General features: G+C 47.2%; 3 long non-coding RNA genes across 4 annotated transcripts in view; 2 read left to right on the top strand and 1 right to left on the bottom strand.

Moving 5' to 3' along the window:
- Window positions 1-23495: 23495 nt before the first annotated feature.
- On the top strand, window positions 23496-59071 carry LOC309623860. 2 transcript variants are annotated; one of them, XR_014241694.1, is made up of 3 exons: window positions 23496-34900; window positions 35521-35610; window positions 52838-59071. It is a non-coding gene; the product is annotated as an uncharacterized lncRNA (long non-coding RNA). The 2 variants fall into 2 exon arrangements; XR_014241695.1 differs by having other exon boundaries at window positions 23496-35610; window positions 52838-53100; window positions 57605-59071.
- LOC309623859 lies at window positions 37410-96002 on the bottom strand. Its single transcript, XR_014241693.1, has 2 exons — window positions 66682-96002; window positions 37410-37732 (listed from the first exon to the last, which is right to left on the bottom strand). It is a non-coding gene; the product is annotated as an uncharacterized lncRNA (long non-coding RNA).
- A 42784-nt stretch (window positions 96003-138786) lies between these two features.
- Window positions 138787-144179, top strand: part of LOC309623862 — a 9200-nt gene continuing 3807 nt past the window's right edge. The window contains exons 1-3 of the long non-coding RNA XR_014241697.1: window positions 138787-138909; window positions 139706-139772; window positions 140237-144179. The exon at window positions 140237-144179 is cut by the window's right edge and continues 3807 nt beyond it. This is a non-coding gene — a long non-coding RNA (uncharacterized lncRNA). The remainder of the gene's footprint in view (window positions 138910-139705; window positions 139773-140236) is intronic.

Below are 144179 nucleotides of genomic sequence, written 5' to 3'. Positions count from 1 at the left end.
GTTAATGTCCATATCCATTGCCTGGTGATCTTGCTAAAAGGCTGATTCTGTCTAGGGTGGGGCCTGAGATTCTGCAGGTGCTGTGAATTCTGTTGGTCCCCAGACCACACTTGGAGCATCAGGGTTCTAGATCTGCACTGCCAAACAAGGCAGCCGCTAGCTATTGAGTGGCTGTCAGGCATCTGAAACGTGGCTGGACTTAACTGAGATGGGCTGTCTGGAATTCAAAGACTTAGCACAAAACAAAGGACGTACGATTTCTCGTGAATATTTTTTTACATTTGCTTACATGTTAAAGGGATAGTATTTTGGATAGATTGGGTGAAATAAAATGAATTACTAAAATTCATTTGCCCTGTTACTTTTTCCTTTTTTTTCCTAATGTGAGCTAAGAGTGAATTTTATTTTTTTAAATAAACTAAACCTATTTATTTATTTATTTATTTTTGGCTGCGTTGGGTCTTTGCTGCGCATAGGCTTTCTCTAGCTGCGTCTAGAAACGGGGACTACTCTTCGTTGCGGTGCACTGGCTTCTCATTGCAATGGCTTCTCTTGTTGCGGAGCACAGGCTCTAGGCACGTGGGCTTCAGTAGCTGTAGCACGCGGGCTCAGTAGTTGTGGCTCGCAGGCTCTAGAGTGCAGGCTCAGTAGTTGTGGCGCACGGGCTTAGTTGCTCCGCGGCATGTGGGGTCTTCTCAGACCAGGGATCGAACCCGTGTCGCCTGCACTGGCAGGCGGATTCTTAACCACTGCGCCACCAGGGAAGTCCCAAGAGTAAATTTTAAATTCCATACGTGGCCAGCACCTGTAGCTCATGTTATATTTCTATCAGATAGTGCTTTTCTAGATCATGCTCCATGCACACATACTGGGGACCATGGAAGCCTTGCCCAAATGGCTAAAAGTCCAATTCCGGGACCTGCATAGACTCCTTCCCCCATCCATCCTCCCAAAGGCTGAGCAAGCTGCCTATGTGCAAACCTGAAAGCCCAGTGGAGGTCAAAGGGCAGCTGTTGGAGGGGAGAGGGTGTAGATGATGGGGCTTGGACATGAGGCTGGGGTACTGTCAGGTGTTTGCCTGCACGAGGCCCATCTCAAAACAGGACAGAGACCAGGGTGGCGCAGGGGCCAGGCCTGGGGCTGGGGACCAGCTCTCCTAACGTCATCAGACTGAGGCACAGAATTGAGGCGTCTGAGATTTCTCAATTCCATCTTAGCTTCCAGATTGTTAGGCAGATGTATTTTTCAAGGTCTGTGGATAGGACATATTTTATTTAACAGTTTGTTAGCTTGATTTATAACTTTCAATATTTAGACCTATGATATGTGGGCCTCTGTCTGTGTTCTTGCCCTGGGCAAGTAAGGTAATTACCACAGAGCTTCGTAAGGGCTGATGCGGGATGTCTATGGTGCAGTGGGAGCCCAGAAGAGGGCCATGCTCTGCCTGCTTCACAGGGACCTTGACGAATGTTGAACTTCAGAGGAAACAAATCATAGCTGAAGGACCACTAGGAAGTACAGTGGGAAGAAGTTGAACCCATTTATTTTTCCATGGCAGAAAGGCAGGAGGAATGTCCTGGGCATCTAGCAGCTGAGCTGGGGAACCCGGTGAGCCACACAGCCAACCAGCTTTGCTCGTCTCCACTGCCTTACATTTGCAGCCACAGGGCATCTGGCTGCAACACCATCCATCTGCTTCCTTAGGGGAAACAGAAGATTGATTAAGTACTGTGAGGGCCCAGGCTGCGAACTTAGTTCTTTGAAGCCTCCTGACAGCAACATCGCATGCAAGATGCAGGACCACTGGGATTTGAATTCTGGGTTCCCCTCTCTGAGTCTCAGTTTCCTCATCAGTATAAAATGGGCTTGATAATACAGGCAGACCTCAGAGATTTTGGGGGGTTTGTTCCCAGACCACCTCAATAAAGCGAATATTGCAATAAAGAAAGTCACGTGAATTTTTTTTTGTTTCCCAGAGCGTATAAAAGTTAAGTTTACACTATACTGTACTCTGTTAAATGTGCAATAGCATTATGCCTAAAATAACAATGTACATACGTTAATTAAAAAGTACTTTATTGCTAAAAAATGCTATCATCTGAGGCTTCAGCCAGTTATAGTAGTAACATTGCTGATTATAGATCACCCTAACAAATATAATAATAATAAAAACTTTGAAGTATTGTAAGATTTACCAAAATGTAACACGGTGACACAAAGTGAGGGCATGCTGTTGGAAAAATGGCGTTGATAGACTTGCTCAACTCAGGGTTGCCACAAACCTTCAACTTGTAAAAAAACACAGTATCTGCAAAGCGCAATAAAGCGAGGTATGCCTGCAATAGTACCATAAGTGGGTCCTTAAGAAGATGAATTGAGATACTACTTAGAAAGGACCTAAAACAGTGCCTGGCTCTGCCTAAGCACTATACAAACACTGGTTGTCACTAAGTCCATCTTACAGATGGGACAGCAAGGTGTAGAGCAGTGAGGGAATCTTGTTGAAGGACACCTAGTTCTGTGGCAGAGCTGAGGTCCAGACCCAGCTTTTCCTGCGCTTCAAAGCCCATGCTCTTTCCTGCCGTCACGTTGCCTCTCCCACGTGAGTGTTTCTCAACCACGAAGATAAATGCATCTCCTCTTTCATGTGGGGTGCATTCGCTGAGCTGGAGAGAGAAGGCTAAAAATACCACTGGGTGTAAATCTGATCCAGCGAGAAGGGGTGAGTTTGCTTGGGTTGTACATGGAAGGAAAGACCCAGCGGACAGAGCATGAGACCTTACAGTGGCTCTACCGCTCCCTTCAACCTCCTCTCCTGCGGCCTCCTTCCGGCTTGCTCCCTGGGCTCCAGCCCCACAAAGCACGTCCCTGATCCTGGAACAAGCCAAGCTGGTGTCCTCCCCGGGACCTCATGCACATGCCCAGACCCAGATCTTCCCAGGGCTGGCTGCTGGCTCAGATGTCACAATCAAAGTGGCCCTTTCCGACCACCTTCCCTAAAGCGGCCTCGGTCACCTCCTCACACCGACCCCTCACTCTGTAGCCCAGAGCCCCTTCATAGGCTGTGTAGCACTTAGCACAATCTGAAATCCCCTTGTCCATCTGCCCCTCTAGAATGGGAGCCCAGAGACTGCAGGCACTGCGCTCATCTCGCCCACTGCTGTGTCTCTAGAGCCTGCAATATGCCTGATGCCTATTCATGTTCAAAAATATAAACAAATGTGCGCCTGTAGGAATGAATGAAACCTCAATTCTGGTCTTGATTGTGCCACTCACTTGCTGTGTGATCTCAGGAAAGTCCCAATACCTCTCTAAGTCTCAATTTTAAAATGAGAGGGTTGTACTAGATTAGGAAGTTCAAAGGTTACTTTGTGGGTAATACTGGGATCCAATAGGAAGTGGATCAAATGTGTCCATTCTGGAGCCCGGGGAGTGGCCAAGGGGCTGTGACAGATGTGCAGGCCAGAGAGAAATGAGTCACCCAGGCTTATCAGAAGATAGCAGGTAAAGATCACAAACTGTCTCAGGTGACAAACTGTCACCAGGGACCCAAGCCGACTACAGACTATAGAGTTATATATGCTGTGGTTGAAACTTCTCTGTCTCTCTGTCTCTCTTCCTCTCTCTCTCTCTCTCTCTCTCTCACACACACACACACACACACAAAACCCCTTCCCCCATCAGTCTGCTTCATTATCATCTGGGTTTACAAGATTATGTGATAACGGCAGATTTTTTTAATTTTAATATTTTGATAAATTATTTTCCCACTAACAATTTGTATATATCTAATTGACCCCTTTCTATGTGCATCTTACAATAACGCATACAATATTATATATGTACAATAATACTATACAATACAATAATACCATAAAGTAGAAATTTATAAATAGAGACCAAATCAAGATTACAGAAAGATAGATTTTAACAGATTCGGACCAGGAAGGAAGTTAGAACATAAACAAGCAAACAGAGGATTCTAGGCTTGAGTTTTGAAATCAATTTTTCCTCTTGGTAGAAAAATGAATAAAAAGAGCTACAATTTATTGAGTCCTTTTTATGTGCCCAGCACTACACTAAGCAGGTGACATACATGAGCCCAGCCCTCCCCCAGACCTGAGAGGATGGATTATCATCCCATCGACTGATGGGTTTAGCGGGTCCTCATACCTTGCCAGAGATCAGACAGCTCTTAAGACTAGTTCTTTTGACCCCAGGTTTCTGCCCCAGAGCACGAGACTCTTCCTCTCTGGGGAGTCTGTGACATGTGCTGAGGATGTGGGTATTGGTCATCAAGCCAATTTTATTTCATATCAAACCCCAGAGGAAGACTCTTACAGGAGATTTCATCCCAAGATGAATGCACAACAATGTCCACATCAGTTTCAGAGGGAGAAACTGATCAATCCACAAAGATCCCACCATGATCCACCAGATTGCTACAATGTGGTGATGTATCATGTACAAAAAATAAAATGTTCATTATAAGGTGGCAAATATGCTGCCCTCACAATTGCTGGCAGGAGACAGAGGGGGACAAGCTCCGAGCAGCCAAGCTGTTCAATTTTCCTTGATTTTGCCCATATTGCACCATAACGCCATCCTTATTAGAAGACAACTACTAAAAAGGACAAATCCTGTTGTTTGGAGAAAACTTCCCCAGAGCACTCTTCGTCCACACTCTCACTTAAGTGTAAGCCTGGGTTCTGGAGTGTGAAAGAATCGAGTTCAAGTTCTGGCTGTGCCCTCACTAGATTCCTTTGGCCAGTCATCTACCTCCTCTAATAATAACAGCTCTGACCCCATAGGATTATTGTGCAGGTAAAGAGTAAGATGCTGGCAGTTTTGTCCCATGTCTGGCACACAGCAAGTGCCTAATAGATGGGAGTTATAATTATTCAGTAGCTTGGATTACAGCCCATCCCTGGACCGGTCACGCTGGCCAGAGGGATGTTGTACTCTCCTTGGCCTGGCTTGGGTCACAGAGTGACGCTCTGAGAGATGATATTGATTGCAGCGTGGGCATGGACTCGGGGTTGCAGGAAGGAAAGTGTGGGAAGCAGAGATTAGGAGCTTATTGCAGGGATCAAGGCAAGAGATGGTCGTGGTTTGAAAGAGGGTGGTGACTGTGGTGCCAGAGTTGAGGTCCAGGCATTGTGTTCTTGGCAAGCTGTGGGTGGTGAGTAATGCGTTCTCCCAGCTGTACTAGTAGCTCTGCTTCTTCTTATCCGTGTGCATAGGGACAGAGGAAGCCAGAGGGACCAAGGTGAGGCAATGCATACCATGGGTGCACCTGCAAGGCTGAATAACAGGCTATCCTTCCTATATCAGGTCAGGCCACCAGATAATGCCTTCCTTTGATCTTGGATTTCTATAAAAAGGAACCCCATGGAGGAAGGGCTTACTGCAAAGCCAGAAGCAAGCTCAAGAGCACACCGGCAGTCATGTAACCACGGGTGACAGGCGGTCCTTAGGCATGGGGAGTTGGGAACTGCCTTCTTCACGCCTCTACTGCTCATCCTTGATTGCAAGCGAGTCCCTGGGTTTCAAAACAGGAAGTAGCCCAACTTGGGCTGCTGTTCTTCCTGGCAGCTTCCCTTCTCAGCAGCCCCTCCTTCAGACAGAGGTGAGACAGCTGTTCCACAAAGAGTGAGGCCACACCCTTCGTGGAGCTCTGGGGCTGGAGACATGAATGGCCCTGGACGGGGGACCCTGGGAAGCATGGTAGAGCTTCGGCATGGCCCACTACCGCTCTACAAGGCACACTTGGGATTAATCAAGCAAGAACCGCATGAGAGGGAAAGGGACATGATAGGCATTGAGAGCTAGCCATGTGCCAGGGGTTGGGTTAGGATGTTTTATCTTGGAGATGGCTTTCAGTGACCCTGAGAGGTGGGCATTGTATCTCTCATGGGATAAGCTCAGAGTTAGCAAGTGATGCAGCCAGGACTCACATGTCAGTCGGACTCCAAAAGTCTGTACTTTCTTAGTCAATCACCTGGTCGTCTTCACGTCCACAGTGAACCCATGACTCCACTGAGTTGGAGAAGAATTCAGGGCAGTCAGAGACTGCCATCACCTACTGCCAGGAGATAAGAACAGCCTTGTAGTTGTGTATACACATACACAGATATGCATGCACTTTGCACATTGTAGAAGGTAATGAAAACGTTAGGGTTTATCATTATGAGCAGCTCTACTATTTATCATACTGATTCCCCTCTTATATTAGAACAGTCTAATTTCCTTGAAGTCAGGAAGCACCTCTATCTGTTTCATCTTGTTCACCCAAAGGATGGTACCCCATCAATATCTCACACGTGGCAGGTGCTGGCTGTGTTATGCTTAAAAGGAAATGAATTGAATTATATGTTTTATCTGTGCTTTGCAGTTCTTTGGAATTTAAAAGGGAGCCAGTAGTCCAAAAATTTTACTACTTTGTCAATGGTAAAGAGCTTTTCAAAAGGAAACATTTTCTTTAAACTCCAAAGGGGTTGGTAAACATGGGTTTGAAGGAGTATAAGGGCACGATATTCCAGCTCGTTTCTCAGAAGGGGTCTCATGTCTCACACGTACGCAATTGTACTGTGTCCAAGACTCTTATTATGCTTTTAAGTTTGGCTTTGATGAGAGCCTGACCAACACCCAAAGGCCTCTCCAGCCTAAACTAAGGCTTGTCTTGCCAGAAACCAAAGTTCCCAGCCATTAATCAATGTCTGGTCCCTATCAGGCTGAGAATAGACCACTTGCCTGTAAAGATGTTCAAGGAAACTGTCAGTGGCTTCCAGGAATAGGTGGTGTGAGTGGGAAAAACATAAGTTATCAGGGGGGTGGGGTTGAGTGGATAGACAATGAGGGACCACTGTCAACGGTTTTATCCAAGTAGAGTATGATTTTGAGAAAAATTAAAATAAAATAAAAGGAATAAACTAAGGTCAGTGTCACTTCCTAGTTCATTCTGGGTTGGACTTCAAACACTGATTATTTGTGTTCAGTCTTTTCTAGGAGGCAAGATGTGATTGCAACTGAAGTACATTGATTAACCCAAAATAACTTTCCCTCAATTTGCTGGATGCTCGAGAATACTCTGGAGACCTCGCTTTTGTTTTGAGTTAGCCATTTGGGAGCTTGGCGCTGATCCTTGTGCAACCATTCAAACTGAGTGAACCAGAAAAATGTCAGCAACTACACAAGGACATATAGCATAGTTTAATTAGTTTAGAGAGAGGGTGGGTCCCCCCCTTCTCCCTAAACATCACTCAAGCTAGAGAGAGGGTGGGTCCCCCCCTTCTCCCTAAACATCACTCAAGCAAATTGTTTTTTTTATGGTACTTGTTAAAATAATTTCATGGTTGCAGTTTTGTTCTCATGCTAACTGAGCAGGACCGCGTGGGTTATTAAAAAGGGTAGTCAGCCTGGCAACGTTGGGTGCATTCTCTCTGCTTTTAAAAAACAGAGGGGTTTAATCACCTGGCTTGTGCAATGGCACATGAAAGAACCCAATCTTGAATGTCAGCGCAAGGCTGAAGCGCCTGTTAATAATAGTCGCTAGCTAGGAAATTCTTCTGCTGACTTTTATCAGGAATTTTCCATAGTAAGCGAGGCTGCCCACGGCAAGCTGGCCTGTGGGATTTTCATTCCATCACGTACATTTTTCTGTTCATCGTGGTAAGGAGAACATTACTTACTGGAACATGTGACCGGAGTTATGCTCTCTGGGAATGGAAACCTTGCTCTTCTTCCTCCTCGGGACAATTCCTCAAAGAGATTGGAGAACTGTTCTCTTTAAAGGAAGACAAGCCACCCTGGTTTCAAAATATTGGTCTGCTGCATTCATTCCAAGCCCCCAAGTCACTCTGTGTCACTCTATCGCATCATACACATCTTGCAGTCATCAGGGCAATCAGGGCAACCCTCCCACCTTATGTGGGAACCAGGTTCAGAAATGATGGCACAGAAATATCACTCCCCTGCTGAAGAAACTTCCATGGCTCCCCAGGGACTACGGGATAAAATTCGGACTTTTAAAGCCTGATGTTCAAGGTCGTTCATAATCTAGCCACAAACCATTGCTGGCTTCTTTTCCCTTTCCCCATGCTGCCCCAGCTAGACCCCAGCCACTGTGAGTGACTCTTTTTGGCTCCCTTAACAAAGGCTCTTCCCAACCACACATCCATTAGGGTAGCTACTATAAAAAAATAAAATAAGTAAAAACAGAAAATAACAAGTGTTGGCTAGGATGTGGAGATATTGGAACCCTTGTGCACTGTCGGTGAAAATGTAAAATGGCACAGCTGCTGTGGAAAACAGTATAACAGTTCCTCCAAAGATTAAAAATAGAATTATCATATGATGCAGCAATTCCATTTCTGTGTATATACCCAAAAGAATTGCAACCAAGATTTCAAAGAGATATTTGTACATCCACGTTCACAGCAGCATTATTTACGGTAGCTAAAACCAGGAAGCATCCCAAGTGTCCAGAAATGGATGAATGGATAAGCAAAATGTGATATATACATGTAATGGAATATTATTCAGCCTTAAAAAGGAAGGAGATTCCACAATACGTTACAACACAGATGAACCTTGAAGACATCATGCTAAGTGAAATAAGCCGGTCACAAAAAAATAAATACTGTACTTCGATGAGGTACTTGGAAAAGTCAAAACCCTAGGGACAGAAAGAAGAATGTGGTTACCAGGGGCTGAGGGGAGAGGGGAACGGAGAGTTATTGTTTAATGATATAGAATTTCAGCTTTAAAAAATGAAAAGAGGGCTTCCCTGGTGGCGCAGTGGTTGGGAGTCTGCCTGCCAATGCAGGGGACACGGGTTCGAGCCCTGGTCTGGGAGGATCCCACATGCCGCGGAGCAACTAGGCCCGTGAGCCACAACTACTGAGCCTGCGCGTCTGGAGCCTGTGCTCCGCAACAAGAGAGGCCGCGATGGTGAGAGGCCCGCGCACCGCGATGAAGAGGGGCCCCCGCTCGCCACAACTAGAGAAAGCCCTCGCACAGAAACGAAGACCCAACACAGCCAAAAATAAATAAATAATTAATTAATTTTTTTAAAAAAATGAAAAGAAGTATGGGGAATGGATGGTGGTGACGGCTGCACAACACTATGAATGTATTTAATACCACTGAACTGTACACTGAAAACTGGTTAAGATGGTAAATTTTATTTTATGTGAATTTTACCACAACTTAAAAAAAGAAAAAGAATGTCCTTCTCCATGTCTATCGGACAAAATCCTTTTCATCTTTCATCTGTTGAGGCAAACTCAAATAGCATCTCTTGCAGGGCCTTAAAGGCTGTGCAATGCGGACAGTGAGACTGCCTCAACAGCACTTTTTAGACCTACCTCCGACTGAAGCATTTATAGAAGGGTGTGTGTGGGTTTCTGTGTGTGTGTGGGTTTGTGTGTGTGCGTAATATAAAACTGTCTTTTAAGCCATTTACCCTTCAGAGAAGCTGGTGACTCCCTAGAGCTTTGCCATTCCAAGAGAAGTTTGCAGCCTCACGTGAGAGTTTATTAGAAATGCATAACCTCAGGCCCCATCCCAGATCTGCTGAATCAGAGTCTGCACTTTTACCAAAGCTTCAGGTCAATCATTTATGCATTAAAGTTTGAGAAGCCTTGGTCGCCTGGGCCCAGCTTCATGAGGGTCATCTTTCATTCCTCCATAGTACATGGTTACACAACAGAATCAGTATGGAACTCTTTAAATGTCACATACACCTAGGCCTCACCTGATTCAGTAGGTCTGGGGGTAAGTAAGCCCTGAGCAAGTATAGATTTTTAAATTTCACTGGTGATTAAGATGCACAGGTAGGGTAGAGAACCATTGGCTTAGCCCAGTGGTCCTTAAACATGAGTGTTGTATCAGAATTACCTGAAAGGCTCCTTAATTCAGGTTGCTGGGTCCCACCCCAGAATTTCTGATGGAGTAGATTGGGGTGGGGCTCAGAATTTGCACTTCTAACAAGTTTCCCAGTGATACTGCTGCTATGGGGATCACACTAAGAGCCACAGGCCTAACACATAGGGAGTAATTGCTGGATGTATAAATAGAAAGGACGATTAGAAAAAAATTTAGATTCCAGAAATGTCCAGTGTTCTAGTTATCAGTGGTTGTATAACTAGCCATCCCCAAACGCAGGGGCTTAAAGCAACAGTAATGTGTTATTTTTCAAAATCCTGTGGGTTGACTGGGCTCAGCTGGGTGGTTCTTTTGCTCCACATGGTGTAACTGAGGACACTCATGACCTGCCTTCCACTGGAATCTTGGCTGAGCTACACTGCTCAAGGCAGCCTCTCACCCTCAGGGCCTCTCTCCAATGCCTTGGCTTCTTACCCTTCACTAGTCTGGCTGAAGCTCCTTTAGAGCATGCAGCTGGCTTCCAAGAGGGAGAAGGCAGAAGCTGTCAGTCTTCTTTTTAAAAATAAGAAACCCAGAACATTACTTTTGCCATATTCTGTTGGTTATTATAAACCAAGCCTCAAGGCCAGCTTATACTCAAGGGGAGGAAAACTAGGTCTCCATCTCTTAATGGGAGGAGCAGCAAAGAAGTTGTAGCCATCACGAACCCCCTGTATCTAGTTTTTTACAGAGGACAAATTAAAAGACTGAAAGAGAAGTACGTAAAATCCCATTAATCTGTCAGTTGGTCAGACCAGCAATGTCTATCCCAGGCATCTCTTGCTCTCCACGCTGGATCTCCATGGCTGGGAATTCAGTGGTGGGTGTCAGCTTTGCTCAGCATTTCTGCTCAGTCAAGCTCTCCTTGTGATCTCATTTTTTTTTGGACCCAGGCTATTTTCCTGTTTCATCTATTATGCCAAAGATGGAAGGGGCTTGGGAGAATCGGTCTGTGGGTATAAAACCACACTTCACCGAGGGTTCTATAGGACTCAGATACTGAGGTAGTGAAAGCTCCTAATTAGTGCAATGAAACAATGATGAATCTCTTCACCTTTGATCATCAGATGGCAAAAAAATAAAAAAAGTTTGGGGAATGAATGAAAACTTGAATGACTCTGCCCACGATCCATTCAAGTGGGAGTTGTTATCAGTAATAATATTATTTTGGTCCTTCTTCCTTGAATAACCATCCTTTCTGGACAGTCTACAGAGCCCTGTCTCAGGGGCATTATCACATCATCATTCATCAGGTGGTACAATTAGCCTCATGCTTCCCATGAGGAAGCTGAGTTTCTAAGAATGGAAGTTGCCCAAGATCATGATAACTAAATAGCTGCTGGAGTTCAAAGCCAGGACTCCTAGCCACGAACCCTCTCCATGACTCTGTTTCAGGAAATTCCTTCCAGGAAAGAACTTAATTGAACATCCTGTTGTCAATGTAACATACCAGGAGGGAATATCGTACAATTTCGATCTCTGTTACTTAAAGTGTATACTCAATCAGCAACATCACCATCCTGTGAGGGCTTCTTGGAAATGCTAAATCTTAGGTCTCAACCCAGAAGCTACACTTTAACAAGGTCTTTAAGTGATTTTGTGTCCCCCCCAAAGTTTGAGAAGCACAGATTTGGCACGGTTTTGGAGTTAGAAAGGCTGGGGTGAAATCCTGCCTTGGTTACTTACTAGTTGCGTGACTTGGGCAAGTAATTCTCTAAGCCGCAGTCTCTTTATTTGTAAAATAGTAATTTAAAAAAGCACCTGCCCTCCCAGCATTATTGTGAAAATTCTATAAGTTAATGCACAGAAAGTGCTTTGCAGACTTGCTGGTTCATAGTAAGCACTCAGTAAGTGTGAGCTACTATTATTGTTAAAAATAATCACCTTCCCCGTCAGCCAGCTGACGGCTCATGACTCCTTGCTGTGAAAAGCAAAATTCTCCACCCATATTCAGAAACTGCAAAAGAAAGAAGAGACAGAGACTTTGCCCTTGAGATGCTCTCGGTGCAATGAGAAAGGGAGGGCAGCTGCATCGAAAAACAGACAAGCAAACTTCTCCCACGGAAACATCCCCACGGAGCCCACACTCTGGCAGCCTAGATGGGCTGTTTGATGAAGTGCCACAGGGAAGAGGCATGGTTCTGGAGCTTGTTAACTAACTGATGAGTCAGGGGCGACAGCCACTGAAGCGTGAAGGTGGAAATACACAAACAAGGCTCAGCATAGCCAGGGCTGCCAGGGCACACGTCCCCTCCCCCATCCCCCCACCGATGAGAGCGGAGGGGGGTGGCAGGCTGGAGGCGAGTCTGGAAAGGACGGGGGTAGTGTGAGGTCAGGGCTGGTCCTACCTGGGGCAACACGGGACACGGGGCCCTGAGGGGCTGACTCAGCCAGGACCTATAGGGGAATGCTGGGCTCCAAGTCCTGGGGACAAGTACATTGATTCCAAACCCAGAGTGGATAACGGCAGGATAGATGTCAGCAGTCAGGAGTCTCCAGATACATGTTCTATAAGCACTAGGAGCCAGAGAGGGTGAAAGTGAGGGTCAGGGTCCTGAGGGCTGCCTTGAATCATGATCATCATAACAGTAATAACTGACATCATCATAATAATATAATAATAACATACATCAAGGGCTTAGTGCATGTCAGCAGTTTCTCTGTGTTACTTCATCCTCACACGTATATGAAATCAATACTTTCTTAAACAAATGAGAGGACCAAGAAGAAGAGATGGTAAACTATTTGCCCATAGTCACACAGCCAGGAAGTGGCAGAGCCAGGCCACTAGGCTCTCAGAACTGGCTCTCTTAACTGTTAAACTAGACTGAATATCAGCTGGTCTTTGATGCTATTTTCGGGGGTGGGTGTGGGGTTGATGTGTGAGTTGGGTCTACCTGGCTTAAGGAGCCTAGGGGGAGAAAAATTAGGATAACTTATGACACTGTCTTTTGAGGGGGTGGCCACCCTAAAGATGAGGTCACTCCTAATTTTACTTTATCTTAAGTTTCAGTCCACATGGGGCAGATATGGTAAGTGCCCACCTGGGTGACACACAGAGCCAGGCTCTGGGAGACACAGCTGGGTCTGGCACTGTCCTGGCCCTGAGGAGCTCAGGGTCTCATAGCTGCCTGTTGCAGTAACATGTGTAAGAGAGGTGCAAACTACAGAGAAGCTGTGTAGGATGCTACATGTGTAGAAGGGGAGGATGTTGTGGTTGTAAACTTTCTTCTCAGCCAATGAAACCTAGATGGTGGAAGGGTTGGCACTATTCTTCCTGCTTCTAATTTCCTCCATGTCCTGGGTCTTTGTGAGTCTTTCCCCCAAGCCCAATTCGGTTTTTGTTTTTTGTTTTCTTATAGATTTTAAGCTATCTAGTTTTATTTATTTTTTAAAATTAATTTTTTTAATTTATTTATTTTTGGCTGCGTTGGGTCTTTGTTGCTGCGCGCGGGTTTTCTCTAGTTGCGGCGAGCGGGGGCTACTCTTTGTTGCAGTGCGCAGGCTTCTCATTGCGGTGGCTTCTCTTGTTGCGGAGCACGGGCTCTAGGTGCGTGGGCTTCAGTAGTTGTGGCACGTGGGCTCAGTAGTTGTGGCTCGCGGGCTCTAGAGCGCAGGCTCAGTAGTTGTGGCGCACGGGCTTAGTTGCTCCGCAGCATGTGGGGTCTTCCCAGACCAGGGCTCAAATCTGTGTCCCTTGCATTGGCAGGTGGATTCTTAACCACTGTGCCACCAGGGAAGTCCACAATTCGGTTTTAAGTTGCTTTACCTCCTCACCTTCTCTGATTTCTCCACACACCGCCTGAAGTCTCCTTATTTATGAAGTTTACAGATGTGGTCCCCAAATAGGAAGATGCTTTGGCAAAATCCCAAATTATACAGCATGTGATTAGAAATTGAAACTGTGTGCCTCAGATTGGACTTGAACCTATGCAGCTGGGACTCGAACCCAGCCAAAACCTACAGTCTTCCAAGTGAGATCACACACCTGGTTTCAGGACTTAACAAAGCTCAGGTTCTTGATGTCTCATCACAGAAAGAATTCAGTGAGAGACAAAGTGATAGGTAAGAAGTGGATTTATTTAGAGAGAAACACACTGCACAGACAGAGTGTGGGCCATCTCAGAAAGTGAGAAAGGCACCAGGGTATGGGGTTGTCAATTTTTATAGAGGTGGGTAATTTCATAGTGGGAGGAGTATTCTCCCACTCTAGCTAATGAGTGAGAGGAGTATTCTAGCTATTTCAGGAAGGGGCAGGGATTTCCAGGAATTGGGTCACTACCCACTTTTTGATCCTTATGGTCAGTCTTGGAACTGTCATGGTGCCTGTGGGTGTGTCATTTAGCTTGCTGTTGTTTTACAGTGAATATATACTGAGGCTCAAGGTCTAGTGGAAGTCGACTTGTCCACCATCTTAGACCCATTTGGTTCTAATCAGTTTATGTCATGTCCTCCGGCGATGTCATTCTTTCAAAAGTTGTGCCCTGCCTCCTTCCCTCCTGTTTCAAAATGACCCCAGTGGGCCAAAACAAGCCATGAGCAAGCCTCTCCTGTAGAGATTGGCTAGGACCATTCAGCTGAAGAGGCAAAATGCCCTACACATCAGTGGAAAGAGACTTGGTCTTGGCTTGGAAGATCTCTGTGTAAATCCCAGCTCTGACAGCAATTAGCAGTGGGATCCTGGGTAGTGACTTGCCCTCTTAAAACCTGCGTTTCCCTTTCCTATGCAAAATCCTTGACTTGCCGCTATTGCCCTGCATGATCTAGGCCCTGCTAAGCTCTCCAATCTCACTTCTCACAACTCCCCATTAGTATACTTTTGGCTACAAATAACAAATGAGCAGTCACTTAAATCACAAGGATGTATATTGTTTACTTGGCAAGAAGTCTGGGGGGACATGCTTCCAGAGTTGCTTCAGCAGCAGCTCAAGGTCCAGATATTGGTTCCAAGTCTCCCCAATTCTCTTGGCCTTCCCCTTATTATCACAAGGTGGCTGCCACAGCTCCAGGCATTACACTCACAAATAACAGTGAGGAGATCTCTCTCTCTCTTTTTTTATTAAAGATTTATTTATTATTTATTTATTTTAAATTTATTTTTGGCTGTGTCAGGTCTTAGTTGTGGCTCGCGGAATCTTCATTGAGGCACACGGGCTCTTCATTGTGGTGGGCAGGCTTCTCTCTAGTTGTGGCGTGGGGGTTTCTCTTCTCTAGTTGTGGCACGCAGGCTCCAGGGCGCATGGGCTCTGTAGTTGTGGCGTGTGGGGTCCAGAGCACGTGGGCTCTGTAATTTGCGGCATGCAGGCTTTCTAGTTGAGGCATGTGAGCTCAGTAGTTGTGACGCGCGGGCTCAGTTACCCTGCAGCATGCGGGATTCTATTTCCCTATCCAGGGATTGAACCCACGTCCCCTGCATTGTAAGGCAGATTCTTTACCACTGGACCGCCAGGGAGGAGCTCTCTTCATTGGCTTCTTTGCTTTAATCTGAAATTTCCAAGGAAATGTCTCCTGACATCTTTTTTGGATGATACTGTGTCATATGGCCTTCTCTAGCTGCAAGGGAGGCTGGTAAATCATATATCTTGCTCTCTCTCTGTAGTGTAAAGCTGGTAAGAGAGAAGTAGATTGCAAATATATGTTGATTAGCCAAAATATATTATCTGCTATATCCCTAACCAAAATCTCGTCCCTCTAATGCACCAATTCACTCAGTGTTCCCCCAGAAGAGCATATAATTTCAGCTTCTATGTCATTGCATATGATGGTTCCCTCTGCCTGGAATGACTTTCCTCACCTTCTTCATCTGGTAAACCCTCACTTACCTTCCAAGATTCAGTTGTGCAACAACTTCCTTTAACATCACTTCCACTCTAAAATCTGGGTCCAACAGACCTCGCCTCTGTGAACATAAAGCTTTTCTGATTGATTTCTACATCCTAGAGTCTAGCATATTACCTAACAGAAAACAGGTACCCGTTAAATGTTTATTGACTAAATAAATGAGGATAATAATTACCACCTCATAGTTATTATGAAGTTAAAAATGAGATAATTTATGAAAAAAAGTTTTCATATTTTATTTCATAAAAATAATGCATATTATTTTTATGCATAATAATTGATGTAATAAGTAACATCAGCTAGCATTCACAGAGTACTTACTATATGCCTGCCACTATCCTAAAGATCTTACACACCTAACTCATCTAATCCTAATAAAAACCCTATGAAGTAGGTTGATTAGTTAGCATAAGCTAGATCTTGCTGAAGTAACAAATAATACTTACATCTCAGTGGTTTAAACACCAAAAATTTATTTCTCACCCATACTAAACGTCCATTGTAAGTTGAGGGGATCTCTATTCATTTCAAGAATCTGGGAACCTAACCGACCATCCTGTAATTACAACATCCAGGGCACATGGCCTCCTTGGTCTAAGTGGCAGATAAAGAGAGCAGGGAAAACCAACCCCAGCTCTAAATGCTTCTGTCTAGAAGTGATACACATCACTTCCACCTACATTTCATTGCTAAGGGCAAGTCCCCTGGTCACGCCTAAGTGCAAGACAGCGTGTGTAACTGAAGGAGTTGGTGAGAGCTGGTAGCGTCTACCACATAGACACTACCTTTAATTAACAGTTTCTCCAAACTGAAGCAGAGCAAGGAGGTAATTAACAGTTTCTCCAAACTGAAGCAGAGAAAGGAGGTAATTTGTCCAAGATCAAGCAGCTGGTAAATGGTTGATCCAGGATTCAAACTTGGCTTTTGTGAATTAGGGCAGAGGTTAGCAAACTTCTATCAAGGGTCAGATAGTGAATATTTTAGGCTTTGCAGGCCACACAATCTCTGTTACAGGGACTCATCTGTGCCGTGGCAGTGCAAAAACAACCACAAACAATATGTAAATGAACGGGCATAGAGGTACTCCGATGAAACTTCATTTGCAAAAATACAGGGTGGGCCTGATTTGGCCGGTGGCTGGCCATGGTTTGCTGACCCTTAAGTGAGAATTCTGGCTCATGACCTCAAGGTTACCCTGAGCTCTGAAGATTGTGAAATGATGAACAAATGTGAGTTATCATAACCATTTGCTACCAAGTATCTGCTGCATTCCTCCCTAGCCGGCCAGAGTCCAATGACTTCACACACTTTAATGGGTCACTGAGCTTTCATCCAGCCAAGGTTAAAGGTAACCAGCTTCTCTTTGGGGGCTGGCTAATTATTACTGTACAAGTTTAAAGGGAATGACAGACACAGGTAATTTTCTTACTGAAAATGAGGACAGGAGCATACCAAGGACCAAGCAAGCCAGTATTAAACCCCCATTAGCTGCGTGGGGTCATTCCTAATGGCACATTCACCGATGGAACAATTGTTCTGCTGGCCTGTGCTAACCAGCAATTGAAATCAATGGGAGGCTCTGGGCACAGAAGCAGGTTTTTTTCTGGGCCACCTAACACAGACCTTGTTTTTCCAGCTGACACTCTGCCTGTGTCAGCTAATTCCCGCTTTGGAAAATGCATTCCAGGGCTCATAAAGACTTTAAAGTCACACTATTTTCTCACCATGTTATTAAAACCCAAATGGCTTTGCTTCTTCCTAATATGACCAGATTTCCTGGCTAGCTTAGAAAAAAGGCCCGATTGTCACAGAATCTGGGTTTCCAATTGGAAAGACAAAGCCCGAGGTTTATTTGTGGATTAACTGTTTCTAAATGATTCAGGCACTCTGGTGGGAAAAGAAGAACATGGAGGCGGCAATTTTATGAAAATGCACGTGTGTTTGAAAATCTGTAAGGCAGGATTCAACTTCACCGCTCACTTACTGCCTGTGGGAACCTGGGGAGGTCACTTCACCTCACTGAGCCTCAGTTTCTACGTTTGTAAATTGGCAATAATGAGACCAGTTTCTCAGTGTTGTCCTGAGGGTGGCAACAGGGTGTCAGTGCCCAGGAGGCCCTCCCAGAATGGCAGCTCCCATGGAAGCAGAAAGGTCCTGGGTCTGGCCAAGCCAGCAATAGCTGAGAACTGGCTCTGGAAAACTGGCAGAATCCACCCCAAACTGGGCTTCCCGGTGCTAATTGGAAATTAATCAGGAGAAACAATCACCAGCCAGAACAATTAGGAGAATGAGCTAATGGAACCTGCCCACCCCAAGCCCTGCTCATTCTGGGATGGCAACCAGTCCTCCCCCAGGCCAGTCGGCAGCTGCCTTGAGGAAGGCAGGCTGCATTGGGGCAGAGGGCGAGCGTGCCTTATGTTAGTGGGGCTGTCTTCATCTCCACCATCAGTTCTCACGGATGCTGCACTTAGCTCACCGGAGAGGGCAGCCAGGGCCATCCCTCAGAGGCCTGGAGAGGCCTGTGTATGTCCCCAACAGGGCAGGTCACCAAGGAGCAGGGAAGGGCCAGATGTTGCCCTGGGGCCCAGCTCTCCCATGGCCGAGCTACAGGCAGGGGTTCAGACTAGAAGCTTTAGAAGCACGGATGGGCTTTTGGGACTCAGCTCCACTTTATATACCCCTTTTGCAGATAAGAAAACTGAGGTCCAGAGAGAGTCAGTGATTTGCCTAAGGTCAGGCAGTAGGGTTGTAGTCACGCTAGGAACTGAACTCAAATCTCTTCCTACTGACCTATCTGCCTTGAAACCCCTTTAGAGATGGGACAGGTACCAGGGTTAGGTTGAAGAGGCTGGGGCTGTGTTTAAAGAGAAGGGAACAGTGTGAGGTCCAGAAAACAGATTTCAACAAAATCTTGTAATAATCTATAATGGAAAACAATCTGAAAAAGAATATGTATACACATACATATGTATATATACATATGTATGTATGTATATGTGTATATAACCGAATCACTTTGCTGTGCACTTAAAACTAACACAGCATTGTAAATTAACTATGCTTCAATTTTTTAAAAAAAGATTGCATAATGAATGAATAAATAATGAATAAACACTGACCAGATTCAAAAAAAGAAAACAGATTTCTAAAATTCTGAGATAGGTAAAAGGAAAAATATTTCCTCATGATGATACCCACATTGGAACAAGGGACCCTCTCAATCCCGTCACCCCCAGATTGTATTCAAGTCAAGCTAACCCCCAGTGAGAAGGGGTAGCTGATGAACTAGAAGACTGAACACAAACACTATTTTTGCCCGGTTTGCTTTGTGGAAAACTTTCTCATCCTGGCCCTGCCGTTTCCTGGCTATGTGTCCTTGGGCAAGTCACTTCCCCTCTCTGAGTTCCAAATTCCCCACCTGCAAAACTGGAGTGGTGCTAGAATTGACAATCTTTTGTAAGCTGCAAAGCATTGGACAAACATAAAGCTTTGGCCAAGAGGCTTTTATTTCTTTGTAAAGCAGATTGATGCAGAGATTTCCCAGCTGGTAGCTGATATCTCCATTCCTTTAAAAAGGGTAGAGAAAAATGCCAAGCAGCCATCCTGCAGAGCCTGGAAGCTCCTTCCTGTTTTAACAGCCTCCCTGTAAACTGTCCAGGGGGTGACCGGCTCTCCTCCACGGAAATCTGCAGTAAATTGCATTCCAGGCCGGCTCACCAATCATCAGCCATGCGATCCTGTTTATCCTGCCCCAGCCCGGAATTTGGCCTCTTACGAAACCCCAGCTCACAAAAAGGAGAACAGGTTGGACCAAAACTGCATAGCCAGTGAAGGAAGCTTTCCAGAAGGCTGGGGGATGTTTATTAAACAGACACGGACCTGGACCCACCCATCAGGTCTCAGCCCCAGAGTCCCAGCTGACCTTTCTGTTGACACTGATTTGAGAGTTTGAGGTGTGATCTGACCCCCAGAAAGGACAGCTCCCCAATTCAGATAATCTGAATTGCCCCAGATAATCAGTAAAGCCAGCTCCCCAATTCAGATAATCGCCTAGCCCCAGGTCTTTACTGCCAATGATGGCAGCACCGCCTTAAATTATTTGCTGGTCACCTTCGGTGGGGGCAGGGATTGTGTAATCCTTACAATCTCTCTAGAAAGGTTTTATAGAAGTGGAAGTTGGGCTTCTGATTCATTGAGTCATTTGCCCAAGGTCACTGAGCCAGGAGGGTGGTGCAGACAGGGCAGCTGCTGTTTGTGGGTGCTGGCATGCTTCCCTGCTTCGTGGGGTAACAGATCCAGCTGCTCGTCCACCTGAGCTGGGCACAAGACCCAGGCTAATCCAATCATAAGACCACATCCTCCTGGCAAAATGAGAGAGGAGCATGTGACCAAGCAGGACCAAACAGACACTGTTTTAAGCACTTTACATCTCTGAACAACTTTACGCCTGGTAACAATGCAATGATACTGATTCCCATTTCACAGATGAATAAACTGAGACCCAGAAAGTTAAATAAAACAGCTGACCTTAAGTGGAAGGGCTGAGAATCAAATAGAGCAGTCTGATGCCAAAGCCCATACTCTTAACCACTAGGCTGGCCTGAACCTGAATATATCTGGTGTGGACTTGGGCTGTGTGACCAACCATCAGCTGGCTTCTCTTTCACTTTCACTGCACTGCTTCTCAGGGCTTTTGTTTTTTGTGAGACCTCCCAATCCCTCCTCCACTCTGCTTCTAGGTATCGTTCTAAACAATCTAATCCGGTCCTTCTGCCTCTCACAGCTTCTGAATCATTCTCTGTCTCCTACAGACTCAAGTCCAAGTACTTAGCCTGCCATTGGGTCTGCTCTGCCTTCCCTGAGGGCTCGACTACACACACACACACACACACACACACACACACACACACACCCTTGCAGGTAGGCCAAACCGCCTACAGTTTCTGCAAAGTGTTAACTTTTCTTCCTAGGGCAGCACTTTCCATACATGTAATGGGAGCCACATATGCAATTTAAAATTTTCTAATAGCCACATTAAGAAAAGTAAAAAGAAAGCAGTAAAAATAATTTTAGCAGCATATTTAATATATTCAAAATATTAACATTTCAGCATGCAATCAATATAAAACAAATTATTAATGAGTTTCTCATTTTTGTTCTAAATGTTCACAATCTGGTATGTATTTTAGACTTATGGCACATCTCAGTTTGTACTAGACACATGTTTCTAGTGGCTACCGAATTGGACAGTGCAGCTGTAGAGAGAGGCTTCCCAAACGTTTTCAAGTCACAGCACATGTCGGAAACGATCATGCTTGTACGGTCGCCTGGAGTAAATAGTTGACCATGATTAAGGCCAGAGGCAATAGGCCAGGTATCCCAGTGTTCCCCCACCCTGCCAAACCCCCTTAAGGTCTGGACCATATGCGTATCAGGGAAAGGCATCTTGTCTGGGGGTTTCAGCCCCATTTTCCCTTGAACCTGAAGCTCGATGCCCTTGTCTTCAGGATCCTGCTGAGGATGAGGGATCAATTTCTGGGCATACACATCTCCAGCCGCGATATACGGGCTGTGAAGCTCTCTGCTGGAACTTCCAAGCTTTTGTTGCCTTTCTTCCTTCACTTCTTTGCACCACTTCACTGCCTTCTGCTAAGCACCACAGCCTGCCCTGTGGCTTCATAAGCAGCAAGTTAGGCCAGTGGTTCTCAAAGTGCAGTTCTCGGGCTGGCGGCGTCAGCATCACCTGACTCTTGGCAGAGATGAAAATTCTTGGATCCTACTAGCCCAGACCTACTGAATCAGAAGTTCTAGGGCTGGAACCCAGCCGTCTGTGTTTAAGAAGCCCTCTAAGTGACCCCGATGCTCTCTAGGCACAAAAGTAATAATAATAATATCAACAACAATCCTTTCCATTCACTGAGTGCTTTTTGTGGCCATTCACTTACTAAATGATTTACAGGCAATCCTATGGTGCCATAACCAGCCCCATGTTACAGAAGAGGAAACTGAGGCATAGAGATAAGTGACTTGGCCAGGCCACACAGCTATTTCACATCCATGGACTGGAAAATGACTTTTTTTTTTTTTGGTTTTTACAAAATATCAGCTGATGACAAGCAGTTAAGTTAGGTGAGTAGATTTTAGTGGAAATTTAGGGATCAAAGGAAGGAAGATTAGCTCAAAGCACACAGCCTTCCACCATCTTGCTGGCACTTAAGTCATCTCTTCCCTTCTGTTATGGCCGCCATGATTTATCCCCCCAAATCCATGTGTCGAAACCCTAACTTCCAATGGGATAGTATTAGGAGGAGGGGTTGGGAGGTGATTAGGTCATGAGGGTGGAGCCCCATGATGGGATTAGTGCCTTTATAGGAAGAGGAAGAGAGCTATTCCTTTCTCTCTGCTCTGTGCCATAGGAGGACACAGAAAGAAAATGGCAGACCACGAAGAGGATCTACATCAGAACCTAACCATGCCGGCACCCCGATCTGGACTTCTCAGCCTCCAGAACTGTGAGAAATAAATGTTTGCCATTTAAGCCACCTAGTCAATGGTATTCCATTATAGGAGTCAAGCTGTCTGAGACATCTTCCCATCTATCTCCGTTACTTTCTCCCTCCTTCCTAGAATTCCTAAAATTCAGAATTCTAAATTCTTTTCCCTTTGTTATCCAAAGTAGTTCAGCATCTCCTCCCAAATATGGGTGGCATGAAAAAGCAGTTGGTGTCAGGGTTGATGGGGCCTTGTAAGACATACATCTTCTGTGGTCTTTTTTTTTTTTTTTTAACTATTATTGGAGTACAGTTGATTTACAATGTTGTGTTAGTTTCAGGTGTACAGCAAAGTGATTCAGTTATACATATACACATATTCATTCTTATTCAGATTCTTTTCCAATGTAGGTTATTATAGAATATTGAGTAGAATTCCCTGTGCTATACAGTAGGTCCTTTTTTGTTATCTATTTTATATATAGTAGTGTATGTATGTTAATCCCTCTTCTGTATTCTTCTTGGTGTCCATTCTGCTGTGGACTGCCCACTTTAGTCTGGTCCCTGGATTGGTGCCTGCCAAGGGTAACTGTTCTCACTGGCCTTTGGGGCACTGGGTGGCCACTATCGCTGAAGTCCGTGGTCCAGCTATTTGCCTCTGGTTTTAAAGCCCATTTACACTAGCCCTTCTCTGTGTCTCCGTGTCCCTTGCTGGGGCCCCTGGGAACTTGCCAAAACCTCGCACACCTCATGCCGCCTCGGGTTCATTTATCCAGCTGCCCGCTTCTGTCCCTGCACTGTTGGGACATGCGCTGTTGTCCCTGACAGCTGGACATGACCTTGTGTAGTGTCCCCCTTCAGCTGTGCAGCCTGCCCACCATGCCCAGGAAAGCAAGTCACACGCACTCCTCCTCCCCCACCCCATCCCCTGTTCTCAGCATCCTCCCTCCCACCTGGATGTGTCTACCATGTCCTCCTTTGGGGGTCCTCTCTGACCTGGGAAAACCAGACACACATCCTTCTGGCCTCTTCATTTCAGCCTCCTCTTCTCCATGGAACAATCACACGGGAGCAGAAGGGGCGGGTCTCCCCTTCCTTGCCTCCTTCAGCTCAGGACTTCATGGCAATCTAATCTTCTCCTCTATCCTGGGGTGACCTTCACCCTGCTCCTTCCCTGAGGCCATGATAGATGGAGCAGGCAGACAACAGCAACACTTCCAACAACTTGCCAATCAATAGTGGAAGATCCGCAAATATTATCCTGCTTTCAACTGCTTTTCCAAACATTTCCCAGTGCTCAGCAGAACAAAGGGTTGCTATTCAACAGTCACCACCTTCCTGAGAAGGCAGTCAGGGTTAGAAATGACAATTTTTTCATACATTGTGATGATTACATACAGGAGTGATGATTACCATGTTAATGATTCATTTAGTCCGCCATGGAAGAGAGGGAAAATACAAACAATGCAATTAAGAAACGCACTTGGCGTTGGCTTATAAGCTACCGTCTCAATGAGGCATGGCAGAAACCCGCCTCTCAAACTCAGTCCCCGCAGTCACAATCTCCTGCACTCTCCTTCCCTTAGATCTACCCAAGATACTCGTTTTCATTCAATTTCCCCCACCAAACAACTCATCGCAGAAATGGAAACAAAAACAACATTGAAGTACCAACTTCACCTATTCTGACAAAGCACATGAAGTGATGATCATATTCAGCGCGTGAACCCATTGACGACAACTTGGCAGTGAGCTGCCGGAGCTATTACACAATGTTCATCCCCTTTGACCTAGAATTTATCCTACAGACATAATTCCTGAAAGGAGAAACTGTCACACCCATGTTCATTGTGGTGATATCTCTAATAGCTCCAAATTGGTAACCTCAGAACCAAATGACAGGGGAAAGGTGAGGGAAAATACAGTCCTTTGAAGCAGTGTAATATTATGCAGTCATTAAAACTGACGGGAAGATTAGGCAGCAACATCAAAAGTGCTTGTAATTTAATGTTCAGCATAAAAAGGCAGAATACCAAATTGTCTCCCTGCAAGTTCTCCCAGACCCCCCAACAGCCCACGTTAACCAGTTCCTGACCAGTCTGGTCTTTCCTCCCTATCTTCCTGTCTAGCCCAGTTCAGGCCTCATCCTTGCTAGCATGCATGCAATGGAATTTCTCATTTTCTGTCTACGTGTCCACCTCTGGCCCTAGATGATGCATTTTAGGAGGAAAGGCACTCTGTTTTCTCTCTCCTGCTGCTTGACCTTAAAAACTGCTTAATAAATGTTTATCGAATTAAAGAATCAATGACAGTAACTGACTACTGTTTACTGAGCACTTACTATGTGGCAGGCATCGTGGTCAGCATTTCCCATGCATTATGTCACGTTATTTTATTCTGAGATAATCTTTTGAAGTTGATACTATTATTATCCCCATCGTACAGATGAGAAATTGGAGTTCAGAGAAGTTGTCACACGTCCAAGGCCATGCATTTGATAAGGAAAGGAGACAGAACTTGAATCCAGCTCTGTCTGACTTCTGAGCCAGTGTTCTATTTATTTTAAGGTACGCAAGTGTGTGTCTGTGTGTGTGTGTATCTATATCATCATAGCATCCACAGAGAACATGGGAAGAAAATCTGGATGATTTACTTGGCTGGCGAGTAGTGAGATGAGGGATAATTTTTTTTTTCTGTTTTGTATACCATTTCTTTAAATGTTAGGGTGGCCTGAAAAGAGAGGAATACACTGAAGTTTCCAAGCCCTTGTAGGGTTGAGTCTGGGTAACCTGAATATCTTAAAGGGAGATACCACGTTGGTCATTTAAGTCCTTTTCCGCTGTCAGGGCCCAGGAGACATTCAGCTGCAAAGAGCCAGTCATGTGTAAGACCCAGGCCTGTGATGAGAGTCAGGAGAAGAAAGCTTCAGCTGCCCTGTGGCACGATGCTGAGCGAGTCTGGCTCGCCTGCCCACGGCACAGGGGCAAGTATTTGCTCACCACTCCTGCTACTCTGCTCTCGCCGCCTTTGGTGGGAGCTGCCCAGCTGATGTTTCGGGGCGCATCTCATCACTGGGGTGTGAGTGCTGGGCGGAGGCAGGGGCGCATGGAGGATGGAAGCACACTCCATGCCACCCTATCCGTGGAAGTCCCAAGGGCTAGAAGGCTGATGTTACCTCTAACTGAGATGAGACAATTCAAAGAAGATATTCATCACAGTGCTTTAAGCTTGCATCTCATTACTGTACCACTCTGCCTGTGTGTCATGAGTTAATATATTTAATAAATCCTGTAATTATCTTGTGAATAGCATAATTATATTGCTTTGGAATTTTTTTTCAGTGTTGAAAGCATACATTTGGCAAATGCAAATGTTTAAAATATATCTCAATTTTCCTAAATTTTGTTTCAGCAGATCTTCATTTTTTAAAAATTTGCTCAGAAATACTGAAAAAATTGAAGTGGCCCAGGGCTGTTTTATTTTCTGAGAAATCCAGGCCCCCGGTGTCTGAGTTCGTATGGTTTGGAGAAGCTTGTAGCTCTTAGTGCATTTTGGACCATTCAGGGTGCTTGCATACGGATCCTATTCTTCATGTTGAAAATAAAATAAGATGAAAAGAAACAAAATTTAGGTTTATAAAAGAGCAGTGGGGAACTTTTATTTTAAAATAGGGATCAAATCCATTCATTTTCATCTGCTTTTTCCTCAAACAGCACTAAAATGACAAAAGAATATAAAAGGTATAGTTTACCAAAAAATAGGAACTCAGATATATCGATTAATTTTACGAAAAGGGACAACATACGGGTGAATAGTAATCAGCTTTGCCAACCAGAGGAAGCTTTAACCTAAGCCTACAAGAGAGAAGTCAGAGGACCCAAAAACATCGCAGGAATTGGATAGCAGGTAGCTTGGAGATGGGGTGAGGAGTGGAGCTGAAAATAATAGGAATGGTTGCAGAAGTAGGAGACAGCAAATACCACCACCACCACCATCACCATCACCACCATCACCACAACCACCACCCGCAGCACCATCAGCACCACCACCATCACCACCATCAACATTACCACCATCACCACAACCACCATCGCTACCACCACCATTACCACCATCACCACAACCACCACCATCACCACCAACATCACCACCACCACCAGCACCACCATCAGCACCACCACCATTCCTTCCCTCAGCTGGTAAATGCAGACAACAAAAGCCTGGACGCTTATCTTTGGGGGAAAGATGAATTGGAGAGACCTTCCTACAGCTCAGGTCAGGTGCAAAAGACTATTTTACAGAGGTATTAGATGTAAGTCTCCATATTGAATACAGAGATCCCTCCTGGGTACCAGGGTAATAACCCCCAGGCAGGAGGTTCAAGGACTCCTCTCTAGGGAAGCTAACTAGCCTTAAGAGCAAAACCAATTCACCACTTTTTTGCACAAGAGTGAAGCTCACCAATCAACAAGCCTCACTGATGAGTTTTCAAACAGCTTTTCAGCTCTTAACCATGAACAGCAGCCAAAGCCTCTGGAGCAAAACAAACAGAAAAGAGGGGAACACAAAAGTGACAGAGATGATGCTGAGGGCAAAAGAAAACTGCCAAGGAACAAGAGGAAGAACAATAGCAACGATATCCTCAGAAAGGCAGGGCTGGCAACCCCATCCCTAAGACAAAAATAAGAGGCTGTATAAATGAAAGGTCAGAGGATAAGAAAGAGCCCTTTTGAAAACGGAGAACAAAATAGGGACTCTAAAGGCCTTTGCCCTCCCAGACGTTAGGGATGATAACACATCAGAAAACTAAGCCCCAGCTTTGGGCAGCAGGGCACCTTGTTCCCGTCAATCTCTGGCAAAGATGCATTTGAAAACTGGTGGATTTGGCTACCAAGTTAGGTCCTGGTATTTACTGTACATCTGTGCAACAATCCTTTAGGTATGAATTATTATCCTCATTTGATACATAGAACCTCAAAAAGATACAGTTTTAGATAGAAACATGAAATAGTCAGTTTTGCAGGTCATTGCAGTTTCTATGGTTCAACCTAATATTTGGTCTAAGGTCACACTACGACGTTTTTGGCCAAAGACAAAAACGTTAAAAGAGAAGACATCATCATCCGGGGGTCTCAAATTGCTGTTTATCTCACGTGGTATCCTTTAACGTAAAAGGAAAAAGAATGTATATTTTGGTAAAGGTTGCCGAAACCCTCTTTCCTAGCTTGTCTGTGGCTGGTTTGCAGCAAAACCATAGCGTTAATGGTGAGTGAGTCCGTGTATGTGTAGGGGGAGGGGCAGGGGTTAGGTGAAGAAATCAAATTATTGCATTGCCCAACGTCACAAAGAGACAGCGTTTGTGTGTTGGTGGGAGTGTGGGTTGGATACAGAAAGCTCTCTGCTGGATTTTTTCTTCAGGTTGACCCTGTATGGAGGTGCAGTTCTTGGTAGAAAAGCACAGCTCTTTCGGTGACAGGCACCAACCAAGGAACTTCCTTTTTTTCTTATGACTGCCCTTGTAAACTGTTAGCTTGACTCCTTTTTCCCGGCTATCTTGGATAAAATCTTTGAGAGGTGGAAATTCAGCCATCGTTTCTTTGGTCACTTATCCTACATAGTAACAAATCTTCCCCAGACACTTATGTTCCCAAGAATAGTCTCATTTCCATAATTAAAATTTCCAGTTTGGATAATTAAAGGAACTCCAAATTTTATTTAAAGTGAAGGTGTGTCTCCTCCCCCAAGTTGGGGTCTGCTTAGGGCCCCTCCCCAGGCCATCTTTGGCTCCTCCAGGTAAAATGGAAGGTGGGGCTGGGTAGAGCTCATTTTTCTATGGTTCCTGGTACCCATGGTCCCTGGCTTTGGTTTCCCCTGGCTCTGGCAGAGGGTTAAGCCTGACTCTTTCTCTCCTGGGTATCCCATGGGTCCTTGAAAACCTTACCATTGGGGGTGTCCCAACGGCAATTACTGTAAGGCACAGATCATCTCTGCTGGCTGGCTGTGTACCAGCTTCACCTCTTATAGACTCCTCATTGGGGTCATTGCATCTGGGTGGCCTTTTTGGACAAAGCCTCCAGCCAGCTCTCTCTTCTGCACGATCCACACACCCATGGGGAATGCTCATGCATTCTCTGCCCCACCAAATGTCTGGAGTGATGGCCGTTCCCAGCTCAGCACCCCTCCGCTCTTCTTTCCCCAGCCCAGCCTGGTCTTGACCACTGACCTCTTGGATGGGGAGCAAACACCAGCCCTATGTGTTCCCCCAAACTCCAGGGGAAAAGGCCAAGCTCTCCAAGTGGTCCTCTGAAGGTCTCAGATGAGAAGGAAGTACTCCCTCCCATCACTTGCCTTGAGGCGGGGCCGAGAGCATTCCGACTTCTCCCAAGAGGGTCTTTCCTTTCAACTTTTTCAGTCTCAACTCTTTGATACCCTCGAGTGGGTGTTGGGCTCAGGGTTACAAAGCTAGATTTTGTCCCCCACCTCTGTAGGTCCTGTGTAGGTGGAGGAGTTCATCATTTTGCGGTAGAATGGGTCCTCCTTTGGTAAATTGACATTCCATCAATGTGCTCCATGAGCAAATATGTGCTTGGTAGGTGTGGGAGTAGAAGAAAAGGCTTGTATATGGGTCTGTTTGTGCCTGTGAGAATATGCAGGGCCGGATGTCTGTACGTAGATACACACTGTGTGTTCGGCGCGTGGAAATGATCTCAGTAGGTGTACGCCTGGTGTGGGCATGCACGCATGTGTGTGTATGTGAAGCGTGTACTTGAGCTATATGTGCACATCCAGATCCCATCTATAAACACCAAACAGTGGGTTTTCCCCGTGGCCTCACATGTGCCAATATACGAGGCTCCCTCCACGACCCCTCTGGTAAGTTGTGGGAAGCCAAAGCGCCTGAGACCAGAGCGTGGGTCCTCACCAGCCTGGGAGGCGGACATACCCTTCTTACAGGCAGGCACACTGGGAGGGAACAGCAGTCACAGCTGCCCTTAAGTAGAGCAAGGCACTGGTCTCCCTCCCCTACTGAGGAGACCTAGAACAATGATTTGATTTGCCTTAGAGCAAAAAGCTCCTCTTCTGGTTTTGCCTCTCAGTTGAATGCAAGGGGGAGAGAGCAAGAGATTCCTGCAAAGATTATGGCATTTGTGAAGCAAGCTTATTTCCCCTCCTCTTTGCACGTGAGCCACACGAGCCGTCCATGTGAGTCTTAAGTCCCTGCCATGTGACTCTCATTCTCATGTTGGTGGTGTCACGGAGCAGCTAGAGCCATTGCACCAAGGTTAGTGTGTGTGTGTGTGTGTGTGTGTGTGTGTGTGTGTGTGTGTGTATGCGCGTGCGCACGCATTTTCGGGGCCTCGGAAGTGCCAATGAACGTCGCTGGAATATGTCTTTCTGGAGAGCCGGGGACCCATTTCCATGGCAACGTACAGAGAAAGCCAGGGACTCGGGGAAAAGTTGCCAGATGCCATGACCAGGGCAGGCTTGCCACAGTGTACAGGAAGGAAAATTCCCAGGTTGAGTGGAGAGGCTGGGAGAGAGGTTCGTGCTCTGCTTGTAAAGAATTTGCTGTGCGCTCTGCCGCATGTCACCGGCAAACTCAGCACCCCAGGGAGAAGTGTTTGCATTTCTCCTATCCTTTCCCCAGAGAATCCAGGAGTCCACCCTGGTACCCTGGGCACACAGCAACCCTTTTAGTAAAGGTGCCAGCTAGAGGGGCTGGCTGTAGACAGGGACTTGACTGCAGAAATGGGGAAAAAACCCGGTCAGTCTCATTGTCCTGGTTGGGCCAGGCCGTGGGATTACCCAGTAAACTCCTCTGGAGTGTTTAGATTTGAGGTGATTAAGACAGCGATGCTCTTTCTTCTAGGAAAGACACAACACAGTGAATCTCAACCACTCATAGACTCTTTTCTTTCTTTCTTTTTTTTTAATTTATTTTTGGCTGAGCTGGGTCTTCTTTGCTGTGTGCAGGCTTCCTCTAGTTGTGGCGAGCGGGGGCTACTCTTTGTTGCGGTGCGCGGGCTTCTCATTGTGGTGGCTTCTCTTATTGCAGAGCTCTGGCTCTAGGTGAGCAGGCTTCAGTAGTTGTGGCACGCGGGCTCTAGAGTGCAGGCTCAGTAGCTGTGGGCTTACTTGCTCCTCGGCATGTGGGGTCTTCCCGGACCAGGACTCGAACCCGTGTCCCCTGCATTAGCAGGCGGATTCTTAACCACTGCACCACCAGGGAAGTCCCCATTCATAGACTCTTACAGCTTGAGAACCCCTGCAGGTCACCACCTCTTTGCAGATAGGCACACTGAGTTCATGCATTCATTCACTGGGCACATATGTACTGAGGACCCACCGTGTGCTTGAGATGGGCTCTGGGAAGACAGTAGGTCATGAAGCAGGCAAGATCCCGGCCCTCACAAAGCTGACATTTCATGGGGGGAGGGTATTGATGATGATCAAGATTAATAAGTGTGATACGTAGCACGTCAGATGGTGATAGAAGCTATGGAGAAAAATATAGCAAGGTAAAGGGCATAGAGGGGGAGGGGCGGTCCTAGAGAGACATTCCCCTTCATAAGGGAGGCAGAAAGGCCTCGCTGATAAGATGACCTGTGAGGAGAGATCTGAAAAAGTGGAGGGAGCACACTATAGAGATATCAGCAGGAAGAGCATTCTGGGTTCCGGGAGGGCAAGTGCAAAAGCCCTGGGGCAGGAGCCTGCTAAGCCTGTTCAAAGAATTGCAGGAAGTGCAGAGAGGCTGGAGCAGAGGGCCAGTAGGAGGGTGGTAGGAGTCAAGGTCACAGGGGTAACAGGCCAGTGATGTGGGCTCTGAGGGCCTCTGTAAGGGCTTTGTTTTGCCCTGAGTAAAAAGAGAGGTCATTGGGGGTTTTGATCACAGAAGACACATGATATTACTTACATTTGTTTTTTCAAAAAAATTTTTATTGTGGTGAAATACACATAAAATTTACTATCTTGCCATTTTTAAGTGTACAGTTCGGTCGTATTAAATATATTCACAGTGTTGTGCAACCACAACCAGCATCCAGCCCCATAATTCGTTTCATTTTTTAAAAGTGAAACTCATTAAACAGCAACTCCCTATTTCCTCTCCCTACAGCTTGGCAACCACCACTCTACTTTCCGTCTCTACGATTTCGCCTCCTCTAAGTATTGCATATAAGTGGAATCATACAGTATTTGTCTTTCTGTGACTGGTTTATTTCACTTAGCATAATGTCTTCAAGGTTCATCCATGTTATAACATGGACTGGAATTTCCTTCTTTTTCACAACTGAATAATATTCTACTGTATGTGTACACCACATTTTTTTCATCCATTCATCCATCAGTGAACACGTGGGTTATTTCTACCTTTTGGCTATTGTGAATACTGCTGCTATGAATATGAATGTGCATGTATCTCTCCAAGATCTTGCTTTCAATTATTTAGGATATGTACCTGAAGCCCAGATTCTTAACCAGTCCCCTGTCAACACGGTGATGCCTGGGCGAGGGGCGGTCTTGCCTTAATGGAGCACGTCTAATAGGCACTGGACATGTAGCTCCAGGTGTTAAGGGATGCAGATGGCCGAGCCTACTGTGTGACCCAAAGGGGGAAAAGTAACAAAGAAGATCCAGACTCTGCCCCTGAGATGCTCACAGAGTATAAAAAAGGAGCCAACCCTATTAACCAAAGGGACTTAATTTATAATCTTCTGATGGGGATGTCTCATGGTCCTAATGTACCCAGAGCAGAGTGAATAAATGTCTTAGATCTACAGGAGCAAAATAATGATGACGAGAATGCTAATCTTTACTGAGTGTTTACCCTGTGCCAGATACCGTGCTAAGAGCTTAACACACATTATCTTACTGAATCTTTGCAACAACCTTGCAAAGTTAAGTACGGTTATCATGCTTTTACAGATGAGGAAACTGAGGCCAAGGGGGGTGAACTCATCTGCCCAAGGCATGCAGCTGGTGCCAGAGTCGGGGTCAAGCCAGCTCTGCCAGACTCTCAGACCCGTGCTCTTGTAAGCCACTGCCTGCCTGCTCTTGGCCCTGCCATCAGGTCACTCCCTGTGCCTTTCCCTCCTCTGGCAAGCTGGGTGAATCAGGTTTATGGAGGGGCCGCGTGGGCCACTCCCCGTCCCCAACAGTGAGGAGCCTTTGCCTCTGACAGAGGCACCAGCAGATTTCAACACTCTGATTTCCTCATCTTCCTTTCCCAACATGTGGCCCACTGGCCCCATGACGCAGCAACAGTCAGGGAGAGGGTGTCGGAGGGTGACACGTGTTAGGAGATGGACTTCACCTGTTGCCTGTACTGCCCTATCGCCTCCCCACTGTGCCCTCGGCATCCCCTGGCAATCTCTGTGCCACACAGAAACCTGAGTGGTCTTTTGAAAGTGTGAAATTGATTATGTCGTGCCAACGGCTACAGTCCTTTTGTAGTTTCCCATTGCTCTTAGAATAAAAGTTGCACTCCCTACCCCAGCCTACAAAGTCCCATGTGGTACTGCCCTGCCCCCCTCTCCCACATGATCTCAGCCCACCCGCTTACGATCGTTTGGCCCAGCCGGCTGGATCCTGTTGCCTCCTCCACTCTGATCAAATGTTCCTTCTCCAGAAAGGCCTTCCTCAACCATCTTAGGTAAATTAGACCTCCCATTCTACCATATAACTTTTTTAAAAAAATCAGTATTTTTTACTGTGATAAAATATGCATAACATAAAATTTACCATTTTAACCATTTTTAAGTGTACGCTTCAGAAGCATTAAGTACATTCACAGTGTTGTGCGACCATCACCACCATCCATCTCCAGAACCTTCATCATCTCGAAAAGGTACTCTGTACCCGTTAAACAATAATTCCTCATCCCCCTTCCTCTCCCAGTCCCTAGCAACCTCTATTCTAATTTCTCTTTCTATCAGTTTGCCTATTCTAAGTAACTCATGTAAGTGGAATCATATGGTGTTTGTCCTTTTGCGTCTGGCTTATTTCATTTAGCATCATGTCTTCAAGGTTCATGCATGTTGCAGTCAGAATTTCCTTCCTTTTTAAGGTTGAGTCATATTCCATTGTGTGTCTGTTCCACATTTTATTTATTCATTTGTCTGTGGATGGATACTTGGGGTATTTCCACCTCTGGCTACTGTGAATAATGCTGCTATGAACACTGGCATACCAGCATCTGTTTGTGTCCCTGCTTTCAGTTATTCTGGGTATCACAGAACCTTTTGAATCATCTCTATAACACACCACTACCTGAAATTATTTTGCTTATTCCTTTGTGTGATAACATGATTTCCATGTCCCCACGTGTCTCCTTGGATTCAGGAACATTGTCTGTTTGGTTCCTGGTTGTTATCACCGTGACCCACTGATGGTAGGTGCTCCATAACCATTTTTTTAAATGAATGAATGGATGGATGAGTAACACTGCGGATGGGCCAGCCTGTTGGGCACGAGACTGGTCACTTCTAAAATGAGGACATGTCTGAAAGACTAAAATGTTGACAGGCATTCACAGACATTATTTTTTAAGATTTTCTCTTTTACAAAAGCAAATTTAAATCAGAATTTACGCAAGTGACATATGCATCACAGTCTGTGGAAATGAAAAGTGCCTGCACCATGGACAAAGCGTCAGGAAGCTGGAGAAATCAGGGAAGTGTTCTGCCGATGGGTCAGTGTGTCTCTGTTGCTGGCGTCAGGTCAGGTGAAGGTCTGGGGGGCTCTGGCACAAGGCCCAGTCTCCCCCCAACTCCCTCCTCCAAGTGAGCACATCTCTTGGCAGGCCCCAAGCATGTGGGCTGCTGTGGGAGGAAGAGCGTTTCAGGAAAGGCAGCAGCCCCTTAAACCCCAATGAAACCACAGTGTCCAGGAAGCAACGTGAGGGGAGAGGCCAGGGTCCTAAATTCAGCCTGCTCTCCTCTCCCTGTTTGAGAGCAGAGCGGCGTCATTTGTCCCCTTCACTGTTCGTGTCATCTCCTTCTTCCAAGTCAGCCGTAGGTCCAGTCCCCCATAATACATCCCCTGTACCCTTCCTTATGTGTGTGTACATATGTGTGCGGGGGTGTGTGTGTATGAGTGCATGTATGTGTGCGATATGGTGCTTCATAATAAATATGTAGTTGGTCTTCATCCCAGTTTCTGACACAGAGCTCCTAAAACCCTTAGAATTTCCTAAGTGATAAGAACAATAAAGTTGTCTTTGGATATCTGTAACAAGCCCCTTTCAACCACACCTGAGTTTGTTAATGAGGTGACTTTTGGAAAGCCCCTGAGAAGGGAGGCTGGTTACCAGGGAACCAACCAGGATTAGAGGGTTGGAATTTTCTGGGTTTTTTTCTTTATTATTTTATTCGATAGACATTTATTGAGCATCTACTATTTACCAAGGATTCTAGAACAGTTATCCTCAAACTTTAACATATGTATGAATCACTCAGAGATTTTTCTAAAATGCAGATTTTAATGTGAGGGGAGAGGGACTTGGATTTTATTTTCTAACAGGCTCCCGTGTGATAGAGAGCGTTGGAATTTTCAGTCTCACACCCCCCCTCCCCAGGCCTCCATGAAACCCCAAAATGATGGGGTTTGGAGAACTTCCGGTTGGTGAACACGCGGACGTGCAGGTAGAGTGGGGCACTCCTGGAGGGCGAGGAAGCTCCTTTCCCCATGCCTTGCCCAATGCATCTCTTCCAGTTGGCTGTTCCTGAGTTACATCCTTTTCTAATAAACTGGTGATCTAGTAAGCACAATGTTTTCCTGACTTCTGTGAGCTGCCCTAGCAAATTAGTTGAACCTCAAGGAGGGGGTCATGGGTTCTGAGTCATAACTGACAGATCAGAAACACAGGTGACAACTTGGACTTGTGATTGGCATCTGAAAGGGAGACTGGACAGTCTTGTAGGACTGAGCCCTTAACCTGTGGGATCTGATGCTCTCACTGGGTAAATAGTGCCTGAACTGAGTTAAATTGTAGGATGCCCCGTCGGTGTCCACTGAGATTTGAGTTAATTGCTGGTGGTGTTGGAAAACGCACTATGGAATGTGTGTGTACGTGAATATGGGTGCGCACATTTGTGGATGTGAGTGTAAAGCATGCATATGTGTGTATACGTGTATGGGTGTGTTTAACTGCCTGACATTTGGACTCAGATTCAATTCCGACTGGACGGTACCACTTATAAGCTTGGGACATTGGATAAATCACAAACTCTCTGAGCCTCTGTTTCGTTGTCCATAAAAACAGATAAATAAAAACTCTCCTGCTCTGGGGATCTGTGAATTAAATGAGGTGATGTCTTCAAGCATTGCCCACGGGGCCGGGGCCCGGCTCACGGTAAGTGCCAATAAATGATGGTTATCGCTTTCATTCTTTTCACTTTATTACTCAAACTCCTGGCCAAGACTCTTCTTGTCAGTCACCAGTTAAACTCAATAAACTATATTCTGCTTCTGTTCAGCTGGGGGTAGAGTGCCAAGAGGGGACATCAGTCAAGGAAATGAGAGAAGGTTTGATTCACCGAGCACATGGCAGAGGGGCACGTTTTCTAGCCATCCTCTGTGTTTTATTTATTTATTTTTAAAATATGTATGTATGTATTTATTTATTTATATGGCTGCATCAGATCTTGGCATGTGGCAATCTAGTTCCCTGACCAGGAAGAGAACCCAGGCCCCCTGCGTTGGGAGGGCAGAGTCTTAGCCACTGGACCACCAGCGAAGTCCTTCTCTGTGTTTTATATCCATTTCCTCACTGAATCCTCACCTCAGCCCTGTGAAACTGGGTTATTTACAGATGCCCAATTTACAGATGAGACGCTTAAGGCTCAGAGAATAAAAGGTCACACATCCAGCCAGCGTGGAGCTGGCATTCAAACCCAGGTCTAGGGCCTTTAGGGCCAGTGTTCCCTGTGCTCCCTGACACTAAAGGATGGCTCGAGGGCCAGCCAATGAGGCTGCTGCTGAAACAGTCCCAGGCAGAGGACCTGGGGAAGAGAGGAAAAGAACGCATGGGATTCCGGAGCGGAGAGCGAATGTGAAGTGGGCAAATGTGTGGATTGAGACTGGAACGGTGAGCGAGGACCAGATGACACAAGGGGTTGAAAGCCACATGGAGGAGTTTGGGGTTGATCCTAAGGCCAAGGGTTTTAAACAAGGAGATGAGGTCAGATGTGAGCTTCAGGGAAATGACTTTTGCACATCGAATAACAATAAACCTAGAGTTACTCCAAGGAAGAATCCAGGAGCAATGGCAGTGACCTGGAAGGATGTTTCTGGGAAGTGTGTCTGAGGAAGCAACAACCCACTGGGGGCCGCCGGGTCCCCACGCTGACCACACCTGTCACAGCACCCCAGTCTCTAGGAAGTGGGCCAGGGGCTGCCTCTCTTCCTCATCCCTCGGAGCCAGTAGGTCTGTGCTCCAGGCAGGAGTTCCAGTGACCCACACAGATGTCAGTGGAGGAACTGGGTCCAGTGGCCACAGGGCCACTCCTGGAAAAGGGAGGTCGGCAGAAGCAGTGGACACCACAGCCATCAGGAACACACACCTGCAGAGTGTCGGAATTACCCACTGGGGTGTTGCTTTGTGTTTTGTGCTCTCATACTCACTCCTCCTTTCTCCAGCGCCAACAGGTAGCCCCGTGCTATAAATAGAAGATGCTCAATGACAGTCTGCCTCGTTGGCTTCTGTATCTCAAAAGCCTGAACTTGAGGTTATTATCCTGCAGGGAAGAGAGAGCCAAGGGCCTTTGAGTGCAATGAGACAGGGGAGATTCCCCAAGACAGGGAAGGGAGCGGACATCAGCAGTGTCAGTGGAGGTCGCTGGGGAGGGGGGGACATTTAACTTACGGAGGCCAGACCCTGGTATAGCAGTAGCAGGGATGCCTTCCAAAAGGGGAACACACAGGAAGGACAGCGAGGAGCTCGACAGCAGCCGCGGCTGGAAAGATGCCCCGAAGACCCATCTCAGATGGGAGTCTACCATATTGTGGGCTGCCCTAAAGAAGAGGGTTCCCCTCACCTCAGTAACAACTGAGACCAAATTTCCAGTCACCTTGGCAAGAATGTGGACTCAGGGTCAGATTTAACTGGATTTCAAGGAAATATAATAATGCAACATTTCTTGCACAGTCAAGTTTATGGATTCATACCCTGTAACATTTATTAACAGGACATAATCATAACACTGAGGTTTTCATCAGGAATTGTCTGGTTGCTAGGAACAGATTTTTACTTGGAAAAGGGAGCCAATCATCAAGATATAGAGCAGCCTGACAGACTTGGGCTGTAGGAAATGCGCTCGGCTTCAGGAGAGGCAGAGCCTTCTTTCCACGTGTTTCTGCGGCTCCATGCTTGGGGCGGCTTCTCTGATCACGTGATCCACTCTCCCTGGCAGAGCCATATTGTCTGCAGGTTTTCTCTTCCTGCTTCAAGCTCTGGTCCAGCTCTCCATCGTGCCCTGGGGAGACAGGAGCATGAAACGATAGAGACCCAGGTCACATCCTATCTATGGAATTTTGTTACTGCCTCTGCCAATGGAGTAACATTATAGACAAATGGCAGCAATGTAGACAAATTCTACATCCACATACCTCCTTCTCCCCTCCCCACTAAATATAGCCAATGTGTCTATATTATTAATAAAGGCCCATAATGAAGACTTAGAATGACAGATAGACCTAATGGCATATGATCACATGATCTTGGTGGAAGTCCTCCCCAGTATACAAAGCCCATGTTAGATTCATTTCTTACATACTTTATCCTTTGTGCCAGTTCCAAGAAATGCTTTATTTCAGAATAAATAGAACTTATTTGGAATTTTTTACTGGAATTTCAGTATACAATATATTGTATTTACATGAACAAAATGAAATGGTTTCTTCTACAAATACCTTAAAATTATTTTCAATATATGTATGAGGAAAAATATATTGAAATTTTTTCCCCTGGAAAATTGGAATGTATCTTAACCAGCTGCATGCCATAACATGACAAGTATGGTACTTCACTGGAACTCAGTTTCTCCATCTGTAAAATGGGGATACTAACACAGCCTACTTTGCAGGGTGATGTGAGAATGAAATAAAGGGCACAGGGGAGCAAGTGTGCAACAAATATTAGTTATTTTTCTTCAGAATATTGGAGGTATAGACTAAGCCTATCTGATTGATCCAGGACCTGGGTATCTTGGTTTAAACTCTCCAAAGGATCAGTCTGATTGCTATGGAGTATGGATGGAGTATGTCTCTTTAGTGTCAGGAATCTTTTAGAATCCGCTCCAATTAGCTTGGCCAGTGGGGAGAGGTCACGTGGCACAAACATGGCAGCCTAGGCCGACCATGTGGCTGGCTGGTGGGGAGGGTGATTGCCAAGAAACTGGACGGGTAGCTTTGCAGTGACACGTGTGTCTGGAATCAACAGTCAGAGGACTTAGAGTCCCAGAGCTGGAAAGGCAACTGAGATCATCTGGCCCAGTCGTTCCAATTTTATATGTTTAGAAACCGAGGCTCTAAGAAACACAGTGAGCTCCTTGAGGTCACACATGAATTGGAAGCAGAGGTTAATCCAAAAATACCGTTTTCTTCCTACCAATCCCTAACCAGTGGGCAGGAGCCCTAAAGGGCATGGAGGGGAGCCATAGCTGACCCGGCCACCAAACCACCTTCCAGGAGCCTGTGAGTTTGATGGCATCACATTGTCATACTGTCAACAGCCTGGACTCCCAGACTCCAGGAAGTAGTCAGCCTCCTGGCCCTTTGCGGCCTAACCCCGGCCACCTGTCTAACCAGATTCCACCCGTTCCATCCAGCCAAACAGGTGTTCCTTCCTCTGTACCTTTGCTCAGTGAGCAGTTCCCTTTATCTGGAATGCCCCCTTCTCCCCACCCATGTGAATTCCACAGACCCTGCCGCAGGCCACCGCCTCTGGGAGGTCTTCCCTAAGGCGTGCCCCTGTCACACCCCCAACTCCCAGTTTCTGTGTCTTCTCCTGTCTCTCAACTCAAAAGACCACTGCCTGCTCCATCCAGGGGGGACACATAGTTATAAACTGCTGGCTAGTTTCAATTCTCTTATATGTTCTCTCTTGAGCTTAGAAAGCTTATCTCACACATTTTGCATCAGCAAAGCACCCAGTGCTGTGCTGGGTGTTTTGAAGGCGCTCAGTAAACATCTGTGGAAGGGAATGAGTGAGTGAGTGACGCAGTAAACGACCAAGACGATGACTGGAGTGACCATCAGGTGGGCTCCCCTCCTGCCCTCACAGTCCTGTGAGTTGGGCCAGCAAAGCCTTCTTGGCCCCTGGATTTCCTGGGAAAGGTGGTGAGGGCCCTGGTGTACACCAGTGACCGCAGCCTGTCATGGAGGACTCACTGGATTGGGTCAGCCAGGAAGCCTCGCCAGCCACTGCCCATTAAGTCTCACCCTGTTATCACACCCATTTCACCAATGAGGAAACTGAGGCTCAGAGATGGAAGTGACTCCCTGGGAGTCACACAGGCAATCTGACTGGGGACTGACTGGGGACTCAGACTGGGGTGAGGCTGATCCCACGGCTCTGACCGTCTACCTCATGCACAGGCCATGTGTGGGCCCCAGGGATGCAAATGGGCAGGACACACCCTTGACCTCCAGGAGCTCCTCAGGGGCCTGGTGAGCTATGGCTGGAGACCAGCCCTGAGGACACTATTGAGGTCCCACATGCCCAACGGGACAGAGACTAAACAGGGGCTGTGGGAACTTAAAGGAAAGCCAAAAGAAAGCCAAAGAAAGCAAGTGACCCCTTTCTCTGCATAGCAAAATCTATAAGGTCCCCTAGACCTTCAAAACTTCCCTGTAAGACAGGTGGGATGAGGATAATGAAGCTTGATTTACAGGACAGCAAACAGTCAGAGAGGTAAGTGACTGACCCAAGGGCACGCGGAGACCAGTGGGGGAACCTTCTTTCCCAGCCTCCTCTCCGACTGACCACTTCTCTTTGCACTGTCCTGCAGGGAAATCCCATTCCAGAGGGTCAGCTCTTGGTTTTCAAACTCACCCTTCTTTATTTGGCTGTCCAGCCTTTGCTTGGGCCATTCCTCCTGCCTGAATGCTCTTCTCCACCTAAACTTTCCAAGACCCCGGCTTTGCAGGATCCAGCCCAGATCTCACTTCCTCTCAAAACCTCTCCAGGTCTCCTCCAATCTGAATAAACCCCTCCAAACACCCCAAAGAATCTCTCCCTATATCATGCTTTAATTTAATACTTCATTATTTTTTTAAATTATTTTTTAATTGAAGTACAGTTGATTTACAATGTTGCGTTAATTACTGCTGTACAGCAAAGTGATTCAATTATACATATATATATTATTTTTTTAATATTCTTTTCCATTATGGTTTATCATAGGATACTGAATATAGTTCTCTGTGCTATACAGTAGGACCTTGTTGTTTATCCATTCTATATATGAAAGGTTAACATCTGCTAACCCCAAGCTCCCACTCCATCCCTCCCCCAAACCCCTCCCTTGGCAACAAGCAGTTTGTTCTCTATGTCTCTATGTTTCTGGTTTCATAGATAGGTTAATTAATACTTCTTTAAATAAGAATACAAGTGCAGGGCACAATATCTGGCACATCTTTGAGGCTCAGACAGCGCTCTCTGGAGTGAAACGGCATTCTGTAAACTCTGGTGGAATGAAGGTCTGAATGACTGAATGAACCTTTCACTGCTGTGGAGAGGATTCATTTCAGTGAGATGGCCTACAAAATTCCCAGCATAGGGACTTCCCTGGTGGCGCAGCTGTTAAGAATCCGCCTGCCAAAGCAGGGGACACGGGTTCAAGCCCTGGTCCGGGAAGATCCCACATGCCGCGGAGCAACTAAGCCCATGCGCCACAACTACTGAGCCTGTGCTCTAGAGCCCGCAAGCCACAACTGTGAGCCCGCACGCCACAACTACCGAAGCTCACGTGCCTAGAACCCGTGCACCACAATGAAGAGTAGCCCCAGCTCGCTGCAACTAGAGAAAACCCACATGCGGCAATGAAGACCCAACGCAGCCAAAAAATAAATTAAAAAAAAAAAAAAGTTCCCAACATGGAGTGGGGCCCTGAGCAAATGCCTGTAACATGCTCACTGGCATGAATTGGTTTGAAGCAATGCTGTCTCCTAGGCCACACCCGGCCAGCATAACTAGACTTCCTGATCGGGGCAAATGCCAACACAAAGGCCCCAGCAGGCCCAGTGCCAGGGAGCTGCCCACTGATCTCGAGAAAGGAGCAAAGTTTGCAGCCCTACCCACCAACCCTCCGCCCTGCCAGCTCAGTGGCTGTCCATACCTCCCCAACTTCCTGGGCCCACAGTTTGGGGAAGAAAAGGAACAAAAATCAGGTTCAACCAGATGGCCAAGCTGTTCTTTTAACCAGCACTTGTGGAGCCCTGGGGCTGGGGTCAGGAGGTATGGCAGCAAAGCAGGCCAGCGTGGCTCATGGTTAAGAGCACAGGCCCTGGGTCTAGGTAAAATACTGACCTTGTGGGTACCAGCTGCTATGACCCTGGGCAAGCCCATCTCCCTCTCCGAGGCTCAGATGCCTCACTTAAAAAATGCAAACAATACATTGCCATATGTTCATCTGCAGACAAATACTGACTTGGGACAAGTTTTTTACTCTTGCACGACATAACGAGAAAAATAATGACGATGAATATACACATATGTATCCGAATCTATAGATCTCTCTCTATATTATGTAGATAGATACATAGACATAGATAGTGATGTGGTGATATTTATCACCATAATAGGTTTCCAATTGCCCTCCCTTAAGAAGGATTGGCCTTTCTTCTGAGATTATATCTTTCCTCTATTTTTATTATTTTGTGGTTGAAAGGGCTGAGGGCCTTTGTTCTTCATCCGCTCTGCCTGGAACCCTTAATCCACTCACCTGTCCACCCACAAGACTCACTCCCTCACCAGCTTCAGAACTTTATTCAAATGTCTCCTTCTCAAGGACACCTTCCCTGACCCCTGTTCAAAAGTACAGCCCATCGTGGTGTGCCCTATCCACTTCCCTGCCTTGTTTTTCCTCCATGTGGTACTTAACACCATCGGGCCTATTATTTATTTCCTGTTTTGGTCCATTGTCTGACTTTCTCCACGAGGACAGGGATTTTTGTCTATTTCATTCACAGCTATATCACACTAACCCTGAAATAGTGCCTGACACATAGTCGACCCTCAATAAGTATTTCTCAGATGAATAAACAATTGAATGGATATTTGTTTTTTTAATGTGTTTCCTTGGCAAAATTAAAAATGAGCAACTCACTCATTTTTCAGCTCCCAAAATCAGGCATTGGAAAGGAGAGAATTCTACTGCTCCGTGAAATCCTTAAATCACTGAGCAAATCTATATAAAAGTTGGTAAAACTCACTAAATGGTAATAATGATTCTGCTCTTCCTCCTGTGCCCCTCCCCCCATCTCCTCCCCTCCCCTCCCTTCGTCCTCCATCCTTATCTGTCCTCACCAGGACTGTCCCCAGCCCTGCAGAACTCACAGGAACCCTCTGGCCTCTCCATTTGCCTAATTCACTTATTTTCTTTAAAAATCCTGATTACAGGCCTGGCTTGGGAGAACCAACCAGGCTGTAAACAGGCATGTAATGAAGCCTGGCCCACCTGGGAGACCTGGGCACCTGTATTGGCAAGACTGTGTTTATGATCCCAGGTCACAGATGAAATAAATGGAAGCTTTTGTTAGTTTGCTTGCTTCTCAACTCTGCGCCTGCTGTGTAGGGAGCCCAGGTGCTCAATCCTGAGGATAACGGTGCCCTCGGAGGTGCCAGCCCCAGGCAGGAAGGTCTAGGGAAGCTGCTGAATGATACCCGCTGGCCCGAGGAAGGGCAGGGTCAGCGTTAGGACCCTGGGCCAGAGCCAGAAGGAAGCTCAGAGACTAGATAGATTGACTCTGTCATTGCGCAGCTGGGGACACTGAGGTGCAGCTGGGGACACTGAGGTCCAGCGCGTTACGGGACTGACTCAAGACCTCACTTGGAAATAAGAAAACCAAGAACCTGATGTTTTCTTCCTGACTCCTTGTCCAGCACCCTCTGACCAGGACAAGAGGGACTTCAGCCCTGGGCCCTGCAGTCCAGAGGACCCCACTCGGGCCCTCTTCCTTCCCCACAAGTGAGGAGTCTTGGGGAACGAGGGGCTGTGCCCAGCTGGAAGCCATGTATCTCCCCTCCAAGCGGGACTCTGGGTTCCCAGGACTCTGGGATTCCTGGTTAAATGTCCCAGCCCACTTCCCAGGTCTCTGCAGGCCTCTCCCCCATTCCATCTTCTCTTGGGTGGCCAGTGGGTGCTGCTTGCTGGGCGGGGGTTGGGGGCAATGTGTGGGCTACTTGCCCCCTTACGGCGCAAGAAAACACAGAGGATGGGAAAGCAGCTGCCATGTTCTGCTGTAAAACTGCAGAGTTAGGCCTAATTCCAGGTCATTAGGAAGCCCCGTCACATTAGGCGGTAAAGCATATTTTAGTCGTTCATTAACTTGGTGTATGACTTTTGAAATATGTAGACTATGGTTTGTGACCTGATCTAGGGTGAATCTCTGACTGGGGTGTATGCTGCTACCCGGTGCCCCCAGCATGGTCTGGTGGGGGAAAGGAGAGGAAAACAACATCAGGTTCTTGGTTTTCTTATTTCCAAGTGAGATCTTGAGTCAGTCCCAGAACTCTCTGGACCTCAGTCTTCCCAGCTGCACAGTGACAGAGTCAATGGTCTGGGGGGGGAGAGGAGACCCCCAGGCTTCTCGAAGGAGGGAGTTGGGAGAAGGGAGTGAGCGTGGCACCCTCCCCCTCACACAGGCGCTTTGAATCTAGGGCCCCTTTGCATCACCTTTTCAGCTGAGGAAGCTCAGGCTCACAGGCTTTGGCCAAGGTCACACAGCCAGGAACAGATGGCTAAGGGTCTTTCGCCTTTCCCAAACAAACAGCAATTTGACTTTGAAATGACAAAACAAGGGGACAGAAAGAGAAGGCCCTCCTGTAAGGCCCCTTCAGCACATGCAGGCTTTGCTGGCTGGGCATCTGCCTGGCTGCTTGACCTGGCCAGCTGGGGCGGGCAGGAGACATGTGCCTTCTCCCTCTGACTACTGCTACAGTCCAATCATCCTGTGACTTCTCAGGAAGGAGACTGATTTATGGGGGTGACAATGTAGGAAATAAAAACTGGCACCAGATGTGCCAATGGATATAAGAGGCTGGGATGGGGTTTCTTGGGAAGTCAGGCTTCCCTGTGTGTTTCCCCGGGAGCCCCAAATCTTCGCTAAGTCAATTTCCTATGGAAGGGAGACCTTTACTCTGCCAGAGCTTCTGTTCAATTGTTTCTGATGAAAAGACCTGAACCAGAGGTCTCTATCAGACCTGACCTCTCCCCCATTTAGAACTTCTGAACACTGGTCCCATCTGCTGCTCCAAGTTTCTCTCTTCGCATCTCCCCTCCCTGCGCCCTGGGCTCCACTAACAGCCTCCTAAGCAACTTTTGCTTTTGCACATGCTTCTTGCCCCGGGATGCCCTTTCCCTCCTTTCTCCAACCAGCTGGCAAGTTCTCCTTTGGAAGTCAGCTCAGTCCCTGTCCCCCTGGCCTGGCCCCTCCCAGTTGCCCCCAGGCTGTCCCCTCTATGCCTCCTGTGTATTGCCCAAGCCCCTGCTGCTTCCTTCTATAAAAGAACTCTGTACTGTGGGCTGATTGCTACCTGTCTGTCTCCTAGAGTAACTAACTCCTGAGCAACTTGGGGGCAGGGACTGGATTTAATTCTCCTCTCTGTCCTACTAAACAACTCAAGCCTGGAATGCTGGAGGTGCTCAGGAAAGGTCAACTGAGGGCAGGAGCCCCTGCTCTCAAAGGGTGTGCTCTCAGCGTGACCTTATCTGCTATTTACTGACCGAGGACTGATTGGGACAGTTATTATTATCCCTATTTTATCACTCTGGAGGCTGAGAAGCCCTTGACCATGCTTGTCTCTGGGCACTGGGGCATCTGCAAAGCAGTCCTGGTCTCTCCCCTGCTTGGCTGGGGGTGGGGGAGCCACACAGCACTGGCCACGTGCTGCGCAACCAAAGTGCAAGGTGGCGGTTGACCGTTTTCTCAACAATCCCCAGACTTTGCCCCAGGGCAAGGAGGAAGAGTGAAATGGGAGCGCTGGGGTGAGGAGGCCAGAGACCCTCCCTGTCCCAGGAACTGGCAGAGGCCCAGGCAGGGGGCATTTCCAGGCAGGGGGCATTTCCAGGCAGGAGGCATTTCCAGGCAGAGGGCATTTCCAGGCAGGGGGCATTTCCAGGCAGGAGCTGGGTCCAGCTGGGACACACCGACTCAGGGCTGGGGAGGAGGGGAAAGGTCAGTTGCAAAACCCCATGTGTGGCGGTCTCGCTGCTGAGTCATGTTCCTGATGCCAGTGGGGGACCAAAGTCGGGGGCCGCAGGCTCAAAACCGCCCGGTCAGCATTGAGCTTGTTGATTCTCTGGCCTTCCACGTCTAATCCTTGCTGGGGCCCTACTAATCTCCTTCTGTAGGGCACAGCTGTTGTTCTGGGTTTTTTTCCCAGCATATCCCCCTTTCTTTGGGTGACAACACCCCAGTGTTCCGTGGAGACCCGCTTCCCCCTCAGCCTGGGTGAAGTTGGATTCTCTCCTCCTCCCAAACACTAAGTCTGGTCACATGGCCCGGGCGTAGCCAATCAGAGCATTCTCTCTTGCCCTTGATTGGCTCTTGGATGGGAGCATAGTGGACCCATAACCAGTGAGACTCAGTTCCAAGATATTTACCAGAAATGCTGGGAAAGAGACGTTCTTTTTTGTCTACAGGGATTGCTAGATGCTTGTAGCAACTAGAGCCTCCGCACGCATGGTGGTCGCCTGAGAATGAGGTCACCCCAGAGACAAGCGTGCAAGCAGGACACCCAGCCTTGCAGCCATTTGTGAAACTCAAAATGTACCTCTCGCTTTTCAGCTACGTGAACTAATACGTTCCCCTTTGCTTATGCATGTTTTAAAGTTGGGTTTTTGTCATTTGCAAACAAAAGATTTCTAACACCACCTGGATAATATTTATTCTCTCTTCTCTCTGTTTTTACTCTCTGCGTCCTAGCTTAAGCCTTGTCGTTGGCCTTGGCATTCCTACCCTGGATTATTGTACCAGACCACCAACTAATAATGACAATAGGATAACAGTAGTAGTTGAATAACTGCTACTTACATGCACTTCCTACTTATTACAGTGACCCTGCCAATTGATATTCTCCTCTTTCTCCTCTTCTTGATGAAGAGACCGAGGGTCAGAGAGATAAAGGACAGTTAGCAAACAGCAGGGCTAAGATTCAGACTCAGATGGTCTGACTCCAAAGTGCATGCTCTTTGACCACAGCCTCATCCTGCTTCGTTTAACTCTAGATGGACCTTGTTTCTCCCACACAGATTTTTAGGGTAGGAACACTTTGGTCCTTTGGAAGCACAGAGCCATGAGTAGCCAGACTGTCAAATATCCTGGACTTCATGGACACTTTCTAGGGACACTGACTCTACTTTTGGTGTATCATTTTTCTTCTGCCTTCGTTTGCCTTTCCCCCAATTTCCATACTTATCTTTAATTTTGCTGCCATGCTCTGATTGGCCAGGCTTGGATGGCCTAACCAGCACTGGGCAAGCACTGAGGTCAGTTGTGCTATCTGATTGGGTTACCTTGGATCATATGCTCTGCCCTGAGACTTGATCAGTACCACCCAAACCAGATGGGTGGAAAGGGGAGAGATGATTCCTCAGGGACCAATCCAGGTGCTATTACCAGAAGGGGTAGCCGCTCCTTCTCACCCCCTGTCCAAGACCTCAGCCACCCACAGCAGCAATCATTTATTTGGTTTTGAGGCTGCCAAGCCCTAGACTGAACACTTGCAGGACAAAGAGGGGTTGGGCGCAGACTTGTCGCTGATCCAGATGGTGAGAAGTTCGCTGTCTGAGAGTAAGTGTACTATGGATGAACCTCCAAGATGTCCTGGGATGAGGTCATAGTCAAGAAAGCATAGAGCACCATGGGAACAATTCATTTTGCTTGGGGAGGGGAGAGGGGGCATCGGAGAAGCCATATTGAGGAGCTAACACATGAGCTGGGCCTCAAAGCGTGTGGTTGCTTTCATTAAGAAGGAGGGGTAGGGGAACAGCATTTCTGGCTGAGGGAACAGCATGTGCAGCAGTGCAGAGGCATGAGAAGTCTGGTGTATTCTGGGAAGAGAGTATAGTTGGGTGACAACGCAAGACAAGGAAGGGGAGGAGGGCAAGTGGGGCTTAGCCTGAGGAATAAAGGGAAACAAAAGCATAAAATCTATCACTATTAGATAGGGTGATCTCTCTTGGCCTTTTACGTAAGCTTTGCTTAGACAGCCCAAGAGGAAGTCGGTACTTCCCCAATCTACAGTTTCCCTCAGGAGAGGAAGGGTTAATTCAGAACAAGATGAAGAAACGCCTGGGGAGCTGAGTGTGGAAGGGAGAGACCAAGGCAGCCTGAAACTTGAGCAAGGGAAAGGGGGCTGGGGAGGATTGGGGCAGGCCAAGGAAGGGACAGGTCAGTTGCTGAACTCATAAAAACGTCCATGACGAGCCCTGCACTGGACCTTGGGGATACAGAGAGCAGTAAGACAGGGCTCATAGGCTGGCTGGAGAGACACACAAGGAGGTGGAAAAGATAATAAAGTGGGCTGAGTTCTGTGGCTTGGGCTGTGTAGCAAGTGTCTATGGGGAACACCTACCTCAGGCCAGAGACATGGAAAAGGCCTCCTAGAGGAGGTAACATTGGAACTGGGCTTTAAAGGATGAATAGGAGTTTGCTGCATAGAGACTGAGGAACTCTCATAATTCCCTTAGCCCCCCTTTTATTAAGACTGAACACACTGTAGCTACTTGGCCAACGTCCGTCCTTTCTGCTGGACTCCTCAGGGACGGAAACTCTATTTGTCTGGTTCATTGAGTTCTCGCCTAGACCTAAAAGAGTTCCTGGCATAGAGTAGGTGCTCAATAATGTGTGTGTGCAGCCTGGGCAAAGCCTCAGCAGTCAGTGCAGACAGAAGCAGCAGCAAAAAGTGTGGTTTGGGACAGGGCAGGTAGGACAGGCAGAGTCCAGGGCAGAAATGGACTTGATTGCCCATCTGAGCAGTTTGGATTTTATCCTCTAAACAGGGAGGGACATGATCAAATTTGTGTTCACCCATTTATTTGACAAAGACGTATGGAGCACCTATTATATGCCAAGTATTGTGTTGGACCCTAGGGATATCATGGGAGCAAGACCAGCTCCTTCCTCATGGAGCCAACGTTCTTATGGGAAAACAGTAAACTTGTAAACCATTAAGAAATAGTGTATCTTCAGCGAGTGATGAAATGCTAGGTAGAAAAACAAATATGGGTAAGAGGCTAGAAATTGATGAGAAGCGGCAGGTTCAGTGCCGGATGAGGAATGTGTCAGATAGGACTGTGTTCACGGCAAGGAGCAAAAAACCTGGCTCACAGTAGCCTAGTGTGTAGCAGTTTATTTGTATCTCGCAACAGGAAGTCCAAGAGGTAAGCAGTCCAGGGCTGGATGGGGACTCAGTGGTGATGTCGAGAAATCATGTTCCTCCATCTTCCCGTTCCATCTAATTAGCTTTATCTCTGATGCTTTAACTTTTTTTAAAAAAATGAAGAGAGTGAATTCATGCATTTCATATTTATTTCAAAGTACATCATTAAAAACACTTAAGTTGATGCTTTGCTGACATATAAATTTCTGCATCCAGAAAAATTCGGAAAAGTATAATGCTCACAAAAATGACTGGTATGAGTTTTGGGCGTTGGGAAATAAGGAAAAGGGCCAAAGCCACAGCTGGGTTGATGTGATCTATGATTGGATGGCACCCATGCGTGTGCAAGGTATTCAATTCCTATCCTGGGCGAATTCAGTGGAAGCAGGTATTCAAAGCCAGAAATGGCCATGAGAGTATAACCCTGGTGTCCCCCTATCTCCTACAAAGAAACATTTTAGGGAGAGCGTCAGGCTTCCTAAATTTTATAGAATGGGAGATAAGGGACAAGCTGACCGCAGCTGACACTTGGTTTACTAAAGGATCATTCTGGGGCAGTGGGGAAGATGGATTTGAGGAGGAAAGTCTGCAAGTCCTGGGACAGATGGGGAAGCCTGGATTAGGGCAGGTGACAGGAATGGAGATGGGGGAGCAGCTTTGAGAACTAAGGGGGAGAATGCTGACATAGTGACAGTTCATGTAGAGCTGAATGAAGGACCACACTGAGGTGAGGGGACCTAAATGCAGCTGCAAGAATCAGTGAGCCACTCCCATGTCCCCAACAATATCAGGCCCCCCTTTGGAGAGTTGCTTGTAAGAGGCAAATTCCAAGATGACTTTCTGAATGCTAAGAAATTCCTGAGGTCAGCCTGCCCTTCTTTTATTGGTGGAGCCAGCCAGTCATGGAATACAAATACTCACTGGGTACTGGGCATTCATTAGTGTCATGGCAGCCAATGACAAATCTCTTTTAAAACAAACAAACATGGCGGCAGATCTTTGAGGAGTTTGGGGAAATGCAGACCAGGCAACCCAGCCCTTGGGCCCTAGTCATTGGACACTTGAGTTGGTCACTGATTAGGGGAGATTTTGTTGACAGGTGGTAAAAATTGCTCTAAAAACTTGGGGCCTGGAACCTCCCTGGTGGCGCAGTGGTTAAGAATCTGCCTGCCAAGGCAGGGGACACGGGTTCGAGCCCTGGTCCGGGAAGATCCCACATGCCGCGGAGCAACTAAGCCTGTGGGCCAAGACTACTGAGCCTGTGCTCTAGAGCCCGCCAGGCACAACTACTGAGCCCACGTGCCGCAACTACTGAAGCCCACGCGTCTAGAACCCGTGCTCTGCAACAAAAGGAGCCACCGCAATGAGAAGCCCGTGCACCGCAACGAAGAGTAGCCCCCGCTTGCTGCAACTAGAGAAAGCCTGCGCACAACAACGAAGACTCAAGGCAGCCCAAAAAAAATAAATACATATTTTTTAAAAAATAAGTTCCTTAAAACACAAAAACAAAAACAAAAAGAAACTTGGGGCCAGGAATTTCCTGGTGGTCCAGTTGTTAGGGCTCTGCGTGCTCACTGCCGAGGGCCCAGGTTCGATCCCTGGTCAGGGAACTAAGATCCCACAAGCCGCGTGGTGCAGCCAAAAAATAAGAATAAAACAAAACAAAAAACCAACAAACAAAAATAAACTTGGGGCCATGTGGCGCCATGAATATCATCTCCTGAGCAAGGAAGGGAGGATGACTGGTCTCAGAAAAGTTCCTTCCCCATAGATTATGACACTTATTTGTCTTTAATGTAGCTAGCTGAACTGGTTTCAGGTAGTCAAATAGTCCACACTGCCTGGGCCTGGCACTCTTCTTAGTACTGGGGAACAAAACAGAAAAAATCCCTCCCCTCAGAATTCTGGTAGGAGGAGACACCCAAAGCCCTAAATAAACAAGTAGTCTCTATATGGTATACTAGTTGTTTCTTTTTGTTCTTCTATGTTAAGCAGTGCTCTTGGAGCTAAATCCATCCTTCACTGCATAATTCACTTGTAAGTCATGCTGTTTTTTTCTTCTTCAACCCTATAGTCAAAAGGAGATTTGGACCAGACATGTGCCAGTCAATCAGCCATAGGGAATGTTCTGGGTACCTAGTTTCCCAAAGTTTCTCATTCCAGTATTTGGGAGAATTAAAGATGGAAGCATTGAAGCCCCAGAGGTGAACTGTCCAAAGATCAGTCGATTGACAAACAAGACCCAGGTTTCCCAATTCACAGGCTGAGGTGGTACAGATTCTACATTACCTGATGGTAAGACTATTTGTTCTATTCTCCAGACCAGGCTGGTGGCCCAGGGGTTGATATGCACATGTCTCATGGTTAAGACATTATTAAGCTCTTGACAGGTGACAAAGAACTTTCACATTTGTCACCTCACTCTACACACCACATAGACTTGCTAAATTTAGCAAATGAAGTTACAGGACACCTTAGTTAAATCTGAACACAATATTTGAAACACACTTACACTAAAAAACAAAATCTTTGTCTATTTGAAATGCAGATTTAACTGGGTGTCTTAGTGCATTAGAGCTGCTATAACAAAATACCAATAGACTAGGTGGCTTAAAAACAAACATTTATTTCTCACAGTTCTGGAGGCTGAGAAGTCCAAGATCAAGACACTGGCAGATTTGGTGTCTGGTTAGAACCCTTTTCCTGGTTCACAGATGGCCGTCTTCTCCTGTGTCCTCACGTAGTAGAAAGAACAAGGGAGCTCCCTGGGGTCACTTTTATCAGGACTCATCGCATTCAGGAAGCCTCTGACCTCATGACCTCCCAAAGGCCCCACCTCTTAATACCATCACATTGGGCATTAGGATTTAGCACATGAATTTTGATGAGACACAAGGATTCAGTTTATAGCACTGGACATTCTGTATTTTTTCTGGCAACCCTAACCCTACACTCCTCAGAGGCAGGCAATATCAGTGTCCCCATCTGATCATTGAGGCTCAGAAAGAAAATTTTCTAAGGTCAATCAACCAAAGCGGTGGCACAGCCTGGCCCCCAGGTTGGCCCCTGGGTGCCATCTTCAAGGCATCAAGGATGCGCTGGGATGGAGTGTGGTGGTCTCAGGGCTAGAAGGGTTGAACAGTGTAAGGGAAGGCCTTAGCAGGACCAACCAGCATGAGTCGTGGACCCCACGGTCTTCATATTAAAGGGCAGAGAAGAGAGGGTTTCCATTCTTAGTTGTAACATGTTTTCGGTTTTAGTTTACTGCACCAGGGCCTCGGCAACCCAGCCAACAAGGCTGGAAATGCAGGAAGCCATCTGGAGCTGAGTGCTGAGTCATAGGGCCTGGAGAAAAACAAGAACATAGGCAGAGGAGGGGGCGGGGAGCAACCTCCCTGGAGATCGTGGTGGGCACCGGAAATAGAAACTGCTTTCTTTGAAGCATCTGTTAGAAGGTCCAATATCACCACGTGACTGCAACCCCCTTCCTATTAAGCGCCAACTGAATGCAGAGCTCTATTCTGTGAGAATGTCAATAAGTCAGGTGGTGTAGCAAAAGTTTCTAGTTTTTTTGGGGGGGAGGGTGGTAATGGGTTTTTGTTTCTGTTTTTGTTTTGTTTTTCAAATCCTGGCTCATCCTCTTCTCTTAATACCCGTCAGCCCTTGGATGGTTTTCTTAAACTTTCTGACCCTGTTTCATCTTCAGGAATAATAATCCTCATCTCATAAGGATAATGTGAGGGTTTCAATGAAATAACATTTTTTAAAAGTGTCTTGCCTAGGTTTAGCACACAGTAGATGGTCCGAAAAGGGTAGGTTTTGTTATCAGAGAGACCTAAAAATATCTTCCTGTCAGGTTGGTGTGGGGATTAAATCAGATAACGTATCTTGACTCTCAAGAGAGCACTGGACCCAGGTCTTAGCAAGAAGTCAGCTAATGACAGAGATTCCTTTCTCCTGGTTTTGCCCCTAGATCCTGAGATGGCTGGTTCTGGTCCCCCTGGGTGCTATTTAGTAAGGTAAATACACACACAGTGAATTCTTATATGATATATGTTCATTCCATCCACAAATGTTTCCTTTAACATTGTTCATGTCACTGGTTCAGCCTCTGTGGAGGTAGAGACAAACGAAATGAAGATAAACATTCTTATTTTTCCATTGTTTTTAGCAACTGTTCCGTGTCAAGCACTTTGCGAAGCACTTAGTATCGGATTCTCAGAGCAACTCTTTCAGGTCAGTACTATTATAATGCCATTTTATAGACGGGAAAACTGAGGCTCAGAAAGATTCAATACGTCATCCAAAGGCCCAGAGCTAGTAGGTAGCAGAGCTGAGGCTCAATCCCAGGCCTGACTCTTCCAAAGGTCCTGACTATTCTACAATGGACCAGATCCCAGAGGGAGAAAAACCCTCAGTTGGAGATTTCAACTTATTCAGGCACAAGGGTAACTAGACAGCACAGGGCAGTGAGATGATGAAATGCCAGAGGAGAGACTGGTCATCAGAGTAATAACAGTTCTGGGCTGGAAGGGGCTTCCTGAGGGACTTCATAGAAGTTGGGGGCCGGGAGTAGCACTAGACCTTGAGAAAGGAGATGGAGGAGGGTATAGAGAAAGCAGGTGAGCAAAAGCACACAGGACTTGGCCAGGTATGGGCAGGGTTCAGCGAGAGGCCAGCTGGCCGAGCCCAAGGCGTGTTTTGGAAGCAAAAGGAGGAATATCCAGTTGGGACAGAATCTGATTGGGGCAGGCTATCATCAGTTTCCAGAATGATAAACTCCTCAAGCCCAGCTGAAGTGATTCCTAGCCTTAGAGCATCACTGCTTAGAGGATGCCTACAAATCACGTGCTGGGCCTAGTCAGCAGTGCTCGAAGGTGTACCTGTTGCTGGAAAGGAAGGAGGTTTCTGCAGTCAGTAGACATCACCTGTCTTGCCCAGTGGCCTCAACCTTAGGTAAGGAGATAATGACATTCCCTTTGCCTTCAGAGGATTCCACTGAGAAGAACACATGCTAAGGGTCATCAAAGCAAACTCAGAGATGGTACAACTTTTCTTCAAGCCAGTCTGGCAATATGTATCAAGAGGATGAATGCAAGCCCCCTTTGATCCCATGATTTTACTGCTAGGAATTAATCCTAGGGAAATGGTCATAGAGGTGTGCAAAACAGTGTGTGTACAAGGATAGTTGCAATAGTATCACTTGCAAACACAAGAATCAGAAATGTACCCCCCCACACACACAAAAAAATAGAGAACAGATTTGTGGTTGCCAAGGGGAAGGGGGAGTGGGGGAGGGATGGATTGGGAGTTTGGGGTTAACAGATGCAAACTATTACATATAGAATGGATAAACAGCAAGGTCCTACTGTATAGCACAGGGAACTAAATTCAATGTCCTGTGATAAACCATGATGGAAAAGAATATGAAAAAGAATATAATATAGAATATGTATTATAACTGAATCACTTTGCTGTACAGCAAAAATTAACACAACCTTGTAAATCAACTATACTTCAACAAAATAAAGTAAAAAAAAAAAAAAATCGTCCCAACTAGTCAATAACACGGACTTGGTTAAAAACAATGATATATCCCTTCAATGGAATACTAATACTACACTGCCATTAAAAGTCATTGTGGTCACACCATATTAAGTGAAAATATCAAGTTGCAAAACATTAATATAATATTATCCCAGCTTGAAAGTACATTAATCTAATTCATTCACTTATTAAGTAGTTAATGTGCTGTGTCCCAGGCAATATTCTGGGCACTGTGGGTATGGAGGGGAGCAAGTTTAGTGTATTATTGGGGGGAAGTCAGACAACGAGCATATAGACTGTGTTCAGGAATAAACAAGGTAATTCCTGAGAGTAGTACAATGCCATGAAGAAGATATAAGATGGGCTAGTTTAGAGTGAGTTAACAAGGGAGGGATTATCTGAGGAGCTGACATTTTGATTGCCACCTGCATATTGAAAAACATCTAGTCATGAGGATCTGGGGAAGAGCCTTTCAGGCAGAGCGACAAAGGCCTTGAGGGACAATGCAGTTGGAGTCCTAGAAAAAAAAAATAAAGGAAGAGAAATAGTGTGTGAGTAGGGAGAGAAGAGGTAGGGGAGAGGCAGGTAGAGGCAGGATAAAGTAGAGTCTGAAAACCAAAGTGAGGTGTTTACAAGGGGTTTGGATTTTATTCTAACTGCAGTGGGATGCTACTGGATTTTAAGTCAGGCAATGATTATATTTACACTTATATTTATGGAACCAGAAGGAAACACATCAACGGGTTAATAGAGATCATCAAGGGATAGTGGGATAATGAACAATTTTTTATTTGCTTCTGTGTGTTTTTCTGTAACTCCCAAACTTTGGCAGTTAGAAGCAAACAGTAATTTCTCTTAAAAAAAAAACAAATTCACCAGTGTGAGCTAATGGCTGCCAATTATGTGGAGCTGCAGTAAGAAAAGACTTTTGCCCACGCCGTCTCATTGGCTTTTCTCAAAGACCCTGTGAGTTAAGTCAGACCATTTTAATGAGCTCCATTTTACAGGTGAGAAAATTGAGGTTGGAAGGTGCAGAGACTCTGGCAGAAAATGTTAGAACTGGGACCAGAATCAAGTTTCTACAGCCTTTGCCCAGGTTGGCTGATTTTGCCACATAGCCGAGCCTCTGGGCGGGTCTGCCTTAGATGCAACCAGACACCCAGAGGTCCCAGGAAGAAGTCACCGAATTACTCCTCCCTGCTTGGGGAAGAGCGGGAGGGACCTACTGCCCCCAACTGCAAATGGCTAGTGCAAGAGCACGTGTGTGCAAGAAGAGGGGTCTTGCCCACATGGTAGATGCTCAATAAACATTTGTTAATTAATGAAATAACTTGCTTTCAGGAAAATGCTGCTTACCCTAGGGAAGCGGTTTAGCTGACTTCACAATTCAGTAGCTGCATGATCTTAGGTTAATTTTTCTACCTTCCAAGCCCTGAGTCCTCCTCTGTAAAATGGAGATAAAGTCTGTACTCGTTCACCTCTGTGAAGTGTGATAGTTGGGGGCAGGCTCTGGAGCCCAGCTGCCTGGGCTTGAATTTACTTCTACCCTGTTCTAGCTATGCCCTTGTGGAGCTGCTTAGCCTCTTAACACCTCAGTTTTCTCATCTGTAAAGTGGGAGTAATAATACTTGTCTCATGTATACAGTGATGTGTATAAAATTAATGACTGATTAAAAATAATAATAATAAAATAATACTTGTCTCCTAGTGTTGGTGTTAGGACTAAATGAATGGATAGAGAACTTTGAAGAGGTCTCAGCACATAGTATTTGCTCCTTAAATGTCAGATAATGTTAGCATGAGCATTATAGGGAGCTTGCATTAAGGGAGAAGCTTTCAGAAGCACAGAAGAACTTAGCACAGGGTGCCAAGCAGTAGAAGCTGCTGCTACTGCCTTTCTACCACCATGCCTGCCATTATTACTGCTTCGGTGGTTTTTCATAGGAAACATATAAATTCACTGTCCATCTTTTTGTTTAGAAAGGAGACCCCTTACCCACCAGGAGGGTCCTTTGCCAGGTTAAACAAATAGATCTACTCTCTCCCATCTCAGGAGGTTTCTGTCTGTTCAAGGTCATGGGAAGAATTCCCTGGCATTTTCCAGTGTCTGTCTCTAATTCATTTAAGGAGCCACTTTTATACATTTCAGGCTTGACATTTGCTTAATGACAGGAATGGAGCCTCCTCTGGTGAGTGGGGTCATGGGACCTCTGACCTCCACCCCTGTTTTCAAGCTTCAGTTGTTTGAGGACCACCAATAATTGTGCAACAGCTGTATACCACTGGGTCTAGTCTTTCCCTCATTATTTTTCTTGAACTTGTCTCACATTTAAAACTCAAAATACATTTATTCAAAAGGGAGATGTACTCATTACCATAAATGGAAAGCCACAAATAGAAGCTACTCATAAAAAGAAATATCATGAAAATAAAGCAGTATTATTGAATTCTAGAGGAATAGGGTTGCCCATTGAAGACTCTGGGCTCTTGAAGCCTGTTTGATTTCCACTTAAAAGAGAGATCTGGAGAGGTGTGACAGACCTATTAGTACCACAGTAAGATTGTCTTCTTGGTGTAATAAGAAGGATTGAAAACAATTTAAAGAGGAAAAAGTCCCTAATCACATGATTCAGTGTTTTTATTTCTCTGTCTCTTCACCTTCTAGAACTTTCTCCTGTCTGCCAGGGGCTCCCTTCTATGCGATTCAGTTCTTTTTTTTTTTTTTTTTTCCAATTTATTTATTTATTTTTGGCTGCATTGGGTCTTTGTTGCTGCACGCGGGCTTTCTCTAGTTGTGGCGAGCAGGGGCTACTCTTCATTGCAGTGCGCGGGTTTCTCATTGCGGTGGCTTCTCCTTGCGGAGCACGGGCTCTAGGTGCGTGGGCTTCAGTAGTCGTGGCTCGCGGGCTCTAGAGTGCAGGCTCAGTAGTTGTGGTGCTCGGGTTTAGTTGCTCCGTGGCATGTGGGATCTTCCCGGACCAGGGTTCGTACCTGTGTCCCCTGCCTTGGCAGGCGGATTCTTAACCACTGCACCACCAGGGAAGCCCTGATTCAGTTCTTTATTGAGAAAAGCTAAGGAGAGACCAGCCCATCCTCTGCTTCTCACTTGTTAGGTCATTTTAGGAAGATTCTTAGCCCTCTCTGAAGGCTAGGGGACTGAATTAGAAAACTGTTCTTCTCTGGTGATTTCCAGGCCCCCAAAGTATGTCGGCTGCCCATCCATGTTTTTTACCTGCTGATGGAGCAGGAGTGAAATCCATCCAGAGGATGGCTTCCTGGAATAGTTCCGGTCTCTGGATCTCCATGAGAAGCCAAGATGTGTGATTCACCACACAGCCACAAATGAATTCACGTTTCCCGGGGGTGGACTTTCTGCATGTTGAACTGAGCGGTTGGATGGCTATGTTTCAACTGAAAAAGGAAGTAGCCAAGACCCCTCTCTGCCCAGCCTAGATCCTCGGAAGAAATGACAAAACGACCCCAGGTTTCATCCCCTTGTTCGGCAGCCCCTGCAAGTGCTTCCTTCCTCGGAGAGCGTGGGAGGAGCTGCTGAGGCATCGCTCCTAAATTATTCCCCTTTTCAGGTCTTCCACCTGCTTCTAAATCGGCTGGGATCTGCCACACCTGTGCTACATCCAGATTCTTTAGCCTGACATGCAAGCCCCTCCCGTCTTGTTCCAATCTGCATTTGCAGCCATGGCTGCTGGGACGTCCTTCCTTGAATCCCCTGCTTCTGGCAAGTTTGTTCCCTGGCACAGTAGGTGTGGAAATGTAATGGAATAAAAGAGTATGTCTTATGCTGGACTGCCTCTACTGTCCATTTCAACATGTAGTTCTTGAGTGTCAGGGACAAATGGTGCTCAAAGGCTTCCTATATGCCTGGCCCTGGTGGGGTGACCACTGTCTCGATTCGCTGAGCATTTTCCTGGTCCTGGCACTGGAAGACCAGAACCAGGAAACACCTGGGACAAAGGCAAAGCAGGATGGTTGGTCACCCTGCTGGGTTAGACTACACATGCTCTATCTCCGTGGGACCTCCAGCATAGTGGGAGAGGATGACAGTAAACAAATTATCCCGCAAAGACATAAGTAATTACAAGCCATGGTGAATGCAAAAAAGAAGCCAGCCCTGAGCTGAGCACTGTGGGTACAAAGAGGAAAAGGCATAGTTCTGGCCCTGGAGAATCTCCTGGTTGCAGCTAGGAGAGAGAGGGACACACAGCTTATTTAATATCAAGTACCAAGTGCAATGGATCAGAAATCTACCCTCTCTTTTCCCTGTTCACAATGCACTGTTTCTATTTTAATTGCGGTTTCAAGCATCAGAATCCCACTCCGGTAAATTAAATAGATATACATCTATCGAAAGGGTATTACAAGGAAAAGCTGAAAAACTGGGCCTTGGAAGAGAGAGAAACGATTGCTTCTTAGGGAGTTGAGAGAGTAAAAAATATGCCAGAACAAAAGAACATGCCTTGTTCCATTTCCATTAGAAAAATTGTCTTGAGCCATTCTCTGCCCTTGGGTTTCTCTGCCCAATAGTCTAATTCCAGGAAGAAAGAATTCAATAGCCAAGCCTGGGTCTCATGACAGCCCCTTGGCTAGGGTAAGGGGGGCACCGTGATTAGAAATCCACCAAAATAGTTTGCGATGGGGGATGGGGCCCGGGGTGTGGGGTGGCGGGGTGGCTGCTAATGGAAACGGAAGGGCCAGGGTGCTGGGAAGGTGAGGGCTTCAGTCACCTGCTACCTCCTCTTCGCGAGGCGGTCCAGACACTGCCTTCCCTAGGGCTTCCAGCTCTAGGAAGGCAGTGGTCACTGCCTTCCAAGGAGCTCTCTGCTGGACTTACGTCCGGAATATTCTGTTACCATGGACAGCCCCATGCTGACAGCTTCCTTCCCCAGGCACCTTGACCGTGACCACCTTGGAGCATGTGCTGTGTCCTTGGGTACAGCTGGTGCAATTCCTGTAACACTCTGTAAGTGTTGATGAGGACTTTCTGGAGAGTTCAAAGGAGCCCACTGCCCTCCAGCCAAACCAGTCTTCTTTCTGCTTCTTATATACTCAGTCTACTTTGCTACCCCTTCCACCCATTTGCCTGCTTTGCTGACCTCATGGCACAGCAGTTCTCCATCAGGGGCAGCTTTACCCTCCAGGGACATTTGGTGACATCTGGAGACAGTTGTGATTGTCACACTAGACAGTGGGCTGCCACCAGCATCTTGTGGGTAGAGGCCAGAGATGCTACTAAACATCCTAAAATGCACAGGACAGACCCCACAACAAAGAATTATCAGGCCCCTAATGTCCCTAATGCCAAGGCAGAGGAGTCCAGTGGCACAGCTGAATGCCCACGTCTCCGCTCAAAACTTCTCCACTCTAAGAGGGCTTCTCTGACCATCCACCCATTTCTTTCTCTCTCACCCCCTATTGTATTTTCCTAAAATGATTGTGTCTGTATATTCAGTTGCTTGTTTGGGGCCCGTCTCCTGTAGGAGAAGGTCAGCCCTAGGAGAGCGGGCCCCCATGGGGCTTGTTCCCCGCTGCCTGGAGAGCAGCACCTGGCACACTGTGGGCGGCTCAATACAAATGTGTTGAATGAATGTTTAATAAAGGAGAGTGGCCTCAACTCCTCAAATAGCAGAAGTCAGAACACTCAGCTATGAAGCCCAGTTCCTCTAGGGCTGGCCATCTTTGGGTGCATTTGTTTATTTCCCCAGCCAGTTCAAATTCAGCCTTTGGCAAGTTTCTGAAGCCTCCTGGGCCTCAGTTTCTCCATCTGTTAAGTGGGGCTATGATTATTAGCCCCTTCTTTGCAGAGATGTGGTGGGGATGAAATAAATTAACCCACAAAACACTTAAGAAAATGCCTGACTCAGAAGCGCCTCTGTAAATGTCATCTCTCATCATCATCATCATGATGACTTGGCCAGAGTAGGCGGTGAAGATGACAGAATGGGCTCTGGGGCCCTCCCAGAAGATCAGGGGATTAATGCAGCTTGCAAGGCCAAAGCTGTCCCCACTTGGTTTTGCCAGCTCTTGCTTCATCCATGAAATAACCAGATGAAGCCTTTATCCATCTCTTGTTTTAGAAGGAGGCTATCAGAAACTGTGGATTTAATGTGGCAGATGGTGCTGTCCTTGAATTATGAAACCAAAGGAGGAAATTAAAGTGCTCTGTTGCAACAGATATGGGCCAGCAGGGGTAGAGGGCAGTGGCTGGGGCACAAAGGAGAGTGGAGGAGGTGTTTTATCAGCTGGACAATGGCTATTCTTGAAGGTAGCTGGAGTCCTAGAATAATATGATTTTATAGCCTAAAATAATTTGAGGCCTCCCCCTTCATTTTATATAGGCAAATGAGGCCCAGAGAGGGAAAGTGACCCCCAAGGTCACAGAGCCAGTTAGTGGCAGAGCAACCCACACTTCTTGTTTTATTGAACAGGGTTATTTTTTTGCTGCCCCAGGCCAAGGCCAGGGGCAGCCTCTGTCCCCAGGCATCCTGACTTCGGGCACCTCTGCTCTGCAGAGAACAGGGCACAAGCACCCCGTGTCTCTTCCCAGCACATCAGGGGGAGTATGAGTCAGAGTCCTGGAACCCTGTCTGGGTCCTAGAACCTCAGTTTGCTTATCTATAAAATGGGACTAATAATAGGCCCTACCTCACAGGGTCACTGTGAGAATTTGCTGAGTTACCATTACATAAAGTATTTAGCCATGGGCTTAGCACATAGTAAATGCTGCATAAAAATGTTAGTTCTTATTATGGCCCCAGAATTGACTTTAGGGTCTAAAGGTCCTTAGGCTGTGAGCCCCTCAGAGGTAGTGCCCATCTATGGGACATCTTTTGTCCTCTATGCCTTGCCAGGCAATCGACGCCTGCCAGGGGCTCCGTAAATGATAGTGGCTGACGACAGCCCCCCTTAGGGACACCCATTTCTCAGTAGGCACCATGAAGCACCAGAAAATGCTGCCAGCAACGCATGTGACTTTTGTCACTAGTTTAGACTTTAATCCTAAACGGATAAAGCAATCCTCCTGTCCAATGGTGAATCGACCTCGTGATGAGGGCTGTGTTTGTTTTCCCAGCCTTTCTGGCAGCACGGAATCTTTCCCCAACTAGCTGTGGGCTATTTGCATTTAAATTGGTTTTCTCTCATTATAGAAATCTCTTAGGTCAGCTGGAGTTTCCATTTTCCTCAGCATCAGTCTGGAAGCTCCGTTTCTTGCTCGAGGGTCCCTCACGCCTTTCTTCCTCTTGCTGACAGTGAGATGTGGTTACGTATTCTCATCGTGGGGACCAGATAGCCTGAGAAAGTCGCCCAAATCCCAGGCAGGCTTGGCGTGTTTCTCCCAGGAGAAGGTGGGGGCTGGGGGGAGGGGCTGGAGGATTCTGGTCCTGCGATTGCAGGAAGGAGACCCTGGGGTGGTTCAGCTTCAGCATCTCGGCCTCATTTTCTCATTTATTCAAAAAACATCGATCGGCTAAGCCTGATGCTAGGTGCCTGGAATGCAGAGATAAATAAGACGCACTTACTGCCTCCCAGGAGCTCCCTGTCTAGCAAAGGAGAGAGAAAAGCAAAATAATACAAAAAAAATCATAACATAGTCAAATAATTGCTTTAATAAGGATCAGAATAGGTTGCAGCCAGAGCATAGGCTTTCAGATAATGCTCATCATAAACCACGGTCACACACACGTGCACGCACATGCACATGTGCACACATACACTAGCTAACATGTTTATAGCACCCACCATGTGCCCGGAGATCTTTCTAAGCAGACAATATATGGCCTTTTACTTTGCTTCACTTTATTGTACTTCTCAGATATTGTGTTTTTTACCAATTGAAGGTTTGTGGCAACCCTGTGTCGAGCAAGTCTATGAGTGCCATTTTTCTAATAGCATCGTTTTTCAATTAAGGTATGTACATTGTTTCATTGTTTTCTTAGACATAATGCTATTGCACACGTAATAGACTACAGTATAGTATAAACGTAACTTATATGCACTGGGTTACCAAAAAATTTGTGTGACTTGCTTTATTGCAATATTTGTTTTATTGTGTTGATCTCGAACCGATCCTGCAATATCTCCAAGGTAAATACATAGATATATATATTTATACATAATATATAAATATATATTTAGTAGTATATTAATTTAATCTTCATGGTGGCCATAAAGGAAGTGCTATCATTATCATTGTTTTCTAGATGAGGGAACTGAGGTACAGAAAGATGAAATCACTTGCCCAAGGTCATTGCTAATCAACTGTAGAGATAGATTTGAACCCAGGCAGTCCAGGTCCAGAGTCTGTGCTATTCATCCTATGTTATAACCACACCTGACAAAGAGCGATGTACTTTTGTGTTTTCTAGTCTAGTTCATCTTTCAAGACGTGCTTGTCAAGATCCACTACACTGCTATCCTGACCCATCTATGGGCTGTGGACCATGGTTTGTGAAGATTGAATTGAACTATAGAAGGAGGGCCCAAGTCTGCCTGGGAGAATCAGGGAGGGCAAAACAGGGAGAAGATGCTTGTGGTGGATTTGAAGGATGACTAGAAATTTTCCAGAGCAGAGTATTTCACTAAGGAGGACTGTGCCAATCCCCAAAGTATGAGCAAGTGTGGAAGTCTAGGTCTGGGGGGGCCTCAAATTGCATGACAACACTCAGGTGTCATGTGGGCTGAGTAGGTGGTGAGCCGTGAGACTGGGAGACCAGCCGAGACCAGACCATGGCAGGCCTTGAATGCCATGTTCATGGGCTCTGTCCTGAGGGCAGGGGGAGCCATGGAGTGGTCGAGCAGGAGAGGAACATAGTTGGTTAGAAAGATCACTCTAGCTCTGGTGTGGAGGGCTGCCTGGACAGGGAGGCAAGGAGACAGTATAATCAATAGAACCAAGAGGTGTAAGAGCCATGCTTGACTGGGTATAATCGATAGGGTTAGGTGGCGGGTTTTCCTGCAGAGAGGCACTCCTGCTGCCCAATGATGCGCTGTGGAGCTGCATCTGCCCAGAGAAGATATCCTTATCTAATTCACCCAGACACCTTACGGGCTGGTGGTGGCTCTCGTGTGTGATAGCCAAGAGGGGCGGGGACAGGGCTTAACTAAGGCTGTGGCATTTGAGGAAGAGATGGGGGACCAAATGTACGAGATAGAGTGGGGCAAAGTAATCTGGTCTTGGTGATCAACCAGATGTCAGGGCTGAGGGAGAGAGAGATCGGATGGTGCCCGGTGTACTGGTTGAGCTCAATCAGCTTTAATCCTGCTTCAATCTAACACCAGGGGTCGGCAAACTTTTCTGTAAAGGACCAGACAGAAAATATTTTAGACTTTGCAAGCCTTGTGGTCTCTGTTGCAACTACCGAACTCTGCCATTATAGTGCGAAAACAGCAATAGACAATACGCAAGTGAATGGGCATGGCTATGTTCCAATAAAACTTTATTTACAAAAACAGGCTGTGGGCCAGATTTGGCCTGAGAGCTGTCATTTACTGACCCTGCTCTGTGTCATCAGGTGGCCCAAGCACCAAGTAAGGTGACCAACTAAGTGTGCCAGGTGGCTGTTAAGGGAGAGAAAGGCTCACGCCTCAGCAGGTACAGATAGACCTTATATCTCTCCTTGAATTATGCCCACCTGATCACAAAAACTCATTTGAAATTGAAGAGTAATTCCATCGTCTAGTCCCTGGAGCCCAACTCTGGCAGGATGGAGGCTGATGTCTCACTGCAGATGCTCATTCTCTGTTACAGTCACAGTGGAGGTCCTGGGCTGATAATTCCATTAAATGCAGTGCAACAGAAATACTAGCTCACCTTCACTGAATACTCACTCTGCACCAGACACTGGGCTTTACTTGAATGATCTTCTTTAATGCTGACAAAACCTCTGTGAGGTGGGTATGTACTATGATGTATCCCCTTTTACAGATAAGGAGACTGAGGTACAAAGAGGCTCAGAGGCTTGGGACCAGGCAGTCCAATCCCAGAACCTAGGTCCCCAACCACTCTCCAAAGCTGATGTCACAGGCCCACATGGACAACCACGGTCCTTATGGCAAACCCACATGCTGGCCCTAAAACACAGGATAAAGCTAGTCAAACACTTGGGCATCTTTTGTCCTCTGGCCTGCGTGGCACTCATTAAAGACAAGCAGTCCAGCAGAGAGAAACCCATCTGCTTCCAAACCAAACCAAATCAACAAAGCAAAGCTCTCCAGGATCTCTGTTATTGAGCAAAATGGTTGTCAGAAACGGGTCCAGATGAATAGATTGATATCTGAAGGCATTGCATCTAAGGAGGTGGGGACAGAAAATGAAAGAAGACAGTTGATCTCCATGTGTTCTCTCTGCAAATGTCCACCAAGGGCTTTGTGGTCCCCCGTCCCTGCCCTCCTGGAGGGCACTGGCTGGGAGGGAGCCAGACACAGAGCAGATCATTCAAATGCCCTGGGCGTCATGCACGGTGGGATGAATCCAGGGTAGGCTAGGGACACAGAGCAGGGACATCTGTCTTAGCCTGAGCAGAGGCACCTAGAGACCAGCCCAGACGATCTGGGGCTAGAGTGGTGGTGAGGGGTATTCCAGCGGAGGGAACAGCATGTTCCAAGGCAAGGGGGTTTGAGGTCTTGCTGGAGTGAGGGGATCATGTAGAAGGGATGTGGTTGGACATGTGGGAAAGCTGGCCCCCGGCAGTTGGCCTGGACCACTCTGGGCTGGAGGCTGCCTCAGTCTCAGCTCCTTTCTGCAACTAGAACAGCCTCTGAGTTCTAGATGATACGCGAATTGCTTGCCAGGAATATGGTGAGGCCAAGAACACTCTGCATCTTGAAGTCGTAAAAACAAATGAGAGTAAATCACTTCTATCACATCGTCCATTTCACCCTCACTTCCAGAGGCCATGTCTTGCCTACACTCACTGACAGTTTGAAAGTGGGCAGGTATTCATATTTCCATCACCCCTGTTGCACTAGCCAAAATATTAACAACTCTCATTTGGGGGGGCCCTCACAGTGGCCAGCAGTGAGCTAAGAGCTTTATAAATAATATCCTGTTTAACGGAGAAGCAATCCGAGGCTCAGAGAGGCATCATAACTTGCTGAAGGTCATACGTTAGGAAAAGAATAGAGCCAGGATCCAAACACACATCTGCCTGACCTCCGAGCCCGGAGTCTTCCCGCTCGGCCTCTCTGCTTCGACATCATAGGATTTAAGGACTCTGTGGATTTCTGAGAACATTTTCATCTATTATTATATTTGCTCCTGCAAAGAACCTTCTGAATTTAGCAGGTAAAGAACCGTGGCTCAGAGAGGTAAAGTGTCCTCCCCAAGGTCACACAGCTTTTGAAGGGGACAACTGGAAACTTGAACAGAGCTCTTACCATTCCAAAGCCAAAGCTCTATCTCCTTTATCATGGCTCCCAAGTCCAGAAAGAAGATGGACAGCTACTGTTCCACCCCTGGATGTTTCTTATTTTTTAAAAAATAACCCAAACTCATGTTCTTTCAATCTCTACATTGGCAGGTATTCATCAAGCAATCAAAAGACAAATACCTAGGAGAGCAGAACGTGCAGATCACAGCAACATGACCTCATGAGGAGCAGATTGTGCCAAGCAAATCTAATTTCCTCTGGCAGAGCGGCAGCCTGGGAGATAAGGCGAAAGGCACCAACGCTGTCATTTCCCTGGTTCTGAAGCACAAGTTAGATTAGCTCCACAGAAACACCTGGGGGACGGGGAGGGGGGCAGCTCACCCCACACACACCCACAGAGGCACGCACACACGCACAGTCACTCACAGACACCAACACACACGCACACACACACACACGTCTCCAAAGACACACATGCAAATCGAGAGATGCCCACAAATGCATAGGCACAGACACACATCTATCCACACACCTCCAACTCAGACACACACAGTCAGTTGAACACACATGCACACACGGAGACACACATAAATACAGACACATGCAGAGATATACAGTCGCACAGAGAGAGACATACACAAGTACACATACACACATACCTGCACGCCTCCCCTCCTCATGCAAACACACAGACACAGAGGTACATGCACACGTTCACACATGCATAGAAATAGAGGCACACAAAGACGGTCACAGACACACATACACACACTGAGATGCACCGAGCACCCCCTTGCCGCCAGTAGGAGCCTACTCTTCTCAAAGCCCTCCTCTGTAGCCCTCAAATTACATCCTTCCCAAATTGGAGCCTCTGAAAACTGAATACCTCTTGGTGTCCGTGCATAGTCTCCACCCTGCCTCGCTGGACGTCTTGATCCAGAAACTTGAAACACACCCTGGCAGCTGCGTGCTGTTGAGAAAGATCGTGGACTTTGGAGTCAGGCTGGTGTGTGTTCCAGCTGAGGCTCTGCCAGTCACTAGGTGTGGGAACCTGGGCAAGTCTCTTCACCTTTCTGAGCTTCAGTTTTCTCATCTGCAGAAAGGGCTGATAATCCCTGTGATGAGCCCATTGCACTGGAGCCCTTTGAAGTTCTGGCATTCGGCAAGGACCTGTCCGTGCCAAGTATTTTCCTTATTTGAATGTCTGTCTTCCTCCCCAGGCTGGAGGCACCTTGTGGGCAGGGGTCTTTACTGTTTCCACCCAAGTCAGTTTCCAGGGCTTAGCAGTGTCTGTCTGCCAAGCACATCGTAGGTACTCAGCAAATATTTGTGAAATGAATCAAACAAGTCTGTATCCTTAGTTCCTAGCAAGGGCTGGGCACAAAGTATGTGCTCAAGTACAGTTAAAGTGTGTTGAGAAAAGTAATACATGAAAGTATAATCGCAACTATGGACCAAGTTCTAACTATATGCCAGGCATGCCCTTTACCACATTCCACACTCTCCGCGAAACAGGCATTCATTCGTAGATGAGGAAACTGAGATCCAAAGAAGTTAAATAATTCACCCAAGGTTACCTGGCTTCCTGGGGGTGGCAGTTCAAAATCAGGAATCTGTTGAACACACACTCAAAACCTAACTCTAGTCTCCATGAATAAACATTTTCCCCTGGTGACACAACTCAACTGATGATGTCTACAGCCAACTCTGCTTCAGTTACAATGTGGAGTAACTCTTTAGAGTGAATCATTATCTTCAATTCCGGGTTGACTTCTCCGTATCCAGCATCTGTCTGGCGAATCTTCCATATGGTCATGGTTGCATTTTAAAAATATCACAACCCCAAACTCCTGATGTCTGCATTTCTCCTCGGTCCCTCTCAGCTAACAGCCATCCATCCATCCATCCATCTATCCATCCATCAATTGATCTATCTATCTATCGATCTGTCGTCTATCACCTGACCATTTTCCATTTAAGGCCCATTCTGTCCCCAGATGTTTTGCTTCTGTGTTCATATAAACCACACAGCCCCATCCTGCATCTGTCAAATCTGTTTTCCCCTCTCTTGCACTGGTACAATCCGTGGGCTTAAAACTCAACCAACCAGTAGGCCAATTAAGCTACTTTGCATAACAACCACATTTGGCAGTAATTGATGGCGCATAGTTAAGCATCTTGCAAATCCTGAAAGGTTGCTACACTTGCACCAGCCTTGCTTCTGCACACCTCAGACGGGCTCAAATCCCCGCCACCAGCCCCCACCAATGTCCCTGAAAAAAAAAAAAGGAGTTCTTGAAGGATCTCTGCCTCTGTCCAGGCGCTGTGCAAAATGGAAACAGCCACAGGGCACGGAGGCCATAATTACCCCTCCCCACAAAGGAAAATTAAAATGTCCAAAGATAGTGGCCACCTCGCAGGCAGGGGGCCAGGGCAGGCAGCAGTGACTCATCGGCCGCGCCAGGCAGCTACTCTTCCCCTGCAAGCAGCCTCCATGCTTACTCACAGCTTTGCCAGGCACACGTTCAGAACAGAGCCATTTGAGGGCGAGGGAGGTTCTATTTCTGATAGCTTGAACCCTAAAATGATGCAGGTGGGTTTTGTTTTTTTTAACATCTTTGTTGGAGTATAATTGCTTTACAATGGTGTGTTAGCTTCTGAACCTAGGGGCAGGACAGGAATAAAGACGCAGACATAGAGAATGGACTTGAGGACACGGGGAAGGGGGAAGGGTATGAAGGTGGGTTTTAAGACTTTTTTTTTAAGACACTCTCTTGCTTCCCAGTTTTGGCTCTATGCATTGGGATAGCCCTTGTGGACAGAATAGATTTTTAAAATATATATAATATATATATTAGCCAAGCAACCTATATTTTCCTTACCCTTGCCACCTCAAATCCCTCTCCCCCTCTCTCCCTCAGCATCTGAATGAAATTCTACCATGATCAGTTCATTTCATGGGACTGAACTTGGTCCTCGGTAGGGGGGGGCGGTTATTTGTTAAAACAGCAACTTCTGCTTGTATAGAGCAGATGGGTGGGAAGGAAGGGATGCGAGCACAGCAAAGGAGAGAGCCACTGTGGGCCGGGAACCGTGCCAGGCACTTTACAAAAGTCATCTCCTCAAACACTCACAGTACCCGACTGTCTCCGTTTTAGAGACGCTGAAAGGGACATTCAAAGAGGGGAAGTGACCTACTCAGCACTTGCAGAAAGACCAGAATGCAGGTTTGTTTGGCTCCAAAGGCTACACTCTCCCCTTGTATCCCCATCACCTCCCAAATGTTTTATAGTCTTACTAAAATGCTGCTAGACGCACTGCACTTTGTCCACCTTGGGATGAGAAATAAATGACATCTCAACTGCCAATGCTGATACATTGGTGGAACCAGGAAAATGTCATGTGTCCTGGAAAACTGGTGTACTTCACCGAAACACTGAAGTTGAGGACACAGCACACATCTGCTAGCAGGAGGCATCAGTAGAAAGACCAGAAGTCCAGAGGATGGTGGAGCAGAAAGCAAGCAAGCACCTGGGTCCCTGCTGGGATGGCCGAGCCCCTGAAAGCAGCCCTGGAACTCCCTTCTTCAGTGAATCCTAACATCTGTATTTATTTGGGCCACGGGTGCATGTTATGGTTATCTGCTGTTGAAACATCCTAGTTGACCACGGTCCATAGCAACTATTAGTAAGTACTGGAGGGCTTCCCTGGTGGCGCAGTGGATAAGAATCTGCCTGCCAATGCAGGGGACACAGGTTCGATCCCTGGTCTGGGAAGGTCCCACACGCCGCGGAGCAACTAAGCCCGTGCGCCAGAACTACTGAAGCCCGCGCACCTAGAGCCCGTGCTCTGCAACAAGAGAAGCCACCGCAATGAGAAGCCCGTGCACCGCAACGAAGAGTAGCCCCCCTCGCCACAACTGGAGAAAGCCCGCGCACAGCAATGAAGACCCAATGCAGCCAAGAATAAATAAATTAATTAAAGTACTGGAGTTCTGAGGCTGCCTCTCTGACACACTTCTGACATGAGTTTTTCTGCTCTAGAGCTTTCTGCCAAGAAGCTTCCTTACCCACAGAGTCCTAACTCCAAACTGGACTTCAGACTAAACGAATTCTCACCTCCTCACCAATCTTGGGGTTGCCATCTTGCCAACTCGGTAAATGGCACCATCAGAGGTTGCGGAGTCGTCCTGAACTCTTGGCTCTCCATGTCTCCACATCCCCTCAGTTACCAAGTCCGGGTGGCCCTGCCCTCTAGTCTCCAGGGAATTGGTCCCCTGCTCGCCTTGCCTGTCTACCCACTACAGCCCTGTCTTTCCTTGTCCAGGTGGCTGGTACCCTGACTCCAGCCCATCCTCCACCCCGGCTCAGAGAGAACATTCTAAAGCACAAAGCTGGCCGCCTCATCGCATGCTTAAAAAATCCTCTCATGGATCTACATTTCCTGAAGATAAAATCCAAATGTCTAGACCTGACATCCAAGACCTTTTGTTACCAGATCCCTGCTCACTCCTCCAATCTTATCTACAGCTGCTCCCCAAGGCACAACCTGCATTCTGTTCAAACAGGCGGCAGCCACCCAGAGGCCCGTCTCCACTCCTCCCCACCTTTAACCAGGCTCTTCCCTCGACTGAACGGCCCCTTCCTTGATTATCTCTCTCATTCTTCAGCTCAGCTCTGGCCTCCCAGGCCCACCCCCTCCCGTCTGGTCAGCCCAGATGGGGCGCCTCCTCTGGTCCTCCACACCCTCTGGCGTCACTTATCACCTGGTGTCAGGAGTCTTTCTTGGCTTTGGGGTTTTTAAGACGAGATTCTCAGGAGATTGGAAAGATCTCATGGCTTAGTTAAAAACATTTGGAGGAAGAGATGAGCAGAGCAAGGTGCCCCCCACTCCCCTGTTGGCCAGAAAAATGTCCCCCGGGCTGTACAGAAAAGGACCGGGAAGGGGAGGAATGAGAAAGGCGCTGTCCCGGCTAAAGAGGCTTGCATGCTCTGTTCCCAGGGCCAGGTGTGGGGACAAAGACAAATTTCCCAGAGGGACAACCTGTGGGATCTCCGAGCAGAAGGGAAGGAGGACCCCCAGGGAGGAAGGAAAGCCCCAAAGAGCAGAAGTGTCTACATGGCATGTAGGCGATTGGGAACTTAGACATCTCACAGAGTTTCCCACAATCCTGTGAGGCATAAGAAGTAATACAATGACTCCTGTGAGCCCCAGAATGTCACGGAGGTAACAGAGTCACCTGATCTGAGACAGGGCACAAACATGGTGACCTACCTTGACCAATGGCTGAAAGATAAATGCCACTGAAACTGATATCGATGACCGGTGGCCTCCCTCCCATCACCTTTGCACACCAAGCATAGATACGATTGCTGGGGAATGGAGGGGATGGATTGACTGTGACTCAGTTGTGATCCAACCCGGCAAAATGGAGGCTCAAAATAGAAATTGAACTTAGTTCGGTATAATAAAGAAATACATATTTTCTATTTATCCCACACCTGAGTTTGTAGACTGAAAATCATACCCATTACAAGTGAATGAAGGAATGAATACAGTTGATAAAAGAAGCTTGGCCAGAAAAACACATGTATTCAGAGCTGGGTCCTGACCTGAAATAGGGGTCCGTTTCTTTCCCCTATTTTGACTTCTGGGGCAGCCCAGTACGAGATGTCAAGAATCTGTGAACTAGGGACTTCCCTGGTGGTCCAGTGGGTGGAACTCCATGCTCCCGATGCGGGGGTCCCGGGTTCGATCCCTGGTCGGGGGAACTAGATCCCACATGCATGCCGCGACTAAGAGTTCGCATGCCGCAACTCAACATGCTGCAATGAAGGTCCTGCGTGCCGCGGCTAAGACCCGGCGGAGCCAAAATAAATAAATGTTAAAAAAAAAAAAAAAAAAAAGAATCTGTGAGCTAGATCCAAAGTCTGTCTGCTTGATGATTACAGCTACAGCTAAAGGGTCCCAATGCAGCAAACCACACAAGAGAGAGAATTGAATGGTCAGGGTCCAGGCTTCTGCTTGAAGGTAACCTCCTGGGCTACCCAGGGCTGAGTGATGGCACCCCTTCTTCCTGTGACTCAGGAGAAGGGTGGTCAGGCGAGGCTTCTCTGCAAAAATGAGGCTGGAGAAGAAATCTGAAATTAGGCAGTGAGGAAGGGAAGAGCTACCAAGCAGACAGAACTGTATGTGCAAAGGCCCTTTGGTAGAAAGGAGCTGGGCTTGTTCATTGAAGGAAATAGACTCCTATGTCAGGAACCCAGAGAGTGAAGGTGAGTGATGAAGCAGGACATCGATTGGTGCTTCTAAAACGTTCCCCCCTCCCTCCCCTTTTTGTTGGGCTGGACCTAGTGACTTGTTTCTAACAAATAGAATAAGACAGTAATGGGATGCCACCTCCAAGATTAGGTTATAAAAGACCTCTTATTCCCATTCTGTCTCTGGTTTTCTCACTTGCTTGTTCTGATGAAGCAAGCTGCCATATTGTAAGCTTCCCTACGGAGAAGCCCTCGTGGCAAGAAACTGAGGAAGCCTCCAGCCAACAGCCAGCAAGGAGCTAAATCCTGCCAACAACCGCATGAGTGAGCTTGGAAGCAGATCGACCCTGAGTTGAGCCTTGAGATGACTGCAGCCTCATCGGATAACTTGGTGGCAGCCTTGTGAGAAGCCCTGAGCCAGAGGACCCCAGCTTCTCACAGAAGACACCCACATTCCTGACCCACAGGAACTGTGACATAATAAACCCGTTTTGTTTTCTAAGTCACTAAATTTGGGGTCATTTGTTACACAGTGATAGATAACTAATGCAGCTGATAAGGTAGGTAGGTGGGAGATAATGCAAAATATTTTCGATTTCAGTGGTCAGTCTTAGGGTTTTAGTAAATTCTCCATATGGAACCTGTGTGTAATTCACCTAAGCTTCTGACTCTGAACCTTTCTGATTCATTAAATCTAGGTAGCATTTGAAGTTGGATGTAAGCTAATGCTAGATTCTCTAACATGGAAGTGGTAGGGGGCAACAGGAGGCTGGAAGGGAGACAGGAACTAACCTTTGCTGACAGCCTATGGAGGACCAGGTTCTCAAGCTGCTTTTGGTTCCTGGGGAAATATTCTCAGCGTTGACCTAGGCAGCCGTTTCCAGTGAAATTGAAGAAGCTTTGAATTGGCTATGGAAGGGACAACATTCTCCCATTTCTCCTTATTAATAGAACCCCTATATTATTGGGGGGTCCACTCACCCAGTCCATTTCCCAGCCTCCCTGACTGTAGGGGGAGCCAATAAGCTATAAGCAGAAATCAGTGGATGGAGTTTCTGGTAGGTTTTTGTTTGTTTGTTTTTTAAATGCTGACTCATCTGAGAGGTGCACACTCTTATACTTCTCTTTCTCCTTGCTGGTGCCTGGAATGGGGGCATGATGGCTGGTGCTCTGGCAGCATTTATGACCATGCAATGACCTTCACAGTGGAAGCCACACTGTAAGGATAGCAGAACCAAAAGATGGAAGGAGGCTTGGCTCCTTGGAGGGAACTGCTAGGGGGCCACCATTCCAGTCCTCGACTGTTTGCAGTTTCCTATGAGAGAAAACTAAATCTTTATCTTGTTTAAGCCACTATTATCTAGGTTTTCTGTTACAGGGAGCTGAAAAACCAGTCAGTCCTAAGTGACATACTTGCATTCTAAGTAAGGTATTTAAGCAGGATTGGGGGATTTCACTTTTAAATTGCCAAGATTCCAGACTCTCAGAGAAAGATTTTCCTTTATGCCCCTCTTGGTTAAAAAGTTATTAGTATGCTCTCCAGAGGAGCGGGGGACTAAAATTTCCTGAGCTTTGCCCCATGTAGGGTAGTCTACCCATTATTTGTACTTACCTCACAGTGTATTTGTGAGATGGGATTATCATCCCATTTCACAGATGAGGAATTGGAGGCTCAGACAGATTATATCACCATCCAAGGAACACAGCTAGGATTTGAACCCGGAGCTGTCTGACCCCACAGCCCATACTTTTCCTGTTGCTTTCCGACTGTCCCCCAGGTCTAGAACTCTGAGTCCCAGTTCAGGCAGAAGGTGGGGCCAGTCAGACCTTTCTGAGGTCCCTGGATCAGGCTGCCCAGCCTTCACCCAAATCTTCCAACTGCAGCCACCGACTGAAGGCTTCTCCGCTGCAAGGTGACTAAAGCAGACGGCCCAGCTGGTCCTCTCCCTAACTCACTGTCATCCTGTTTACTGGCCATCTGGCCCTCATCTCTGTGATTCTCTGACTGTCTCTCCTCAAGGACCCTCTTAAAGGGACAGAGGCCATCCCTGGTTTCATAAAGGACCTCCATTCCTAAGCAAATACATACCCAACCTTGACCAGGGCAAGCCTGACAAAGAACAGGCCAAAACATCAGGGATTTCTGGTAGCAACACAAGTCTATTTCTAACCTCAGATTACAGCATCCAAAAGGATTACCTGTTCTAAGCAAACACACTCCCACCCGCTGGCAGGAATGAGATCAGAGCCACCTGACTCCTTGGCAGTCTCCAAATATTCTCCACTGAAACTTGCTTTACCCTGTTCGAAACTCCTCTGTCTGTCCCAGGAGAGACTGGAAATACACTCTTTCTAGGAGCTGTTGGAAAATTAACCCACATTTGGAGACCTAAGTGATGCTGAATCGGGGACAGGAAGGTCCATTTGAAAGAAAAAAAAAATGTTCTTTGTAACCAGGACAAGGCTAAACATGCCTTCTCTCCATTGGTCCAAATCTATGCCAGCCTCCCACTGGCATCCGTGGGTGTGCTGAGAACAAGCTATGGATTTCTATAGAGACCGTCACCATGGCACTAGGGGCCTTATTCTGCTATTTCAAGAGGGAAAATAATCAAAAGGTCAAAGGAAGAAAATCTACCATAGAGCTTTTCAAACTACAAATATTTATTAATGCTTTAGTGTGTGCCTGGCACCAGATTTGATGCCGGCCATAGCAAGATGGGCTGGGAGAGATGACCTGTCTTGCAGCCCCGAGGAGTCAGGCACAAGGCTGGGCACTGCCCATCTGTCATCTGATTTCTTTCTCACAACAACCTCAAAAGGGCAACCGTATAATCCTCATTTTGTCAACTGGGGAAAAAATGAAGTTAAGTAACTAGCCCACGGGCTTCTGGGATTTGCAATCAGGACTGTGATACTGGACCAGACCGAATCCCAGTAGAGGGTCCACTCGGGGGTGGGGGGATCCTGTATGTAAGTACTGCTTGGTCTGTTTACGGAGACATGGGGTGAATTAGGAAGCTGACGGGGGAGGAATCAAGATGGTGGAGGAGTAGGACGTGGAGCTCACCCCCTCCCACAAATACATCCAAAAATACATCTACAAGTGGAATGATTCACACAGAACATCTACTAAACGCTGGCAGAAGACCTCAGACTTTCAAAAGGGCAAGAAAACCTCAATGTGACTGGGTAGGACAAAAGAAAAAAGAGAGAGATAGGGAACCGACAGGGATGTTGACGCAGCTGGGAGGATCACAGAGAGAATCTCATACCTTCTGTTGGCCGGAGGGGCAAGGAAAGAAAACAGCGTTACCAGCCCAGTGGGGACTGCAGGGGAGAAAGGGACCCTGGGCTTGCAGCTGGGCAGAGAGTGGATGGGAGGGGTGTGGCAAATGGAGAGTCACCAGCGCAGGGACGCCTGCTAACCACACCTGGAGCATGCCCTCCCCCCTGGGTGGTGCCCAGCCCCATCCAAGCAACTGAGGATGGAAGGGGGATGCTTCATTGCAGGAACTGGTGATTTACTGCCCTAATCCTGGTTAAGAGCCACCAAACCCAGTGGCTTACACTAACAAACATTTTTTTCTTGCTCATGCATCTGAGGACAAACGATGCCCCTGCTGGGGTCGCCCGGGCTGGGCTCCAGGCTCCAGGGTGAGTTGGGTCTGTGCCACTCGCTCCTCATCCCATGTGGACCAGGAGACATGATTTTCTCATCTCAGATGACAGGCATACAGAAGACCAAGCCTCACAAGCACACTGAGACGCTGCTCACCTCGTGTCCACCCACATCCCATAGGTCAGCGCAAGTCTCTTGACCAAGCCCAACGGTGGTGCCATGGGGAGATAAAGCTACTTGACTGAGAAGCTCTGAAAACCCAGGAGGTGAAGGGTACGATGTATAATCCTGTTCTATGGGAATGAAGAACTAGAAGCAATATTTTAATCTACCATCTTCCCCAAAGGAAAGTAAAAATGTTAATACCAAAAGAGGAACAGAGGTAGATTCAAAACTACCCAGGTCCACCACAGTGGTCTCATGCAATGTTCGTTTGGACAAGCTGGAGAAGTTTGGGGGGATGAGCGTACGTTCGCTGGATTCCTTGGGTCAAGATTCAAAAGTCAGTGAGTTGGTAGAGGCCGGAGAGGGGCAGGTCCCTAGCGGAAACTTCAGGACTCTGAACTCAGCAGCGTCCTATTCATGACATTGATGACTGTCATGATGATTAAATTCCGGAAGTTACAAAGTTAGGGGTCACAGCCCAACCTAGGGTGCTGAGATACTCGGAACCCTAAAATATTGTGAGTGGCCTGTATGAGAGACTGAATCCAATCACATGATGTTCACAGGGTAGTTACAGGTCCTGCCCATTGGGACTCAAAACTTGACCACTGGGATACCAAACTGGGGGCTTTCACTTAATTCTGTGCTTCTGAGTACAGCCCCTCTCTGAGCCTCAGCTGTCTCATGCGCAAATGGAGCTGATAAGACCTGCGCTGGAGAGACGGGGTGACGATTGTGAGCAGCATTGTACGGGAATTGAGCCTGGAATCCAGGAGGTGCTCCAAGCACGTGGGTGCCTGCACACTCGGCCTGAGTAGCAGCAGCAGGTGTGCCCGTCAGCCAGGGGTTCTAGTTGACTCAACGATGATCCTGTGCTGGGTGTGCCCAGCAGGAAGGCTGAGAGCAAGTGCTCACTACGGCAGGTGAGACGCCGGTCACAACGCTCTTTAGCCCTCATCTGCAGTGGCCCATTCGACTTCAGGTATCTTGCTTAGAAGGGGACTTCTTTGATGAAGGGTAGCAGGTCTAGGAAGTGTCCCAGGAAAGGGACAGGAACTCAACATCCTTTCTAACAAGAAGATCGAAGGAATCAGGGATCTTGAGTGAGGACAGAGTCACGATGCCAAACATTTGCCAGAGACAAGTTGAAAGGAGTGACTTCTATTTGGGGAACGCTGCAAGCAAGCCTGGATCCAAGGTTGGAGCTGTTGGATGCAAATGGCAGGCTGTGGATTTGGGCTCAAAGTAGGGAGGGACTTTGAACCCATCAGATTGGCCTGAGTTTGGAATGCACGGCCTTATCACAGGGCTTGGGTCAGACGCGCCTTGTTCAAATCCTGGCTTAGCTGCTTACTCCCTGTGTGACCTTGGGCAAACACTCCATTTCTCTGGCCTCTGCCTGGGTCAGAGTTTTGCTCACATAAAATGCTAAGGAAGGGGTAACAGATGGCAAAGATTCTCTGATTCTGCCTGCAGGTAAGAATCACCTCTTCCTCCAGAACCAGGGGGGAGGCAGAAGCCATATGAGGGGAAATATTGACACCCCCCGTGGCACCGGGGGAGCATGAGACAATGTGAGGGTCATTGTTTATTGCCCCCTTCCCAGTAGAATGGCAATCTCTCCGAAGAGAGGAAGGATGAGGGTGCTGTTTGACTTTTTGGGCTATCCCCCCCAGGACCTAGCACTAGACCTGACATAATGGCGACTTTGATCAACATTGGAAGGAAAGAAAGAAAGAATGAGGGAGGGAAGGAAGGATGAAGGAGAACATTCTATGTGCTCAGCGCTCCTCTCTTACAGAATCTTATCTTCCCAAGAACCTAATAAATTAGGAATTATCATCCCTCATTTTCCAAATAAGTACAAATTGGGCTCAGCAAATTGCCTTTTGCAATTTATGAGACCTTGGGCAAGTTACTTAACTTCTTTGTGCCTCAGTTTCCTCATCTGAAAAATGGAGGTAATAATGTCATCTAACTCATAGATGTGCTGTATGAGTACTCTGTGTTAAACCTTGACTAAACCCAGTGTCTGATTGGAAGATTTTTTTTTCCTTCCATACCATTCACCTCTACAAATATTTAAGTGCTTCCATCACTGTCATCAGTGTCTGATATATAAATTAATTTTCTTTCCCAGGTTGAGGCCTGAGCACAATTTTGGTAAGCCACAGCTGTGCACGTAGCTCTAAGGCGGATTATTTTGGAGGATGGTGAAAATGTGGCACACAGCAAAGGAGGGAAAATCACTCTCATAAAATAGCGCCAAAGCAATAAATGCAGATCATGGGGATCATGAGGATGACAACCCATCAGTGTCCATGAATATTCGATCAGGTCGGCTTCCAGGAGCGTGGTCTGGAATTTGCAGGCAGGCTCTGTGGTTCGGGCTTGCAAGTAATGCACATGCAGCAATGAAACTGACTCCTGCACCTGGGCAGCCCTCCCACCTGCAATTTCTGCCTTGCCAACTCGAAGCAGGTGGTGTGTCAACCAAAGGGACCAGGGGCCACCCCCCCCAGAGTGCCCCACATGGCCAGCGGCTCCCCTGGCACTGATCTGAGCTGATGCCATTAACAAGGGCCAAAAGCCACTTGGCCTGCCAGGGAAGAGCTGGGCTAGAGTGAACCAATCTCCAAGGCCCAAGCTGTCCTCCAGCCCCTCTCAGGGACAGGTCTGGGAGCAGGTCAGGTTTCTGGCTGCTGGGGCCTCTCTAAGCAGATCCCGTTACACTCCGGCAATGCCTGCCTAAGCCAGGGACACTCAGTTGGGGGAGGTCAGCCTTTGGCTCTGTGGAACCTGGGGTGCGGGCCATTCGATGGGGCCTGGCCGTATCCACCCCTCCATCCAGGCCTATGGCTGCCTCTTGAAGCTGCACTACAGAGGGAATGCCTAGTTCGAATCCTAGGTCTGCCACTTTCTAGCTCTTGAGCGATTCAGCCTCTCTGAGCCGCAGTTTTCTCATCTTTAAGTGTGAGGATATAAAAGTATCCAGCTCTTGCATTTATTAGGAGACACAAGTGACATAAGCCATGCAAAATGTTTTGCATAGTGCGTAGCCCACACTTAGTGCTTGATAAGTCTGAGCTACTTTTATCGTTTCTTCCTATTGCTGCTGTTCAGAGTATGTTCCTAGGAAACAGAGTTCCACATGGTATTGGCCAAGGTCATCTCTGTTAGACCCAAATGGAAGAGTGAGATAGTATAATGTCCAACCTTCTCTTAGAGACTGAGACTTTGGGACCCACCAGATAAGCAACTTCCTCCAGGTCACACAGGGAGCTAGCCGGTGGTTGGGCTGAGCCCGAATCCAGGCCTTCTGTGGCTCCCCCTCCTCCGCCTCTTCCTCTCCCCACCCCCCTCTTCATTGCACTCGCCAGCATACAAAGTGTTTGCACGTGTGTCTGTGTCCATCATGCCAGGCTCCTACAAGCCCAGATTTGAAGCCACGTGCAGAATAAAGGAAATCAGGGCCATGCAGCCTCCTCTCATTTGCCTTTGTCCTTCTCTCTTGCAGCACGTTCTGGGAACCTACTCTGAGCTCTGGGAAGCCCTGACGATTAGCAGCCTTCTGACAGACTTCTTAATGTCCAAAGGAAATCAGCACAGGCAACTTCTTCAAGATTTCAATTTGCCCTCAAATTTCAGCCCCAAGCCTCAATAACATCTCTGTTCCTCACTCCCTCCATTTCAAAGGAGCGTTAGAGAGACACACCTGCCTTTGGCTGCTTTTTGTGAAAGTTAAAGCAAATGCTCAGGGCACAGGCCTTTCCTCTTCACAAGGAAGAGGAAAGGAAGAGCGGGGTTTGTAAAAATCATTCCCAGGCACCGAGCTTGCTGCTAAAACTTGAAGGTCACCTGTGTTGTTATGAATGTTATTTTTGTCCATAAACCTGAACTGAATTGTAGTCCAGACAAAACAATGTCTGCCTCAAAACAAAACAAACCTAAACCTGTAAGCCACGAGATATCGGATGGGGGCAGGGGGAGGGGTGCAGGAGGCACAGCCTTTGAACCCAGACGGGCTTGAGTTTGATTCCCAGCTCTGTCCAGCACTGGCCCTGAGTCCTCGACCACATCACTGCACACCTCTGGAACTCTGTCTTCTCACCTGAAAAACAGGGACAGCACCGTCTACCTCAATGATTCTTTGTCAGAGCCTTTGACCAAAATAAGATGATATACGAAAAGCCCCGGACACAGAAGCACAATCAATAAGAGTTTTCATTAAGTGTGACTGCCACCATGGGGTCATCAATCTCCCAGCAGCATTTAAAGCAGAGTTCCAGGATGGTTCTGCTGCTAGGAGGAACCTTGAAAAATCACTGAACCTCTAAACCTCATTTTCCAGATGAGGAGACTGAGGCCCAGAGAGGTAAATTAGAATGGAAGTAGGGGGGGAAAAAGCTGGAAATGTCACAGAAAGTCTGTTCCAGGGCCAGTACTGCTGACTCAAGGGGCTGGAGAGGGACAGACAAGATGATAAGGATTTTCAAAACTTATTTACAAAGCCACGCCCACAACCTCACCGCCGGTGACGTCAGTGCCTCAGCCAAGCGCCCCAGTGATCCCACCGCAGGACTGGCAGCGGGGTTCAAGACTGTGGGCGGACTGACTGGTCAGCAGAAGGGGTCCTTAGGTCAGTTCCCTTGCCGTGAAGAGAAAATAATACCTCCATCTCAGGCTCGTTGTAAAGACAAATACTATACAGAATAAAAGAGCTGCCAACTCATCCGAGTGGCAGACACTGTGCCGACTGCACCCCAAACATGCGCCATTGTTCCCCAACAGCCACAGGAGGCAGGAGCCAGTCATTTCCTCTCATTTGACAGATAGAGAAGCTGAGGCTTGTGGAGATGAAATAACCCACTCAAGGTCACATAGCTGCTAAGTGGAAGGAAGAGCGGGGCCTCAACCCCAGCCTGCCTGTCAGACTCCCGATTTCTGTGCTCTTACTCATGGCACTGTTCTGGAAGCAACTCAAATGCCCATTGTTAGGAAACTGGTTACATCAATCGCAGCTAGACCCACGAAGAACTAACATGCAGTTGTTTTTTCAAAGGCGAAATGCAGATTTGTGTGTGCGCATTAAATATTGTTAAGTAAAAAAGCAAGTGGTGTAAGAGTTGTATATATTAATCCATCTTTGTTTAGAAAATAAAGGCACACACATGTGCTTAGAAATACTCTAAAAAGATTTTCAGGAAGCTATTAACAGTGATTCTTCTAGAGCGGCGGTTCTCGGCAGGGGTGATTTTTGCCCCCCAGGGACATCTGACATTTTGGTTGTCACACTGAGGGGGCGGGGCGTGCCACTGGTACCCAGTGGGTAGAGGCCAAGGATACTGCTCAACATCCTGCAATGCACAGAACAGCCCCACACAACGAATTATCTGGCCCCAAATGAGAAACCCTGCTGAGAGAGAGATGAGGGCTCTTGAACTTGGGAATGAAGACTTATTTTTAATATCATGCTTTTCTAATGTTTGAATGTATTCCATTCATAGGAACAACAACCACAAAATCTGCCTGCTCTAAACTATGAGATCAGGCCTGTAAAACGCCAGCACAGGTGTCTGCTCACGTGGTGTTCTTTCCACCAGTTTCGGTTTCTGCATCTGCAGAAGTGGGTGCGCTGATGTTTGCTTTCAGGGGCAGCCGCAAGGCTCACGTAAGACAAAATGTACCAGGTTGAGTGCAACCCACATCTCAGTGTGCCGTGGTCACTCTTCAGGGACAGGTGGAGGCACCCCAGAGATGCTCCCGGTGCGTTTGAGGGCAGGGCTGGTGGCCTTGGCTTGCACAGAGGGACAGAAGAAGCAGGGGATAGGTGGCAGTGGCTTGTGCTCGGGGACCATGGAGCCTGCAGCTGTCAGAGGCAAAGCGAGGGGAGGCTCCAGGATGGAGCCCTGGAAAAACAGTCCAGTGGGCAGCCTGCCAGAACCCACTGCAGGAACAAAGGACATAGGCTCATTCAACACAGAACAGAGGGTTCCGCACGGAGGAGGGCCCGGCTGGTGACCACGTGGACCCGAGAGCCCGCACTTGCCAGCTTCAGCAAAGCAGTTCCAACAGTTTGGGAAAATGTTTTTTTTCCGAAATAGCTAACAACAAAAACCTAACATAGGGATACTTACCACTGACTCCTAGGCATACATTTTACAGATATATTTTCCTATTTCATGCTCACCCCGTCCAAGAGCATAGGGGCCATCATGTTACAGGTGGAGAAACAGGTTCAGAGAGAAGTGAGATCTTCACAATCCCAGGTCGATCATTCAGTCACCGACCTGCTTGGGGGGCAGTTGCCCCAAATCCCTTCTGCTACTGGCTACTCTTCTGCTGAAGATCAGGTATCTCCACCCACTTTCCAGACCAGGAATGCTTCTGAAAGACACACCCTGAGTTTGAATAGCCACATCCTTCTTTGGGAAAGAAGAGTCAGGAGCCCCACGGCTAAAATCAATTTTGCTTCCCATGGCAGTGAACCTGACTTTGCTGGGACCCTGCGAGACAGGGCTGCCAGGTACCGTACAGGACAGCCTGCTAAATGTCCTCTGCAAAATGTCCATACTTATACTAAAAAATTATTTGTTGTTTATCTGAAATTCAAATGGAATTGGGTGTCCAATATTTTGATTTGCCAAATTCGGCAACCTTCCCTCTAGCCCGAGGAGCAGGTCTCATTTGGGAGGGAGTTTGCATCTCTTTCATTGGAGGTCTTGCTCACTTACCAAGGGAGCTTGGAGACTGCAGGGAGGCCAAGGTGGTCACTGCCCCTGACAGTTAGCCTGTTTGGAGGGGTTTTTCTGGAAGCTGTTGAGCACAGGTACCATGGAGGAGAAAGGGTTGAGAGTAGAAGGCAAAAGCTAATGGAGACCCTCTCTGGCACAGGTGTCTTCCAAGACCCTACTTCACATTGGTAAAAGTTTGCTCTTTCTTTCTTTTAAAATACTTTATTTTTCTAGGGCAGTTTTAGGTTTACAACAACATTGAGAAGGAGATGGAGAGATTTCCCATATACCCCCTGCCTCCACACATGAGTACCTCCCCCATTATTAGCATCACTCACCGGAGTGGTACATTTGTTATCAAGGATAAACCTACATGACACATCATAATCCCCCAAAGTCCATAGTTTACATTACGGTTCACTCTTGGTGTAGTACATTGTATGGGTCTGGACAGATGTATAATGACATGTATCCACCACTGTACTATCATACAAAATAGTTTCACTGCCCTAAAAATTCTCCGTGTTCCACTTATTCATCACTCCCTTCCCCCAACCCCCGGCAACCACTCTTTTTTTTTTTCTTTTTTTTGGGCTGTGTTGGGTCTTTGTTGCTGCGTGTGGGCTTTCTCTAGATGTAGAGAGCGGGGGCTACTCTTTGTTGTGCGGGCTTCTTATTGCGGTGGCTTCTCTTGTTGCAGAGCACGGGCTTTAAGCACGTGGGTTTCAGTAGTTGTGCCTTGCGGGCTCTAGAGCGCAGGCTCAGTAGTTGTGGCGCACGGGCTTACTTGCTCCGTGACATGTGGGATCTTCCTGGACCTGGGCTCAAACCCTTGTCCCCAGCATTGGCAGGCGGATTCTTAACTACTGCGCCACCAGGGAAGTCCCAACCACTTTTTACTGTCTTCATAGTTTTGCCTTTTCCAGAATGTCATACACTGGGAATCATACAGCATGTAGCTTTTTCAGATTGGCTTCTTTCACTCAGTAATATGCATTTAAGGCTCCTCCGTGTCTTTTCATGGCTTGATAGCTCCTTTCTTTTTAGGGATGAACAATATTCCATTGTCTGGATGTAACACAGTTTATTTATCCATTCACCTATTGAAGGACATCTTGGTTGCTCCCAAGTTTTGGTAATTATAAATAAAGCTGCTATAAACATCTGTGTGCAGATTTTTGTGTGGACATAAGCTTTCAACTCCTTTGGGTAAATACCAAGGACTAGAACTGCTGGATTGCATGGGAAGAGTTTTGTAGGAAATTACCAAAGTGACTTCCAAAGTGGCCGTACCATTTTCCATTCCCACCAGCAACATATGAGAGTTTCCATTGCTTCACAACCTCTCTCCAGCATTTGGTGTTGTCTGTGTTTGAATTTTTGCCATTCTAACTGGTGTGTAGGGGTATCTCACTGTTGTTTTAATTTGCATTTTCCTGGTGACTTAGGATGTAGAGCATCTTTTCATATGCTCATTTGTATCTTCACATGCTCTGAGTATCTTCTTTGCTGAGGTGTGGGTTTGGTCCATTTTTTAATCAGGTTGTGTGTTTTCTTACTATTGAATTTTAAGAGTTCTTTGTATATTTGGGATAACAGTCCTTTATCAGATGTGTGTTTTGCAAATATTTTCTCCCAGTCTGTGGCTTGTCCTCTAACTCTCTTGATACAGTCTTTTGCAGAGCAAAGTTTTTCATTTTAGTGAAGTCCAGGTTATCAATTATGTCTTTGATGGTCATGTCTTTGGTGTTGTATCTGAAGAAGCATCACCATATCCAAGTTCATTGAGGTTTTCTCCTCTGTTATCTTCTAGGAGTTTTATAGCTTTGTGTTTTACATTTAGGTCTATGACCCATTTTGAGTTAATTTTTGTGAAGGGTGTAAGGTCTATGTCTAGATTCATTTTTTGGTATGTGGAAGTCCAGTTTCCAGCACCATTTGTTGAGAAGACTATTTTGCTCTATTGTTTGCCTTTTGATCTTTTTCAAAGATCAGTGGACTATATTTATGTGGGTCTATTTCTGGGCTCTCTATTCTGTTCCATTGATCTATCTGTCTATTCTTTTGCCATTACCACACTGTCTTGATTACTTTGTAGCTTTCTAGTAAGTCTTGAAGTTGGGTAGTATCAATCCTCTTTGTTTGTTTGTTTTTTTTCCCTTCAATATTGTGTTGGTTATTCTGGGTCTTTTGTCTCTCCATATTAACTTCAGAATCAGTTTGCTGATATCCACAAAATAACTTGCTGGGATTTTGATAGGGATTGCATTAAATCTATAGATCAAGTTGGGAAGAACTAACATTTTGACAATATTGAGTGTTCCTATCCAAAAATATTTTTTTAGTTTTTTTTTCTTTATTTTGTTCATCAGAGTTTTGTAGTTTTCATCTTATAGATCTTGAATATACTTTGTTAGATTTATACCTAAGTGTTTAATTTTGGGGGGTGCTCATGTAAATGATACTGTGTTTTTAACTTCAAATTTTATTTGTTCATTGTTAATATAGAGGAAAGCAATTGACTTTTATACATTAACCTTGTGTCCTGCAACATGTTATACTTGCTTATTAGTTCCAGAATGGATGCTCTTTCTTAAAGAGGGACCACAAATTGTATAGGCTCCAGGGTCCACCAAACCTGGATCGGGTCCTGGCTGAGAAGGCAGGCCTCCTTAGTTTGGGAGACCAGTGGTTGATGGTGTCTATTGAGCATCTTCTACAAGTCCAGGATCAACTACACTTAACCCTGGGCGAGACCTCACTGTGGGCATTCTACAAAGGAGTAAACAGAGTGGTGGAGTAACTCCCTCAACATCACATAGCTGGGAAGCGGCAGAGAAAGGATTTGAACCTAGGTTGAGTTTCCTCCTGGCTATGAGGGCAGTGGTCAGGGCTGTGTTGCCCCCAGGACTTGTGGGAAGGAGAGAGTTTATACCCTGAGGGTCCCTGCTGGTCCAAGCACTGCAGGAAGGGGCTGACCCCTCAGGGAGGGGTAGGGCCCTAGTCAGGGCCAGAGCCGGAGGTGGTTCTAGAAGCAGAAATGAAAGTTACAGAATTATGCTCAACAACTAAAAATATCATCAAGCACCAATTTTGTGCCAGCCACTGTTGCTAAGAGACTTCACAAGCACAATTTCATTTAAGCCTCACAGCAGGCCTGTGGGGTCAGTTTGATGACGAGCTGCGTTTTGCAGATGAGAGAACCAAGGCCCAAAGAGATACTGTGGATGCCCAAGAGCAGCCCCTGGGTAAATAGAACTGGGATTTGAGGTCAGGTCTTCTGAGAGGAGGGAGGAGGCTGGAGAGTCAGGAGAGAAAAAGTACTGGGCTGCTGTTGGTTTCTGATGGCTGCTGTAGCAAACGGCCACAAACATAGTGGCTAAAACAATGTAAATGTACTACCTGACAGTTGTGAAGGTAGAAGTCCCAACGGGTCTCACTGGGCTAAAATCAAGGTGGTGGCTGGGGGTGTCCCTTCTGGAAGCTTTAGGGGAGTGTACATCCCCTTGTCTTTTCCAGTTTATAAAGGTCACCCACATCCCTTGGCTTATGGCCTCTTCCTACATCTCCAAAGCCAACAGTATAGCATCTTCCAGTCTCTCTCTGACTTTCACTTTCTGCCTCCTTCTCCCATATTTTAAGGACCCTTGTAATTAATTGCGCCCACCCCCGATATTGCAGGATCACCTCCCCATCTCAAGATCTTTAACTTCATCATACCTGTGAAGTCCCTTTCACCATGTAAGGCAACATATTCACAAGTTTTGGAGATTAGGACATGGACATCTTTAGAGGGGGCGTTGTTCTGGCTACCACAACTTCCTTGGCTGGAGCTGAAGGTGGGTGTGGGGCTGGGTTAGTGAGCAAAGGGAAGCCATGGAAACAGGTGTCGCTGAGCTTGGGCCATGGGACCAAGGGATGTTCCTCCCTGAGAGGTCTCGGACCAAAACTCTGAGGAGAGTATATGCCATCTTCCAAGGGAGGGGTGATTCCTGCCCACTGAACCACACCAGGGGCCGCATGGCAGGGCACAGTCCCTCTCAGGTGTGTCATCCAGGTCTGTATCACTGGGGAGGAATAGAGAAGAGCTCAGACAGGGCAGGGGGTGTGGCCTGGTGGTTCATGTCTGGTCATGTTTGAATAGTGTGACCTTTTGACCTAGAAGTTCCATTCATCTGAGTTTTTCCTACCAATAGACTCACCCATTTGTGAAGTGACATGTACAAACTTAATTACTGCAAGATAATTTGTAAATTGGGAACAACCTAAATGTCCATCAATAAGGGACTATCTTGGTGGTTTAAGATTCCATACAATGGGGCTTCCCTGGTGGCGCAGTGGTTGAGAGTCTGCCTGCCAGTGCGGGGGACACGGGTTCGAGCCCTAGTCTGGGAGGATCCCACATGCCGCGGAGCAACTAGGCCTGTGAGTCACAATTACTGAGCCTGCGCGTCTGGAGCCTGTGCTCCGCAACAAGAGAGGCCGCGATAGTGAGAGGCCCGCGCACCGCGATGAAGAGTGGCCCCCACTTGCCGCAACTAGAGAAAGCCCTCGCACAGAAACAAAGACCCAACACAGCCATAAATAAATAAATAAATAAATATATAAAATTAAAAAAAATAAAAATAAACAAAAAGTCATTCCTTAGTGTTTTGTGTGGAAAATTTGCTAACTCAAGAAAAAATTTCAATAGAGGAAAAACAACCTACTCCTGTCCTACCAAACATTGTACCTTGCACCAATCACTAGTTTAAAAAAAAAAAAAAAAAGAAAAGATTCCATACAATGGAATCCTCTGCTGGCATAAAAAAGGTGAAGATGCTCTTTACACACTGTCATGAAAAAAATCTCTCAGACAAAAGTAAGGTACTTGATATTGCATGTTACAATTAGTACAAAAATGGGCAAAGGGAAAATATAAATACACATGGTACTTACATGTCACAAAACATCTCTGGGGGAATATACAGGGAACTGATAGCCCTGGGCACCTCTAGGGAGGAGAAGTGGGTGCCTGAGAGATAGAGTGGAAAGGAAATTTCATGATTTACCCATTTGCCCTTTAAAAATTCTGAACCATATGAGTGTATTACCTATCAATAAATAAAAAATTAAAGCATGATTTTAAAAATCCTATGCAATCACAGGCTCACAGAATTACTTGATAGTCTGAGTTGGAAAAAACTTCAGCTCTTTGACCCAAACTGATGTTCTTGAGCATAAACTCCTATCCGTGGTCTCCCTTTAAGGGCCAGGGTGAGCACGATACCCAAGTCACTTCCTGTCACCATTCCTTCCTTCTACATATAGTGACAGCCAGGCTGAGGGTGTGCTAGTTTCCCAGTATGCTTTGCTAGCTTTCCTCCAGACCTCTGCACACAATGGTTCCCTATCTAGAGCACCCCTTCCAGCAACGCTATCCGTGTTCCTCCTCTTCCTGAGCACACAGCTGGATTACATTTCCCAGCAGCCATTGCAGTTGGCTATGGCCAAGAGACTGAGTTCAGACCAATGGAATGTGAGTGGAGCAAGTTGCCATGTCCAGGCTCAGCCTATTAAAACTTCCCAGGAACAGTGCTGCCCCACTTCCCCATCCACTCTCTGAAGAGAGGAGACTCCAAAGACCTAGAGGAGAGTCCAGACATAAGGAACCTGAGACCCTGAGTGACTGTGTGGAGCAAAGTCCCACCAACTTGTTGGACTGTGACAGAAACAGACTTGTATTGGCTGAAGCCACTGCGATTTGGGGTTGTTACAGTAATTGGCCTATCTTGACTAATATTCTAAATAACTTTGATTCATTCTTCAGGTGTTGGCTTAAATGTTACTTTATCTTTTGGGCTGACCTCCTGTTTGCCCTATGTGCCTGGAGGTGGGACAGAAAGGTGGCTGGGTACAACCCCGGGGTGTGCCTGGAGCGAGCCTGGGGCTTGGCCTGGATTAAGGCCAGAGGAGGGCAGATAGGCATTCACACTTAATATCACACTTGGCTGTAATATCTTGGGGCTTATAGCCAAGTAAGTTTAACTGGTATTTGTAGCGAGAGGGATTTAGGGTTCCCCCCCAAGAGACCATGAGTCCAGTGAATGTGGCTGAATCACTCTACCAGGTTCCTTTCCTAAGAAAGTGGCAACATCCTTTCCGGTGTGGTTATGAAGGCCACATCTGTTCTGTAAGAATGGGCCTTTTTTGAGGCCTGTTTTATGTTGATGGTTATAATTAATCAATCATTAATTAACTTATTTGTTCACCTAACTTTTATTGAGCTCTTTTTCTGCAACAGGCCCTGGGCTGGGCACTGAGATTATAGAGGCTAACACCCAGCTGTTGCCCTCATGGGGCTTACAGTCTAAATGGGGGACCAGGTCCAATTATAATGCAGTGGGCTGAGGGCCAAGATGGGAGGGGGATCTTTCTATATGAGGCTGTGGAGCCTAGAGGAGGGGCCCTGAAATTTAGCTAAGGGGTCTGATCTGCAACCTTCAGGAAGAGTAGGAGTTAGCCTGGAGAGGATAAGGGAGGAGGGAACAGCATTTGGAAAGATGGAAAAGTGAAGGAATATAGAAGGTTTGGTGGGCTAACTTGACTTGAGGTTAAGTCTGCAAATACTAACAATGCACAATCAGCCTAACAATAGCCCACATTCCTTGACTTCCTGCTGTGTGCCAGGCATTGAGCCAGCTATTAGTTAATCTTCTCAAGAACTCTGTGAAGTAGGCATTAATGTTCTCTCCATTTTATGGATGTGTTAGCGCTATGGACTGAAATCTTTTCCCCTCTAAATTCATACGTTGAAGCCCTTACCCCCAATTGACTGTATTGGGAGATAGAGCTCTTAGGAGGTAATTAAGTTTAAATGAGGTCATAGGGTGGGATTCTTATCCAATAGGACTGGTGGCCTTTTTAAAAGAGGAAGAGAGAGATCTTCCTAGCTCTCCATGTGCATGCAACAAGGAATGGTTATGTGAGAACACAGTGAGAAGGTAGCTACCTACAAGCCAGGAAGAGAGCTCTCGCCAGAAGCTGAACCCTGCTGCACCTTGATCTTGAAATTTCCAGCCTCCAGAACTGTGAGAAATATATTTGTATTGTTTACACCACCCAGTCTGTGGTATTTGTTACGGCAGCTTGAGCTAACTAATACAATTAACGTTATTTTTATTTTCATGACCGTCATCATCATTATTGGTTTAGTCGACATTTCTTTTTTTTTCTTCTACTTTTATTGAGATATAATCGACATATAGCACTGAATAAGTTAAAGGTGCACAGCATAATGATTTGAATTACATACATCATGAAATGATGACCAGAATAAGTTGAGTGAACATCCATCATCTCATATAGATACAAAATTAAACAAATAGAAAAAAAATTTTTTTCCTTGTGATGAGAACCCTTAGGATTTACAACTTTTGTGTATAACATACCGCAGTGTTAACTCTATATATCATGTTGTATATTACATTCCTAGTACTTATATATCTTATAACTGGAAGTTGGTATCTTTTGACTGCCTTCATCCAATTCCCCCTCCCCTCACTCCCCACCTCTGGTACCCACAAATCTGATCTCTTTTTCTATGAGTCTGTTTGTTTGTTTGTTTTGAAGTATAATGAGATACAACACTATGTTAGTTCCTGTTACACAGCATAGTGATTTGATATTTCTATACATTTCAAGATGATCGCCATGATAAGTCTAGTTACCATCTGTCACCATACAAAGATATTACATAATTATTGACTATATTCCCCACACTGTACATTTTATACCCGTGACTTATTTTGCAACTGGAAAGTTTCTGCCTCTTAATCTCCCTCAGCTATGTCTCTCCTTCTCCCACCCTTCTCTTCTGACAATCTGATTTTCCTGTATCTATGACTCTTTTCCTGTTTTGTTATGTTTGTCCATTGTTTTGTTTGTTAGATTCCATATGTAAGTGAAAATCATACCATATTTCTCTTTCTGTGTCTGACTTATTTCACTTAGCATAATACCCTCAGGTCTATCCATATTGTCTCAAATGGCAAGATTTCATTCTTTTTAATGGCTGAGTAATATTCCATTGTGTGTGTGTGTGTGTGTGTGTGTGTGTGTGTGTGTGTGTGTGTGTGTAGATATAGATATACTTTATCCATTCATCTGTTGATGGACACTTAGGTTGCTTCCATATCTTGGCTATTAAAAATAATGCTGCAATGAACATAGGGGTGCATATATCTTTTCTAAGTAGTGTTTTCCTTTTCTTCAAATAACTAGGCAGAAGTGGAATTGCTGGATGATATAGCAGTTCTATTTTTAATTTTTTGAGGAATCGCCATACTGTTTTCCATAGTGGCTGCACCAATTTACACTCCCACCAACAGTGCACAAGTGTTCCCTTTTCTCCACGTCCTCTCCAACACTTATTGTTTGTTGTCTTTTTGATAATAGCCATTCTGACAGGTGTGAGGTTGATATTTCATTGTGGTTTTGATTTGCATTTCCCTGATGATTAGTGATGTTGAGCATCACTAATGTGCCCGTTGGCTATCTGTATGTCTTCCTTGGGAAAATGTCTATTTAGATCCTCTGCCCATTTTTTAATTGGCTTGTTCATTTTTTTGATGTTAAGTTGTATGCATTCTTTGCATATTTTAGATATTAATCCCTTATCAGACATATCATTTGCAAATATCTTCTCCCTTTCAGTAAGCAGCCTTTTCATTTTGTTAATAGTTTCCTTCACTGTACAAAAGTTTTTTAGTTTGATGTAGTCTCTTTTGTTTATTTTTGCTTTTGTTTCCCTTGCCTGAGGAGACATATCCAAAAAAATATTGCTAAGATCAATGTCAAAGAGCTTATGTACTGCCTATGTTTTCTTCTAGAAGTTTTATGGTTTCAGGTCTTACATTTAAGTCTTTAATGCACTTTGAATTTATTTTTGTATATGGTGTGAGAAAGCAGATGACATGATACTATACATAGAAAGTCCTAAAGACATCACCCCAAAATTATTAGAACTCATCAATGAATTTGGTAAAGTCTCAGGGTTCACAACTAATGTACAGAAATCTTTTGCATTTCTATACACTAACAACGAACTATCAGAAAGAGAAATTAAGAAAACAATCCCATTTACAATTGCATCAAAAAGAATAAAACATTTAGGCATAAATCTAACTAAGGAGGTAAAAGACCCATATTTGGAAAACAGTATAACATTGATTAAAGAAATTGAAGATAGCACAAACAGATGGGAAGATATATCATGTTCATGGATTGGAAGAGCTAATATTGTTAAACTGACCATAGGCCCCAAGGCAATCTACAGATTCAACGCAATTCCTATCAAAATACCAAAACAGAACTAGAACAAATAATTCTAAAATTTGTATGGAAACACAAAAGACCCCAAATAGCCAAAACAATCTTGAGAAAGAAGAACAAAGCTGGAGGTATTACACTCCCTGACTTCAAACTATATTCCAAAGCCACAGTAGTCAAAACAGTATGGTACTGGCACAAAAAAAGACACATAGATCAGTGAAACAGAATAGAGAGCCCAGAAATAAACCCACACTTATATGGGAAATAAATCTACAACAAAGGATGCAAAAATACACAATGGGGGAAAGACAGCCTCATTAATAAATAGCGTTGAGAAAACTGGGCAGCTACATGCAGAAGAAACAAACTGGACTAGTAGACATTTTTTGACCACCCAACATTCATTTTGCTCCTTCCCTGATCCAGGAGCAGCTGATTCAGGTATCCATTCAATTGTTTGTCTGTGCCGCCCTGGGTGCTGGGGGACTCTGGCCTCCCACTGGCAACTCAAGTAGTGTGTCTGATTTGGTCAATGTCCTTCTAACTCTGCCACGGTGATTTGATCGGTCTCTTTTTTGGTCTTTTCCTGGTTCCTCCTCATTTCCCAGTCTCTGCATGTAGGAGAACCCAGGACTCAGTCTGTGCATCTCTTTGATTCTCGAAGTACACCCCTTGCCCAGGTGATCACAGCCAAATTCATGGATTTAAATTCCATTTCAGTGGTTCTCAACCCTGTCTGCACAATGGAATCACTAGGGAGCTTTTAAAATTCTCAATGCCTGGCTATGGCCCACCAGTTCCAGCAGACTCTGAGGACTCAGCATCATAGTTTTTAAAGCTCCCCACATGAATCCATTGAAGTTGGGTTGGGAACCACTGCTGCAGGCAGGAGATGAAGCAGGGGAACCAGCTAAAGGCCCGATGAGACCTGGAGATTATGGGCACTTTGATGAGGGTGGCAGTGGACATAATATGAAGTGGTGGATTCTAGATATATATATATATATATTTTTTAAATATTTATTTATTTATTTTATTTATTTGGTTGCACCAGATCTTAGTTGCAGCTCACGGGCTCCTTAGTTGTGGCATGTGAACTCTTGGTTGCAGCATGCACGTGGGATCTAGTTCCTTGACTAGGGAATGAACCTGGGCCCCCTGCATTGGAAGTGCAGAGTCGTAACCACTGTGCCACCAGGGAAGTCCCTATTCTGGATATATTTTGAAGGCAGAGTGAACAGGACCTTTTAAAGAATTGGAGGTGCGATGTGAGACTAAGAGATGAATCAAGGACAATGCCAAGCTTCTGTCCTGAGGACTGTAAGGACAGAAAACCCACTCACTAAGACAGAGGACACTACAGGCACAGCAGGTTTGGGGAGGGGTCAGGAATTTGACTGAGGCCAGGTTAAGTCAGAGATAATTATTATGATTATTAGGCATCCAAATGGAGACCTGGAGTTAGAAGTTAACTCAAATTTGGACATCCAGGGAGAGTCTTAAGTCAGAGATAAGGATTTGGCATATAGACCCATGGCTCTCAACCCCAGGTGTACACTGGAATCATGTGGATTCCAGGGGAGCTTTTAAAGATCCTGATTCCCAGGCCCCATCTCCACTCAATTGTATCAGAACCTCTTGGGGTGGGATCCGGGCATCTGTATTTTTACTTATTTATTTATTTATTTATTTATGGTTGTGTTGGGTCTTCGTTGCTGTGCATGGGCTTTCTCTAGTTGTGGCGAGTGGGGGCTACTCTTTGTTGCAGTGCGCAGGCCTCTCATTGCAGTGGCTTCTCTTGTTGCGGAGCATGGGCTCTAGGCATGCGGGCTTCAGTAGTTGTGGCTCACAGGCTCTAGAGCACAGGCTCAGTAGCTGCGGCGCACGGGCTTAGTTGCTCCGTGGCATGTGGGATCTTCCCAGACTAGGGCTCAAACCTGAGTCCCTTGCATTGGCAGACGGATTCTTAACCACTGTGCCACCAGGGAAGTCCAGCATCTGTATTTTTAAAGCTCTGCAGGTGATTCTAATGTGCAGCCAAGATTGAAAATTTCTGTTTTAAAATTAGATCATGTCATTTCTCTGCTCAAACCCTCTATGGACTTCCTATTTTACTCAAAGTAGAAGCCAAAGTTCTCACCACAGGCCTCAAGAGCTGTACCACCTGCTGTTCCCCTTACCTCCCTAACCTCACTCCTCTACCCTCCTCCTCACTTTAGACACTTGGTTTCCTTGTTCCTCAAAAATATCAAGCACATTCCTGCCTCAGGGCTTTTGCACAGGCTGCCTGCACTGCCTGGAATACTCTTCCCCCAGATGCCCTCATGGCTCACTCCCTTACCTTCTTTGGTCTCTGCTTAGACCCCCCCCCACCCCCACTACTTAACATTGCAACGTCTCCAACTTGTGCTCTCCATCTCCCTGCTCTACTTTATTTTTCTCCATATTTTTCTCTACTTATCACATCTCAAAATACTGTGTATTTTACTTTCTTCCTTGTTTTTGTCTATATCCTCCTGCTAGAATATAAGTCCATTTTTGGAACTTTGTTTTGTTCATCACTATGCTGCATGTAGTAGGCTCTTAAATATATGTTGAAAAGAAGAATAAGTTAATCCAGTCTTCAGCCAATAAGAGCTACAGGAACTGATTTGGAAATGGGCATGTATTAAAAAGAATGAAATAATGCCACTTGCAGCAACGTGGATGGACCTAGCGATTATCATACTAAGCAAAATAAGTCAGAAAGAGAAAGACAAATACCATATGATATCACTTACATGTGGAATCTAAAATATGACACAAATCAACATTTCTACGAAACAAAAACAGACTCACAGATATAGAAAACAGACTTGTGATTGCCAAGAGGTGGGGTATGGGGGAGAGAAGGATTGGGAGTTTGGGATTAGCAGATGCAAACTATTATATATAGCACAGGGAACTATATTCAATACCCTGTAGTAAACCATAATGGAAAAGAATATGAAAAAGAATGTATATATGTATAACTGAGTCACTTTGCTGTACAGCAGAAATTAACACAACATTGTAAATCAACTATACTTCAATAAAATTTAAAAAAAAAGAAATGGGCATGTGACCCAACTTGGGCCAATGAGATGCAAGGGAGGTGGATTGGGGTCTTCTAGAACAGCCACAGGAAGAGACGGTATGTGGATGTGAAGGCTGCAACTGTCTCACCCATTGTCACCTTGTGTGGTGAGGGGATCTAGATGGAGGTCAAGGCCATTGCACCAGTAGGGTAGAGTTGAATGAAGGGTAGGTTCTAGGTTTGGACAATCCCCAAATTTGCTGTTTCCTTGTTTAAGCCAGTCTAAAGTTTTTTGTTGTTGTTATTGTTCATTTTTATTTTTAAGATTCCTAACTGTATGAGAGATAGTTGTGGTGTTTTTTAAACAAATTAAAACTAATTATTAGAGAAATGCACCTCAAAACCAGAATGAGGTATCACCTCACACGTGTCAGAATGGCTATCATCAAAAAGTCTGCAAATAACAAATACTGGAAGGATGTGGAGAAAAGGGAGCCCTCAAACACTGTTGGTGGGAATGTAAATTGGTGCAGCCACTATGGAGAACAGTATGGAGGTTCCTTAAAAACTAAAAATAGAACTACCATGTGACCCAGCAATCCCACTCTTGGGTACATATCCCCAAAAAATGAAAACACTAATTCCAAAAGAAACATGCACCCCAACGCTCATAGCAGCACTATTCACGATAGCCAAGACATGGACGCAACCTAAATGTCCACTGACAGATGAATGGATAAAGAAGATGCACTATATATACAATGGAATACTACTCAGCCATAGAAAAGAATGAAATAATCCCATTTGCAGCAACATGGATGGACCTAGAGAATATTAAGCTTAGTGAAATAAGTCAGAGAAAGACAAAAAATATATGATATCACTTATATGTGGAATCTAAAAAATAATACAAGTGAATGTATATACAAAACAGAAACAAATTCACAGACGAAGAAAACAAACCTGTGGTTACCAAAGGGGAGAGGAAGAGGGGAGGGACAAATATGGACTACGGGATTAACAGATACAAAGTAAAAAAAATAAAAATAAAAAATAAAAATAAAATAAAAATAAATTTTTAAAAATTTTTTAATTTTTTTTTAAATTTTTTTTAAAATTTTTTAATTTTTAATTTTAATTTTTAAAAATTAAAAAAAGGCAAATTACAAGTACAACCCAAATTTTTCTCAAGACATTTAAAGGCTTCATTCCTGGGCCCGAGACTCAGCAAGAACAGCAGGTCTGGAAGCCAAGAGGCCCAGGAGTGAGTCCCAGCTCTGCCATGAGCTAGCTAGTCTGTTTCTCATTCTGGGCCTCAGTTTCCCCATTTTCTAAAGTGAGACGTCTGCGTGAGCCTTTAGGTTCTCCCAGCTGGCAAGTCCATGCTTATCCGAGATGACTGGGATCTCGTTCCTTAGCCTCATCTTCCCAGCACTCACAAATTAAGCAACTAGACCACGATCGCCAATTTGGCCCCCTGACCGAGGAAAACAAATGAAGGTGTTCCCTGATCTTCTCTGAGACACATGTTACCCTGCTAATTTCATCCACGGCATAACTATAGCCCAGTTACAGTGACGGTGTAGGATCAGCAAGAGAGGGATGTCAGAGGGGGTCTCAACTCCCTTCAAAGTCTCAACTGAACAGCCTGGGAGTCAGATTTCATGTAAGGTCGTTCCCTCATTTAACGAGCACCTCCTGAGCCTACTGTGGGTGGGTCAGGCCCTCGGCAGGTGCCGGAGCTACAGGCTGCTGATGTGAGTGTCATTAGGACCTCCCCGCGTCAGCAGTTATACAAGCATTCTCTCTATCTTCACCATATCCCCCCAGGGTCGCTACCATCTTTGTCTGTTTTGTACTGAAGGAAACTGGGGCTCGGAGAGGGTAAGAAACATGCTCTGCGTCTCACAGAGCAAGAAAGTGCCACAGCCAATATTCGAATCCAAGTAGTCGGCTCCTGATTCCTGAGCTATGCTTTCAGGCTCTTCATAACAGCACTTGCCACGGGAATCAGATCCCATCCGTCCATTCATTGGACGTGGGCGTGCATATTTTTTGGGCATCTGCTCTGTACCTAGTCTTGTCCTGGAAGCTGGGGCTTTGGCCAAGAATCAGACCCTCCAGAGACCATGGAGGGGCTCCAAGTTCTCAGTACAGAGTCTAGCTAGTGAGATGGACCAAGCGTGGAGGACTGTTCCTACTCAGGCCCAGAGAATGTAGCCCACTCATTCATTCACTCACTCACTCATTCATTCATTACCTCACTCATTCATTCACCACCTCACTCATTCATTCACCCAACTCCTATGCCCCATGCTATACCAGGCCTTGTGCTAAGACCTGGTACAATCCTGAGAACCCCAATCATGACCTCACAGATGTGAGGGTCTAAAAGGAGAGGCAGACAATCAACACAGCAGCAGATGAAATGGTTCTGGTGGGGATGAGCGCTGTGAAGACAATAAAATTGGATGAGGAATTAGAGTGACTGAAGGGGCAGTGAGGGTGGCCAGGGAAGGGCCCCGAGGAGATGACTTTTACAATGTAGTCAGAAAAGTGAGAAAGAGCCAGCCCAGAGAGTAGCAAGTGCAAAGCCCGCAGAGCCAGGGAGAATAGAGTGGTGTAAGGGGTGACTGATGGCCTGTTTCAACCGTGGCTCCCATGAGGCCCCGGGGCATGGTCAGGCCCAGACCCACACGGCCCATATCTATAATGAAGGGTTTGGAGTTTTCTCCAGGGGCCAGTGCCGTCTCCCTACCCAGCAGCCTCTCCTGGAAACATCCGGCTCACAGACAGCTGTGACTGTAGTCAAGGCCCTGCTTGCTCCCTGGGTGGGGCCGGGCCCATGTCACCAATCCCTGCTATCATGGGTCAAGGAGTGTGGCCTTCCTCAGAGGACAGGGCCGTGGGGAATGCATCCTTAGCTGGGCCTCCACATTCCTCAGATCATGTATCTCTTCTCCCACCTCCAGGGCTGGGGGCCCGATGAAACCGGCTGTACTACAGCAAAGAAAGGCTAAGAGGCTGGCCTGAGGTCATTCAGCAGGTCCTTGGGGCAGGCGGGGCTAGAATTCAGCCTCTTCTCCAGTTTCTGGCCATGACCCTCCATCCTTGGTGGTCTCTAGGCAGAGTATATGCTTCCTTCTCTTCCTGAACAATTAGCCCAGCCTGGGCTTGAGTGAAATGTGGTGAAAGAGGAAGGTTTTCTCTGTGTTTTCTTTTATTAATGTCTAATGTTCCCTTTTCTGTAATTGCCAACCCATTCATTTATTTGTTCCATGCATTAATTTATTCAATTGATTAAAGAATTACAAAGCACTCACTCTGTGAATTACTAGGAAGGACAAGTAGAGACTCTGTCTTCCAAGAGCTCACAGCTGAGTCAAGGGGTCAGGGCATGGCAGAGGGCAGAAAAGATGAGAGAGACAATTGCATATAGTTACCATACAATGTGATAGGATCATATAAAAGGCATAAGCAAATTACTGTCGGAGTACTGAGGAAAAAGTAACTAACTGCTTGGGGAGTCAGGGAAGGCTTCACAGAGGAGGTGACATTTGAGCTGGGCCTTGGAGGATCAATAGAAGTTTGCTAAGCAAGTCACATAGGAGATTGTTGAACTAGGTAAAGGGGCCCGCATGTGCAAAACACAGCAATATGGAAGGGCTATTTAGGGCAGAAACAGGATGGGACCAGGCTAAAGAAAACAAAAATAGCTATCACTCATTGTTTGGAGTGATATATGTCCATGTGTTTGCATCCATTTAATTTTCACAACAAGCTGCAGAAGTATCATGTTGTGGATGGAGAATTTGAGACTCAGAACAGTGAAGTCAATTGTCAAAGGTCACACAACTGATAAGAGGCAGAGCCAGGATTCAAATCAGGTCTGCCTGACTCTGGTACCCTCTACTCCTCTGTCTCAGGCTGAGATGTCAGGATAAGGACAGTCATGCCAAGGAATCCCATGGAAACTTAACTTGTTCCAGAATCTGCAATGAGGTGGCCTGCAGCTTGGTGGAGGACATTTCAGAGTTATCTCCCAGGACACTTTTCCTCACTCTCCCTGTTAGGACTTAAGTCTTGGGCCTTGGCACGGCAGAAGCCTCCTTGGTAATCCCTCTCTCCATCCATCCATGTCACGCAGGCCTTGTCTCATCAACCCTGAGTTAAGGAGGGCCATGGGGACAACCGACATGGCCTCATTTTCAAAGATGTCTCTGTGCCCAGGGCTGAGGTCTCATCAACAATCAAGGGGCTCCCGCAGAGGCGGGGAGCTGGGGGTGCTTACCGGCACGTTCTCCGAAGCCAGGCAGCAGACTAATTACAGGCTGGCTCTGTAATGAGAGGTGGGCAGGCTGGACGATGAGGAGTGGCCTGGTGTAGAGAGGGGTGGGCAGTGTCCAGGCCTGCAGGAGCACTCCAGTTGGCCACCAGCTCAGCATCCAGCTGGCTCCAGACCACACGCACGCTGGCCCTGCAGAGGACGAAGGGAAGGTGGGAAAGAGAATCGTGATGAATACCGCCCATGGGCCAGGTACTAAGCTGGGGCTTTTACCTCCACTTTCTCATGTACTCCCCCAATCGCCTAGAGAAACAGGTGTAATTTACTCAGTTTTACAGAGGAGAAAATGAAGGCTTCCAGAAGCGAAGCAAATTGCTCAGACACCTAAGCATGGTAGAATGAAGATTCAAAATTAGGTCCGGATGAACCCGAAAGCCTGTTTTCTTCCAAGAAGGAAATGGAGGAAGAGGCGGGTCCATTCTGGAGCTGAGAAACCTTGAGGAACAAGGGGGCAGCAGCGGAGAAGCAAAATGTGGAGATGAGGTTGGCCGTGGGCCCGCTGGTGATCCCCCAGATGCACGCGAGACAGAAGCCCGAGGCAGCCTTTGGGATGTTGAAGCGCAGGGTGACATCACAAGACTGAGTGGTTTGGTTACAAATTGGGGGCTCTTGTATTTTGCTTTTCTTTCTTTGATGCCTTCCCTTGCTTTTCTCTGGGCTATAAATCCCTAGGAAAGCAAATCTCTCCTCAACCCCTGAAACAGGCTGCGCCTGAGATTGCCTCCCCGCTGGCCGTCCTCAGAAGACTCCTCCTACACGTGTCTTCCTCCTTGGAAGGTCCAGGTGGTTCTTTAGCAGGAGAGCCATGCTTTTCCCTGGGGCCTTGGGGCATGTTTAGAAGAGATTTCAGTTGTCAGTGGCTTGGTTACATCTGCGTGGGCCAAGCAGCTATGACTAACCTCCCCAAGCAAATGCCGGAGCCTTGTGGCACAAAAGCAAGCTAAGCATTCTCAGCCCCTCTCGGCAGGATCACCTGCTCCTGGTTCACCACGGGGCCTGCCGAGGGGGCTGTGGGTGCAGCTGCTTCCTGGGCTCAGATCACTGCACGAGCCCCAAGCTCTGACTGGAGTCTGGCTCCCCCAGCCTGGTAGGTCTCGTGCATTCTGGGCATGTCTGGGGGCTCTGAGAGAGATTTCCGCTTGTGAAATGCCCATTCACAGCCAGAAAGCACCTTCCTGTGTCCAAGATGCTTTTCTGCCGATTCCAGTGACCTAGCAGGGTGAGCAAAGGTTGGAACGCAATAGACTGAGTTTCAAATCCTGGCTTTGCATCTTCTTAGCTGAATGACCTTGGGCAGTTGATCTCACCTCCGGGAGCCTCAGTGTCCTCAGATGTAAATTGGGGGTGATAATTGTTAACCCTCACATTTGTTCATAATAGTGCTACAAAGCTGTGTAAGACCTCAGCCTCTGGGAAAAGATGTCTCGATTCAAATCGTGGCTGTGCTGCCTGCCAGCAATGTCATCCCGGGCACCTTGTTTGGCCTCACTAAGCCTCAGTTTCCTCATCTATAAAATGGGGATAATGAGACTCCTTAATCCACAGGGTTGTGGTAAAGATTAAACACCATCTAAAGCAGTCCATTAGCCATTTAACATCTCTTTGCTGAGCACTTACTCAGGGCTCACCTGGGGATGCAAAAGCCCTAAAGATGCCCAGGGTACTTGCCTTTTCCTCTTTTTTAGGAACACCATCCATTCAGACACAAATAATCTTCTTTCATCATCCAGGAATCAGAAAAGATGCTATCACATTCACTGCAAAACACCTCTCTTTCCAAAAAGGGAAATTTCCAGTGATAGTAGCTAAGGAAACAGGCCAACAGGGCAGGGCTCTCTGTCAGCATCATGAAGGCTGGTGTAGGAGCTGAAATCACTAATGTCTATGTGTAGAGATGTCACGCAGTAGGTCTCTGCACCTCAGGGTGGCTGGCAAGGGCAATGCAAGCCTCCACTTCTACCCAGAGGGATGTGTTTCATTCACTGTACCAGCAGATTAGCCGTAGGATGGCCCCCATCCACCCTGGGAAAACAGGTGGTGGTGTTGAGGGTCTGGAAGAAGGCTGGTGTTAAAAGAGACTGGAAAGGCCTTGTGTGTGTTGTTTTCAGAGGCTCAAATCACATCTTGTCAGCCCCATGGCCGCTTTCTCCTTGTGCAAAGGCAGAAGTAGCTGGCATTGCCATGGCAACCAGGCAGCATCTTCCAATTTGCCCCTGAATTTTCCATAACAATGGCAGAGTCACCTAAAACATGTTTGGAAAGTGAGAGCCACGAACAGAAAATCACACCAGGGAACTGCGGGGAGCTGACAAGGAGGGGAAGTCATGTTTCCTACCTTTTCAGTTAACCAAGAATGCAGCGAAAAGACACAGGATCAACCCAAATTCGGCTGAAAGAAAGAAACATTTTTAAGACTTACCTGTGCTGAGATCCCAAGAACAGGGGTTGCTCTTTGCCTTGAGCTCACAGCACAAACTGTTGTCTGCCAGGCTCTGGCTTAGATGCTGGAGTGAGAAGCTAAGGCAATTTTTGAGATTCAGATTTCCAGAAGGTTTGTCAGCACTAGGTACCTGGCATCAGAAAGATGGCTCCATGTCTATCATCCCATCCACCTCGTGAAGGTCCTGATCTCTCCTTATCTTTTATATTAGCCACATTATTAATTGTAATGTTCCTATGAGCCACATGAATCAAAGTAAGAAGAAACTTTGAAATTTATGTAAATCATATATTCTATTCAGTCCAATAAATACATGTAAAATATTATCATATCAATATGTAGTCAATAGACAAATTGTTGAGACGTTTTATACCCTTTTTTCTTTTTTTTTTTTTTAATTTATTTATTTTTGGCTGTGTTGGGTCTTCGTTTCTGTGCGAGGGCTTTCTCCAGTTGTGGCGAGCGGGGGCCACTCCTCATCGCGGTGTGCGGGCCTCTCACTATCGCGGCCTCTCCTGTTGCGGAGCACAGGCTCCAGACGCGCAGGCTCAGTAGTTGTAGCTCACGGGCCCAGTTGCTCCGCGGCATGTGGGATCTTCCCAGACCAGGGCTCAAACCCGCGTCCCCTGCATTGGCAGGCAGACTCTCAACCACTGCGCCACCAGGGAAGCCCCTTATATCCTTTTTTCTTACCAAGTCTTAGAAATCGGTGCGTCTTCTATCCTTACAGCGCATCTCCGTTTGCACTAGCTCGTTTCAAGCCCACAGTAGGCGCATGTGGCTACCATATTGGACGCTGCAGCTTTGATATTGGAAGTGGAGGCTTGGCTACGTGAGATGATTTGTCTCAAGTCACCCAGCTCATACACTTCAAAGCTGGGAATCCAGTCCAGGAATGTGACCATAAGAGGTGCTTTGAGTAGCAGGGATGGTCTTGGTAAGGAGGTCTGCTACGTCAGGATTCCTCAATGTCTGTTGACATTTTGGCCAGGATTGTTCTTTGTTGTGGGAAACTATCCTGTGCACTGTAAAATGTTCACAACATCCTCGGTCTCTACCCACTAGATGCATTAGCATCCCTTGAATTGTGACAATGCAAAATATCTCTATATATTCCAGAATGTTCCCTGGGGAGCCAAACTCACCCTCATTTGAGAGCCACTGTGCTAGAATAAGACAGAGATGGTGGGACAGGGAGGTATGGTATTGGCTTATGTGACCAAAAGGTGGGAAAGGCAGGGGTGAGGATGGGTCTCAGAGACACACAGAATCAGCTACTGGAAAATCACTAGAATATCCTCTTTTCATCTTTCATTGTTGCTTCTCTAGCCCCATCAACCTTGCTCTACTCTATGAGCCTGGAACCAGGGCTGCTAATGGGATCCAAGCTCTCACATCTCAGCTTGACCCCAGAGAAGGACTCTCTGCCCCTTACCATTAGCTTTCATTCCCAAACTCCCAAGGCAGGTGTCTGACTGGCCCAGCCTGGGTCACATGGTCACTCCTGGGCAGGGGATAGGCAGATCATGAGGTAGGAGCAGGAGGAGTAGTTCACCCAAGTGGGTGGGTGAAGTGCCAGGAAGATAAAACAGTGGTGACCCCTTCAGGGCAGCAGGATTCCCAGGAGCCAGGAATGAGACAGAGAGAGGATTATGTGGGGACCAGCATGAAAGCTCACGTTCCTCCTCAGAAAAGACAAGCATGGTAGGTGGGATGGAACGGGCAAAGAGCTTAAAGCCCAGGTTGAGACTGATAACAGAATCAGGATGATTTCTTCACTAAACTCTGAGCTTTAGAATGTCAGGAATCTCATTTTTTTTTCTTTTGGTATTCTCCTCAGCATGGATAATATATATGAGGGTTAATTTTATGTTTCACCTTGGAGGGTGTTTTTAAATGAGATTAACATTTAAATCAGTGAACTTTGGGTAAAACAGATTGCCCTCCATATTGTGGGTGAGCCTCATCCAATCAGTTGAAGGCCTGAATAGAACAAGAAGACAGGCCTCCAAGCAAGAGGGAATTCTCCAGAAAACTGCCTTCAGACCTCATCTGCACCACTGGCTCTCCTGGGTCTCCAGCCTGCCAGCCCACGCTGCAGATTTTGGACTTGTCAGCCTCCATAACTGTGTGAGCCAATTCCTTGTTTCAGATAGACAGATAGATAGATAGATAGATATATATATATACTTATTCTGATTAATACAGAATAGTATTAGTACTTCACTGGCCACTTCTTGAAAAAACACGAGGAAAATGAATTTATGTTTTCTGTAAGAGTCAGGAAGAAATACAGTGTTTAAAGAAGGAACATGGAAAATTCAAAATGGCATTCAATGAGGCTCTTTCTTCTCATCAGATATTGGAGACACTCAAATTTTGAGAGGGGGAGATGGCTTTTTTTTTTTAATGTTTTAATTAATTAATTAATTAATTTTACTTATTTATTTTTGGCTGCACTGGGTCTTCGTTGCTGTGCACGGGCTTTCTCTAGTTGCAGCAAGCAGGGGCTACTCTTCGTTGCAGTGCATGGGCTTCTCTTGTTGCAGAGCATGGGCTCTAGGCCCACGGGCTTCAGTAGTTGCGGCACACAGGCTCAGCAGTGGTGTCTCATGGGCTCTGGAGCGCAGGCTCAGTAGCTGCGGCGCACGGGCTTAGTTGCCCCGTGGCATGTGGGATCTTCCCGGACCAGGGCTCGAACCTGTGTCCCCTGCACTGGCAGGCGGATTCTTAACCACCGCGCCACCAGGGGAAGCCCCAGAGATGGCTTTAAATAAGACCCAAGTTGAGTACGGGATGGGCCAGGATGGGGTGGGCCAGGCTGGGCTGGTATGGGTGGGGGAGAAGTAGGGCTGACCCTCAGAGCAGTGCTAGATGGGACCAGTTGGAATTGGCCACAGATGGTGGGGAGGGCGGGAGATGGAAGCCGAGTTGGGGAGCCCTGGGGAACATGAATGGGAGCTGCCCAGGGTTGGTGGCCATCCCAGCACATAATGATGAATTCTTACTGGGACCCTGCTTGATTGTCCTTGGTAGTTGGGCACCCACAGGCAAACTGGCTAGACCCCTGAGGGACAGGAACCTGAAATAAAGGTATCCTTTCGGAAGCTCAGAGAGTAGATGAGTTTCCCAAGGAGAAGACAGAGGCCTGCAATGGATCCCCGCGGGGAACCGGCCCTGGGAAGCAGAGACAAGGAGCCAGCCGGAGGAAGGAAGAAGCTTGGCTGGCAATGCCATGCAAGCCCTGCCAGGAGCACAGGCTCACTCCTGAGACTCCACCCCCACCCCTGCTTAGGGGGCACGGGGCAGCTCCCTCACACCACCGCGTGCCCTTGGCCATGACTTCTCTAAGCCAAGCTTCCTTATCTGTAAATGGTGGGTAGTAATTGCCACCCCACAGAGTTACTGTGAAGATCAGGTGGGATTATAAATGCTAAGCACGAAGCACATAATAGGTGTTTAATAAACCTCCTGGACTGCCTGTTGGCATTGGCAGCTGCCTGTTCCTAGAGCACACGCCCTAGTTGGCCCTGTGTACAGGGAAGATCGCTCTGGCTTTTTCCTCCTCTAAAAGCGACCATTGCTGGGCACTCCCTGTGAGCCAAGTGCTTTTCTACGTGCTTTATGCATAGTCACTCATTGCTCAAACAACCCTCGGGGGTGGCACTAGGATGATTATCCCTATTTTGCAGATGAGGAAACTGAGGCTCAGAGACCTACCGAAAGGCACACAGCTCTTAAGTGCTGGAGCTGAGTTTCAGATCCAGGCTGCTGGACTCAGCGCCTGTTCAGCTCTGCTTGCCCACCCTATGATGTTCTGCCACCAGACTCGAGGCTCCTCGAGGACAGGAGGGGCCCTCGCTGACAATCTAGCCCTGTGGGAGTGACAGATGCTCTGCAGAGAATTCAAACAGTGCACCAGGAGAGAGAGCAGGACTCGGCCCCTCCTCTGGGCCCTCAGTGCATCTTCTCATAGCACCGAGGCTCGGGGGCTGAGCAGTCTACGCCAGGAACAACAATTAGAGTGATTTGGCAGCTGAGAGGCAGAGAGTGCCGCAGTGGCTACTCTGGGCCGGATCTACCCAGAACCAGATACTGGGCTGTGAATGTTGAACCCAGCACTAACTAACTTCAGGGGCTTTGGGCAAGTTACTTAACCTCTCTTGGCTCAGTGACCTCAAATAGAAGGCAGATAATGAAAATACCACAGTGTTAGCTAATATAGGTAAAGCCTGGCACATGGTGAGTGCTGAGTAAACGTCACTCATTTTCAGATGAAGTGCTGAGGTCTAGAAATGAAAGACAACAGCTGCCACTTAACAGGCATCTGAGATGTTCCAGGTCCTTTCTCTGCATTATATTCATGGACCCTCACCACCTGCCTGGGAGGCGGGGATCATTATTCCTCGTGCCTGACCAATGAGGGAGATAAGGGACAGAGAGGGCAAGGGAGTGTCCCAGATTACACAGCTGAATGGCCAAGGCAAGACTTCACTTTTTCCTGACTTGAAATGCCACTCCCTCTCCTGCCCTTGGTGTGTCATGGAATGTTGAAGGGGAGCACAGACCTGTTCCCCAGATGGAAGAGAACTCAAACAAGGGCAGAGGAAGAGGAGGAGGAGAGGGGATGGAAGAGGAGAGCAAGGCAGTGGCATCTCATTGGTTGGACCCTGGGAGAGGCACTTTCGAAACACTATCACCCTGCACCATTATTATCCCCATTTCCCAGATGAGGAAGGTGAGGCTCAGTCAAGGGAAGGGGCCGTCCAAGGTCACACGGCCAGTAAGCACCGAGTCAGGATTAGAACCACTGAACATCAAGCCCTCCTGCCTCTGCCCAGGGCACCCTGGAGGAGGAGGAGTGGGAGGCAGAGAGGGAGTAGGCAGGGAGGTTACAATCTTAATTCCACAGATGTCCAAAGAAATGCTTGGGGCCTGGAGCATTCAGGGGACCAGGATGCTGCCAAATGGATTTCTGAATCCCACGTGGGTTATGAGTAGGGTTAGTTCCCTCCCAGGAGAGAAGGGGTATGGGGGACAGAGCCAGGCTTCAGTAAGCACACGGGTCTGTAGTGAGCGCCTCCCTCTGCATGTTTCCATTCCAGTTCCAAACACACCGTCTGCTTTCTCTCTGTCTCCCCGCTGGAATGCCAGCTCCTAGAAGGGAGGAACTGGGTCTTTCCATCTCTGGGCCCCTGGCAATTCACACAACTGGCTTGCAGTATTTGAACTCACATCGAATCCTCTGCTCCAAACACCTATCCCATCACTCACTTCCCTATTCCCTTTGTTTTTCCTCAAAGAACGTATCCCTACTTGACACCAGATTTTTATTCATCTATTGGTTTGTTGTCTATCTCCACCACATATGCTAGGCTGTGATGATGAGAGACAGTCTGTTTTGTACATGGCTGTGAGCAACTAGTAGAATTTCTGGCACATGGAGGCGCTCCATAAATACTTGTCAGTTAATTGAATGAATAGTAGGTACTCAATATGATCTTTTAAAATCAGTGACTGGGCAGTGGTATCGTATGCTGGGCAGTTATGTGTTTTATTGCCTCTAATCCTCACATGCAGCTTTTGAGAAAGAATTGCCTATCTTTTAAAGATCAGGTGAGAGAGGAGAAGTGACTTGCCCAGGATCACACATCTAGTTGGTGGCATTGGTGGGATTCAAGACTGGTTCTACCTGACTTCAAAGCTATGCCTGTTCCACTTCTCTCTGCTGCCTCTAACTGAATGGGGAAATCAGGAAAGCACAGTGCTTGCTTTGCCAGGAGAATGTGTGGTCTCATTTTCTGGTTAAGGATACATAGCTCACAAGATGTGTGATCTGGTCACCAGAGGATAAGGACCAACCAGGCTGAACTAAAGAAAGCATCCAGCTGCCCCTGTTCAGTGAACATCGATAAGCTGTGAATGACATAGCTGAACTCATCCAGAAGGGCTCATGACAGCCCTACTGCATTCATTTCCTGGTTTTACAGGGGTTCAGAGAGGTGAAGTAACTTGCCCAAAGCCACACAGCCAGCTCCTGGGAAAGCTGAGTGGAGATTTGATCCCAGCCTCGTTTGACTTCAAAGCCTGTGTTTTTCCCAAGCTGTTTCTCTTTATGTTTTATGCATGCACTGGCAGGTCCTGGAGCCAAATTGCAAAGCCATCCCGTAGGCATCTGTTCTTACCCTATTCCCATAGGGTTTCAAATCCTTAGCAGCTGATTTCAACTTCAGTGTGAGTTTAATAGGGGTTTCAATAGGAGCCCCTGGAGACTGAAACACCTTTGGGGTCCAATCGAATAAACCTCTGAAGAAAATTCGAGCATCTGGGCAGAGGACCGGGTGTAATCAATAACCATGATCCTACCTGGCTGGCTACCACTCTCCTTTCCTGCGAATAACTCTGTCCCCACTCCAACCACTGAACCTCTCTCTGGAGAGGCCATGTCCTATATGACCCTGCTCCCCAACCTCTGTTGTTTGGTCCAAACTGGGCCAATCATGGTACCCTCCTACCTCAAGCAGTTTTGATTGGCTGAACCCAGACCAATCAGAGACCTTCCCTAGGACTTTTTGAATGGGAACTGAGGGAAGAGGTGAGTCCTTCTCCAGGTGACAGGATGCGCAAAATGTTCGACTCAACAATCAAGAGGTAGCAAATTCTCAGAGAGACATTTGAAAGTTGAGACAGCCTGCTTTGTGTCCCTGAGGACACGTGATGCTGGGGGGTGGAGAGGGGCGGTTTTCTGCAGATGCGCTGTTCAGTGCCACAGCCGGCTTCCCCTAGGGATTTCTCCACGGAAACGCTGCCCACACAGGGGCCAGCCTCACTTTGGCCCCAGAATCCCCTCCAAAGGTTTGACTCCTCATCCCTTCTCTGGCCTGAGCCTCGCCCAGCTGGGCCTGGAAGGGCAAACCCCAGAATTCCTGGCTGAGCCCGGAGCCTTTCTGTTGCCATCTGAAATTCACCCACAGAGATCTCCCACCCGCTTCGGCTCCCTTTACTCCAGGAGGCGGGGGGTGCACATGCACGGGGCGCACAGCCGCACTACACACACATGTACATGCACACACACAGATAGATGCACGCCCACTCACCCTCTCACAGCACGCTCCCGTTTATAGATACAAATTCGCACTTCGCAGAGTACTTCGTGCCCTTGAATACAGCCCTCTCACTTCCACGCATGCGCACATGGGCACAGGCGCATCCGCAAATGCGCCTGACATCCAACACACACACACTCACATTCACACCACACCCCCACGATCCTCTTCCCTGGGACAATGCAGACTTTCCCCGGGAAGGCCTTGTACCCCAGCATGTGCAAAGAGGGCAGGAGGAAATTAGCAAGTAGATGGTGGGCTGGGGCAGGGGAGGAGGAACACGTGTTAGGAACAGAAATGGACTTTACTCCCAGCAGTCCATAAAAAGGTAGTTTTACTCATATCTTGTTTCATCCTGTGAACCACACCATGAGGAAGGTACCACTTGGACCCTCGCCTCACAGACGAGACAGCAGGGCTTAGAGAGGCTAAGTGACTCGCCTGTGGGCACGCAACCACCAAGTCACAAGCTGGGTTCTGGCCCGGGCGGTTTGGTTCCAGAACTGGACTACCAGAGCCAGTGCTGTGCTCACTTAACCTGTGTCTGAGCCAGGTCAAGTTCACTGCCCTAATCGGGACTGAGGTTGCCCTTTTGCTAAATGAAGTTAAAGGAGGTATTCTCTCATTCCCTCCCCACCATTGGGTGGAGAGTGTGTGATTTCATAGTTACCACTTGGCAGGTGTGAGAAACTTGACGCCTGTCAAAGCATTTCCAAGTAGCCTACCTGATTGGATTCACACAACCTAGACAGGAACCTGGAGGTTCAGGAAGGTGAATAGGTGGGTAAGTCGTGTCCCGGGCTAGTGGCGGGGCCAACCTGAAGCACCTGGCAGGTTGCCTGAGTGGCCCAGACTTCTTCCCGCCTCCTCCATCCAGGGACGGGTGGGATTTGCTCCCCCGGGGAAGTAACAATCTCTGCTACCTCTAGCTTCTCCCTCCTTTCTTTCACTCAACTGATAATTGAATGAATATTCAACACCTATTACACACCAGGTATTGCACCGGCCACGAGGGCTAGAGGCCACCCCTGCCCCACGAGCTCGCATTCCACAAGAGGAGCAGACGAACCTCGCCTGTGTGTGGTCGGGGGGGGGGGGGCTGAGGGTGGAAGTGCAGGGACCCTTAGGGGCACATGGACGGAGTCCCTCGGGGTCCAGGAAGGCTTCCCTGGAGAGGAATGATGCCTTCCTGGAGAACAGTGGATTTGAAGGAATGAATGAAGTGACAGTGGAGGAGAGGGATCTGTGCTGAGTCCCAGAGGTCAGGAAGCCCCCCGTACCCACCCACCAGTCAGCTCTGGGGACGCAACCCTGCACAGCCAGTGCCTCCGAGGCCACCGACTCTTGTCAGAAGGGCGCTCCTTCCGGTGTCACCCAAAGGCCGGCTGCTGCAGGGCCCCGGGGACTCCCCAGTTTTCCCCGTGCCTCCCCTGCCTCCCTCCATCTCCAGGGAAGCAGGATTCATCCCAGGCCTGATTTATTAGCCTCGCACTGGAATCATCCCAGATGCTGTCATTGGTCTCATTTTCTGACCTGCCTGAGGGCCAGGAAAGGAAATTCATTAGGCCGGGAGAGCTGGCCGCCAGGCCCATCTGTCTGGGCATCTGTCCCCGTCTTCTCCCTCCCTTCTCCCCCTCCACCCCCCACCCCGCCCTCCCCTTCTATCCTCTCCACCTGCAAAGGGAGGAGTTCTGTGCCTGCCACTCCTCGCAGGATCACCAAGGCAGTGACACCACTGAGCTGTCGGTTCCCCAGGGGAGGATCCTGACCAAGGAAAGACGGCAGAGAGCTCCTCAGAAGCTCCTTGAAGCTGCCCTCCAGCACTGCCTTCCCAGGGTCCCTGGGCATCCTGCCCTGACCGAGGAGACTAAGCATTTTCCATCTGGGGGTGTGGAGACCTCTCTCCCAGTAACTGAAGGCAGGTACACCAGACCTGCCTGTTTTCATGCAAAAGGTGTCTTTCTGAGCAAGTCTTACGGAAATCAGATCTCCTGACACAGACTGTTGCTTTTAAAGTTGAAGGCAAGAGGGGACTCACAGAGCATTCGCATCCCGACACGGGGCAAGCAGGATGATTTGAAGGAGTATCGGGATTCGTGCCTTTTATTTTAATATGTATTAAATAAATTTTTAAAATATATAAATGTATAAGTAGCACATCTAATCTTTGATTACATAAGATACAATTGCTTTGAATAAATAAAATTTAGGTATTTACATTTTTAAAAGCAGATCTGTTTTTTTAAATGCTAAGTAAATAACAGTTATAGGATGTGTACACATTTGGCAAAAACATCAGAGTTTAGCACACGTTGCTTTAAGTGAACGAGGCAGTGAACGCATTGCCAAGGTTAAACTTCTTGAGGTGAAGCAAAACTTGATTAAGCCAGCCTATTCCATGGAGGGAAATTGCAACCCTAGTTTACCTGCTGCCCAACACCCACTCTCCCCGGCCCACAGAGGGAAAGCACTCAAGCCAGAGTTTGCCTGTGTGCAGTGACCCGGAGCTTTAAGCAAACACAGCCTCAGGTCTCGGGAAATGTTCAACCTCAGTGACTGGCTGGCAGCGCAAGGCTATAGAACCTCTGTCCCTGACATCTGGCTCCATGGGGGCAAGCAGGAAGCAGGGAGGGAGAGCCTGGGTCCCATGATGCTCGTCCCCATGGTTACCTCTTCTGACCTAAGGAGAGGTAAGATGCTGAGACCCTCGGAGGCTGCAATGTACAAATGAAGAACAGTGTTTGCAGCTTTGTCTGTGTTGATAATATCCTGGAGTCTCTCTCTCTCTCTCTCACACACACACACACACACACACACAGACACTGCCCACAGTCACCGCCATCTACATGCACACAGAAACACACGGCCTACATAGTCACTGGTACGCGTTTACAGGCAGACACACTGTCTACTCAAACACAGATATGTAGGGGGCTTCCCTGGTGGTGCAGTGGTTGAGAATCTGCCTGCCAATGCAGGGGACACGGGTTCGAGCCCTGGTCTGGGAAGATCCCACATGCCGCGGAGCAGCTAGGCCCGTGAGCCACAGCTACTGAACCTGCGCGTCTGGAGCCCGTGCTCCGCAACGGGAGAGGCCGCAACAGTGAGAGGCCCGCACACCGTGATGGACAGTGGCCCCCGCTCGCCGCAACTAGAGAAAGCCCTCGCACAGAAACGAAGACCCAACGCGGCCAAATATAAATAAATAAATAAAACAAACAAACAAAAAAAAAACACAGATATGTAGCTACAGACACGTCCCCCACAAACATCTGTGTACATAAAAACACATCAACATACCTTCATGTGTGCACACACATGTACACAGACTCATTTCACACACACATAGGCACAACCATGCCCACAGTCACCTACATATACACGTACACATGGACACAGCACTAACACAGTCAGAGGTAAGCAAGCCCGCAGACATGTCCGCCTGGATATTCAAACATAGGCAAACAGAAAGAAAGGCACCACGTACAGAAAGAAAGGCAACACATACACAAAGAAAGATACCTAGGCACAAAGACACATAGCACAATCTCAAACTTATACTCACATCCACAGATCCACCATGACACATACAAGTCAATACACATATAGGTAAACTCACACACATGCACACACACGCACACAAGCAGAGGATGTGAATATATACTCCCAGCTATAGTACAGAACAGCCCACCGTTAGCTTGGGAATGTCACATCAGACATAATAGGATCTGCTGCCCACGTGCCCCCTTGGCTGCCAGCTTCCCAGTTCACAGATGATGCCCTGGAGCTGGGCCTGAGCCACGTGTCTGGGTGCAGGGAGGACAGTACCCCCCGTCCCCACAGGGAGCTCAGGGGCTGAGGGAATCAGAGGGAGGCCGCTCCACTGTCCCAGAGGTACATGGGAGGGACCGAGATCACACCAGGCCCTCACCCCACGCAAGCCTTTGGCACATGGTCTGTATTAGACACTCCAACTGCTGCTACAGCACGAAGCCACCTGACCCTGGCACTCAGTCACAAGGACAGGAAAAATGGGGGAACCGAGACCATTTGGAATAGTGGAGTCAAGCAGACCAGAGTTCAAATGCTTCCGCTGCCACGCCAAAGCTGTGGACCTTGAGCAGGTAACTTCACCTCTCTGAGCCTCAGTTTCCTCATCTGAAAAATGGGTGTGATGTTAATCCTAGCTCAAAGAATAGTGTGAGAACTAAATTAGATGGTGCATATAGAGCACCTAGCACAGCTCTCATCACACAGTAAGCACACTGTAAATCAGGAGTTCTCAGCCGTGGTGCTATTGACATTTGGGGCCAGATAATTCATTGCTGTGTATGTGTGGTTGGGGGCTGTCCAGCACAGTATAGGATGTGTAGCAGCACACCTGGCCTCAACCCACTAGATACCAATAGCATCCCCCCTTCCAAGTTGTGACAACAAAACATGTCTCCAGACAATGCCAAATGTCCCCTGGTGGGGGCAGAATCTCCCCCCGCTGAGAATCACTGCTGTAAATGTTGACCATTATTATTATTTTTGTTGCTATGATTGTCATCATCATCATTAGGATGACATTAGCTATAAGACAGTCGGAACAGAAAGGGGACAAAGGAGAACATGCCCTTATTCCAATAGCCACTTCCCTCCTCTCTCTCCTCCTCCCCTTGCCCTTTCTCTGTGTTTGCTCCTGAACCCACCTCTCCTGACCAGACCTGGCTTAGCTGAGTAGCTGAAGAGAACGTGGTCGAGGCACCTGCAGGAGAGTCGGGTTGGAATCTCTTTCCCTAAATAAGCAGACTGGCCAGGAGCAACTATGTGCCTGGAAACCAGGCTTCCAGGGAAGAAGTTCAGGATGTATCCAACTTTTGCGTAACGTTGGGTGGGGTGGGAGTAGGGGGCCAGGACTGGGGAAGACAGAAGTGAAGAAAGTCACCTGGGAAAGCAAAGGGGCAGGACAAATGACTTGTTGGAAAGTAACCTTGCCATATCTATTAAAATACAAAATATGCATATCTTTGGGCCAAGTAATCCTTTACATGGGAATCTATCCAACATAACAAACACCAGTTGACAAGGTTTATAAGTATCACATGTTTATTGCAGCAGTGTTTGTAGTGGCAAAGATCTGGAAACAATCCTTGCATGTCCATCAACTGGGGACCGGTTGAGTAAATTATGGGTCACCCACACAATGGAATATTAATGCAATTTTAAAAAGAAATTAGCTATATAGCCAATAATCTGGATTGATGTCTATGGACACAGTTAAATGAGAAAAACAATATGCAGAATAATGTCAATAACAGAATCCCACTTTTTGGTAAAAGCAACTGAAAGCCCTATTTTTGTATGTGTCTGAGCATGAAGACTACTAACATTAGCTGCTGGGCAAGAAAGGTGGAACAAAATGAATATGGAGAGATTACTTTTTGCATATATGTGTATATATAGATTATGTGGATCATTGAGTGTTTTCACTCATAGTAATGAAAGAACCCTACCTTGTTCATTTCTGCAGAAGAATTTAGTAAGGAATGTTGTTAAATGAAAAGAACTCAGTACTGAACCAGTCTCCAAAGCTGAGGTTTTAAAGTATGGCAAGTGACTCATTCATTCATTGATTCATTCAACAAATACTTCCGAAGCGGGCATTGCTCTAGGCACGGTGGACACACAGGAAATGAGATGCATCCCTGTCTCCTGGAGCTCACATCCAGGGGGAGAAGCAGACAACAAACAGATGAACACCTGTGTATAAAGCATTGCGTTGTGTGGTCATGTTTGCGTGAAAAATAGAGCGGGGCAGGGAACAGAGAGTGATGGGCGGTGGCCTGTCTTCTAGATGGGGTGACCAGAGAAGGTCCCTGGGCACAGACCCGAAGGGTTTGAGGAGGCAAGGGGCCAAGGGGAAACCCAGGCAAGAGTGTTCCAGCAGAGGACCCACGAGGGCAAATCCCCGAGCGACACGCTTGGTGAGTTCAAACACAGAAGGAGGTTAGTGCAGGAGATGGTGGTACGCAGGCACAGGAAGGACTTTGAACTTTAATGCAGATGAGCTGGGTGCCTTTGAAAGGTTTTGGGCAGAGGAACACAATGGTCTTATTTCCCCCGGCCAGATTGGCTGAGGAGTCTCAAATTTATTCTAGAAAAGCAGGCTCCATTGTTTCTGGACTTCTTCAAGACTGCCATCAGTCCAGGCCCTACACTGGAGGGTCTGAGTAGCGGTCCAGCCAAGGTTCTGGTGGGCTCAGGCAGGAACTATAGGTGTCGCACGATGCCCCGATCATTCTTACAAACTAAGCTTGAAAGGAGATGCCCTTGGATGTGAAGTGATGGGCATTCTCACCCGTCACTGGTGGGAGAATCCTCGCAGAATGATCCTTCTGGAAGCAGTTTGGCATTCCCCAGTTCAGCTGAACACATATGTACCTGGGGATCCACAACTGCACTCCTATCTGTGGACCCTCCAGGAACTCCTGCACACAAGAGCCGGGAGATGCACCCTCTTGGGCTCAGTGATACTATTCACGATCGCAAAGACGGGAACAGCCCAAATGTCCACAGAGAGGGGAACACGTGAAGAAACTAGGCGATATTCCTCCAGTAGAACACAACACAGCAGTGAAGACAAATCAACCATTGTGTGCGTGGGCTTGGGGGCTCCCAAACCCTAATGTGAGTGAAAGAAGCAAGTCACAGGACACATACAGTACGATTTCATTTATGCAGTGTTCCCATGCAGCCAAAACTAGCTATCCATTGTTTAGGAATCCATAAATAGGCCATACAAATATAAAGAAAAGCAAGGGAGGGATTAATTCAACATTCAAAACAAGGTGGCATAGACTTTGTAATTTTCTTTAAAAACTGAAAATAGCTGATACTTCACTGTATAGCTCACTTAAAAAGAAGCCAAAATTTATGAATGTCTTGACTTATTTTGTTGTTAAAATAGAGGTGGCAGGTAAAATTGTCACTAGACTAAATCAATCCCTCTCTTCTCCCTTTTCCATAGGTTTCCAGGAAAAGAGTGCTCCACATAGGTTGGTTGTACTGTTTAAGCCTTGAAATAAGGTACACAATTATACCCATTTCAGAGGTAAGCAGAGTGGGGCTCAAAGAGGTACAGTCACTTACCCAAGGTTACCTGGGATTCAAATCCAGGTCAATGTGACTCCAAAGCCAGAAAGAACTCAAAGCATTGGAAGAAAATAGGCCACAGTGGCTGGAGCGTAGTCCGTCAGGGCCAGAGGATGGAGGGATTTGTAGGTCATGGAGAAAAGCCTGGGTTTTATTAATGGTGCCCTGGGGAACCACCAATGGGTTTCAGAGCAGAAGAGTGAAAAAGGCCAGATCTGCATTTTATAAAAATTTCTCCAGCTTCTGGGTCAAGAGTAGACTGGGAAGGAGTAAGAGTGACCGTGGAGACCGGCAGGGAGGCTGTGGCGTCATGTGTAGACGGAGGGGAGCTAACGGGTTCTTGAGACATTTCAGGGAGGGTCACAGAATCTGGCAATGGATTGAATTTGGGGCTTGAGAGGAAAGAAGAGGTCAAGGATCATCCGAGTTTTGATTTCAACCACTGAGTGGAAAGTGGTGACATTTGAATTAACTGAAGAAAAAGCAATTTTGGGGGGAAGCACTTTAATTAAATAGGACTTCTGGTTTCTGGCCCGGTCCCCGCACTAGAGTAAAGGGACAAGCATGAGCTGCCTGAAGAGTCACCACCAACTCCTAGCAGAGGCCACGCTCTTGGCCTGCCCATGCACCCCAGCTCTCTTTCTCTGCAGGTCAGTTCTTTCCCTGGGGCTCCCTCTGCCCTTCGTGCAAACTGATGCCCCTGTCTAACGGCCTGTCTAAAGCCTTGGGGGAGCTCAGGTTGGGCTGCCAAGCTGAGACGTCCACTGCATTTGGTGTTGGTCGTTCCTCTGGCCTTTGGTGACATTCTCTAGTCTCCTGCCTTTTGCAAAGTTGGAGAGAATCCTCAAAAATCTGTACTGGCCCATGAGCTACCAAAAATCACTTTTTGGGTCTCCTAGAAGTTGGGTAGCAGCATGAAAAGCAACTGAACTTTTCTTTTCCCCTGAGCATCGCCTGAATTATTTAATAATTTGCTTTTCCTGGAGATGGTAGAATCGAGTGTTTAAGCCAATGGCATTTGGAGTCACACAGTTCTGGGCTGGAAACCAGCTCTTGCTACATTAATAGCTGTGTGATCTTGGCAGGGGTAGCACAGGGCCTGGCACATAGTAGGCCCTTACGTAATGGAAGGTGGTAGTGATTTAAGGAAGGTGAGACTGGAGAAGAGAATTTTGGCTGGTGGAGCCCTTAGAGATCTTCCTGCCATTATATAGGTGGGGTAAACTGAGGCCTGGAGAGGTCAAAGGGCCTGCTCTAGGAATCCCATTAGACGTAGGATTGGGGAGTAAATGCCACACCCTGACCCCCAGTTCAATTCTCTCTCCAGACCTCCATTGGGAGAGCTGGGGACACTAGTGAAGGCAGCAGAACCTACACAACATGTGTTTTCAGTTGACTGCAAGGTGGGCCTAGAGCAGAGGGGCACACAGGTGTTCCATGGGCTGGGTGGGTTTGCCTGTTTGTACAGGACAGGCAGCACAATGATTAGAAAAATATCTGAACTAGTTGCTACAATTTACAAATCAGGAAGTTTCATATAAAAATCCAAATTTCTGATTTTTTTCTTTTTAAATCAGAAGACGGGGCCACCCTGGACCTGTATTCATTCATGGCAACAAGCTGTTGGAGCTGACCTGGTGCTGCTTCCTCTGGCTGGCTCTGTGCACTCCGTTTGTCACAGTCTCCACCCCTCTCTATTGCCTCCTGGTTACTACAGCCTGGTGTTGCCTGCAGTGTACCATTATGTTTGACCTACTTTGTTTTGAACACGTGGCCCACTTCCCTCATTTATGTGACCTGCCCTGTCCTATAGTCATGCATTTACGATTCTGGCCCTAGAGTGTTTTTTTTGTAAAAAAATGTTTTAGGAGACAGAGCTATATATACACCTGTACCATATTACCTCTGTTGTATAACACTGACTCATTTCTCCCAAACTCATGGCAAATGAAATCTTCCTCATATCCATTTGCAAATAGAAAATCCTGCCTGTGGTCACAGTTGGGCCCTTTCTCTAGATTCCCCACTTTTCCTTTTAGTTTGGATCTTACCAAGTGTTACAGTCCTTACTTTCCCACATTCTTTCCTTCCTCCCGCCCAACCCCTTGCCTGCCCTTGAAGTGCCTCTCCTCCCCTCCTCCCTACAGAAGCCCAGCCCGGTGCTCTGCCCCCTGCAGCTCAGAGGGGCTTGCCCTTCCTTTCTGCATCTGGGTCGGGTGGTGTGTGGCAAAAGGATCCAAGGCCAGACAGCACTGTGAAATGCACTCTTTACCTGGGAGGTGGGGCAGGGGCGGGGTCAGATGTCTTGAATTTCTTATAGCAGCAAACACAGTCATCAACTCCCCACCCCCATGGGTTGCTCCCCACCCCCATGGGTTGACAGTGGGATAAGAAATCTTTACCTGCCTCTCTTCCACTTTTAGAGATGAATAAAGGAAATGTCCAATCTGTTTGGAGCCTCTCTTTAGACCTGCACCACTTTCAAATTTGTTGTGGCCTCCCAACCAGCCTCCCTGCCTCCACCTCTTCCCCTCCTGCCCCTTTTTTACTCTGCCTCAAGCGTGAGCAGGTCTCCCCCCTGCTTAAATGCCAACAAGAGCTCCCCATCACCTCCAGAATAAAGTCTAAGGCCTTGGCCAACCAGTGGGGCCACCAAACTTCCCAGCCTCATCTCTCACCTTCCCTGTGAGCAGTAGACACTCAGGCCAGGAAGCCGCAAGCTCTCATCTGGTCTTCTGCTTTGCCTGTGCTTCGTCTCTACCAGGACAATCTCCTGGCCATCCTTTAGGAATCAGCCTAAACACCACCTCCTCCGACTCTCTGTCTCACCAAAGGGGTTAGATTGTCTTGCCCCTCCTCTGTGCTGACACCCTTCTTCTGTGGTCTGCATGGTTGTACTATGTTTATAGATCTGTCGCTCAGATTCTGAGGCTCTCAGACAAGCACCCTCTGGTTTGTCTGTGTCAGCAGAACCTGGCACAGGGCGTGGCAGGAGGAATGGCTAATAAAGACGTGAGGAACTGAAACAGTGCAGTCTGGAATTTCAGCCAAGACACAGAAAGGGTGTTCACGATTGGAAGAGGTTGTCCTTGGGTCTTTTGAGAATGTGTCTCCTGTTTCATACCAACAAAATCTCTGTCCTTCAAGGAGATGATCATGGGCTTCCTCCCCACTTGCCAGCCACAAGGCCCTTCCTCTTCTTCATTCCTCTCACAGGAATAGGTCCTTCCATCAAAGACACTGGATCACAAAGTGCCTTGAGTTACTACTGACCATTTTATGGGTCTAAATCTTGTTAATCCAAATGGACAGTAATCTCCTCAAGGGTAGGTGTGTGATATTCATCCATCCATCCATCCATCTCTCCATCTAACCATCCATCCATTCATCCATCCATCTGACCACTCATCTATCCATCTATCCATCCAACTATCCATCTGACCATCCATCCATCCATCCACCCATCCATCCATCCATCCGACCACTCATCTATCCATCTATCCATCCAACTATCCATCTGACCATCCATCCATCCATTCATCCATCCATCTATCCATCAGTCCTTCCATCCATCTATCCATCCATCTGACCACTCATCTATCCATCTATCCATCCAACTATCCATCCATAGATCCATCCATCCATCCAATCATCCAATCAAGCATCTACACTGTACCATACACTCCAATGGGTACTGAGGATAAAATGGAAAGCAAAATCAGACGGGACCTCTGCCCTCACTGCAGCTAACAGTGCAGTTTGGGAGGAGACATGTAAATAGATAATTACAAATAAGTGTAAAATATCAACTGTGGCAAGTACTTTTGAAGGTGAAATCAACAGTGCTGTTAAGCTCTGTTACAGGGTGATTGGTCCTGGTGTGGGGGACAGGAAAAGCCCCGTGTGGTGGCAGCAACGAGAACGTGGGTGAGTGTGGTACAGATGAGCAAGTGCTGCAGAGCTGGGAGGCCGCGTCCAGGAGTCCTCTCTTTGTGTATTAGCAACAGTAAGACATTGGCCTGTGTTTAGGCATCATTACACCATTGAGCTGGCATTCCAGGTGCTTTGTTGTCCATTCATTTATACAAACATGCCCAATAATATAGATGCATTTTTCCTGTGATGTCACTTTCTCTTGCATAATGCAAAGTGTATATTTATATACCATATATGTCTATATATAAATATACAGACACATGCACATATGCACAAGCACATGTGCACATTGCTTCTTTCTTCTCCCTGATGCTCGGTCTACATAAAGTAGTTCATTGAAATGCGGATACCGTCATCATCATCTTCATAATTATATAACTATCACATCTTATACTCCTATATAAGATTTTATATATATATATATTTGCTATTTATATAACTCTTTAGTGAGTACCACTTTACCAGGAAAATCATATGCATGGTCTCTACTCCTTACAGCAGCCCCACTGGATAGGTTTGGTTTCCCCATTTCACAGATATGGAGACTGAGGCTCAGAGACATGAAGTTACTTGCCCAGTGTCACACAGACAGAAGTGGGGGGAGGCAGCCCTGGAGTCCGGGTCTGTGTGATTCCACCTCCCTGCTGCCTCCTTTCTAGAATTTCTGGACCCAGAGTGACCTGAGACAGTGGTCAGACAGCTGGCTGAGTTAGGAGCTGCCTGTGGCTGCCGAAGAGTTTGCCTCTATTTAAAGAAAGAGCCATTCAGGAAATGGGGACCATGACCGTGGCTGCACAGACCAGCTGGGCTCTGGGGACTCGATGGAGCTGCCCAGCCATCAACAGCCCCTGCACAATAGATTCACTGACCCGGCGGTCAGAGGTGACCCCCAGAGGTCCCTAGCCCCTGGCCCCTGGCCGAGGAGAAGGAGCACAGACCTGTGATGGCTTTTCCTGTGGACCACACAGGGAGGGGAGAGGGCCTCTGACTCAGATGGACAACCTAAGGCCCACCGGGAATTAGTCCCAGGCCTTTGGGGTCAGACTTAGATTCACAGGCAACCAGCTTGGGTTATGTGTCTGACATTTGTTAGGTACTTTCACATGCATCTTTTCGCCAATCCTCAAAGTGACGCTTCAAGAATAGTGCTATTTAATATCGTCATTTAGAGAGGAAGAAAGGGAGGTGCAGAGAGGTTAAGTGTCTGACCCAAGCTCACACAGCTACTAAGTAGTAGAATTCTACTCAGTACAGTGTAGCATCCATTCATCCATCCATTCATTCATTTAATCAACGTGCATGACATGTCTACATGTACCAGGCACTGTTCTAGGCACTTGGAATTCACAGATAAACAAAACTGACAAAATCCCCATCCTCATGGAGCTGACATTCGAGTGCCACAGTGCCAGAGTCTGTGCAGTCACTACTGAAACAAAGAAAACTAAGACCCATTTCTTGCATTTGGGGTGCCGTAGTTTACTCAAAGAGACACACAGGTGGAAAATTTAAAAGCACTGTGAACAGTTCAGTGTGCTTTGATGCGGTTAGCAGAGAGGCTGTGAGAACAAAGGGTGGGCATCAGGGAAGGCTTCCTGGAGGAAGTGTTACCTAAAATGAGCCCTGCAGTGAATGGAGCCCAAACCTGTTCTCTTTTGGCTGCTGCACCCTGAAATCCTGACAAAGCTGCCCAGACCTGACTTGTTCTCTCAAGTACATCTTGAGCAATGGTCCAGAGGCAGGAGGCTGCTCTGTGGTTCAAGGAACTCTACTTCTGGTTACAAAGGTCAGGGATGAACCCGGCTACAGAGGACAATGGACTCAGATAGCCTTGGGCTTTCAGGAAGCACTGCTGAGTTTTAAGCAGGAAAGTGGCCCAATGCAGCTGGTGGCTTCAAAGATCCCTCTGAGGCTGAGTAGAGGCTGAAGTGGAGGCGGTGAGGATGGAGGCTGGGAGGGAGCTTCGGGGGCATACAGGCAATGACAGAGGGACTGAAAATTGTTCTGTAATTTATCTTTTTAGAGGCAAAATTATCCCTGCTCATTAAAATACAAGAAAGAAAGAAAGAGAGAGAGAGAGGGAGGGAGGAAGGAAGAAAGAAGAGAAGGAGGGAGGGAAGGAAGGAAGGAAGGGAGGGAGAGAGAGAGGGGTGGGGTGGAGGGGATGGAAGAAAGAAAGAGAGAAGGAGGAACGGAAGAAAGAAGGAAAGAAAATAGAAGGATGGGAGAAACATACCTAACAGCAAAGTCAGGCCAATGTTCTCCTTGGAAACATTTTATTATGAAATATTTCACACCAATGATTATATGCAGTTTATACTAAATTATAAAGCATGATAATAAAATAAACACTCATGACCCCACCATTCGATGTAAGCATTAGAACTCGTCAAGGCCTTCCTTGCTGAGGCGGATCCACCTTGATGTCCTCCCTGTCCCCCACATCCAGAGACACCAGGAGCTGACCACGCCCTGCGTTTCATTTTGGTCTCTTCCCCTTGCTTTGCTTCGTGTATTTACCAAATACAAATGTGTCTCTAAACAACATAGTGCTTATTTTCTTGTTTTCAAGCTTTATCAAAAATGCATCTTAGATCCTACTGCCACCTGCATTTTAAGTTCAGTATCCTGTGTCTCCGATTTATCTATGTTGATGCATGTGGCTGTAGTTTTTTTTTAATTGAAGTATAGTTGATGTACAGTAATGTTATATAAGTTACAGGTGTACAATACAGTGATTCACAACTCTTAAAGGTTATACTCCATTTATAGTTATTATAAAATATTGGCTATATTCCCCATGTTGTACAATATATCCTTGTAGCTTATTTTATACCTAATAGTTTGTACCTCTTATTCCTCTATCCCTATATTGCCCCTCCCCCCTTCCCTCTCCCCACTGGTAACCACTAGTTTTTTCTCCATATCTGTACGTCTGCTTCTTTTTGGTTTTATTCACTAGTGTGCTGTATTTTTTAGATTCCACCTATAAGTGATATCATACAGTATTTGTCTTTCTCTGTCTGACGTATTTCACTAAGCATAACACCCTCCAAGTCCATCCATGTTGCTGCAAATGGCAAAATTTTATTTTTTATGGCTGAGTTGTATTCCATCACGTGTGTGTATATGCGTGCGTGTGTGCACCACATCTTCTTGATCCATTCATCTGTCGATGGACATGTAGGTTGCTTCCATATCTTGGTAATTATAAATAATGCTGCTATGAACACTGGGGTGCATGTATCTTTTCAAATCAGCGGTTTGGGGTTTTTTTTTTTTCGATAAATACCCAGGAGTGCAATTGCTGGGCCATACGGTAGTTCTATTTTTAGTTCTTTGAGACACCTCCATACTGTTTTCCACAGTGGCCCCACCAATTTACATTCCCACCAACAGTGTACGAGGTTTCCCTTTTCTTCACATTCTTGCCAACATTTGTTAATTGTGTTTTTTGATGAGAGCCATTCTGACAGGTGTGAGGTGACATCTCATTGTGCTTTTGATTTGCATTTCCCTGATGATCGGCGATGTTGAGCATCTTTTCAGGTGCCTGTTGCCCATCTGCATTTCCTCTTTGGAAAAAATGTCAATTCAGTTCTTCCGCCCATTTTTTAATCGGGTTGTTTGTTTGACGTATGAGCTCTTTATATATGTTGTATATTAATCCCTTATCAGTCATATCATTTGCAAATATTTTCTCCCAGTACGTGGCTGTAGTTTATTCACTCTCACAAGTATATGGTGTATACCATTGTGCGTATATAACCCAACTTACCCACCCATTCTCCTGTCGGCAGACCTTTGGGTGGCATCCAGCTCTTTGCCATCTCAAAGAGTGCTGTTATAGGCATTCGTGGGCATAGCTCGTGAGCACCTGTGCATGAGTTTCTCTAGGCAACCTTGAAGGTGGAACTACTGGCTTGTGGGGCCCAGTGCCCGCTCCAAGCCTCTGTCCTGAGCAAGGCCCGACCGCCCCAATGTGGGCCTCGCTGCCGGCATGCGGGAAGCCCGGGGTGAGGCAGCCCTGGGCAGGCAGGCCCAGGCCAGTCCCCAGTCATCTCCCAGGACTCAGCAGGTGCCTCACATGCCCCTCATCTGCCAGCAAGACCAGCAGCCCTCCAGCTGGCTACTAACTAGGTCATGAGAGAGCATCGCTCTCTGAATTTGTTCCATTTCCTTCAGCACTTGGGCCTGGTGAGGCTCTGTTCACAAGCCACTGGCCCCAAGGGAGGTGGTAATAATAGCAGCTCTTGAGCTGACTGCACACCAGGCACTGTCTAAATAACCTTCCGTGCATGTTAACTCACTTAATCTTCATAACCAGCCACACGAGGTAGGTACTGTGTTATTCCCATTTTACAGATCAGCAACCAAAGCACAGAAAGTCGAGGCTCTGGCCCAGAGTAACACATGCTAGTAAGTGATGAGATCAGGCTTCAAACCCAGGCAGCCTGGCCCCTGCACTTGCTGCCACTCTGCTAGGCCATCTCCCACAAGATGGAGAGAGCCAACTCCTTGCCCACTCCTGAATCCATCAGCATTCTTTTACTTGCAAAAAAAAAAAAAACAAAACAATTCGAATGAATGAACATAAGCAAAAAGGAGGACTTAGTGGATGACAAAAATTAATCCAGAAAAGAAAGGTAGGAAGCAGACATCGGGGCCCGCTGAGTCCAGGGAGGCAAACACTCTCAGACACCTCTCCATCCCCACCTTGACATCTCTGAATGTGGTGCCTTTGCTCTGTTTACCACAACGAGAGGGGCAGGAATGTGGCCGCCTGCAGCCTTCACTTACCTTCTAACACACCCACCAATTCCTGCTAAAAAACAAAACCCAAACAAATAAACCAAACATAGGAAAGGATCCTGATTAGCTCCGCCTGGGTCCCCTGTCCTCCCCTGGAGCATCGCCAGTGGCCGGGGGAGGTCGGGTGCTGGCATTGGTGCAGAGAGGCTCACGGGCCCCAGCCCATAGCCACAAGGGCTGCACCTGTTCCCAGGAGGGGTACAGCGCAGATGCAACCCCTGAGGCCCGAGTGAGGGGTGAGTGAATGTGAGCACGGCAACTGCCCACAATGGTAGTTGCACATACCACCAGGGCCCTGACTGCCAAGGAATGGAGGAAGCCTGGGGGGGTCCCTGCCTCCCCTCTGGACACTCATCTTTACCCAGGATTCAACTGGACTGAAAAGAAGTCCCCCTTTAACAGCTTTCTATTCAGCATTCAGGGAAAAGAGGTTTCCTCCTGGTGTTTTTAACGAACAAAATCCTCCTTCCTTCCACACACCTCACCCATGGAGGGCCCCGGGACTAGCAGAAGTGTGGACATCAGGGCTCAAGGGAGCTGCAGAGCCTTGGGAGGGGAGCCGGGGGTCCCCTCCCGGCCCGTTGATTACAAGCACTGCAGCCCAGGGTGCCATTCACCCTGGCCACTGCGAGGAAGCCCGGGGAGGGGCTCGTGGCCTCACCCTCAGGGCACAGGGAAAGGAAGCAGAAAGCCAGGCAGATGACACACGAGTTGACATGAGAAAATCCTGCATGGGCTGGCCTGGCTCCTCGCTGCCCATCTTCCCCCTAAAGTCCACCCAACCCTCACCCAGCCCTGTGCTCTGGCCACCCCTGTGGACCCCCACAAAAGTCTGATGTGTCCTCAGTGAAACCAGGTCAGAGAACATTCGAGAAGCGATTCGGGGAGGCCAGCAGACGCAAATCCGGACAGAACAAAGCCAACCTGTCCGCCAAGGAAACTCAATCCGCTTACGCTCTGGAGCTCCCTCGTAGCAGAGAAGAAAGGGTGCTTTCATGGGCCCAGCCCTCCCTGCCTGCAAAATATGTCCCGCAGGTGTCCTGTCCTCTCTCCAAGCGTCTGCCCCCTGGGACCTGTGGCCCCTCACAGCCCAGGGGTGGGCTCGGGGAAGGGACCCCATCCTTGGGCCACGGAGGAGAGGGGAAGTGGGAGAGGGGAATCAAGAAAAGCCCCGAGTGATGAATGACTTCAAGGTTAAGGCTCTGGAGATAAAAAAAAAAAAAAGACAGTGTGTGTTTGTCCTGGAAATTGGCTCATGGACAGATTAAATTTAGGAGTAACTGGGACAGATACGCAGGGAAGCATGTTTCCTTAATGAATCCGTCTTTATTTAACTGCTTAATCATTTACTGGGCCAAAAAATCTGGAGGTGACTCCAAAAGTCACAATGATGAAGACAGTGATGGACTGTACCCTGCTGATCGGTTTCAGGGCTGGGATCCTGTGACATTACCTTGCCACGCCGATGGGGTGAGGATGGGCTGCGCCGACCGCCAGGATAACCCCACGTGACACAGCTGCTTTTTGCTCAGGAGCAATCGTCTTACCACATCATTTTCCTAACAGGGAGGTGGCTGGGACAGGCAAAGTCGATTTGGGTGGTGCTTCCTCCTCTCGCCCTGACAACTCTTCCCTTCAGCCTCCTGTGTTCTCATAAGCCCACAGTTATATCATTACACACTGCAATAAGGGCACTGAAGAAAAAGTGGAGAAAGCTGGGTTCAGAGGGAAGGGGGAGGGACAAATGGGTGGAGCTCGGGCATTTTTAGGGTGGGGAAACTATTCTGTCTGATGCAGTCTTGGTGGATGTAGGCACGACACGTTTGTCAAAACCTGTAGAATTGTTTAACACAGAATGAACCCTCATGGAAACTATGGACTTTAGTTAATAATAATGTCCCGATCGGTTCAGCGGTTGTAACAAGGGCACCGCCCTAATGCAAGATGTTAGAAATAGGGAAACCTGGGGGAGAGGGAGTATACGGGAACTCTCTGCACTTTCTGTGCAATTTTTCTGTAAACCTGAAACTGCTCTGAAAAATAAAATCTATTTTTGAAAAAAGTGAAGACGATTATAAAAGACTATAACAGGGGGCTTTATCTACACTTGAGAACCTGCAGAGATGCTGCTTGAATCCATAATCTGGCTGATGGTCATTTGGCCATGGTTGCCTATCTGCCTGCAGGGATGGGAGGGAACCACTGTTTAGTGAGTGCCTGTTCTGTGAAGCTCATCACCGGGCACTGCCCGCCTGTTACATTTGCTCTGGGAGTGGGGAAAGGGGTTCATTCTTCTAGGAGATGTACCAGAACAAAGATGGGGAGAGGCAAAGAGAGGGGAATGTGTATAGCTCCAAACAATAGAACCAGAATAATAATATGATTTTATACTTTGGGGGGAAATCTTCTATTTCGTAATACAAATTGTGGGAAAGCTGGACAAAGTGTTCTTGGTTGGTGGATGTGTGTGAAATATTTATCAACAGGCCATGGAGAGGTGGAGCCTTTGAGGAAGAAGACAGAGATTTTTGTCTTTAACAAAAGAAGACACAGACTAGAATAGGTTGAGAAACACTGTACTATTGCATGTGAACTCACCACCACACTGAGAGCAAGATGGCATGACTCCCACTTCCCAGAAGAGGCAACTGAGGCTCAGAAAGTTGAAGTCCCACGCCCATGTCACACAGCTGAAGTTGCAAAAGTAGAAATTTGAACCCCAACTAGACCTGCCCATGCAGTAGCCATCATTGCGAACAGGGTGGTGCAGGGCGCTCCAGAGGACGCCAGTGGCATTCCTGGGGAGACTGGAAGTCACGGTCCAAAGTCAGTAGGTCAGCAAGTCACCCTCTGCCGGCATGGCTTGCGAGGGACAGCAGTGGGGAGACCCCACTGGGCTGTGCTCCAGGGAAGAGAGGGACCTGGGATCTTGATGCCGTCCAGAAGTGTCAGCCCAGGAAATAGAGTAACAGCCTCATTTATCTGGATGTCACTAATGCAGGACACACTGTCAATGCAGCCTGGGCTGAGCTGAGGTCCAGGCTGTCCTAGGTTCAAGAGTTTTATAGAGATAAAATGGAAGGGAGGACGCTTAACCAATCTCAGCTAACTCTTCAAGAATTTCAGGTTATCTGATTTTTTTGTTTTTGTTTTTTAAAGGAGGTCATTAATCATACAACAGGTGATTCCAAACGCATGTTTCCCTCTTCCTCCTAAAAGCAGGTGCAAAAGGACTTCCAAAAGGCTAAATGTCATTAGCCACGTGAGGACGTGAAAACAATAAACGTCTGGGAACGTCACGACGCAGCACAAGCTCCTCTGCATGGAACAGCTGGACCCTGCCATGGTGGACGTGTCTCCTACCTGCCCTGTCCAATACGGTAGCCACACGTGGCTATCAAGCGCTTGAAATGTGGCTGCCACCCCAGAGAAACTGCGTGTGTCATTTTATTTAAATAAATTAATCAGTTTAATAGCCACATGTGCCGAGTGGCTCCCACTTTGGACAGGACAGACTTCAACGGTTCCCATCTAAGTGCTGTGACTTCTCTCCCTTTTAGTCCAAATTCTTATCCTCACCAAAGCAGCCATGACAACTCACCTCCCCAACGTGGTCCCCTGTCATAGAAGCCTTTCACACCCGCCAAATTGGCACAGACCCTGGGAGAGATGGAGGAGAGAGGCCTTGGAGGGGAAACCCTGTGGCCCAGAGAGGAAAGGTGTCTTTCCCAAGGTCTCCCAGCCTCTGAAGAGCCAAATAGGATGGGATCTGAGGCCTCTGCTCTCAGAGGGTGGCCCTGCTAGATACATTGAGCTATAAGATAGAAACGTTTGCCACAAACATATACATTCATATATATAGTATATATATATATGGTTGGCCAAAAAGTTCGTTCGGTTAGTGAATACGTTGTTCAGTAAAGTTCTTGGTGAAAATGAAAAATGTCTTTTATTTTTACTTAAAACCAAACGAACTTTTTAGCCAACCCAATATCAAGTGCCAGCCTGTGCCAGCCTTGGGGACACAGCAGACAGGACCCCTTCCTGCTCCTTCCACAGGTCCCAGCCCAGCAAGCCTGTCACAGGCGCCCAGTTGCCTGAGCTGGAGGGCTGGTGCTTTGGAGTCAAGGGCACAAGTCAAAAGACCTCGATTCCCCAGCATCTGATTCTCATAAGGCACTCTGCACTTGAAAAAAAAAAAAAAGAAAAAAGTTTCCACTGACGAATATGCTTGGTAATCACTGAAAACAAGATTTCTCCTCCAGGAGACTGACAAATGCTCATCAGCATTTTAAGGAAGGGGACAGGGAGGAGGGAGGCAGTTAGGGGAGTGGACAGAAGCCTGGGTTTGGGGTTGGCCTGCCTCACTTCTAAATCCTTGCTCTGTCCCACTAACCAGGGGGGTGACTTGGCAGGAACCTTTCCAAGCCTCCGTTTGCACGTCTGTAAAATGGGAATGATGGGAACACTGCATCTTACATAGGACAGGGCGTGGGTCTGCACCCAGCCTGGGGTGATGCTCTGTGATTGACGGTTTCCTTTTCCTTCACCTGGCAGGAATATGGAGGGCAGGGAGGGGAGGTTGACCAGGGAGTATCTGGCTGGCCAGTCTGGGCAGACCTTGGTCACTAGGTAAAGAAGGAGGAGCCTGTAATTAACTGTCACCAGGGTTCCCTGAGGAGCATGCAACACCCTGGACAGTGGAACGGAAGGCAGAATACGCACTCCACCCCGAGCCTCCCAGCTCCTCACTTGCTCCAGGTTCTGGCCCCTCAGGCTGCCTAGCCCAGCTTGGGGTCCTTCCATTCAAGCACAAGTCAGCTTCAAAGGGGACCCGAGCCAGTCCTCAGAAAGTAGAGGCTGGCCTGTGCACACGTCCACTCACCAAGAGCCCACCGTGGCCCAAGCCAAGGTCCGCAGGAGAAGGTGAGCGACCTCCTGGGCCCACAACAGAGACGGCCCGTTAAGAGCAAGCATTGACACAGTTTTCTGTGTTTTTTCTGGTGGAGGCAAAATCAAAATGTAACGACCACCTCCCCGAGGCCACATCTCTGGATCGCAAATCAAAGACCTGGGCTGAATCCTGGCTCTGTGACCTTCGTGCTGTGGACAAGTCACCTCCTTTCAAATCCCACATGCTAGCTCAGAGCCTTTAGGAAAGCGATTCAGCTGTCCAAGCCTCAGTTTCCTCTTCAGAAAAATGGGGGTGAAAAACCTCTTATACTTGGGTAGTACCATGCTTAGAGTAGGTATTCCCTAGATCAGTGGTTCTCAAAGTGGGGTCCTCGGACCGGCAGCATCAGAAGCACCTGGGAATTGGCTAGAAATGCAAATTCTCGGGTTCCACCCTGGATCTACTGAATCATAATTCTGGGAATGGGGCCCAGAAATTTGTGAATTTTAATGAGACCTCCAGCGGTTTCTGACACTCACGATTTCAAGGCACCACATTAAGTGGTAGCTGTTTGGGGGTTATTGACAGTCTCAAAACCCTTTCCAGCTCCCAGTCTGACTGTGGCTGGCTAAGTCCAGGGCGTGGGGTCAGACAGACCTGGGAGAAGTCCTGGTGCCTCTACTCCTAGCCGGTGGTCTTGGACAAGCTTGTCGCTCTCTCTGAGCCTCAGTTTCCTCACCTTTGAAATGGGAGTAACACTTGTCTGGCAGTTTGCCATAAGGCACCGGATATAATTATCTCAGTGCCTGGAACACTGGAAGAGCTCAGTAACTGGTAGTTACTATTATTATTGTTGGTTTTCCTCTTAAACAATCAGGTACCAGGGATTTTTGTTCTTAAAAAGGGTCAAGTTTCTCTGGCCTGAATCCCCGCCCACCCTGCCATCATCCCCCAAACAATGTTCCCATAAGGAGTGGTAAGTAAATTGCCAAAGGGCCCTCTGCTACCCATCAGGAGGAAGGCTTTCCACGTTTGAATGAGGCAGAGGATTTCAATTACCCAGGATTACAAAGGAGGACCTCGGAAGCACCATATGGTCTGGGCCTGGCCGCCCCGACGTTCTGCGTGATCGGAGGCTCTTGTGTGAGATATTAACATAATATCCCTTCCAAAAGCGATTACAGAGTTGCAGGCAGCAGAATGTCATTTGGTGGCCGCAGCCCGCTCTCATCAGCAGCGATGACTAAACAAGCTAATCAAATCAGCACAAATTTGCACATGGGCCTGGCAGCTGGGCCTGAAATCGCCATGGCGAAGGCATAATCCTGCTGTAGGATGACTTGACTAATGGGCTCCCGGTGGGCAGCCAGGCCCCAGTGGGCTGCCTGGCAAGTCCGCATGGCGAGGGCGGCTGCACCCACAGGCAGCCAGAGTCAGGGTCCCAGAAGCGACAGAGGCCGGGTTAGCAAACAGCAAATAGCCGGGGAGGAGCAGGAAGGGCCGGAACCTTGCATCAGCCTCTCCAGCCTCACCATGTTTGTGTGTGGTGTGTGTGGGGTGCATGCGTGTGTGTGTGTGTGTGTGTGTGTGTGTGTGTGTGTGTGTGTGGAGAGAGAGGGGGACAGAGAGAATGGCTGTGACATGCAACAAGAATGTGGGCTCCAGAGGCTGCCCTTGGTTCAAGTTTCAGTTCTGTCATTTGCTGTGTGTCCTTGGGCAAGATGCTTAACATCTCTGAGCTCAGTGTCCTCTCATAAAATGGGGATACCTTGTGAGTGTCCAATGAACAATGATTGTTGTTGTTGTTGTTATTATATTGCTCAACAAACTTCACATGGGCCTTCTATGTGCCAGGCCCCAGGCTATGGGAATGCCAAATTAAGAATGACACTGTCCTTCCTTCAGGGAGTGCATTATGTAATGGGGGCTCTGGAAGAGTAACTAGAGAATGACAATATCCCATGATGAGTGCTGTGACAGAGGAGAGAGCAGGGGGCTGAGAGCATGGAGCAGGGACACCCCAGCCTTGGGGACCTGGGAAATCATCCAAAAGGTGATACTACAGCTGAGTTGGGGAGGGTGGGTTGGGGTTATGTAGGAGAGCAACAGTGGAGGCAGAGCCCGGAAGTCAGAGACACAGGCGCCTGGCCGGCAGCGGGAGTCCCCGGAGGGGCAGACAGACACCTGCTGCCCAGACCAGCGGGCAATCTGCCCGGGGGCGGGGGGCCCCTCAAGTCAGAGACAAGATCAGAAGGTACAGCCATATCCGAGGAGGCTGGGATAAAGGCACACATGTTACTGGAGAACTTCATCCACCAAATCTTGGCTCCCAGACATATAAACAATAGAAGAAGCCAAAGGAGGCTTTCTAGGGCAGCAGGAGTGAAAAGTGGTTAGAAGGTGCCTGCTCGCCTGGCCTCACTGCGAGCCTCTGGGCAAGGCCCTTCCCAACGTCACTGCTGGGAGGGATGGGCTTGTTCCCCCATTCTGCAGATTTGGAAGTTAAGGCAAGGCAAGGCTACGGTTCCACCTCCAGCGTGGGAGGGCCCCGGCTCAGTGCCTTCTGCCTCAGTCACCTCCTTTCTACTTCACAAGTTGCCACAGCCAGAGAAGACTGCAGGATGATTGGCTTGACATTTGTCTCAAAACAGAGGCACCCCCTTTTAAAAACTTATATCACTCATTTAAACGAAAACTTTATAACACTGCCCTAACTGAAGAGCCAGTATCATTTGCCATCGATAGAAGATAGCTGTAAACAAAACACGGTGATACATCGCTAGTTAGATGCTGTCACTTCCTGAAGACTCTGGGCCTCAGGTCTGGGGTGAGGGGGTGGGAGGAGATTAGCAGGTGTTCTGGGAGGTATTTAAAGACACCCCAACATACAGGTGAGACTTTACCAAGGTGAGACTCTCTCCCTGCAGAATCATAAGGTTGAAGGAGACCTGAAAGAGGGAATGCAAGCCTCTCTGGTTAACACAATGTCATTTAGTACCAGGTGTGTGGACCACCCCCGTGTTCTTGCAGACCACGGGTAATATCCCACCTACTTGCCCTGCACTTTGGGAAATGCTGGCCCCGATCATCTCGAAAGGCGTTTCTAGCTAGGAAACTCTTCAACGCAGTGAATGTGTCAACTCTATAGAACAGGTAGAAGTGACCAGGCATGAAGCACCAGGCCAGGCCCCCTGTCCTCTCTACTCCCGCCCGGTGAAGCAGACCTGGATGACACTCCCGAGAGGGGCTGTGCCCTGCTGGTGGCCCCTGTGTGGTTCAGCGGGCAGGAGCCACCCTGCCCTCGGAAGATGACCGTGCCCAGGGTACTCTGCTCAGACTCTTTTTCAGAAACCTCTCAGGGAGGACCATCTGTGATCCCTCCTATGAGCCCACCTCAGAGACACCTGTTTCCATGGCCTCCCTTCACCCACAGGCCCAGCCCCACCCCTACCCTCAACACCAGCGCCGTGACTTGACCCCCACCTCCAGAACAGAGGCAAAGCCCTCGAGGCCGAGGCAGCCCTGATCTACCCGTGCAACGGCCCTGTGCTGCCACCCTCCTGACTCCCCAGCTCCTCCCCTCTCTCAGGAGGCCTGGCTTCAAATTCTAGCTCTGCCACTTGCCTTCCGGGGTCCCTCTGCACCTCAGTTTCCTCATGTGTAGTCATATAACTGACCTCATGGGATTGTTTCAAGAGTCAAATGAAATAATGTTGACAAACACACCAAAATACTATTAACAGACTGCACAGATGAATGAATGAATGAATGAAACTAGTTGGCCTGTGGCTGACAAGAGAACCAGATGTCAAGTCTAGAGACCTGGGTTCTAGTCCTAGCCCAGAGCTAGCTGACTGCATAACCTTGGGCAAGTCGCTTTGCCTCACTGAGCCTCAGTTGCCCCATCTGTCAAGCAAAGAGATTGGGCTTGGATTTCTGCAGAGGTTGTTTCCAACTTTAACTGGTAAGCTATGATTCAGGGTATGAGACCCTGAATGCGTCTGCAAGCACAGTCTACACCTGTGATTTCGCCAGCACTGGGCAGTGTAGCCAGGAAGGTGGTTAGCTGAGGGGGCAGGAAAAATCCCTCTTTTGCAGCAGAGTCGGCATGGAGTTTAACAATGCAGGTGAAAATAACAAACCTGCCATTTCCTAGCTGTGGGATGATCTTAAGAAAGTCATGTGAGCTGTAAGCCTCAGTTTTCCTCATCAGTAAAATGGGGACAATTTCCCCACTCTCTGTGGCATGTTATGAGACTCGAATGAGAGTGCTGATTCGTACTACTTGCTGGTTCTTGCTACCTACATGTAACAATCTCTCAAGAAACAGTAGAATCCTTATTTTTTACGTTTTTAATTATTGTCATCCTGGTACAAACAGTCTTCACATTGAATACAAGGTCTAAAAGTAAAGGCAGGAAGTGAAGTCACAGGAGTTTGGGGGTGCTCGGTTCTTCAGTCCCCTCTGCCAACACAGCTGCGGCAGCCAAACCTGGAGGGACACAGAGGGGCAGCAAGGGGGGGCCTCTGCTGACAGAGGAGGCCAGGCCTCAGGGATGGATGGTGGTCCTGTCTGCCTCCTGCCCCTTCTCAGCCCAGCCGAGCACACACTTCCCTGGGCCCCTGGAGGCTAGTACAGAAACCAGATTCCCCCGTCCCACCCCACCATCCCTGACTCTTCCTAAGCCCATGCCACAACCTTAACAAACAGAAATAAAGAATGCTGGGCACATGTGTGTGTTTGTGAGCACACAGCAGAGCAGTTACCAGTGTTGGACAGGAAACAGGGCCCCAAGTGTGAATCCTGGTACCACCACCCACCAGCTCTGCAACCTGGGCAAACATCTCCACCCGTTGGGCCTCAGTTTCCTCCTCTGAACAATGAGGGCAGTGTGGTGAGGACGACATTACATCACGCAGGGAACCAATTAGCACGGTTCTGGTTCACAGTGCACGCCCCATCGATCCCAATTGTTTTGTTTTGTTTTAAAGTGTGGCAGTACATTTCCCTTTAAGCCAACCTGGGATTACGAAAAGCGAAATCAGGAAGGGAAGCCTGGCCTTGAAACCAGCCCCTTGGCTCTCTGAACTTCAACATGTGACATGGATTTCAAGCAGGGGTTCTCTACCCTGGCTGCACATTCAAAATCTCCTGGGGAGCTTTGAAGAATCCTACACCGGGGCCACACCCCAGGCTAACTGGTTCAGACTCACAGGGGCAGCACCTGATGCAGGATCATTCAAAGCTCCCCAAGCACTCCCAGTGTGGAGCCAGGGTTGAGAACCAGGGGCTTAAATCAAAAGGACAAGCTCAGGGGTTAGACTGGCTTGGGTTGAAATCCTGGTTCTGGAACATCTAAGTGCAGCCCTACATGAGGCACTCAACTCACCGCAGTCCTGATGTGTTGTTCATTTGTTAAAAATCAGCAGTAGTAATATAGCCTCACAAGGATGGTATGGAGATTCGCTGAGACAGCAGGACTCATTACGTACTCAATACAGTAAGAGCTGGTCACCCTATGAGTCCTTCCAATAAACTTAAATTCATAATATGACGTTAACTAAAGGCAAGTTTAGCCACAAATGTTCAAGACCATAACATTTACTTACGTATTTATTTCTTTTGATTTGCTTGTTGGTGTTTGTTAAACCCTACCTTGTCTTAGGAAACATGTAAGACTACCAGGTACATCTGTAGTACAAGTATTGTAAAGTTATTCAGTTATTCAAAGTAGCGCCTCTCGCCAGCAAACGTGAATGCTTTCCCAGCTTGGTTCTTCTCGGCTGTGTTTCTAGGAGGGAATCTGGGAGCTGCTCAGGGGAGCTGGGAGCTAATGAAGCCGAACAGGGTGGATGCCCTTTGACAGCTGACCCCTTACCCGTTCTCAGAAGGGCCCTCACCCCCACCAGCTGTTTGCCTGGTCTTGGAAGAAGCTGCTTTGGGACCCTGCAAGCCTGCCCTGACTACGCAGTGAACCGCACCTCATAACCCACTGGTGCCTGGTGCAGGGAGGAGGGTGGAATGTTCCAGAAAGGCCAGTGGGTGGAGGAGGACTCAGGAGAGCTGGGTTCCAGGCTCGTGAAGCTCCTTGGCTGTGTGTCTTCAAGCCGGTGCTTCCACCCCTCTGAGACTCAATGTCCTACTCTGTAAAATGGGCGTAGCCAGGGCCGCCTACCAACTTCTCCTACTTCTCATGCGGTTTCGAGGTGAGACGCTGTGGAAGGGCACTGGGTGAGTTTCCTGGGGCTGCCGTAACAAATCACCACAAACTGGGTGGCTTAAAACAACAATGACTTATTCTCTCACAGTTCTGGAGGCCAGAAGTTTGGAATCAAGGTGTCGGCAGGGCCACGCTCCCTCCGAAGGCTCTAGGAGAGAATCTCCCTCCGTCTTCCAGCTTCCGGTGGCCGTTGGCATTCCCTGGCTCTTGTCTCCATCAGTCCAATCTCTACCTGTATGTCTTCTTCTCTGTGTGTCTCTTCACCCATCATTGAATTTAGGGTCCACACAAATAATCCAGGAGGAACTCATCCTGAGATCCTTCATTTAATTGCATCTGCAAAGACGTTTTTTCTAAATAAGGTCACATTCACAGTTTCCAGGGATTAGGACATGGGCCTATCTTTGAGGGGCCACCATTCAGGCCACGACAGGTACCTTGTAAACCATTTTAGTGTTTTTTGAACTACATTCTATTGCTAGGGGGCCAGTAGGTTTCACAGTGCATGCCGATGTGATGGGTTGGTGGTGGAAGCCGGGAGAGTGAGAACCACAATCGCTGAGCACCTACTGTGTGTCAGGCAATGAGCGCTTTTCACCATTTATCTCATCTTATCCTCACACCAACTAAGCCAGTATTCCTGCCGCCTTCCTCAGATGGGGAGCGCGAGACTCAGAGGGTTGAAAGAACTTGGCCAGGGTCACTCACAGAACAAGGGGTGGAGCTGGCATTTGAACCCAGGCAGGCTCTGCCTCTGTTGGCCATGCAAGTAACCGCTGTTATCACCAACCATAGCAATCCACGTCCACCCAGCACCCAGGCCAGAAACCCTGGCTCCTCCTTCTTCCCCATGGTCCCCATCAAGCCAGCATCATCCGGCTGATTTGAACTCTGCACAGTTCTCGAATCCACACGCACCGCTCCATCCCTGCACGATGCCCCCGGTTCAGGCCTTCATCACCTCACTCCTGGACCACTGCCCAAGTCTCCCCTGACTGCTCTCTGGACTTCTGGTATTTCCCAGCTCCCTGCTCATTAGATTCATCCTCTTCTCGGCAACTAGTATGAATTTAGGAAAATTGAATTCCAGCCATGTGGGTCCAAATTCAAGCTCCTTAATCGTAGGTACAGTAGGGACCACTGACTTCTGGCCCCGCCTCCCTTCCCAGCCTCGCCTCTCACCCCTCCTCAATCACACAGCAAACTCCCCTAGCACCGATGTGCTTGTAGCTCCCCACCTACAACGTGCTGTTTGCACCTCAGGGCCTTTGCACATGCAAGTCTCCCTGCCTGGAACACCATTCCCATGTCTAGCCTCTCCCTCCCATCTTCCAGTCTGCATATTCTTTGAGGGCAGGGACTCTATCTGTCTTGTTCACTGTTTTATCCCTAGCTTCAGCATAAAGCCCAGCTCCTAGCAGGGGATCAGTAAACACTTCTGAATAATGAATGGACAATTTGAATAAAGATGCCCTTAGGCTGAACTCAGTACCTCTTTTCGGAGGTCTGGTAGCACGTGTTCCCTCGTGGTATCATATCGAAATTCTCCATCTCCCTCACTAGTCTGAGAGCTCATCCAGGGTGGAGGGACTCAACCTGAGGTTACAGACCCATGGCCCCAAGACGTTCCCTGACATGCTGCGTTAGGTTTACCCCCATGTTTTCTTTCTTTCAAAAAAAATTTAATGAATTGCCAACATTTTAATAGTGGGTGATTTCAAAACAATCCAAATTTAGGCTTCTCTTGAAAAATGTCATGATCTGGTCGCCCTGGGCTGGCTCCCTGCATGACAAGGACAGGCCGGGGTTGAGTTCACAGCTGCCCCTTCAGCCAGGACATCTGCTGTACAGTCCTCACAGGTCCACCCAGCCCACTTTCTGCATCTCTGTCACCTGCCTGCCCACTCTGGCATTTGAATTATCAGGTCTCAGGACACATCATATTCATCCGAGAAACTCTTCTTTTGAGCACATAACTGTGTCCTTATTAGGTCTTTGCTATGTGGCATGTCTTATACATGAGGCCAAATAAGCCAACACTTCAGTTGAATTAAACCTTTTCTTCTTAGCAAAGAGGGAAACAAGCTCAGTTACAAAAGGCAAAGTGCCCATGAGATTTTTTTAAAGCACAATTTGTCCAAAGTCAGCGCAGCGTCCACCCAAGGAGGACACAGGGCTGGGTGCCCTAGGGCAGTGCTTCCCCCCTTTTCATGTGTGTAGGAACCGCCTGGGGCAGGGTTGGGGGGAGGGTCTGTTAAAAGGCACATTCAGATCAGTGGGGACAAGCAGGGCCTGAGACTCTGCATTCTAACAAGCTCCAAGGGGAGGACAATCCTGCTGGTCCCTGCACACTCTTCCAGTGGCAAGCTCTGTGATGCCACCACCGCTGTTGCCTGCCTGTTTGAAAGAAACATCTTCCCAATCGTTAGGGTGTCCTTGGGACAACCATTTGCCTGGCGTCACCATGAGAAAGCCCTTCGAGAATGCCCAGCTCTTCATTTTAGTCCAGGAAAGGGAAACGTGGAAAGCAAAGGACACACAGCAGGTAGGGTGGGGCTCGGATTCCTTTGCCTTTGCAGCTGCCTTCCCCGCTCCCTACGGCTGACCCCCTGAAGTCCCCAAGTGGGCTATCTCACCGGGTCTCAGACTGTGACCCCCACAATAGGATGGGGGACGCTCTCAGAAGGACCTGAAGATTCAGGCTCAAGTCAACCTTCGTCACAAACCCCAACTTGCCAACTTGGTGTTTTTTTTTGAGCAGCCTTCACAGTTAAGCTCACGTTCCCAGGGTATTATTTTTCCAGGTGGCAAAGGGAAGGCCTTTGCCCTCACAATGTCAGGGATCTCAGAGGAAGCAGAAAGAAAACTGACGTGTGCAGAACTGGTCCCCAGGGCTTCTCCCACGGAGCTGTAAACAGGAAGTTGCAGGTACACTCTTCAGGAACACCCTGGGTTTTTCTGCCGGTTTATTTTGCAGCCATTCTGCCCATTCAGATAAACTGGGGAGAGGATCAGAAACTCACTGAGCCTGTTGGCAGCCCACACCTCCCCCTGCACTGACGCTGGCCAGATTTGGTGATAGCAAGCCTGCTGGGCAAAGATTTGCACCCGGGGAGGGGGCGGGCTGTGGGTAGTGCTACAGGCTGCAGGGATGTGCCCTCTGATTAGTCTAGCCCACTTTCCACCAAATCCCCTCATGCCACCCCACCCCACCGGCCCAAAGAAACATTTCTCAGGGCCATGGAGGTTTGAGAAGCCAACCCCTGGATGTGGCTGCAGCTGGCGTAGCTTTCAACAGCAGGCGAGAGGAGGAAGGGGAGATGGGGTACCCGGGCTCATACCAGGCTGCTGGCTCTAGGCTTTCATTATTGTCCCCTGTTTTCAAAGTTCCAGCTCCAGAGGGGGCTGGGGAGAGCAGAGTTTGGGGATTTGTTCAGCCTAGGTATACATAAATAGCAGCAGACAAAATGTCCTTTATCAGCTATTTCCCAGGAAACAGAAAATTCTTCTCGTCGCCAGATTAATAAAAGGACAGGGAGACAGCCCTCTCTTCTTCCCTCTCCCCCATGCAGAACACTAAGTCACTGTTCTGACACCCACCGGGAAGGTCCCTGTTGGAGAGAAGGCAGGGGTGGGCTGGATGACTTGGGCAGCTGCTAAGAAGACAGGTTCGCTGCCAGCCGGAGCACAGAAATTCTTTCCCAGGAAAGGGGAGGTGACGTAGCCTGCTGGGTAAACTGGAAATTATTAACCACAGGATGAGTAGAATCAAAAAGAGCTGAAAACTGATTGTTGGCTTTACCGGGAGTTGTAAACATGCTAGGAAAAAAAGGACAAATACATTCGAAATTTTTTTTTTTTCCTGAACCAGGAAGCACCATTTGCAATAATTCTGTCAAGTAAAGCTCTCAAGTGTTCTCTCCTGCTGGTATTTCAAGGTTGGTTTTGTTATTTCTTCACACAGATGGCCTAAGAAACACTCACCACACTCAATATATTTTTCTTTTCTTTCTCCCTTTTTTTTTTCGCCCAAAGAATCTGGGTCTTTGTAATCTGCCCATTGCTTATTTTCTTTCTATTTCTGATTTAGATAAAACACTGACTTAAAAGGACCTTCGAGACTATTTACATCACAGGAGAATTTGAGATTCTTTTTTATCATAAAAATAATAGGTCCAACTTCCTGCAGTCATCAACTAACATTTTATCGAGCATTTACAGTGTGTCTGGATATGTGGTAGTTCTATTTTTAAATGGATTTATGTTGTTGTCGTTATTGAGTTGTATGAGTTCTTTACATATTTTGGATATTAACCCTTTATCAGATATATGATTTGCAGATATTTTCTTCCATTCTGTAGGTTGCCTTTTCATTTTGTTGATTCTTTCTTTTGCCATGCAGAATTGTTTTAGTTTGATGCAGTACCCCACATGTTGATTTTTGCTTGTCCAGCAATCCGATTTCTGGGTATTTATCCAAAGGAAATGAAAACAGGGTACCGAAAAGATACCTTCGCTCCCATGTTTATTGCAGCATTATTCACAATAGCCAAGGTATGGAAAGAACCTAAGTGTCCATCAATGATGAATGGATAAAGAAGATGTGGTATACTTACATACAATGGAATATTATTCAGCCATGAGAAAGAAGGAAATCCTGCCATTTGTGACAACATGGATGAAAATGGAGGGCTTTATGCTAAGTGAGATAAGTCAGACAGAGAAAGACAAGTACTGTATGAGACCCCTTATATGTGGAATCTAGAAAAATTGAACTCATTAGAAACAGACAGCAGAATGGTCATTACCAGGGGCTGGGGTAGGGGGGGTGGTGGGAGAACTGGGGAGATGCTGGTCAAAGGGTACAAATTTGCAGTTAGAAGATGAATAAGTTCTGGAGATCTAATGCACAGCATTGTGATTATAGTCAACAATACTGTATTATATACTTTAAAGTTGCTAAGAGACTAGATCTTAAGTGTTCTCACCCCCAGAAAAGAAATGATCATTATTTGACTTATTTGACATGATGGAGGTGTTAGCTAACAGGCTACGGTGGGTATCATAATTACCATAATAAATGTGGTAATTTATTGCAATAAATACAGTAAATGTATCAAATCAACTTACGTGTATACAATGTACACCTTACATTTATACAGTGTAATATGTCAATTACATCTCAATAAAAATAAATTAAAAAGACTGATGTGTGAACAAACCACCCAGAGACTGTATCAAAACACAGAGCCTGAATCAGCTGCTGTGGGGCTCTGGGAGTCTGCATTCCTAACAGCTTCCAGCTGATGCCAATGCTGCTGGCCTCTGGACCACACATGGAGTAGCAAAGCTTATACCCCAATCTCATCTAATCCTCACGTCAGGCTGGTGGAACTGATTTCATCAAAAGAACTTAAGGAGTTTTCCAAATGAGAGGGAGGAAGACAGGCCTGAAACAATCTTCAGTTTTGGAACAGGCAATGCCATCATGGAAAGGTGAGCAGATGTGAATAAGATACCTGTGGGCAGGGGCAGGCCCAGGCTTGAGACATCCTCCTTAGCTACAGAAGACAGAAGTATAGACCTTGGGCTTTGGAGACAGAAAGACACAGATTCAAGTTCCAGCTCTGCCATTCTCCAGCTGGATGGTCCCGGGCAAGTAATGTCACCTCTCTGACCCTTAGCTTCCCCATCTGTAAAATGGGGGTAAAACCTACCACCCAGGGTAAAGAGCAAGTGAGAAACCACATTTCCAGCATTTCACATCTGCCCACCACCTGGTCCCTGCCCCGCACATGGTAGCTATTCACTCATTCAACAAACTTAATGAACACCTACTAATTTTCAGGTCTGTTCTACACACTAAAGAAAGGAAGGAAATAGACTGATGTGGTCGCCATAATAATGACCCAATGACCCCCCAAAATGCCCACGTCAAAATCCTTGGAAATTGTGAATGTGTTATCTTACATGGCAAAAGGGATTTTGTAGGTGTGATTAAGGTTAAGGACACTGAGGTGGGGAGATGAGCCTGGATTATCCAGGTGGATCCAATCTTATCACATGGCAATGAAAGTGGACAAACTTCCACATGTCAAAATGCGAGCAGCATTTCTAAATCTTCCGACCCTACTCTGCTTAGATCCTGCTCAGAGCAACCTTGAGCTTCTGAGAGGAAGTTGGAACCTTCTAAGAACCAAGTGTAGGCTTATGTTCCTCACATCTTGCAGTTCTCATCTGGGTAGCTTTCAATTTGCAGGGGGTGGAAATGACCTTCACCCACTTCCAGTTCCTCTGCAGCTGCTGAGGCCTGAAAAACCCCAGAGTCACGGACACGTGCCCCGTGAGCAGCTGCTCTTTGATTCAAGTCTCTCCAAAGCTGGTTTTCCTTGGAAATCAAGGGAGATTGTGGGATGAGTCTTGAGCAAAATCGAATGCTCCAAGCAACAGAGATTGAACTGGGGCAGGATGGAGGCTGTTCATTCTTAAGAATATCTTTTTCTTGCTTTAATACATGCAAATTTGAGCCCAGACGATTTGGGTATGAAAAGCTACACAATCATATACCAAAATGTGTGTTTTTAGGCCCAAGACATTTTTATGTTCCTGACCTTTGTACAGGTGTGTACATTGCGCTGTATTGCATGGCATCCTGTAGAACGTATGTGGCGTGTCTATGATCCAGTGCATTCAACAGCTGATAATCGTGACCCCATTAAGGAGGCTGACTACTTAGTCACTGCTAAGCATTTCACGTGCATGAGGAGCAGTAACAAGGACAGGACAAGAACAGGAATCCCAACTCTGCCAATTACTGGCTTTGAAACCCTGAGCCAGCTACTTGAATCTCAGTTTCTTCATCAGGAAAATGGGAGCAATATGACCATATTTCATCAGTTCTAAGATGCACAGTTTTTCACATTTTAGCTGCTCTGAAATCAGAACATGCCATACAGCCAACAGAGCTTTAGATGCGATAAAAAATGGTATTACCTGTCCAACAATCTTGTCGTGAGGATTAAAGGAGATCCTTACACTTACAAAATTCTGAGCCTTGGCTCTGACACATAGTCCTAAAATACATATCAGCAACTAACAATTTCTATCTCCAGCGCTGGGCTCTCCCACACCTGTCCAGTGATCATCTTAACTTGTCCAAGTAGGACCTTGATCTCCTTGCCCCATGCCTGCTCCTGCCCAGTCTTTCCCTTCTTAGTAAACCGTACCACCTTTCACCAGCTGCTCAAGGCCAGAAATGTAAGAGTCATTCCTGAGTCCTCTTTCCCTCATCCCTGGGGCAAAATCCATCCCATCCCCTAATTCCGTGAGCTCCATCTTCAAAATACATCAGGAAATTGACCACTTCTCCCCACCCCTACTTCTACCACCTTGGCCAGAGGCACCATCCCCTGTTGCCTTTGCTGTCACAACAGCTTCCTGACCCGGCTCCCGGCTTCCACCCTTGCTGTGTTCCCTCCCACTCTCCAACCGCACAGCACCCAAAGGATCCTTTAAAAGCTAAGTCCCTCCCCTGCTCGGAACCCTACTAGCCTCTGTCCCACTCAGGGCACAATCCACACCTTCACCTGCTACAAAGCCCTGCAGGACCTGGCCTCTCTGACCTCACATCCTCCCTCCCATGATGCTTCCCCCTGGCTAACATGTCCCTTCCACTCTGGCCACCTTGCTGTCCCTTGCACTTGCCAAGTTCATTCCTGACTCAGAGCCTTCACAGTTGCTATTCCCTCTGCCTGGCATGCTGTTCCCTCCCCTCCTTCAGGTTTCTACATTTATGTACAAGAAACAATTATGTACTCATTTGTTTATTGCCTCTCTCTCCTCCTAGAATAAAAGCCCCTCGAGGATGTCAGAGACTAACCGTCTTGTTCGCTGCTGTTTATCTTCAGCACTCAACAGTGCCTGGCATATAGTAGATGTGCAACATATATGTGTGTTGAGTGACTGAGTGAATGAATTAGTATGCATTAGGTATGCTTTCTAGACATATGAGGATATGCATGTGTATATGTTGTTATATGCACATATATTTACATACACACACTATTCATATCTGTATGTCTATATTCATATCCCTATCTATATCTATATTTATCTGTAAAACACAAAGCAGAACATACTCATTCACAAAGGGATACAAGATTTTATTTCTGGCTCTGTATTCATGGAGGAATTCTAGAGGCAAAACAATGTTGTATTTGAAGAAACATAAGCCCAAGGTCATACAGCTACCAGGTCCATCAGAAGCCACTTTCCTAACTGCACTGGATTGCCTCTTAAAAGTCTCAGCATAAACTATGGGGAAGGAAAAAATAATAGCCAAAGAA

This window comes from Balaenoptera borealis (assembly GCF_965194805.1).
Source record: "Balaenoptera borealis genome assembly, chromosome: 2".
Lineage (NCBI taxonomy): Eukaryota > Metazoa > Chordata > Mammalia > Artiodactyla > Balaenopteridae > Balaenoptera > Balaenoptera borealis.
Note: the sequence above shows the minus strand (reverse complement) of the source record. Positions and strands in the feature narration are given on the sequence as shown.